General features: G+C 47.0%; 1 protein-coding gene across 2 annotated transcripts; it reads right to left on the bottom strand.

Moving 5' to 3' along the window:
* Nucleotides 1–1311: 1311 nt before the first annotated feature.
* EVA1C (eva-1 homolog C) lies at nt 1312–107209 on the bottom strand. 2 transcript variants are annotated; one of them, XM_068978178.1, is made up of 8 exons: nt 107050–107209; nt 55640–55836; nt 52416–52539; nt 42673–42825; nt 26896–27039; nt 14733–14813; nt 13026–13115; nt 1312–1835 (listed from the first exon to the last, which is right to left on the bottom strand). In XM_068978178.1, the coding sequence occupies exons 1-8, from the start codon at nt 107207–107209 to the stop codon at nt 1459–1461; spliced, it is 1326 nt and encodes a 441-aa protein (XP_068834279.1). In that variant the 3' UTR covers nt 1312–1458. The 2 variants fall into 2 exon arrangements, with proteins under 2 accessions (XP_068834279.1, XP_068834288.1); XM_068978187.1 differs by lacking the exons at nt 52416–52539; nt 55640–55836.
* Nucleotides 107210–127893: the final 20684 nt, after the last annotated feature.

Below are 127893 nucleotides of genomic sequence, written 5' to 3' on the forward strand. Positions count from 1 at the left end.
CTCTGCTTTTTAATATGCTGTCTAGGTTGGTCATAACTTTTCTTCCAAGGAGTAAGCGTCTTTTAATTTCATGGCTGCAATCACCATCTGCAGTGATTTTGGAGCCCAAATAGTCTGACACTGTTTCCACTGTTTCCCCATCGATTTCCCATGAAGTGATGGGACCAGATGCCATGATCTTAGTTTTCTGAATGTTGAGTTTTAAGCCAGTTTTTTCACTCTCCTCTTTCACTTTCATCAAGAGGCTCTTTTGTTTTTCTTTGCTTTCTGCCGTAAGGGTGGTGTCATCTGCATATCCGATGTTATTGATATTTCTCCCTGCAATCTTGATTCTAGCTTGTGCTTCATTCATTAGTTATTCAATCGTGTCTGACTTTTTGTGACTTGATGGACTGTAGTCCGCCAGGCTCCTCTGTCCATGGAATTCTCCAGGCCAGAATACTGGAGTGGGTAGCCTTTCTCTTCTTCAGCGGATCTCCCAACCCAGGGATCGAACCTGGGTCTCCTGCATTGCAGGCAGATTCTTTACCATTTGAGCCACGAATGAAGCCCCATTGTAAACCACTGTTGTTTTAGTCACTAAACTGTGCCCAACTCTTTTGTGACCCGCCCCCACCATGGATTGTCTCCTGCATTGGCAGACAGATTCTTTACCACTGAGCCACGTAAACCATAATTTATTTATAAAATCAAGGCCAAATCCAGTCTACCGCCTGTTTTGTACAGTCCATGAGCTAAGAGTGGCTTTTACATTTTAAAATAATTGATTAAGAATATATGACATATGAAACTTCATTCATTTCAAATGTCAGTTTCCACAAATAAAGTTTTATTGAAACACAGCTGTGTTCATCCAGTATGGATTAGCTGTGGTTGCTTTTGAGCTCCAGTGGCAGAGGTGAGTCGTGGCAGTAGACACTATCTGGCCAGAAATGCCTAAAATATTTATTATCTTCACCTTAAAAATTTTTTTGCCAACCCTTTCTCTAAACATAATACCACCAGTGAGCCTGAGGTCACTCAACTCACGCTTGCCATCTTGAATAGTAGTATAATTTCCTGATGGATAGACAGAGATCTTCTGAATATCCATCTGTGAAATGAAAATGACAGCATCATCGCAGGAAGTCATCATGAGTATTAAATAACTTAATGCACGAAAGCAGCTAGAACAGCGCTGGGCATCATAAGTGCTCGACAAGTGTGAACTCTAGCTCTGTTAGCGTGTACACGTGACTTTAAACAAATAACAGAAGACAAAGATTTCTTCCCTCCACATTTATTTTGGGATGTGCTGTAAACAGTTTGAAATGTCCCTTTAAGAACTTTCTGGCTTCCCCAGTATTGGATGGCATGACAAATTCTCCTTCACAGAAGGTACAAGTGGAACAGAGCTGGAGGGGCTTTTGGAACCTTCCCTCTTCAGAAAGTGTGCTCACATCGGGATGGATCTGGCTCTCAGTAGAACCGGCCCATGTTTCTTGGGAGTGAAGTGTCCAAGCCACTGTTCATCCATATTTCCTGGATGATCTGCTCTCTGCGTTCAATCCTCTCTGCCAGCTCTGCAGCCTCTATGGAACTGTAGACAGGATATGTAGTCCTACCAAAGCCCGACAGATCCCCTGGCAAGTCGGAGTCAGAGGAGTCCTCCTCCCCCTCCTCATCCTGGCTGTCCTCCTCAGCCTTGTCGCTTCCTGGCACGAGGTGCTCCCTTGCCAGCTGCAGCTCCTGGAAGTCCTTGGTGCAGGACACTCTGGTGACCAAAGCGCACAACGTGAGTGCCAGACCGATGCAGACGCTGGACACGAACAGCAGGGCGGCTCTCTCCGGATGGGCTGTAAAGGCAAGAGAGCACGTCAGGGCCCAGGGGAGCTCAGCCCTCAGCAGGCCTAAGGCCCGCAGGAACAGTTACGCGGCCAGGCAGGAGGGCAATCAGAATCCCAGTCCTGGACAGAATCCCCGAGACCGGCCACACCTAAGAGCATATGCCCCTACTGAGTAAAACAAACAAGAAAGAGGCTTGGAGCATGTGTAGTCAATATATGTATGTTTATGAGAGGACACATAGCAAAGGACCTGAGAAGGTGGACCTTCCTGAGTTCAAATGCAGACCTGCCACTCAACTAGTTGTGTGACTTTTGGCAAATTACATCACCTCTCTCTGCCTCAGTTTTTTTCACCTGTAAAATGGAGCCCAAAGCCCCTTTCTATCATAAAGTTACGTTACTATGATGCTCTCAGAACACTCAATGACACATAACAGATGTTTAAGAAGCTGTTAGCTATTATTAATTGTAGTAAACTTTCAAAAATGAATTACATATAAAGTATGAGTGTAAGCCCTAAGATATTAAATGTTACACAGCTTAACTTCTTTCAGATTAAAAAATAAATATAAATAAAGGTTCTGGTAATGGAAGTTCCACATCCAAATGATTGTATAATAGGAACAGAAGCAATGCTAATTTGTATTATGTACCTTAGTCTATCTAAATCCTAACATATGCTTAATCCTTACATTAAATGTGGAAAGGACTGTTCCTCTTCAGCTCTCTATCCCCTGAGGTGCTAGCATTCCCATTTGGGGAAGTAACAATCCAGTTAACTTTCCTATAATATAGATCAGGAGTTGACTTTTTTTTTTCCTGTAAAGGGTCAGAGAGGACCTATTTTAGGATTCGTGGGCCACAGGACCTGTGTGGCAACTTCTCAGCTGTGCTGTTGTAACACGAAAGATGATACAGATATGGCTGTGTTCTAATAAAACTCTATTTACAAAACCAGCCTGTGGGCTGTACTTTGTGAATCCCCAACATAGAGACTCAGACTGAAGTCAAGGGGTGGCATGGGGAGCCACCGTCTGAGCGTGGAGCCAGGACGGGAGCCCAGCCCCTGAGCCGTGGGCAGCTTGTGAGATGAACCACTTGCACGTGCTCCTACGCCTCCACAGAACCATCCTCCTCCAGGCACATGGCCCCCCGTTCACTATACTCGAATAACGAGTTGTCTCTGCCGCCTCGATCCTTCCCAGAGACGCAGACTGGAGGTTCAGATCTCAGCGGCTGTTACGTTTCATGTCCAGTCAAGAAATCCAGCCCCTGTGATCTGACAGGAGGGCTCTAAGTGGGACACGTTATCTTCTTGAAACGTGAAACTTCCCCGGTCGGCTTCCTTCACTCACAGTTCGAGTCACTGGTGAAGTCACCAGCCTCAAATGTTCTTTGTTGCCATCAGCCCTCTGAGCACAGTCTCATCACTCTCCCTAAGTCACAGAAGTCTGAACACAAAGCTGATTTTGATAGGGAGAGGGGCAGTGAGCTGTGTCTGCAATGCAGACAATATATTATAACATTAAAACTAGTAAATTTTAAATTAAGATATTAAAACATTATAAAAATAACAACAACATATTTTTCCCAAGAGTTAAGGTTATTTTGATCCTGGAAGTGTTGTTAGTCACTCAGTCCTGACTCTTTGCAACCTCATGGACTGCAGCCCACCAGGCTCCTCTGTCCATGGAATTCTCCAGGCCAGAATACTGGAGTGGGATGCCATTCCCTTCTCTGGGGTATCTTCGCAACCCAGGGATGGAACCCACATCTACTGCACTGCAGGCAGGTTCTTCACTGTCTGAGCCACTGGGGAAGCCCCAAGGTAGTTTGAAGATTCGGTCAACTGGAGGCACATCTTTTGTGTTCTATTTCTGAGATGCTGGCATTTGGGACACAGTCGAGAAGCCATTAAGCCAGAATATTACACAAAATGATGCTGAGAACCAAGGCCCTGATCTGAGGGGCGAATCCTTTCTCCTTCTCCCCTTGCATGTCAAAGCCTCTGCTGGGGGTGGACTCATTGCTTCTGACTCCGCTGTCACCTTTCTTCCCTTCAAATCCTCCTCCTTTCTTGCCCCTGCTGCCTCCTGCCCCCCGCCTCCCCGCCACTGCCCCACCAAGCCTCCGGCTCATTGTCTTCTCCAATCCTTCCTGTCCTCATGGTTCTGATATGGGCTTTTGGTGCAGCCATAATTCAGCTTCCCCTTCTCTTGCGAAAGCATCAACCTTGAGCCCACTTACAGCCAGGCCTACAACATCACCTCCTGCCATGCCTGCAAGAGCTGCTGCCGATGGCGAAACGGACTCCCACCCATTTGTGACCTTTTCCAGCCAGCCCCGTTCAGGACAGGCCAGCTCCAGGCAGAAATACCCCGTGCTGGTCAAGCTTCTGGGAAACAATGATCACTCACAGCCCCCTTCTCTCCTTGCCCACAAGACCATCATTCCCAGCAATGGTCTCATAGGCGCAGAAGGGGCTCAGGCCAGGACAGAGGCCTGCCTCTGCTCCAGACAGGTGGGCTAGTTACTGTTCCCCCTTCCTTGCTTTCTCTCTCTCTCCTTCCCCAACCCTATTTCTTTTTTAAAGAATTAAACTAACCATGTTGTTGTTTAGTAGCTAAGTTGTGTCTGACTAGTCGCGATCCCATGAACTGCAGCCTGCCAGGCTCCAGGGGATTCTCCAGGCAAGAATACTGGAGTGGGTTGCCAGTTCTCCCTCCAGGGGATCTTCCTGACCCAGGGATCAAACCCACATCTCCTGCTTGGCAGGCAGGTTCTTTACCGCAGAGCCACCAGGGAACCCTTAGGGTATGACACAGTCTTTATGGGTCAATACATGGCCTTCTTTTGTATTTATTCATTTAATTAAGCAATTTAAACTCTGTCCCCAGCACCTGTGCTGTGAATAAGCCCCCTGAGTGGGAGCTGGGCCTTGACAACACCTGTGTCTAACCTGTGGGTTCCCCTCCCGCCAGCCTGCCCCCATATCAAGGTAACTACACCTGCATTCCATGGCCATTCCTCCCCTGCTTGCCTTTTGAGTATAGCTTCCTGCATCTCCACGTATTCCCAACAGCTTTAGGAAAAGGGTGTAACATTACAGCTTAGTGTCTGGGCTTTGGCGTTTGCTTTGAACCCAATAGTATACGGCTGCATGCTACTCCGCTCTCTTGAACGCACTGTGGTTCGTTCACACAGTCACCAGGTGGCGGGCATCCGGGGGCTGCCAGGTTCCTTCTGTGGGCCTTGTAGCCATGACCACTCCTGCAAATGTCCCTGGGTCAACACGTGCAAGTGTTTCTCTCCAGCGCTGACCTAGGAGGGCAACTGAATGCGTCGTAAGACGTGTGACTTTGGGGAAATGTGGGCAGGGTGGCTTCCGGAGTGGCTGCAGTGCCTGGGAAACCGCGTGACTCCTCGTCTTCTCCAGCACTAGGTATGGTCAGGATTCTAGCTTTTTCCCATTTATGGGTACAAAACTGTATCTCACTGTGGCCTGACTTGTATTTATTTCCCCAATCCCCAATTATGTATCCATCTCTTCAGATGCTTACCTAGTCTCGCTTGTCAAACTGCTGGCTCATGTCACATGTCCACTTTTAAAACTGGGTCTGCGCTGAACGTGAACGTGAAGTCATTCAGTCGTGTCCGACTCTTTGCGACCCCGTGGACTGTAGCCTACCAGGCTCCTCCCTCCATGGGATTTTCTAGGCAATAGTACTGGAGTGGATTGCCATTTCCTTCTTCAAGGGATCTTCCCAACCCAGGGATCGAACCCGGGTCTCCCGCATCATAGACAGACACTTTACCGTCTAAGCCACCAGGGAACTCTATACATACAGGCTCCATATATTGTTGGTATTAGGCATTAGACAGCATATACATGGTGAATGACCTGTATTTTCCTATCATTAAGGTGCCTTTGGATCTAGTGAATTTATCTGAAAAACAGGAAGGATAACACTTCTCTACCTTTCCCGCCCCTAGCTGGTCTCCTCTCTCCTTTCCTGCCCTCCTCATCCATTTTCCCCATTGGAATTGTAATCTTTTTAAAAATGCACATCAGATCGCATCCTTGTCCTACTGAAAACCTATATAACCTTCTCTCTCTGCCTAACAGATAAAAAGCAAACCCTGACCATCACCTATGAAGCTTGCTAGAACCTGGCCGGTGCAACCAACCTCCTCAAGTTCAACTCCAAAGACTTGAGCCCCTGCTTTCTGCTTTCCGGCCACTGGCCTCTCTCCAGCCCTCACAGGGGCCAGATGACTTGGCACCTTGGTGCTTTTGCACACGCCGTTCCTTCTGCCTGCGATGTTCTTTCTCCCCCTCCTCATCCAGGCCTCTGTGCCCCATGCCCAGCCTGGACTCAGTCCCCGTCATTAGGTCTCATAGCCTCTCGAATGTTGTTAAGTCTCTGAGTGTATTTTATCCTTTCTCACCCCAAAGAATGCAAGCTCCCTGAGCACTGGGGCTGAACGGCCTTGTTCTTTGCCCAGTCCCCAGTGCCCAGTCCTAACTGAGGGTGACACAGCTCTCTGCTGAGTGCTGGAAGGGAGGCGCCGTGTATCTACAGCACTAGGCTTGGTGGCCTGGGGTTGGGGGCTCCACGATGTTAGCTGCCTTTCTTCCTCTCTCCCTCTGCTCTGGAAGTGGGGGTGGGTGGGGCTGGGGATCTGGATTCTGGTGCCACTGGAGCTTCTCACTCATCAGACCCTAGGCACCTCTGGCTCCCATGAACCTCTTGCCAAGTGATCACTCTTCAGGCCATTAAACTGAGTCTGCTGAGATCCAATGATCAAAGATGCCAAACGTGGCAACTCTTGGGCCAGCCAATTGGAATCGAGGTTTCTTAGTCAACTCAGCCAACTGGTCTGCAGTCACAGAGTCACAGATGTTAGCTGATGGAGCCGTGGCTGGGAACTGGCCCAGTTCCTCCTGTTCTCACTTGCCCAAAGCCACCACCCAGCTGGGACCCAACTTGGGGTCAGAGCTCTGTCCAGAGCCCCAGGCTTTACACTAAGAGGACGCCATCTGTTTTCTAAAATCAACTGGACCACTGTAGGCTTTTGTGACCCCTTTGCCTATCATGTGTGTGCATGCTAAGTTGCTTCAGTCATGTCTGACTCTTTGTGACCCAACGGGCCGTAGGCTCCTCTGTCCATGGGATGCTCCAGGTGAGAACACCGATGGGGTGGGTTGTCATGCCCTCCTCCAGGGGACCTTCCCAACCCAGGCTCCTGGGAGATCTAAGAACCCACATCTCTTAAATCTCCTGCATTGACAGCTGGGTTCTTTACCACTAGCACTACCAGGGAAGCCCTTTGGGAGGGTAACAGGCAGGAAGGCCAAGGGTCTCCAAATGGAGGAAATAGGCTGCAAGTGTCAGACATTTTTATCTCTCTTAAGTGGCAGGAGGAAACAAACTAGTGATATATATATATATATTTTTTCCCCCTTCTCTATACAAATTTAAAAAGGAAGTTTCTCTTAAAATACTGTGCTGCCATAATGACACCTGGTTCCACCTGAAGTTAACTATTCTCAAACCTTGAGTTAACCAGTGCATTTTTCTTGTGGAAATGTTTGTCTTGAGCTATGTTAATGTACGATGCATTTACCCCAGACTCTGTCTTCAAGTCAGTTCCACCTAATGGCTGAGAACCTACTTGACAAACCATTATGTTATACTCAGACATTGTTCTCCTAGTCTATGTAAACGAAACTATTTGTATGGTAATCTCCCTTCTACAAGATTCAAGTCAATCATTTAATGGCCTGGGATGAATTGTCTGGTGCCAAGATTATCCCAAAATATATCTAATGGATGAGGGGCCTCGTGCCATTCTGAGTTTTAAACATTCCTTTCTTTCATTAACAGACTGATAGTGACTGTATATGGAGAAGGAAATGGTAACCCACTCCAGTGTTCTTGCCTGGAGAATCCCAGGGATGGTGGAGCCTGGTGGGCTGCCATCTCTGGGGTTGCACAGGGTCGGACACGACTGAAGCGACTTAGCAATAGCAGTAGCAGCAGTGACTATATAACATCCAGCTAAAAACTAGCAGGGGGGTACTCTTTCTGCCCCCTTCTGATGCCTATGTCAGAAGCTTTCTCTATCTCCTTTATACTTTAATAAAACTTTATCATACAAAAGCTCTGAGTGATCAAGCCTTGCCTCTGGCCCCGGATTGAGTTCTTCTCCTCCGGAGGCCAAGAATCCCAGCGTCTTTTCGTGGGTCAGCAACAACCTGTCACCTTTCCTATTATATATTCTGTTAAAATAAAGGCATTAGACTGCTTGTTAAACAGAATCTTCACACTGTGCTATTGTCAGCCTTACGCTCATTTGGCCTTAGTTCCTCACAGGTCCAGTAAAGGACTTGAATTTCATCAGTGGTGGCAAGCCCTGGGGAGTCTCACCAAGGTGGCCTTTAAGGTCTCCTGACTCTTAGAACTCTGGTCTGCAGCCAACAGAGCTCCAGCTCAAACTTACTGTGTCTAAAAAAGACACCAAGAGACTGGGCAAGAGCTCCATCCTGGGGGGCCCTGCTACCGTCAGGTGAAAAAACAAGGCGTGCTGGGCCTGGATTGACAGCACCTAGGGATGTGATAGTAACTTTCTGTCATGGAAGCAAAGATTAGAGGCCGTGGGAACACTTCAGAACCCACACTTCCATGACAAGGCGGTGCTGATTTCCCATCCTTCTCCCTGACAGGGGATCATGTAACTCCAACTTCGGAATGTGTTATGATACTTCTGTTTCATTGTGGGTCTGTCTGATATCCTAGAGCTCCCTTCACATGAAACAATGACACCCTTCCAATGCTGCATTTTCGTCCATGGCCCCACTTACCCCCATGCACCCCAAAAGTCCACAGTGAGCTCTGCCAGAGGCCGAGGACACACAAAAGCCCAGGTCCAAGACAGGGTCAGAAATGCTAGGCCGCAAAGGGCAGGAAATATTAATAAAATGCTCACTAGATGGAATGGAAGACATCAAGTTCTGAGCAAGACTAAATAAATGTCCTGTGACACAATCTTCAGCTGAGCCAGCTAACAAAGTCACCTCCCCAAATCTCCAACACACACACACACACACACATTCATACACACACACACTCACACACGCAGAGACACACACACATACACTCACACAGAGAGAGACACACACACATCCATCCCTTTCCATTTCCCTAACTTCGAAAACTTTCTCAGAGCTTCTTCAGACCCATGATCTAAATTCTAGAATGAATTCAATAAATATGTCTATATTATTGAGAAGAGGGTAAATTCAAACGTGGGCTTCCCCATGGGCACTGTGGTAAAGAATTTTCCTGCCAATGCAGGAGACACAGGAGATGTGGGTTTGATCCTTGGGTCAGGAAGAGCTCCCAGAGAAGGGAATGGCAACCCACTCCAGCATTCTTGCCTGGAAAATTCCACAGAGGAACCTAGTGTAGTCCATGGGGTCACAAAGAGTCAGACATGACTGAGCGATTGAGCACACACAAATTCAAACATTCCTATGAAGATGTCTCACAGACCGTTTAAATGGCTCAAAGAGAAACCGTTCATCGGGAACCCTTGGATATTTCTGTGTCCGTTCCACCAGCCTGTGTGTCTCCACATCCCGGGATAAGCCCCTTGACTCTGGGTTCTAGTCTGTCGGTTCCCCATGTGCACTTGGCGGCACTAATGTGACCAAGCTATCTGTAGCCTGACCTGAGGACATGTCCTTCTGATTTGCTCAGTCCGTTGTCTATTTGGTGATTTTGCCAGAATCTTCCCAGCTTACTCTTGGTTGCTTCTGTTGGGACTCCTCCAGTAGGAGGGCCTCCTCCTCTCAGTGGGTGTCCAGGGAGCCTAGTCCAGCCTTCTGATCACGTCCCTACATCGAGGATGAAGATGCCACTGAGAGCTGGCTGGGGCACCACTTTCTAGTGATGATAATGGTGATACTCTCATTGTGCGATGCTCGTGTTGAAACGGCTCAGCCTAAGGTCCTGCCCTTCACTGCAATGTGCTGGCCTAACCAGTGAGGAGGATGCTGTGAGCTGGGGACCATTCAGAAGAACCACCCAGAGAGTAACATGCCCAGGAAATTCACAGGCAGGGTCAGAGGCCCCTGTCCCCCTAAGACTTTGTGAGCCTCTGTGATTTGATGAATGAACTTCTAGTGGCAGCTCCGTTTCATTAACACCTGACACAGCGCATTCAGAGTCTTTTTCTCTTTGACATGCAATTTTGGCTTGGCCTCAGAACGTGCTAAACATCCCTCGATAAAACCTGATAACCCACCGAGTCTGTACATTCCTTAAAAATTGGATACTTAGAAACAGCAAATACAGGGTGATGATAAGGTACAAGACAGCTCAGGAGACCAGAGGAGGACTCATCATCTGGTCACTAATTAACTGTTAACTGTGCATCTTCTCGGTGCCAGCTCTGTCTCAGTCACTAGGATATGGCAATGACTAGGATGACAAACATCTGCAGCTGAAACCTTAATGTCTAGTGGAGAGATGGGTGCCTAATAAGCAAATCTCTCCAATGACTTCTGATGCTGATGCTGAAGCTCCGATACTCTGGCCACCTGATGCAGAGAGCTGACTCACTGGAAAAGACCCTGATACTTTGAAAGATCAAGGGCAGAAGGAGAAGGGGGCAGCAGAGGATGAGATGGTTAGATAACATCACTGACTCAATGGACATGAGTTTGAGCAAACTCCGGGAGATAGCGAAGGACAGGGAACCTGGTGTGCTGCAGTCCATGGGGTCGGAAAGAGTTGGACGCGACTGAGCGGCTGAACAACAACAACAAATGACTTCTTGCAGTAATAAGCGTGCAAGAGGATAGATAGGGATGGAGAGAAGCTAATTCATATCTCTCGAGGATATTAGGTTTCCATCCTTCAAAATTCTGAAGGGCACACGTCTCTGTTGGAGAAGCTGGAAGGCAGGTTTTGTATCTGTTGAGTCAGATCCTGCTCTGCTGCTGGCCACTCAGTGTCCTCAGGCGCATGGCTCAAGTCCTCTGAGTCTCAGCTTCCTTGTGTGCAGAAGAGGGCATGAGTCCCTCTCTCAGGGTCACTACTATGTATCGTAACCTCTGAAATTCATGCACTGAAGCCTTCACCCCCAATGTGACTATATTTGGAGACAGAACCTATAAGGAGGTAATTAAGTTTCAATGGGGTCATACAGGTGAGGCCCTGATCCAACAGGATTAGTGTCCTTGTAAGAAAAGACACCAAATGGAATCTAAACTATGACCCAAATGAACTTATCTACAGAACAAACTCACAGACGTAGAGAATGGGCCTGTGGTTGCTGAGGGGGTGGGGAAGGATGGGGGAGGGTTGGACTGGGAGTTTGGGATTAGCAAATGCAAACTATCATATATAGGATGGATAAAGAAGATCCTAGTGTATAGTACAGGGAACTACATTAATTACACTACTATAGCTTGTGATAAACCGTAATGGAAATGAACATGAAAAATAATGAGTATGTATATTAATATGAAAGTGAAAGTGAAGTTGCTCAGTCGTGCCCGACTCTTTGCGACCCCATGGATAGTAGCCTGCACCAAGCTCCTCCATCCATGGGATTTTCAAGGCAAGAGTACTGGAGTGGGTTGCCATTTCCTTCTCCAGTATATTAATATATGTATAACTAAATCACTTTGATTACAGCAGAAATTAACACAATGCATTAAATCAACTATAGTTCAGTTAAAAAGAAAAAAGAATAGACACCTAGTGTTTTATTTCTCTCTTTCCCTCCCTGCTGTGTGAGGATATGGGGAAGGTTGTCTACAAGCCATGAAGACAGCCGTCACTAGGCACCAAGCCTGCTGGAACCTTAATCATGGCCTTCAAGCCAGGAAGAAAACACATTTCTGTCGTTTAAGTCACCCAGTCCACGGTCTCTTGTTAAGGCCGCCGGAGCTGAACAAGACAGTTATTGAGGAGAACGGCACAGCCAGAGTGGCCACAGCATATAAGCCTTGTCACCATTCCTCTGTGTGAAGGATTTTCACGTTGCCTTTCCACCAAGGGGCTCTCTAAGGACTCTGAAAATATGGGATATTTCCAACAATAAAATCTCTTACATCTCTTAAGTTTGACAATTATCCAGAACGGAAATGGGATGGTGGTTAGAAAGGAGAGGACTCTCAACAACCGCACAACCACCACACAGAGAGAATATTGGTAAGAAGGTCCCAAGCTGGAATACCAGCTCTTGGATTGAGGTGTTTCCTCAAGCCTTTATTATCCTCTACGGAAGGCTTACTCCAAATAGCCCCAGCTCTGGCAAGGGCTCCAATAAGTCATGCCATAATGCATTCTGTTACCATGCATTTTACGGAAGTCTTCAGAAGTTTTGGCTCCCTGAACAGAGGCAGGCAGGCATTGCTGAAACTTGCGGAGTCAACATTCCAAAATACGGTCCATCCGGAGGTGAGCAGAGAGGCTGATGAGGAAAGACGGCGTGCACCACGCCCTTGCAGACGAGCCATTCGGGCTCCGCTAATTAAGGAGGATGGAGTCTGATTGATCCTTGAGGGGAAGATTATCCAGGGAAACCTTGGCAACCACAAGCAGTAACACTGGTGACTCAGAAAGGGTCTCTGCCTCCACAGACCACGACCTGTTTTGTTCAGTAAGTCATCTTTCGGCTCAATGTTCTTCCAACCAAGGGTGGAATTCAATAATCCTGTGCCCTTCCCAAGTTTTCAAGCCGGAAAATGCATTCCTCAGCTTCCTACTTTGCAAAGCGGAAAATTCCCCTGGAGACCAGCTGCTGGAGAGTGGGACTTAAGCATTTGTGGTTCTCTTGTTGGTCGCCAGTGGGACCAGTATCTAAATTCAGATCTCTCTGCTTCTGGACTGTAGAAGACTGCAGTTGCTGTGTCAGATTTAAAGTCTGTTTTCTTTAATATTTTATTTGGCTGTGCTGGGTCTTAGTTGAGGCACGTGGGACCTTTTTTGTTGTTGCAGCATATGGGATCTAGTTCCCTGACCAGGGATCCAACAGACCCCCTGAACTGGGAGTGCAGAGTCTTAGCCACTGGACCAGCAGAGAAGTTCCCTGCTTTCTTTAGCCATCCAAGTGTTACAATTAAACAGAGCATTTGTGAATAAGAATTCAGTAAATCCATCTAGGAAGTTTGCAATTACCTACCTCTAATGTAAGCAAATGCTGCCAACGAGTGGCTGACAATCACACCATCTTTCCTCAGAACCCTCGGTTCCCTTGGGTCAAGGTCTACACCTGTTTCATTAAAAAAAAAAAAATTGCAAGGCTGATTAATCACAACTGTTCCCAGTTTGCATTTTGTTCCTAAACCAGGATTGCCATCATAAATAAAAAGTCACAGAAATCCAATAAGTGGGCCTTTAACAAAATTAGGGATGACTAAGCCAGAAAGTGGAGAAGGCAATGGCAATCCACTCTAGAACTCTTGCCTGGAAAATCCCATGGATGGAGGAGCCTGGTAGGCTGCAGTCCATGGGGTTGCTAAAAGTCAGACATGACTGAGCGACTTCACTTTCACTTTTGACTTTCATGCGTTGGAGAAGGAAATGGCAACCCACTCCAGTGTTCCTGCCTGAAGAATCCCAGGGACGGGGGAGCCTGGTGCGCTGCTGCCTATGGGGTCGCAGAGTCAGATATGACTGAAGCGACTTAGCAGCAGCAGCAGCAGCAAGCCAGAAAGGGCATTTTAGCAGACAGTCTCTGAAAATATTAAGTCATGAAAGGGATTTAGAAATTCTAAAATGTGTTGGTTCCAGCTTCATTCATCCACTGTACTGCAGAAGGGAAGACATTTCTTTTTCCATTCTAAAGGCAATGGCACTCATCATGCCTCTGGGAGATTTAATAATGTCCCACTTAACTATAGAACTGCTGTCTGCTCTGTTGACCACAGATAAGAAGGCCTTGAATTATGGAGGGAGGTTGTGCTGGAAACGTCTTTGGAAATAATAGAAAAATGCAGAGCAGATCTGGTTTCAGACGCCTGGTTAGGTTGCTGTGATGGAGCTTAGGGGGCCCCTAATGGGGCAGCTTATGGGCTCTCGGGACCCCTGGGAATGTTAGATAGGGTTTTCAGGCCTCCACTGCAAGGGGGCCAGGATATTCATGGGAACCTGGTAGGAGCCCTGTGAGAAAGAGAAGAAAGGGTGAGAGAGGCAGAAGCTGGTGGAGAGTTGGAGGGGCTTTGAGACTAGGAGGAGTTCTATTTTCTTGATATTTTCCTGTGTGTTCCATATCAAGCGTACGTTAGTTTTACACTTAGAGGGAAAAGACTTCAGAAATGGAATTCAAGTAACACAAGACCAACTCTCAACCCACAATGTACAACATCTTACACAGACTCTCTTGGGGGCCTCTGTAGTTTCTATTAGGAGCCCCAAGGGTCTAAATTCCATTCTAGATTTGATTTTAAAGACAAACCCCAAATGTTCATTCCCTTATTTACCAAAGCCCAGGGAAAGCCTCAGGCAGAAGGGCATGTATGGATGGAGGTCTGCAGGCCAAGCCTGGGTCTAACCCTTCAGGTTCCCAAATGGGATCATCTTTCCAACAAGCCCATCAGATAATCCAGGAACCCCAGATTTACTTCTGAGCAGATCTCCTTTCTCAAGGTGATTTTTTCCTTTAGGAAATAAAGGGGAACGGAAGGAGGATTTACCCTACTTATAATTCAAAACACCACAGGTTGGCCACCGTGAGTAACCATCTGCCACAGCTCTGCCATCCTCAGAGCTGGCAGCTCACACACCTGAGGTCCCTTTGTATCCTAACCAGTGGGCATCCACCTGTGGTCACGTGGGGCTGTTCACCTTTACTTAACGAGAAATCTTGATAGTAAGCCATAAACATTACCATAGTCTCCATCTTTCTGCTTCACAGAAGGTTTTAGATTAGCAACTGATGGATCAATTGCCGTGAGTATATTCTTGGGAACTGAAAACCAAAAAGAGATATTTTAGATACTTTGGACACTTAACAGATCTTTAAAATGTCCTGTAGATAAGATTTTAAAAGATCGGTTTTCAAATCAGTACATATATCATTCACTCTGCTTGTCCAACACACTCACACAGATACACCAATGGTACCCACGTGATCATCAAATGTCCCAAAAAGGTCTATCTTGCAGTATTTTTTAAAAAAAAAAAAACCATAGAGAACAAATAAAGACGATATGGTATATCTATCCCATAGAATAATATTTAGTTGGCTTCCCTGGTGGCTCAGTGGTAAAGAATGCAGTGTAAGAGCTTCAGGTTCAATCCCTGCCTTCAGGAGGATCCCCTGGAAAAGGAAATGGCAACCCACTCCAGTGTTCTTGCCTGGGAAACCCCATAGACAGAGGAGCCTGGTGGGCTACAGTCCACGGGGTTGCAAATGAGCCAAACAAGACTTAGCGATATGGTGTATCTATCCAATAGAATATATTCAGCAACAGCAAGGAGTGGCGTCCAATCACTGGGGTCCTCTTGGTTTGCTTCCAGGACCCACCTTGAATACCAGAACACACAGGCGCTCAATTCCTTCACATAAAATGGCATCTGATTTGCATGTAACCCACCCAATATCTATTGTACACTTTAAACCATCTCTAGGTTACTGACAATACTTAATACAATGTAAATAGTCATAAGGGAAAGTGAAGTTGCTCAGTCGTGTCCGACTCTTTGCGACCCCATGAACCCGCAGCACGCTAGGCCTCCCTGTCCATCACCAACTCCCGGAGTCCACCCAAACTCATGTCTATTGAGTTGGTGATGCCATCCAGCCATCTCATCCTCTGTTGTCCCCTTCTCCTCTTGCCTCCAATCCCTCCCAGCCTCAGGGTCTTTTCCAATGAGTCAACTCTTCGCATGAGGTGGCCAAAGTATTGGAGTTTCAGCTTCAGTATCAGTCCTTCCAGTGAACACCCAGGACTGATCTCCTTTAGGATGGACTGGTTGGACCTCCTTGCAGTCCAAGGGACTCTCAAGAGTCTTCTCCAACACCACAGTTCAAAAGCAATTCTTCGGTGCTCAGCTTTCTTTATAGTCCAACTCTCACATCCATACATGACCACTGGAAAAACCATAGCCTTGACTAGATGGACCTTTGTTGGCAAAGTAATGTCTCTGCTTTTTAATATGCTGTCTAGGTTGGTCATAACTTTCCTTCCAAGGAGTAAGCATCTTTTAATTTCATGGCTGCAATCACCATCTGCAGTGATTTTGGAGCCCCAAAAAATAAAGTCTGACACTGTTTCCACTGTTTCTCCACCGATTTCCCATGAAGTGATGGGACCAGATGCCATGATCTTAGTTTTCTGAACGTTGATAATACTTAATACAATGTAAATAGTCACAAATACAACATAAATGTATTATTGTAAATAGTTGTCAATGTGGAGTAAATTCAAGTTTTGCTTTTTGGAACTTTCAGGAATTTTTTTTCAAATATGCTCAGTTCTGTGGTGGGTTGAATCCACGGGTGTGGAACCCACAGATACAGAAGGCCGACTGCTACAACATGGATAAACCTCAAAAATATTATGCTCAGTGAAAGAAGCCAGACACAGGACCACATATGGTATGATTCCATTCATATGAAATCTCCAGATAAAGTCAAGTTTATAGACACAGAAAGTAAACTAATGGTTCCCGTTGACTCAGTGGTAAGAATCTGCCTGTACTGCAGGAGACAACGAAGACATGGGCTCCATCCCTGGGTCGGGAAGATCCCCTGGAAGAGGAAATGGCAACCCACTCCAGTATTTTTCCTGGAGAATCTCATGGACAAAAGAGCCTGGCGAGCTCCAGGCCAGGGAGCTGCAAAAGGGTAGGACAGGACTGAGCAACTGAGCACACACAAGACCGAGGTGGGGACGGGGACGGACCACATGTGCCCACGAGGGAACTTTGGGGGATCACGGAGATGCTTTAAAATTGGAGGGTGGCGAAAGCTGCACCGCAGCCATGAAATTAAAAGACGCTTACTCCTTGGAAGAAAAGTTATGACCAACCTAGACAGCATATTCAAAAGCAGAGACATTACTTTGCCGACTAAGATCCGTCTAGTCAAGGCTATGGTTTTTCCAGTGGTCATGTATGGATGTGAGAGTTGGGACTGTGAAGAAGGATGAGTAGCTGAGTGCCGAAGAACTGATGCTTTTGAACTGTGGTGTTGGAGAAGACTCTTGAGAGTCCCTTGGACTGCGAGGAGATCCAACCAGTCCATTCTGAAGGAGATCAGTCCTGGGTGTTCTTTGGAAGGAATGATGCTAAAGCTGAAACTCCAGTACTTTGGCCACCTCGGGCGAAGAGTTGACTCATTGGAAAATACTCTGATGCTGGGAGGGATTGGGGGCAGGAGGAGAAGGGGATGCCAGAGGATGAGATGGCTGGATGGCATCACTGACTCAATGGACGTGAGTCTGAGTGAACTGCGGGAGTTGGTGATGGACAGGGAGGCCTGGCGTGCTGCGATTCATGGGGTCGCAGAGAGTCGGACACGACTGAGTACTGAACTGAACTGAACTGAAAGCTGCACTTGTGCAAATGCTCAGTTGTGCCCGACTCTTCGTGACCCCAGGCCCCTCCGTCCATGGGATTTCCCAGGTAAGAACGCTGCAGTGGGTTGTCATTTCCTTCTTCGTGGGATCTTTCTGACTCAGGGATCGAACCCACGTCTCCTACCTCGGCAGGCGAATTCTTTACCACTGAGCCACCTGGGAAGCCTGGTGAAGGCTGAACAGCTCTGAATGTTTACCAGAAATCACTGAATTGTTTCTACGTGAACTGAGTGAATTTTAAGGTATGTAAATCACACCTCAAGAACATTAATGCTGAACATCAACTTCTCTGAAATACAGTGAAACAAAATGAATGGAACCAACTCAAAACCCACCACTGACCTCTCCCAGCTGCAATTCTGCTTCCTGCCCACAGGTCTTAACTCTTTGCTTTGTTAATAAGCCTACAGAGAATTTGAAGGCTCCATGCTAGAATGGCAGCTCTCTGTATTGTAAGAAAGGATGACAGAAAGATAAAGACAGGGGGCAGTGTAATAGACTCCTATTGAAGGTGCTTCAAGAGTCCGCCAAATTGACCCTAAGAATAAACTACCCAGATCTCACGACCCTCCAGGCAAGGCAGATGTGATGGTGGCAGGAGTCAAAACTGGAGGGCAAAGCACGAGTTCTGAAGACCCCCGCACTGCAGCCCAGCTGGGAGAAGGGAGAGGAAGCCAAGTGTTTTCGCTGCAGAAAACTGTTTATTTTTATTTGTTCTTTGGCCCAGCTGGGATCTGGGAGAAGTGGCAACGGGAAATAGAAGTGACGCCAATACAAACTGGGCAAGTTCAACTGTGCTGAATTTTTTTTTTTTTTGCAAAAGCGCTGGTAAGACATTTCTAGCAGCAAGAAAACCTCATTTCCTTTCTCAAAGTGCTTAATAGACGTCTTCTGGGGGAGGTCCCAGGACGTTCCTATATTGTGAATATTCCACGAGCAGGAGGCCCTGGTGCCTTCGTGAGCATCAGCGGCGGGGGTCACTTTTCAGGGCGGCACGGTGACATTGCTGGAGGTGGTGGGCACTGTCCAGCCCTTCCCCAGGAATGCCCCTTGGCCAACAAGCCCACTGCTGATCCCGGGACCCCGGTGGTGCCCCGGAGAGCTGAGCTGTGCTGCCTCAGGTGCTTTCTGATGGAACAGGCTCTCCATCACTTCTGCACCCTGATCCCTCGGCAGGAGCGAGCTTTCTCTGCAGGAGTGGTGCTTCTTTCCCATGTCTCATCTCTTGGTTTGTTCTCAAGATGCAGTGGGAGGAGAGCTGGGATCCCTGAAAATGCCAGAGGCTTTTCAATGCAGGAAAGACGGACTGCTCGGAAATGAAGGGCATTGTGGGATGAGTTTTGCAGAATAAAACATGAATCGCCTGTGTATGCTATAGGTTGGGCTTCCCTTGTGGCTCAAGAATCTGCTTGCAATGTGGGACCTGGGTTCGATCCCTGGGTTGGGAAGATCCCCTGGAGAAGGGAAAGGCTACCCACTCCAGTATTCTGGCCTGGAGAATTCCATGGACTGTACAGTCCATGGGGTCATAAAGAGTCGGACATGACTGAAAGACTTTCACTTTTTCCACAGGCTATAGTTACAGGGAACTTGCCCATTTACTGCAGGAAAACAGCTCTCACAGTGGGCGAATCTTTTTGGACCTTTAAAATGACAACAGTTATGAACACACCTGTCAGATTCTCGTATCTCCTGTTTCAAACTGATTCAGAATAAGGACAGACACTGGGTGTGAATTACTACCACCCCACAAACCCAGCCCTCTCCATATAAAGTGAAAAGTGTTAGTTGCTCAGTCCTGTCTGACTCTTTGTGGCCCCATGGACTGCAGCCCATCAGGCTCGTCTGCCCATGGAATTCTCCAGGCCAGAATACTGGAGGGGGTTGCCATGCCCTCCTCCAGGGGATCTTCCAGACCCAGGGATCAAACCTGGATTTCCCGTATTGCAGGTGAATTCTTTACTGTCTGAACCACTGGGGGAGCCAGAAAACCACTTTTCATGGAGCTCCCATGAAGTGTGGGCTCCTGTGCTCAGCATGCAGTCCTCTCAGTGAAGACGTGTAACATCCCCATTCCTGCAGATGGGAAGACTGAGGCTCAGCATGCAGTCCTCTCAGTGAAGACGTGTAACATCCCCATTCCTGCAGATGGGAAGACTGAGGCTCAGCATGCAGTCCTCTTAGGGACTGAGTCCTCTTAGTGAAGACGTGTAACATCCCCATTCCTGCAGATGGGAAGACTGAGGCTCAGCATGCAGTCCTCTTAGGGACTGAGTCCTCTTAGTGAAGACGTCTTACATCCCCATTCCTGCAGATGGGAAGACTGAGGCTCAGCATGCAGTCCTCTCAGTGAAGATGTCTTACATCCCCATTCCTGCAGATGGGAAGACTGAGGCTCAGCATGCAGTCCTCTTAGGGACTGAGTCCTCTTAGTGAAGACGTGTAACATCCCCATTCCTGCAGATGGGAAGACTGAGGCTCAGCATGCAGTCCTCAGGGACTGAGTCCTCTCAGTGAAGATGTGTAACATTCCCATTTCTGCAGATGGGAAGACTGAGGCTCAGAGACGCACCATTACCTGGTAAGAGTGAAGCTTCAATTCCTAGTCTCACTCATACATGCCCTTGCTCTTTTCTGTGACACTGGGACATTCAGCCTCTGGCAACTGGATAAAGGAGAGGATGAGACGGCTGGATGAGTGTGAGCAAGCTCTGGGAGACGGTGAAGGACAGGGAAGCCTGGCGTGCTGCAGTCCGTGGGGTCCCAAAGAGTCGTGGAAAAGTACAATACAATAAGGCAGGCAGATTCTTATTTTGGGGGTACATGCTCAGGAAATACCAGGGGGAAACCCTGAGGCCTGATTTGCCTTGCCCATCAGGCCTCTGCCGCATGACCTTGTCACGGGTGGGATTCCTCACGCTGGCTCCCGGCAGGACACGACTGAGCGACTGAACAACAACAACAATGAAGACACAAAGCGATTCCCACTCAGATCGTCCCTCTCCAGTCTGTTACATAAAACCAGAGATGACGATCCTAATGGGCTCCGACAGTTCGCTAAATTTAGGCAGGCCCCCTTCCTTAATTTATTTTCTCCCTGAATAAGTCTGTGTCAAGCCTGGACCAGAGCAGCTTTAATAAAGAAGCCTCCACGGGTTGAAATTAGAGCCCCAAGTAATTTTTCCCATCAGAGACAAAAGAGCTCTGCTTCACTGTTGCTGTTTTTCACTAGTCACCCACGCTGCACGAGCATCTCTGGATCCTGGCATCCCCAGATCCTGGCATCCCCTCATCCTGCCTGTCCCAAACCTGCACCACCCATTCCTCCTGTCTGCAGTCCCGGCACTTTCTATCCCTCCTGTGCCCCAAGGCCAGCACCACTGAAGGAGGTACCCCGCATTCTGGCACCACCGTCCCTCTTGTCCCCACATCCTCTCGGTGCCCATCTCCTGGGAGGAGCCGCAGACTCCTCACGAGGTCCGCGTGTTTCCTGTCCCTCTCAGGAACTGTCAGGGCAGGGATGCGGGATGTCCCTCTGTCCCGGTGACCCTCAGGATCACTGGCTTTGAGTCCAGGGAGAAGCCCTCTCTGAGAAGGAGAGGGGAAAAGCTGATCGAGTTCTCTGGGTCTGCCTCCTCCTATTAGGAAGAAAGTCTAAAACCTAATCCCACCCAAGAAGTGTGGCTAATAACAAAATTTGGATAAAAATTGAGAGCCAGGACCTCATCTAGCCATGCATTAAAGAAGAGTGCTCAAGCAAAACATCTCCCAGCACAATCAATGACCAAGGGTCTGACATCAGCCAGACCCGCTGCCTACAAGTTCAAAGAGCAAAAGGCCCCTGCAGCCTGGATCATCCCCCTGAGGGGACACGGAGAGGCTGAAACTCTAGCCCAGCCAAAGAGCAGTGAGGGAGGGAGAGGCGGGGTTAACTGGAGCCAAAAAATAGGAGGCGTGTTATTAAAGTGCAAATTACTTACGGTCCCAGAGAAAACCCTCCAAAGGCTCCCCTCTGCCCTTAGTGTTAAGTTGCTAAGTCACGTCCAGCTCTCTGTAACCCCTGGACTGTAGCCCAGCAGGCTCCTCTGTCCATGGGATTTCCCGGGCAAGAATGCTGGAGAGGGTTATCACTGCTTTCTCCAGGGGATCTTCCCAACCCAGGGATTGAACCCAGGTCTCCTGCACTGCAGGCAGATTCTTTTACCATCTGAGCCACCAGGTGCCCTCAGTTACAAGCCAATCCTCAGTCTCCCATCTCTGAGGCCCCTCAGCCCTGTGCTCACCTCCCAGTATTTGCCTGCCCTGCACCTTGCTGACTCTTACCCACCTGGTCTCATTTGACCCACTCCCCTGGGAAGCCCTCCTGGTCTGCTACCTCACCGGGGTCTGGAATCACCACATTTCATCCCATGAGGGCAGGGACCACAGTGCTCACTCCCCCCAACCCAAGGGGTGGGGTAGCCTCCTGCGTGGGCACCTCAAGATTGCTGGGCAGAACAGCAAAGCCCGAGTGGAGACTGCAGTTAGAAGCCAGATATTGGAACAGACATCAGTGGGGTGGACCTTCCCTGAGTCTTGGGCTCCCCTGATAGCTCAGTCAGTAAAGAATCCGCCTGCAGTGCAGGAGACCCTGGTTCAATTCCTGGGTCGGGAAGATCCGCTGGAGAAAGGATAGCTGCCCACTCCAGTATTCTAGGGCTTCTCTGGTGGCTCAGCTGGTAAAGAATCTGTCTGCAATGTGCAAGACCTGGGTTCCATCCCTGGGTTGGGAAGATCCCCTGGAGAAGGGAAAGGCTACCCACTCCAGTGTTCTTGGGCTTCTCTGGTGGCTCAGCTGGTAAAGGATTTGCCTGCCATGCGGGAGACCTGGGTTCGATCCCTGGGTTGGGAAGATCCCCTGGAGAAGGGAAAGGCTACCCACTCCAGTGTTCTGGCCTGGAGAATTCCATGGACTGTATAGTCCTTGGGGTCGCAAAGAGTCAGATGCGACTGAGAGACTTTCCTCACTTCCCTGAGCCTCTTATGTAAGAGCATCTTGATTAGGGTGGGAGGTTGGCTGGGCCGCTCTCTGGCAGCCAAGTTTATCATCATAGAATGTCACATGGTCTCCGGCCAAGGCAGATCACAGGAGGGGGCTACCTGACGCCAGCCCAGCCAAAGCAACAGCTCTCTGGTAGGAATTTCAAAGGAAGTTGCCAGATTGGCAGTCTGCATATTGTCAGGACATAAAAGTGTAACGTCAGAATCACCTGGGTTGTGGGGATGACTGTATGTCATCTAGCCCACACTCAGAGAAAACCCGGAGAGGGGAGAGAGAGGAGGAGACAGACAGGCAGAGAGACTCCATGCTCGTGAAGTTTCTGGTTTAGTCCCACCCTGAGGCTTTCTTTCCCAGTCTGGCTTCTGAAGATGGCCTTCTACCCATAAGCTACCTCCCCAACCCAACTCACTTCTGGCTTAAACCGGCTCAAATTGGTTTCTTCACTCATATCCAAAGGAGTAAGACAGATCTGCTTAGAAATTAATTCCTGACATCCTTCATTTCTGTATGAACTTCCACATCAGTGGGAATATTTTTTTTTAATATAAAATGCCCCCATTCCATGCCCCATTCGGTGAACTAACAAAAATACAGAGACATTGCAAATCACTTTCTAAAGATTCAAGTTTCACAGTGATGAGCCATCTGTCAGGGGGAGAAATGATTTTAAAATGTCAACCACTTAGAAGGTGATTAGAAGTGATGAGAAGTTGCCTGAGAAGGCATCTGTTTGGATGGGGAAGCGGGGAGGAGAGGTTGGGGACCCTGAGCTGCTCAGAGAGTGACAGTCACCCCCCGCCCTTAGAATAACTCCTGGAACCACAGGGAAGACAAGGGGAGAACTGTCCATGGTCCCACATGGGGAACCAAGACGCAAAGCCCCCTCTCTGACCTCGGCCTCCTATCCTCCAATGAACTCACTCAGATGCCTCCCCTGCCATCCTCTGACCTCATCCGAGGAGCCCTTGTTCCCCTGCCAGCCTCACGCATCCAGCTGGACGTACCCACCGACCTGGCAGACCAACATCCCTGAGAACTTTGACCACTAACCCCACAGGCCCCCGGCATACCTAGCTCGCATCACCACCGTCCTTTCTGAAGTCAGCCTGTCCTCTGGCCCCCACGGCCCTCCCTTCAGACTTTCACCTCCTCTATCCCCTCTCCCCTCCCCACCATGCCCCATCCTCGCAGCCGACCACCTCAGCTCACACTTCTTTTGAGAAGATGAGAGGCACGCGGTTGGAACTCCAGGCCGTCCCTCCATCCACTCCCAGAGCGTCTGCTCCCACCCCTATGGTGAGAAAGGACACATCCGCTGGCCCTCGCCACCTTCTCTGGACCCCAATCTTTCCAAATAGGCCAGGTGCCTCCAGCATCTCAAATTATCTTCCTACTTTCCCAAACCTCTCCAATCCACCCAATTTGTACCTTGTCTTCTAGCCCGCGTCCAGTCTAACTGGTCTCTGCGTCCGTCCCACTCCAGCCCACCCTCTACCTTTTAGCAGGAGGGGTCCTTTAAGAGTCTAAACATCATCACCGAATGAGTCTCCCATTGGCACCTCCTCCCAGGCCCCACAGGACCTGATCCTGGCCCCCTCATGTACCGTCTCACCCACCTCCGTCCTCACCCACTCACCCCTCCTCTCCCACTCAGCACCTGCCAGCTCATGCCTGCCCACCCCTCAGAGCACAGGGGCAAATTCACCCCCAAGGAAGGTTCTCTGTGGAAGATTTCTCAACCTTCCCCCCAAGCTAAAAGGGCCCCTCTACCATTTTCCTTCTACACAGCATCCTGGCCTTTTCTCTAACTTATTTGGCTGCACCGGGTCTTACTTGCGGCATGTGGATTCTCCCCGACCAGGGATCTAACCTCGGGCCCCCACACTGGGAGCTGAGTCCTAGCCCCTGGACCGCCAGGGAAGCCCCATCCTACCCTTTGCTGAAGCATCATTCATCGCAGTGGGTAATGACAGGTTTCTTTCTTTGGTGATTTGTTTAATGCTCATCTCTCTTCCCCAGGGCTTTCCTCGTGGCTCAGACGGTAAAGGATCTGCCTGCTATGTGGGAGACCTGGGTTCAGTCCTTTCCCCTGGAGGAGGGCACGGCAACCCACTTCTTTCCTGGAGAATCCACGGACAGAGGAGCCTGGTGGGCTACAGTCCATGGGGTTGCAGAGTCTGACACAACTGAGCCGTTAAGCGCATCTCTCTTCCTCCACTGATAATTCATAATGGCGTCTTTTCTTTTTTTAACTAAAACACACCCACAGCACGCTGAATGAGTGATTGAAGGAGAGGGAGCTTGGGCTGGGACGTGCGACTCCTCAGGTCCTGAAAGCCCCCCCGTCTTAGCTAAAAGGAGCCTCAGCCTGGGCATGGCCCTCGCCTCACCCGTGAAGGCACACCAGGAAATCCACCTTATTTGCAGGTTATTGTCCTGCCCTTCCTTCCACGCTCATTTAGAGAGACCTGCAGTTACTGGAACTTCAGACTGATCTGTGCAGCTTCTTGGGGCTCCCCAGGTGGTGCTAGTGGTAAAGAACCCGCCTGCGAACGCAGGAGACGTAAGAGACGCAGGCTCCATCCCTGAGTGCAGAAGATCCCCTGGAGGAGGGCACGGCAACCACTCCAGCATTCTTGCCTTGGAGAATCCCATGGACAGAGGAGCCTGGCAAGGCTGCAGTCCATGGGGTCACACAGAGTCGGACACGACTGAAGCCATTTAGAACACACATGTGACTTCTTGGGTTTCTTGAGGAAACAGCCAGAATAGGTTCCAAGCTACCCAGAGCTGCTTCACACGGGAACCAGTAAAGACTGGAAGGCAAATAAAACCGTGCCTCCTGGAACGTGAATGTGGGCGCTATTATTTTGGGAATATATTTCTGTAGTTACTTCACGGTACCTATTCCAGCTCTGATATTACAGAGGACATACTTAGCTCAGGATATAAAAGGCTGGCGTTGCAACAAAATATTATTGAGCTGTAAAAAGGACTGATGTACTGGCATGTACTCCAACATAGATGCACCTTGAAAACACACTAGGTAAAGAAGCCAGTCACAGAGAATCACACATTGTCCAATTCCATTCATACGAAATGTCCAGGAGAGGTAAATCCATAAGATGGAAAGTGCTGGTTGCTTGAGGTGGGACTGGGGGGCGAGGGGTGGATTGGGGGTGACTGCTAAAGGGTCCGGGGTTTCTTTGGAAGGTGATGAGACTGTTCTTAAATTTTTAGAAAAATTTCATTTATTTTGCTGACTGTGCATATGTGATCTTAGTTTCCTGACCAGGGATCGAACTTCTACCCCTTCAGTAGAAGCTTGGAATCTTAACACTGGGCCACTGAGGAATTCCCACGAATGTTCCTAAGTTAATTTCAAGGGGAGTTGCACAATTCTGTGACTCTATTGAGACCTCTGATTTGTATAATTAAAGGGTGAACTGTATAGTTTGTGATTTATAGCTCAATAAAGCTGTTTAAAAAAAAGAAGAAGAAAAGGCTAGGGGTATCTGGCAGGGAGAAAGAGGTTTCCATGAGCACAAGTATTGGGTTCTTCAGTTATGACGTTCTTTGCTTTTCCTTTGCTTCTATACTTATTTGAAAAAAGAAAAAAAAAACAAAACTAACCCTCAGCAGTCCACGTGTCAGGATTACAAACCAGAAATCCATGGTCCCCTCAGAGGGTAATTAACACTTGATTTTTAAATGTAGCTTTATAAAATTGGAATCAGTTGAACCCAGAATTTCATTTGATGATTGGAAGACACTAGGAAAACAAAGTAAGGCTATCATGTAAGATATTTAAAGGCTGTAGGTAAGCCTTTGATCTGTTGGCTTAACCCCAGGAATGCATCGATAAAATGCCTATTGGCAGTCCAGAGAATTAGTCATTTTAGGGCCCAAACACAAGACTGGAAGATTAATTAGGAGTCAAGCAATACTCCGTGAACTTGCATGGCATATCCATAAATTCTAGAGCCTCCTGAGAACTCAGATTAAAATCGTTCTTCTCAGTGACATCTACTTTATCCCATTTCCTTATTCTTCTCCTTCCATCCGTCCCCTCTTGCTGCCAATCTGATTACTAAAAGCACTTTTTTTTTGGGGGGGGGCACCACATGGCATGCAGGATCTTAGTTTCCCTACTAGGATCGAACCCATGTCCCCTGCAGTGGAAGGGCAGAGTCCTAACCACTGCACCACAGGGAAGTGGTTCAAAACTGGGTCAAATTTTGACCCAAGAAAATTCTGTCGCTCATGACATGGACATTATAAACAAGGATAAAGGACAGGAGGAAGGCTCATGAGTATGAGAGAAGACAACACAGTGTCCGGGTGTGTTGGGCAGATGCCATGGCTTGTTGCTCCAAACCTCCCAGGAGACAGGGTCTCCAAACGGCTGGCAGAGGGTGTATCCTTACCACACGCGTAGAAGACCGAGAGGTATTTTTTCACTCCTGGCAGACAGGGGCTTCCGAAGTGGCGGTTGTTGACGAGGACTTTGCACCTCTGCTTTCCGTAACATCTCCTGGATAACACGTGCAGAGCCGAGTAAGACAGGCAATCTGAGAGGCAGGAGACATCAAACACTTCTAGGTTAGAATCCATGTATGGCTTCGGTTATTTTCTGAGCCGGACTTCACAGTTCATGGAGATCAGCTGTGATTACTCGATCATTTTCCGTCTCATTAAAGCACCCCACAGTAGGCTGAATACCATACAGGCAGTGCTGGAAGGGCTTACTTTAATCAGCTTACTCTAATACTCTGCCGTCACGGTCTGAAAACCTATCTATATATTATATTCTGTTATATATCATAATGTTAGCTATTTACTAAAATTTCGTTTTCTCTCTTTGGTTTTGATTGGAATATAATTGCTTTATATAATGCTGTGTTAGTTTCTGCCGTACAACATGAATCAGCTATAGGTATGCATCCGTGCCCTCCCTCTTGAGCTTCCCTCTCAGCCACACCCCCATCCCAACCTTCTAGGCCGTCACCGGGCACCAGACTGAGTTCCCTGTGCTGAGAGCAGCTTCCACTGACGATGTACATCCGTCAGCGCTCCTCTCTCAGTTCACCGCCCTTCTCGTTTCCCCCGCTGTGTCCGCACTTCAGTTCTCTGCATCCACGTCTCTATTTCCGCCCTGCAAACAGGTTCATCTGTACCATTTCCCTAGATTCTGTATATACGCATTAACACGCGATATCTGTTTTTCTCTCCTTGACTTCACGCTGTATGACAGACTCAAGGTGCACCCGCGTCTCTACAAATGAGCCAATCAGAAATCCTTATATATTTTTGAACAAGGGGGCCTACATTTGTGTTTTACACGGCCTCTGCCCAGTCACGTAACTGGTCTTGCACACACAACAGGCAAAACATGTAGAACACTGAATAAAGATTCTTTCTTTTACTCCTTTAGTTTAGTTATTGGTTACAGCTCTTTGAAACAGTTTAGTTACTAGTTGATTTTGAGAATCCTTCTCTCCTATGTGAACATAAGCACTATGAGGACAGGGGCTATTTCTGTGTTGTTCATCATCTAATTTTTCCAGCCTGACCAGCTGTGGAGATCCAGTAGCTGATGAATGAATGAATGAATGAGCAACGGGCGGATGGATGAATAAACATTTGGACAGCTTTTTCAGCACCCTGGCACAAGGTCTTCACAGTTACTAAATATTAACTGAACATGTACGGAGAATGAAGCACTCTGCCATGTGCAGCCAGAAAAAGACAGCGGAGAGAAGCCCGCCTTGCCTCCACAGGCTGTGCGATGCGGCTGGAAGACAGAGCCCACACAGGTGACCTGCCGTCTAACAACATGAAGGGTGAGGACCAGCGGTGACTGGTTTAGACAGCACGTGACGGGGTCGGAGGAGGCAGAGATTGCTGGGGACCAGAGTGGCCAAGACAGGCTTTGTGGAGGAGGGGGCTTGGTCCTTGGAGAAGGATGAACTGGGTACCGGCAGACCAAGAGAGAAAGGTATGAACACCAAAGTCAGCGAGCCGGAAGCACTTAGCGGGCGTCTAGGGGCTGAGCCTGAGCTGGAACAGCAGGTGCGGGCAGGGAAGCTGCGGTACTCAACGAGGAAAAGTGAAAGACAGCAAGGTCCAACTTCTTCTGAACACTGAGCTAGAGACTTGGAGCTCTATTCTGCAAATGCCAGGGGGCCCAAGAAACGCCACGATGCTTGTGTCCTTTGGGGACATCGCTATTGGGCGCCCTGAGAGAGACAAGGAACCAAAAGGAGGGAGACTGGTTTGGAAGCAACTTTAATCATACACATTGGGAGGAGTTAAGGGCTTGAACAGCAGGGAACAGAGAGGGAGAGAATTATAGAGACTTTGCAAAGTTCAGCTGACTTACAGTAAAAGCAAACATTCTGTCGAGGCTGCGTTCTCAGCACTCATGTGTCTTATGAGATAGGTTGTCTATTATACCTTTTAAATTACATAGAAAATATACAGAGAATATGATATTAGCATCATAAGTTGTTTATATAACAGTATGCAGCTAGATAAAGGTGGGGAAGCTTACATCTCAGAGAAGTTCCATCTCTCTCTCATATTAATATTTTAGAGATCTGTAACAGTCCAGTTGTAAGCAAGAATCTGTGATAAACACCAAAAAGGTGGGAAGACAACGATCTTAAGGAAATGACAAGTAAACCAATTCAGTTCAGTCGCTCAGTCGTGTCTGACTCTTTGCGACCCCATGAATCACAGCACGCCAGGCCTCCCTGTCCATCACCAACTCCCGCAGTTCACTCAGACTCATGTCCATCGAGTCAGTGATGCCATCCAGCCATCTCATCCTCGGTCGTCCCCTTCTCCTCCTGCCCCCAATCCCTCCCAGCATCAGAGTCTTTTCCAATGAGTCAACTCTTTGCATGAGGTGGCCAAAGTACTGGAGTTTCAGCTTTAGCATCATTCCTTCCAAAGAAATCCCAGGGCTGATCTCCTTCAGAATGGACTGGTTGGATCTCCTTGCAGTCCAAGGGACTCGTAAGAGTCTTCTCCAACACCACAGTGAAAAAGCATCAATTCTTCAGCGCTCAGCCTTCTTCACAGTCCAACTCTCACATCCATACATGACCACAGGAAAAACCATAGCCTTGACTTGATGGACCTTAGTCGGCAAAGTAATGTCTCTGCTTTTGAATATACTATCTAGGTTGGTCATAACTTTTCTTCCAAGGAGTAAGCGTCTTTTGATTTCATGGCTGCAATCACCATCTGCAGTGACTTTGGAGCCCAAACAAATAAACTCTGACACTGTTTCCACTGTTTCCCCATCGATTTCCCAAGAAGTGATGAGACCAGATGCCATGATCTTCGTTTTCTGAATGTTGAGCTTTAAGACAACTTTTTCACTCTCCTCTTTCACTTTCATCAAGAGGCTTTTTAGCTCCTCTTCACTTTCTGCCATAAAGGTGGTGTCATCTGGATATCTGAGGTTATTGATATTTCTCCCAGCAATCTTGATTCCAGCTTGTGTTTCTTCCAGTCCAGCATTTCTCATGATGTACTCTGCATAGAAGTTAAATAAGCAGGGTGACAATATACAGCCTTGACATACTCCTTTCCCTATTTGGAACCAGTCTGTTGTTCCATGTCCAGTTCTAACTGTTGCTTCCTGACCTGCATACAGATTTCTCAAGAGACAAGTCAGATGGTCTGGTATTCCCATCTCTTTCAGAATTTTCCACAGTTTATTGTGATCCACACAGTCAAAGGCTTTGGCATAGTCAAGAAAGCAGAAATAGATGTTTTTCTGGAACTCTCTTGCTTTTTCCATGATCCAGTGGATGTTGGCAATTTGATCTCTGGTTCCTCTGCCTTTTCTAAAACCAGCTTGAACATCAGGAAGTTCATGGTTCACGTATTGCTGAAACCTGGCTTGGAGAATTTTGAGCATTACTTTACTAGCATGTGAGATGAGTTCAATTGTGCGGTAGTTTGAGCATTCTTTGGCATTGCCTTTCTTTGGAATTGGAATGAAAACTGACCTTTTCCAGTCCTGTGGCCACTGCTGAGTTTTCCAAATTTGCTGGCATATTGAGTGCAACACTTTCACAGGATCATCTTTCAGGATTTGAAACAGCTCAATTGGAATGCCATCACCTCCACTAGCTTTGTTCGTAGTGATGCTTTCTAAGGCCCACTTGACTTCACATTCCGGGATGTCTGGCTCTAGATTAGTGATCACATCATCATGATTATCTGGGTCATGAAGGTCTATTTTGTACAGCTCTTCTGTGTATTCTTGCCACCTCTTCTTAATGTCTTCTGCTTCTGTTAGGTGCAGACCATTTCTGTCCTTTATTGAGCCCATCTTTGCATGAAATGTTCCCTTGGTGTCTCCAATTTTCTTGAAGAGATCTCGATAGTCTTTCCCATTCTGTTGTTTTCCTCTGTTTCTTTGCATTGATCACTGAGGAAGGCTTTCTTATCTCTTCTTGCTATTCTTTGGAACTCTGCATTTAGATGCCTATATCTTTCCTTTTCTCCTTTGCTTTTTGCCTCTCTTCTTTTCACAGCTATTTGTAAGGCCTCCCCAGACAGCCATTTTGCTTTTTTGCATTTCTTTTCCATGGGGATGGTCTTGATCCCTGTCTCCTATACAATGTCACGAACCTCATTCCATAGTTCATCAGGCACTCTATCTATCAGATCTAGGCCCTTAAATCTATTTCTCACTTCCACTGTATAATCATAAGGGATTTGATTTAGGTCATACCTGAATGGTCTAGCGGTTTTCCCTACTTTCTTCAATTTAAGTCTGAATTTGGTAATAAGGAGTTCATGATCTGAGCCAGTCAGCTCCTGGTCTTGTTTTTGTTGACTGTATAGAGCTTCTCCATCTTTGGCTGCATAGAATATAATCAATGTGACTTCGGTGTTGACCATCTGGTGATGTCCATGTGTAGAGTCTTCTCTTGTGTTGTTGGAAGAGGGTGTTTGCTATGACCAGTGCACTTTCTTGGCAAAACTCTATTAGTCTTTGCCCTGCTTCATTCCGCATTCCAAGGCCAAATTTGCCTGTTATTCCAGGTGTTTCTTGACTTCCTACTTTTGCATTCCAGTCCCCTATAATGAAAAGGACATCTTTTTTGGGTGTTAGTTCTAAAAGGTCTTGTAGGTCTTCATAGAACCGTTCAACTTCAGCTTCTTCATATATGAAACATATAGATATATTTATTTATATGTGTATTTTTATATTCTCACATATAATAATATATGGAGCATGCTTACATGACCATATAAACATATGGTTTTTCCTGTGGTCATGTATGACTGTGAGAGTTGGACTATGAAGAAGGCTGAGCACCGAAGAATTGATGCTTTTGAACTGTGGTGTTGGAGAAGACTCTTGACAGTCCCTTGGACTGCAAGGAGATCCAACCAGTCCATTCTGAAGGAGATCAACCCTGGGATTTCTTTGGAAGGAATGATGCTAAAGCTGAAACTCCAGTACTTTGGCCACCTCATGCAAAGAGTTGACTCATTGGAAAAAACTCTGATGCTGGGAGGGATTGGGGGCAGGAGGAGAAGGGGACGACCGAGGATGAGATGGCTGGATGGTGTCACTGACTCAATGGATGTGAGTCTGAGTGAACTGCGGGAGTTGGTGATGGACAGGGAGACCTGGCGTGCTGCGATTCATGGGGTCGCAAAGAGTCGGACACGACTGAGCGACTGAACTGAACTGATAAATGTGTGTGTATATATATGTGCATATGTATGAATATATATGTACATATTTTGTGATATATCATGTTTGATTTAGTTGCCAAGTCATGTCCAACTCTTTTGTTACCCTGTGGACTGTAGCCCATCAGGTTCCTCTGTCCGTTGGATTTTCCAGGCAAGAACCCTGGAGTGGGTTGCCATTTCTTTCTCCATGTTATATACCTAAAAGTATGTAATATGTATATCTCAGCAAATGGTGAGGAACATTATGAGGAAGGCACTTGATCTGAATATCTTCATGAAGGTTCTGGTTTATTTGCCAAGTCCAGTCCCACGATGCCTGGTCACTGGAGTGCAGGGCACACAGTAGCCACCCAACAATGATGTATTCAATGAATGGACTGGTGGACCGCCCTGGACACCAGGAAATGCAAACGCCCCATACACCTGGCTTTGGAATGTGTTCTGGGAGGGTGACCCTTGAGTTCGAATCTATGCTGAGAGAAGCTGCCTGGAGGGGCTGCCAGAAGCTGTCATCTTCTTGTCAGCCCCTCGGTCAGTTCTACCTGGCAACTTGCATCTGTTTTCTGGCAGCTTCTGAATATTTCGGTCTACAGGATGCATCTTGCTGGACTGAATTTGGTGGGGTTCTCATGAATGACAGAGAAGTAAACGAAGCAAGTCAGGCAGCCATTGAGGACGGAATGAAATGTTTTGAAGTGCCAGAGCGTCAAGCATGTCTCTGTGAAGAGTAAAGACTAACGGCCTGAACAGTGTTCTGGCAGCCCACCTAGGGCTCACATCAGACCACGTAAAGTGGGCTTGATAAAGAGACTTTAGAAAGGTGGGAATGGGATATGAACACCTCAAAGGATGGTGCAGGGCCCCGAGGAGGAACAGCAGAGAGAGGCTACCAGTCCCAAGCCTGAGGGGCGAGGGTAGGGGTTTCCAGGACACAGGCTGCCCCACCCAGCGGGCTGCTGCATGGAGCTGGGTCTGCAGTGGGCGCTTGTGACGCTCCCGGTGAGTCATGTTGTGTTCCCTTAGCCGCTTTTGTGCCTGGATCTCTCATTGGATGGGGAGCTCCTGGAGGGCACTGGGGTTTCTCTGCTGTTTGCCCAGCACCTACTATCTGTTCAGCTCACTAAGACTCTGTGTTCCTCCCCCATAGCTCGAGGAACATCATTTTTACCGTCTTTCTGTGAGACTTGTGCAAAGCAACTGCAGGAGTCAAAGCCCGCGTCAATGTGAGCTGTTCTCACCAGCTGTCGCTGAGGTTGAATGAGCTCCCTCGCGGAGCCTGTTTCCTCAGCGGGACAGTGACGATGCAGAGAGCAGTGCTGGTTTACTGGTTGGCATGACTACTGCACGAAGGTTACATTTAGGGGGCCCAATGGCAGCATCCAGTGTTCGTCAGTTACATCGGGCCACTACCTTAGATAGGAAAGCAGTACTTCTACAAAAGGCCTTTGGGGCTTAGATAATTTATAGTCTAAACTAAATGCCTTCTTTGGTTCTTTCAAGTGAAAACAGGCATCTGGAATGATGAGGCCTATATACTACAGCTTAATCTGCAAATAAACACACACGCACACAAATACTGGAAGGAGAATCACTAAGATTCTCAGGGCGCTATTTTTGGCTGATGATTTTCCCCCCTATTGATTTTAAGATACTTTCCAAGTTTTTGTGAGTTTACATTGGTTTGAAATGAAAGCGTACAAAGTGAACTTTCTTAAAAAGAAAAACAAAATTCATATCTGGATAGAAGACAGCTTTCAAATATGAGTGTCTCTGGGGTAACTTTCTTCAGAAATGTAAATTTTTCTGCAAATGTAATGATAAATGATCCGTTTGTACACCTCAACTTGCCCCAGGAGCTATGGGAAGTTTATCTAGGAGGAAAGATATATCCTTTGAATTTTCTTCCAGTTTACTTAAAATTTTTTATTGAAGTAGGATTAATTTACAATGTTGTGTTAGTTTCAAGTGTAAAACTGATTCAGTTATACATATATATTCTTTTTCAGATTCTTTGCCATTACAGGTTATTACAAGACATTGAATGTAGTTTCCTGTGCTCTACAGTAGGTCCTTGTTGTTCACCTGCTTTATGTATAGGAGTGTGTATCTGCTAATCCCGAACTCCTAATTTATCTCTCCTACTCTTGCCTGGAAAGTCCCATGGACGGAGGAGCCTCATAGGCTGCAGTCCACGGGGTCGCTAAGAGTCGGGCACGACTGAGCGACTTCACTTTCACTTTTCACTTTCCTGCATTGGAGAAGGAAATGGCAACCCACTCCAGTGTTCTTGCCTGGAGAATCCAGGGGATGGAGGAGCCTGGTGGGCTGCTGTCTATGGGGTCGCACAGAGTTGGACACGACTGAAGCGACTCAGCAGCAGCAGCAGTCCCCTTTTTATTACTATTTTTCAATGCTTTGTGGGTGCACAGGGTTGATTGTGAATATTTTTGCTGTCTTTAGGAGCCTTATTATTATTTGGATATTTATCAATTGGAAATTTATCTATTATTAACACATTTATCAATTGGAAAAAACCCTTACATCTCAAGATTGAAAATGAGCTGTATGATTTCTGTATAAGCCACCTATATTGAAAAGAAGTAACAAAAAAATTATGAAGTTATTCTTGGAAGTCCAACAACTATTATTGTTTTTTCTGTAAGCTACTATTTTTTTTTCTGTTTCAAACACATGTTTATAGCTGAAAACTTGAAAACCACAAATACTGCTAAACCAGGAAAATAAAAATCCTCAGTAAATGCCACTAATCAAGAAAAACAATGGCTAACCTTTAAAGAGCATCCTTCTAGTCACTTTTCTATATTTAAATGCCCATCCCCCTCAATGGATCATATACATATGACTCTATGCTACTTTTCCTCATTTATTAGCATATTTATGAAAAATTTTTAACAGAAGCATCATTTTAAAGAGTTGTATAGTTTCTCACTTAATAAATGAACCAGCTCTGTTTACAATACCCTATTGGTAGACGTTCCGATGGTTTCCATCGTTTAATGCCGTAAAAAATTCTGCGTGAAACATCCTTAGAGCTAAATACTTGCACACAAGCATGACGGTTTATAACTCTTGGAAGTAGATTGCTTTGTCAAAGGGTATTCAAAATATTAAAGCTTTTGATACACACTGCCAAACCGTTCTGCAGGGTTGTATCAGTTCACACCCTTGCCAGAACTGTAGGAGAGCCCCAGAAACTTTATATTTTCTCAGGATGTGTGCCTGATCATATTTCTTAAGGCTAACAGACGAGAGGGTGGGGAAGACTCTATTTGTAAGACCACAGTCCTTTTGGACCCAGGAGGTCCTGTGACCAGCGTGATTTACAGACAGGCTTCAGCACTCATAGTTACCCTGGGAGCAAAAGAATTTATCTTGATGAGAGTGAAAGAACCCATGGTGTAGTTTTAGGAAGAGGCCCAAGGTAATTCAGGTCCTATGTAGCTCTGACCATTTCCTTGTTGACGCTGAGCTCTGAACCACTGGCAGGCTTCTCTCTCTCTCTTTTTTTTTTTAAGTGGTTATTTCCCTCCCAGCCTGATTTTGTTTGCACCTCTCTGCCTGGCAGACTACCCTCCACCCCAGTACATGTGATAACAAGATACTCAACTATTTAATTTTTATATTTTTGGCTACTGTTTCACACTGAAACTGCAGTTAATCGCTCTTTACAACCTGTGTTTATTTAGATAATTAGGCTGGTTGCTCTTATGAGACTGTCTTGGCAGTGGGAGCCCCTGGCACCTTGATCTTTGGCTGAGAAGTCCAGGCCTGCCCACACTCGGCCTTGGGGTGGCCTTAGTCCAGCCTTTGAGGCCCACTGTGTGGTTTTTCTCACTCTCTTATTAAGGAAATAGCACCCCTGGAGCCTACCCAGAAAGTGTAACTGCTGCAGGAAATGACGTGCCGTGGTGGACACCCAGGGAGCCTTCTGGAAGCCTGCTTTCCAGAGTCCATGCCCCGGTCTGTGGGAAGGAGTATCCTTTCTTGTGTCAGATGCTGCTCCACTGGGGTTTCTCTGGGACCAGCGCTGATCAGTCACTTTTCTATTTTCTTTCAGTTTCTTTTCCAATAGAGGAGCCATAACTTCTCTCTTTTTTAAAAAACATTTTGGCTGCTCCATGTGACGCGTGGGATCTTAGTTCCCTGACCAGGAAATGAAACCCGTGCCCCCTGCATTGGAAGCTCAGAGTCTTAGCCACTGACCCTCCAGGGTGGTCCCAGAAGGAGCTGTACGTTCTGAAGGATCTGACTTGCCTGAAGATCTTTCGGAAATGTCTTTGGGTCATCACCTTCAGTAGAGACACCAGATCTGTGTTTAAACCTGTATGACAGTTCAGTTCAGTCGCTCCGTCATGTCTGACTCTCTGAGACCCCATGTGCTGCAGTGCACCAGGCTTCCCTGTCCATCACCAACTCCTGGAGCTCACTCAAACTCATGTCCATTGTGTCGGTGATGACATCCAACCATCTCATCCCCTGAGGTCCCCTTCTCCTCCTGCCCTCAATCTTTCCCAGCATCAAGGTCTTTTCAAATGAGTCCCATGGCTCTTCCCATCAGGTGGCCAAAGTATTGGAGTTTCAGCTTGAGCATCAGTCCTTCCGATGAACACCCAGGACTGATCTCCTTCAGAATGGACTGGTTGGATCTCCTTGCAGTCCAAGGGACTCTCAGGAGTCTTCTCCAACACCACAGTTCAAAAGCATCACTTTTTTGACAGCTGGCATGGTCACCAGCCTTGCTGCTCTTTCTAATTTTTTTTGCTTGACAGCTGTGATGATCAGCCTTTGTGTTAGTTCCTAGGGCTGCGGTAACAGAGCCCACACACTAGGAGCCTTAAACAATAGAATTTTGTGTCCTCTCAGTTCTGAGGTGGGAAGTTGGAGATGTTCGGCGGGTTGGTCCCTTCCGAGGATCCCTTTCTTGCAAGTGGCCGACCTCTTGCTGCACCCTCACGGTGTCTTCCCTGTGTGCGTCCATGTCCTGAGCTCCCCTTCCTGTGAGGACAGTGGTCACACTGGATGAGGGCCCTCCTATATTACCTCAGATTAGTCACCACTTTAAAAGCGCATCTCCTCAAACAGTCACATTCTGAGGTACTGGGGGTTAGGACATCAACAAGGGGATTTTAGGGGGACACAATTCAGCCCATAACAGCCTTCCGGATGGCCCTCCAAGGAACTCACATCCACGTGTAGCCTCCTCCCTCGAGGAATCAGTTGGTCTCTGTGACGGTAGACTCTGGAGAGGTGACAGGGTGTGGCTTCCATTTGCTCCTCTGCCTCTCGGGCTCCAGAAGAAGCCGGCGGCCGTGTTGCAAGGACGCTCAAGACACCCAAGTGGGGAGAACCAAGGCCACCCATGAGCAACCAGCACCAACCTGTCCATCACGTCAGGGAGCCTCCTTGGATGCTCAGCCCTCAGATGACCACACCCCAAGCCGATAGCCTGGCTGCAACTCCGCAAGGCCTCACGAGACCCTAAGTAAGAACTTCCCAACCAGGCTACCCTGGAACCCCTGCCCCCCAGAAACTGTGAGGCACTAACTGTTCATTTTTATTTTGAGCCATTCAACTTGGGAGTATTTCATTACACTGCAGTAGCCTCTGGAGTGCACGCCAGGCCTCCCTGTCCTTCACTATCTCCCAGAGTTTGCTCAAGTTCATGTCCACACGTAACCGCCTCATCATCTTGCCGAGTAACTGAGAGCTAAAGCCTTGCTCCACTCTACTTCCTGACAGTGTGACGAGCTACACTGGGTACCCAGACTCTGAGCCTGCGGGACTGCCCCAGACTTTAGCTTATATCACAAGAGGAAAAGCACACACGTCCCCTTGCAGAGGCCCACGGTGAGCTCTGACCACTTGGCCTTCAGGCAGCTATCCTTCCAAGTTCATGCCAGGTGCCAGGGCCAAAAATAAACAGCCCTTTCTCCTTCTTCAAAGCGCTAAGGCTGAGCCGCAGTAATAACTGGGAACCGAGAGCAGAGCTCTCACGCCGGCGGCCCGTGGACCGGATGGGGCCTGCAGGCATGTTTTGTTTGGCTCTCACAGTGTTTTAAAAGTTGGAAAACTTTACATTAAAAAAAAATCATATTTTCAGCATCTCCCGAGAAGTTGGAAGCTATTGCAACACCAGGCCCACATACCAAGCCGGCAACCATCCACTTGCTGAGCCCAGTGTGGGCACCTCACTTAGGAACAGGGTGGAAGTGGTTCTGATTCATTCATGGGACTCAAGATTCACTTGGGCACCTACTCTGTGCCAGGCCCTGCTCTGCTGGCTGGGAATCCTCATGGCAGAGACACACAGCACCTCTGCAGTGCTGGCCAGCTCCTGGGCAGACAGACCACAAGCACCTGAGTGACTCCAGACTGTGAAGACCATCAGACAAGGACAGCTTGAGGCGGAGACCAGGATGAGGTGCCAGGCTGGTGGGGTGCCTCGGAAGATCTCTGAGATGACGTCTGAGTGGACTCCTGAATGATGAAACGAAGCTGGCCACGCAGAAATGTGGGGTAAGAACATCCCAGCCCAAAGGCAGAGCTTGTGCAAAGACTGCGGTGTGAATGAGTGTAGAGGGCTCCAGAGGCGGGACCACAACTGGGGACTGGATTTATTCTAATTACGGAAGACAGGGTGGGATGCGGGCTGTAATCTGAGTTGCCTTAGATAAGCTCTCTCCAACTGCTAAGCAAAGAAGGGGCTAAGGGAGGGAACGGAATCAAGGAGAAGGGAGGAGGCCCAGATGGTCTGGATGAGAGAAGTCCAGAGTGGGCTGGGAGCAAAAGGGCTGGATTTGGGATCCTGAGAGCAGGGAGTGCCCACAAGACTTGCAGGCGCAGCGGAAGGGGCATGGGGTCAAAAGAGGGAGTCCAGCTTTCTAAAGTGGGGGATATTAAAGTGTGCTTATACCAGATGGGAAACTGACGATTCTGTGGGACAAACGTGCCAAGTGTGGTTTAAAGCCTTCATGGACAGTTTACCTTGCACTGAGGAGTAGAGAATTTCTTAGTGTTCAGTAAGATTAAGAAAGTTCATTGGCCCAGGCAGCCAAGGTTTCCTGGCTCCGCACACACACACACAGTCCCACCCATCAGTGCTAACCCAAAAGGCGAGTACCGAGTCAAGGCCTCCACAGGGAGCTGGGGGACAAGAAGAACAGGCACTTCCAGCCTAGGTGGGAGAAGGTTTGGGGGAGAATGGATCCATGTACATGTATGGCTGAGCCCCTCTGCTGTTTCCCTGAAAATTACCACAACACTGTTGATTGGCTATACCCCAATACAAAATGCTTTTGCTGCTTAAAAAAAAAAAAAAAAAAATCAATGGGCATTTGAGATGGTGAGTGTATGGGGACCCAAGATGGTGAGATGAATGGGCACTTTCAAGGACACTTTCATTTTCCCCTGGACCCGTTCACACCACAGAGCTCAGGGCCTGTGGGTCTCTGACACTGGGTGCTGGGTCATGAATGCAGCTGTGGGGGTGGTCGGGGGAGAGGGCAGGGGTTTTGCCATGTGACTCAGCCAGGACTTCAAGCTTTTAAAACTGACCAGCCAAGCAAAGGGCTCAGTGTCTCGTTCACAGACTTTTCCTGAGTCAACATGACCCGAGGATTCCTTGAACTCTCCATGGGAACCTGTCTTTTAGCCATGGTGTCTGTTAATGTTTTCTTTGGCTGATGCCTTTTCGCTTTTAACCTAACTCCTGAATCCAGCTTCCCAGGAATGTAAGGCAGCAACTTCCAGAACATCAGTCATTCAGCCTGCACGTGGATCTACCAACTTCTGCTCAGAAGAACCCCTGATTAATATTAAGTGACCCCACACTGAGGTTAAGAAGCGTAATTCCTTTCTGTAGAGAGAGGTCAGGTCATCTGGGTGCCTTGTTCAGCTAAGCAAACTAGAGGACATAGGGAGCCCTGAAGGACGTGCAAGGGTCAGTGATCAGACTGGCCCTTTAGAAGGCTGCCTCCGGCCACCCTGGGGGGAAAGCCATGTCTGGGGACAGGGGGCCTCCTGAGATGACCAGGCAATGGTCCCTTGATCTAATGCAGTAGCAGGAGCAAGGGAGGATGGGGTAGAGACATGAACGCTTGCAGATGTTCTACGAGAGGGAAATTGGAGTTTCCAAACTCACAGGTCACTTGCTGGGGCCCCGGGCATGGACAGACAGGGGAAGCCACCCTCATGAGTGTCTCTCTACCCATGTGGCAGCCAAGCTTGTTAAAATGGGGGCTAATTAAGAGAGGCTGGATGCCCACTTCAGGCTGCTTCTGCTGTCTGCTGGGCTGCCTTTCAGACACCCTCCACCCTCCTGACCAAGGGCCTGGCTTCCCTGAATGCTGGGCAAGGGGCCTCGGAGACACGGGACACGTGTTCCTTGTGAACTGGTGTTTGGTTCTCTTTCTGTTCTTGCCTGAGAGTCTCCCTGTGTGGCTAGGTCACCTTCTTTCCTTCCCCCACCCACCCAGATCCAAGATATCACTTACACATGAACTTCTTTTTACAATTAATGTTTCATTTCACATGTGCTCCAGGGATCCACTGTAGCGATTTAACACATCAAGGAGCTCACTTCAGATTTGATGAGTGAGTGCACCTTTTTTTCTGTTTCATAATCGAGTCTGTTCTCCCTGGTAGCACGGCGGGTCTAGGCGAGGCTGTTTCACCACCGCAGATCGGGGCCTGGGATCGCTCATTTCATGTGTCATGTCAGCCAGGTGCCCAGGGGTTTGGTCAGACACCAGTCTAGATGTTGTTTCGAAGGCATTTTTAAGATACGACTAACACTAGACATAGAAAATAAACTTATGATTATCACAGAAGTAAAGAGACGGGATAGATTAGGGATTTGGAATTAACAGACACATTACATTTAAAATAGATAAGCAACAAGGACCTACTGTATAGCACAGGGAATTATATTCAATATCTTGTAATAACCTACAATGGAAAAGAATCTGTAAAAGGTGGCAAAAGGTAAAGAATCCACCTGCCAATGCAGGAGACGCAAGAGACTCAGATTTGATCCTTGGGTGGGGAGATCCCCTGGAGGAGGAAATGGCAACCCACTCCAGTATTCTTGCCTGGAGAATCCCATGGATGGAGGAGCCTAGTGGGCTACAGCCTACGGGGTCTCAAAGAGTCAGACACAACTGAGCAACTGAGCATGCATGTATATAAAACTGAGTCACTTTGCTGTCCACCTGAAGCACTGTAAGTCAACTGCATTTAAATTTTAAAAAGATATGACTAACATTAAATCCGCAGACTTTGAGTAAAGAAGGTCACCCTCCATAACTTGAGTGGACCTCAACCGACCCATGGAAGGCTTTAAGAGCAAAGACAGGTCATCTGAAAAAGCTTTTCTCCAGGCTGAAATCCAAAACTCTACCAATATTTCCGGTCTGCTGTCCTGTGGAATTCAGACTCAAGACTGAACATCAACTCTTACCTGCATTTTCAGACTGCCAACCTGCCCTGCAGATTCAAACTTGCCAGGCCCCACAACTGCGTGAGTCAATTCTTTAAAAGCAGTCTATGTATCTATCTAACTATCTATCACCTACTGGTTCTGTTTGTCTGGAGAACCCTAATGATAACAGAAGGTGACTTTGAAGGGTGGAATGTTTCCCTGATGGCTCAGATGGTAAAGAATCTTCCTGCAATGCAGGAGACCTGGGTTCGATCCCTGGAGGGGAAATCCCCTGGAGGAGGGCATGGCAACCCACTCTAGTATTCTTGCCTGAAGAATCCCTGGACAGAGGAGCCTGGTGGGTTACAGTCCATGGGATTGCAAAGAGTCAGACACAATTGAGCGACTAACCCCTTCACTTTCACTTGAAGGATGACCTTTCAGATGTCATCTTAGCTCCACACTGCAGATTCCTCAGAATGACTCATTGAGCTCTTCTTCAGCCTACAGGCTCAGAGCCTTGCACAGGCTCTTCTCTCCACCAGGACACCTTCCCCAGGGTCTGCAAGCTCTCCTCGCATCTCTGCTCAGCATGCCCATCACCCCTTTACCCTGTGCCTCCCTGCAGCAGCCCCCACCTGCCGGCCGGCCCTCTCTCCTTCCCTCACGTGCTTGTGCCCCTCATGCTTACCAGCACCTGAAATGTGATGCATTCGCTCCTGCATTATCTGCTTTCGTATCGCATCCTCGTCCACTGCGGGAAGGTCAGCTCCAGGTAGACTGTCGGTCACTAATGACTTTCCCAAGCCTGGAATGGGCCTTGCATACAGCAGGCACTCAATAATGACAAGGTGCAGACGAACTCAAAGACAGACGGATTATGCAACGAGGGGGGAGGGGGCAGAAGGAGGCAGACCCTGATGAGTGGTTCCCCTCGCCCTTGACTTTCCCTCTAGCCAGGGTACCAGCCAATGGGGGCTGGAGCCCCAGTCTCCCCAATAGCACGCTGATAGCACCCACATAAGACACCTACCAAAGGGGGGGAGCCGCTCGGCTTCCGAGGAGCAGACATCCCTCTCCTGGGTCCTCCTGCCGTAGGTCGCAGAGTAGATGTTGAGAAACTTGGACTCGTGGCAGTGCAGTTTCAGCTCGTGGTCTTCACACACCGTTTTGTTTTTTAACTCATCTGAAGCAGAAACCAAAATCAGCGGCACCATCAGCTTCCCCAGAAGGACTCCGTGAGCGTCGCCCGCATCCCGGGCAGCTCCCATCCCCCACGGGGCTGCATCCCCGGAAGGGGACAGACGGCATGGCCCTGCCTGCCAGGGGCTCTCTGACCCTGCGAGCCTTCTGCGGGCAGGGAGCAATGAGCGGACCAGGACAGAGGCCCAGGGACCACGCCGAGGACCAAACGGAGGAGGAGAGACGTCAGGGTGGAGGGGGCAGGGCGCGCTGGGCCAGTCCTAGGACGGGCCTGGCCATAGAGGAGTTCCTCTCCCTCCCCACCTGAAGACACAGATTTCTTGATTCAAGGGAGCCTTTTCTCAAATGGGACCCACACAGCTGCATGCTCAGTCCCTCAGTCGTGTCCAGCTCTTCCCAACCCCATGGACTGTAGCCCGCCAGGCTCCTCTGTCCATGGAATTTCCCAGGCAAGAATCCTGGAGGGGGTTGCCGTTTCCTCCTCCAGGGATCTTCCTGGCCCGGGAATTGAACCCGCGTCTCTTGAGTCTCCTGTATTGGCCAGAGGATTCTTTACCATTAGTGTCACCTGGGAAGCCCCCACACAGGTAAGGACCAAGAATAATCTCAGAGGGAGTACAGCTAAACCTCACCATCCAACTTCACAACATTCTCACATCCCATTTGTGTATCTACCAAGAGACGGAGAAACTATGGGCAAGCAAATTATTTCCCTTTCTAGGAAAGGAGCAAAAAACAAGGCAGTGTGTCTGAACAATCCCTCCTTGAAACACAAGGTCCTATCACAGGGAACTACTGCCAACAGCATGTGAGAGACCCTAATGGAAAAGAATATGAAAAAAAGAATCCCTCTTCGGAGGTGTGAGGAGCTGGTTCCAAGTTTGGCAGTTCAGGACAATGGGCTCTCAGGCTGGTGGGGGTCCCAGGGGAGGAAGATTCCAGCTCATGGTTAGTCCCCAAAGAAAGAATTTACTAAAAGTTTATTTGTTTAATCTGAGTACCACAGTGAAATTCTCTTTGCAACATTATACAGAGGTGACATTATAAATGCATCTTGAAGAAAATAGAGTTCATTGGGTTTTTTTTATGGAGTGTACCAAAAATAAAATTCAATTAATTTAAATGTTTACTAATGAATGGATTTTTTAAAGTAGTAGTATTTTTTAAGTAACAATAGTACTTAAAATAATATTAAATAATAATACTATTATTATAATACTAGTACTAAAAATAATAACACCACAGACGGAGAAGACTACCTAATATGTGATTCCATTTCTGTGAGATATCCAGAAAAGGCAAATGTCTAGAGAAAAAGTGAAGGTTCGTGGTTTTTTGAGGCTGCGGGTTGGGGACATGAAGTGACGATGACTAATGGACACGGGGAAGTATTTTGAGATGATGGAAATGTTCTGTAGCTGGACCGACGTGCTAGTTGCACGGCTCAGTACAGTTACTAAGAATAGCTGAGCTGGACGCTTGAAACAAGCGGACGCTATGCTATGTGAATTATATCTCAGCAAAGACATTTCTGTCTTACTTTTATTTATCTGGTTGTGCTGGGCCTTTGTTCCGGGATCTCTGTCTTCGTTGGCATGTGGGATTTTAGTTGCAACATGCAAACTCTTAGCTGTGGCATATGGGATCTAGTTCCCTGACCAGGAATCGAACCCCAGGCCGCCTGCATTGGGAGTGTGGAGTCTTAGCCATTGGACCACTAGGGAAGTCCCAACAAAGATATTTTAAAAATAACAACGGCTAATATTTACTGAGCCCTTTCTCTGAACTTGGGCCTTGTTCTAGGATCTCGGTGTGTCTCAGTGAATTTAATAATCAAAACAGCCCTTCTGTGAACCACCTCTTCTTATCCTTTGCATGTTATGCTTTGGATTTTTAGAAAATCGTTTGTAGGAAGGATTCATAGATGCTGGATGCTAACTTTTGAACTTTTGTCTCTTACATGTGATAAATATCTTTTCCTAGCCTCCCACTTATTTTGGACTTTGCAAAATAAGAGCAAAGAAAAACCTAAAGAGAACCGTAGTTATTTCTTTGCATGTGTGGTTCTCTCCTGCCCCCATCCAAATGTTTTTATAAGAAAAATCATGAAAAATGCTAGCCCCACTCTATCACCCCAGTCCTAGTTTTTTTCTATTTTGAAATGGCAACCAGGGGTACACCTTACAACCAGACAAGCACTGGCGTCACTAGCAAAAAAAGAGCTAAATTCCAGGATGGGGAGGAAGAACAAGGAAAACTAGTCCCACACTCCCATCACCCCCACACCCACCCTTTTATTTCTCTCTCCCACTCATGTTTTTATTCCACTTTTCTTTCCTGCAGGCTGATCCCTCAAATCAAAGTTTTCCAGTTGTCATCTGAGGCCCATCATGAAATCAGTTTTGTGAGTCATGATTAGAAATTTTAAAAAACAGAATAGTTCAGAAAACATCAAAGTGCATCATACAAAGTAAAGATAAACACTATTTAATAACGGATTTCTTTTAGTTGTGTGTGGTTACGTTGGGCCAAAAGGCAAAATGTTTTTCTTACTCTGGGTTGTGATCAAACCGTTCTGAAATTCCCTGAAGGAGAAGGCGAGAGCGGTAAACACCAGGGCAAAGGCGGCCAGTGGGACCCTCATATCCTGGAATTACCAATGCTTAAGCCCCAATCTTAAAACATGAAGGAAAATAATTTCCTAATAGAAATTCCTCCTTTCAGTAACTTGTAAATCCCCATGCCTATAAACACAGAAGGAGCAGTGAGGCCAAGCTTTTGAAGTGCTTGAAGGAAAAATTTTAGTATCTCAAGATTACCATCAGCTCCGGTGCTGGAAAACTTGGGCAATGGTTCCTTAGAACATGTTGATGGGAAGATTCATGAATGAGAGATGTAGAGCACAAAGCAAGTTACAGATGTTCCCAGAATCCCCATCCTGTCTAGGATTTGCACATACCTGTGAATATCCATCAGAGGAGGAAAAAGTCAAGTGATGACTAAGCAAATGTTTCGGAAGCCCTTTACCCAACACTGAAATCTTAATAAAGCTGTTTAAACTTAGAGCCAAGAAAAGTTTTGTTTTCTTTTTCTTAATAAAAAGAACATGGAGTCTGACCTTGACATTGGAAGGTTTCATTTCGGTGAGTCATATCCGCACTGCTATGAGTTCTTCAGAGTTTTGATGAGCAAACACTAAATCCCACCAACACCGAAATATTGCCTGACTTCAAAGGTCCAGTGTGAGAGACGACCTTTGATGCAGAACAGAGGGCCCGCATAGACACACCAAATGAGCCCAAGCACCCTTCTAACTAGAAGAATACCAAAAATGCTAAGAATGCCCTGCATTGGCAGAGCTCACCAAAAAAGGAGGAGGGAGAAAGCAGGACGAAAACCAAGCCTTATCTCAGTATTCCGGAAACTTTTGAACAGGAATAGTTTCTTTCTTTTTTATCAGAACTTTTTAAAATTAGAAGAGCTTTTTTAAGGCATGTCATGAAATGCATTTGGTGGTGGTGGTGGTTTAGTTGCTAAGTCATGTCCGACTCCTGCGATCGCATGGAGTGTAGTATTTAGTAGTCCCAATCTGTCTGGTTTTTAAGGTCTATTGATTAAAAGTACCAGCCTCGGTATAAGCCAAAAACTCACCCAGAGTAACACAACACCCCCATGTAAGCCTCCAGTGGTCACTGTCCCCAGATTATGGGCAAATCGACTCCTGAAATGGAGGGACCTGTGAGTGCCACGCTACATGCTTGGGGTTACCACTGTATGCTGCTGAGTCTCTGGGTTCCTTGGGAATGTACTAATTCACTGTCACCGAAGAGTGACATTTCTGGGTTCTAAAAACAATGATACTAGTAACATAATTGCTGCTTTTCTTGGAGAACTAGAACTTGTGTCAGAGCTGAGTCAGAGTGCTCGATGGTATCCGAAAAGAAAAGGTGTGGGCAGCCTTTGCAGCAATGTGTTGCCAACATCCCTGTGGGTTTGGATGCTTTACCCAGGAGCCTGGGTGGAGGTACAACCACCTAGGTTTAAAGGCGGCAAATTCTCCCTCCTAACTAGAGGTCGACGTGTGCGATTCACTCCTCTTTAACGATACATGGACACATCTGCACATCAGCAGCGGCCTTTCAGAGATGGGTAGGGGGAGCGATGAAACTGAGCAGGGCCCTGTGGGACTCCTGGGCATGGAAGGCTTTCTGGCCCCTGTTTCTTGTTTGCAGGGAATAGACTCAAGCCTCCATGATATTCCCTGAACTGCAAAGGGCAGATCAGAACAGTTGCTAATCAGAAAAGAGAGGAAATGCGGAAACTAGAGAAGAGCAGCCAAGAAACAATAGTGCAGCCTTGGGGCAGGGTCCTGGCTCCTTCTCAGGGGATACACAGAGCAATATCTTTGAGCTCTTTACAGAACTAAAACCCCCAATGAATGGAAGGTGTTCAGCTCAGTTCAGTTACTCAGTCGCGTCCGACTCTTTGCGACCCCATGGACTGCAGCACACCAGGCCTCCCTGTTCATCACCAACTCCCATAGTTTACTCAGACTCATGTCCATGGAGTTGGTGATGCCATCCAACCCTCTCATCCTCTGTCGTCCCCTTCTCTTCCCGCCTTCAATCTTTCCCAGCATCAGGGTCTTTTCCAATAAGTCAATTGTTCATATCAGGTGAACATCAGTCCTTCCAATGAATATTCAGGGTTGATGTCCTTTAGGATTGACTGGTTAGATCTCCTTGCACTTCAAGGGACTCTCAAGAGTCTTCTCCAATCCTTTGGAGCTTTTGGAAGGTGTTAGCATTCTTCATTCCAGAGAACACCACCTGAGGCCCGATGAAAGGCTTACAGGCCCTGCACACACCCTAATCCTATTAGCAAGCCCACCCTTGAACTACTACTATAAAACTCCTCACCAAATCCCCATGGGCTGGGACACGCCGTTTTTCGAGGCAGCAGCCTGCTGTGTCCCCCTTTCCCTGGCAAAGCGATAGAGTTGTCCTTTTTCTACTTCACCCAAAACTCTGCCTCTGAGATTCAATTCAGCACCGGTGCACAGAAACCAAGCTTTCAGCACCAGCGCTTTGCCCTGATAGGAATATGTTATTACTGACATTATTCACAGCTGCCAGTGCATGACAATGTTAACGTGAAGACAGCTATTTAGCCTCTTTTATTGTGTTTTTAGGGGCTTCTCCAGTGGTACAGAATCCGCCTGCAATGCAGGAGACTCAGGAGATGCAGGTTTGATCCCTGGGTTGGGAAGATTCCCTGGAGAAGGGCATGGCAACCCACTCCAGTATTCTTGCCTGGAGAATCCCATGGACAGAGGAGCCTGGCAGGCTAGAGTCTATAGTGTCACAGAGTCAGACAGAACTGAAGCAACCAAGCACACACACGCGCATTGTGTTTTTATGTCCTCAACAGACAATGCACCCTGCTATTACCTGGGGCAGAGCACACTCCCCCCACCCCATCATGGGTATGTCATTGCCTTGCAGTCATTCATATCTTTAGCAAGAATTCCTTAAGGACTTTCCTGGTGGTCAAGTGGTTAAGAATCTGCCTGCCAGTGCAGGAGACATGAGTTTGATCCCTGGTCCAGGAAGATTCCACGCCATGGGGCAACTAAATCCGTGCACCAAAACTATGGTGCCCATGCTTTACAGCCTGAGGGCTGCAACCACTGAAGCCTGGATGCTCTAGATCCCATGCTCCGCCGCAAGAGAAGTCACCACAGTGCGAAGCCCACTCACCTAGAGAGTGGTCCCTATCACTGCAACTAGAGAAAACCCCCACACAGCAGTGAAGACCCCATGCAGTCAAAAATAAAATAAACAAATAACTTACAAAATTTTTAAAGACTTACTTTAATCTGTCCCTTGGGATAACAGCTGTCAGTCCCTGAACTCAACTCCCTGACAGGTCCTGTGCTAAGCATTTCACACAGAGCACTATATTTTTATTCTTCACAGCACCCATGCATAGAAAGTGTATTGCGTATCATCTTTATTTTACCATTGAGTTATGGAGGCTCAGAACACTTCCTTCCGCTGCCCAAGATCACAGATAGCCCCAAAGCAGACAAGAACATGAGCCCTAAATTCAAAGACCTGCTGCAACCGAAAATTCTCCAAAGGGATGAGATTTAAGGACGAGGTGAAGCATGGCACACAATCAAGGAAAGAAGATTCCAGTGAGGACTGCTGATAAAATACTCTCCAAACAACAAACACACAAATGTGCCCTGATGTGTAGCCTCAGCCGATTTCCCTGGTATAAACACTTCCGTTAAGGTGGCTGTCACTGCACACAAGTAAGGACGGGCCGAGAGGGGTAAACTGGCTCCCATGGTAAGGCTGGCTCTATGCGCCCTGGGTTCTGCAGTGGGGCCTTCGGACACTCAGAGTGTTATGCAGGGACGGGAACTGGGGCCATGGAGAAGAGCCTCTGGAGGTAAGTGCTACAGGAAAAGAGGGAGGAGGGTGTGGGGACCACCTCACTTCCACCACTGTTTCCTAAGAGCCCATAGGAACTCCAGCAAACTGCAGTGCCCCAGGTCACCAATGTCCATCCAGGTCACACAAGATGCTCTGGTCTGAACCCTTGTGTCCCCCTAAAATTCACTTGCTGAAATCCTAATGCCCATGAGATTAGGAAGTGGGATTAGGCAGCAGGAGGTGGGGCCTTTGGAAGGTGCTTAGGTCATGGGGGTGCACCCTCATGAATGGGGTTAGTGCCCTTACATACGGGACCCCAGAGAGATTCCTTGCCCTTCTGCCAAGTGTGGTTAGAGTAAAAAGGACGGCTGTCTATGAGAAGCAGGTCATCAGAAGATATCAAGTCTGTACCTTGATCCTGGCCTTTCCAGCACCCAGAATTAAGAGGAAGAAATTTCTGTTGATTGTAAGCCACTGCATTGATGGCATTTTGTGATAGCAACTCAGACGGACCGGGACACAGGGCTCGCCCCTCTAGTCTGTTACACATGAGGCAGCCAGAGGGGGCTTTACACCCATCTGAGGACCCTGCCTGCTTAATGCTGCCCTACAGGAAGACTCTGCCTTCTCCCTGGCCATCAGGGCCCTGAATCCTGCCCCACTCTCTGCCTGGTGCTTCTTTCTGCTCCCTCCAGGCCCCTGCACCTCCGGCAGCAGGCTCCTCTAAGGAGTGAGCTTTCTGTGCCCTGACCTGACCCCAGGAATTCCTCATCACTTGCTGGGAAAGTCTTCCCTGAACTGAGGTCAATCAGTTCCTCCTTTGAGCTTCTTGCACAGTATCAAGCGCACAGGGGTCTTCTGTAGATATTTTTTGAAGAGAGAGGGTCTTTCTGGGGAAAGGAGATGTTTGGCCTAGCAACTAAGACACGATCACGTATGCAAAGATTTGAATAAATGTTTTCTGGATGAAGGGACAATGGAAATCACTCAAGACAGAACAACCATCCGTGAACCCTCTGCCAGACGTGAGTTCTCTTCATAAGCAGGACCTGGCCACACCTGTGCACCTGTGCACCACAGCCTTAGTGAGGGTCTGATGAAGTGAAGTGGGCAGACAGGCCTCACTGCCCGCTGTAGACACAAGGCTGTGACCCGTACCAGCTTTCCCAGGGCCTGCTGATCTCACAGGGCCTTTACACTTCTTTCAGATGCTGGTCCTGCCCAGCCTCTTATCATGAGCAGTTTTCCAACAGAAAATGAGAGACACTATTGCAACAAATTGGCAGAAGTGGAAAAGAAGGCGAAGCTTAGGCAGACAAGGGTATGGCCAAGGGTGTCATCTTTTGGGGGTTCGGGGGGCTCTTTTCTGTTTTTTTTTTGCTGCGCTGGGCCTTTGTTAGAGCACAAGGGATCTTTAGTTGCTGCATATGGGATCTAGTTCCCGGATCAGGGATTGATCCCCCTGCACTGGGAATGCGGAGTCTTAACCACTGGACCACAAGGGAAGTCCCTGGTGTGGTCACTTCTGAGATCAGGTGCCTCTAAGAGTGTGGGCATCTAGAAGTGAATTTCCTGAGTCTACTGAGTGGGGGAGGAGTTGGTGAGAATTCCTGGGGGCGGGGCAGACTGTTCTGCAAAGTTTGGGTCTCCTTGTGGGAGTTTGCGAGTGTGTGTACTTGTGAGTGAGTGTGTGGCTACATGAGTGACAATGTGTATGTGTATAATACGGGTGTGATAGTATGCATGTGTGAGAGTCCAGGTGTGTGCATTGTGAGCGTGTGACAGTGGGTGGGGGCACATGTGAGTGTGAGTCTGGGTGTGTGTTTGAATGAATTGCTGCATTGTGGTGGCAATGCAGAATTTTCCAAAATTTCATCCCTGACCGTTGGCTAAATGTTGTTGCTAGCACACTGCTGTCTTTCCAACAAGTTTTTCAAGTATTACCAGGAACCTGTAATTACCTACGCTTCTCTCAGGCCCTCCATGCCTGGAGGTGTGACCTCCTCATGGAACAGCAATTATTTTGGGACTGCAACGGGTTAACCACAAAAGTGGTGTGCGTTAGAAAGGGGGGAGGTCAGTGGAGAAAGGTGCAAGAATCAGCATGGAAGAGGCTGGAGATGTCCCTGGAGGTCCAGTGGTTAACACTCCAAGTTCCCCTTGCAGGGGGTGCAGGTTCGATCCCTGGTTGGGGAACTGAGATCTCACACACTGCATACAATGGCCGGAAAATAAAAAAGGATAGAAAAGGTTGCTCCCACCCAGCCCTCTTGTTTCTCTCAGGAAAGATGCTGCTTCAGGATGGCCCACTGAGGACGAGAGTGGGAGGAAGCCAGCTCATATAGACCTGTCGCTGTGGGCTCAGGTGGTAGTTGTGCCATCGGCCACCCCAGAAGGACAAGCTGCCCTGCAGCTGAGGGGGTGGGGGAGCCTCATAACACGCCCTTCCCTGAAAAGGAGAACCAGCTCCCCATTTTTTGGGAAAAGCAACTGCAGTCTCTTGACGCCCAGTACCTTTAGCATCAGTACCACCGAGTTTTACATACTAGGAAGGATTTTTTTAAAAACTCAGGGGTGGGCTTCCCTGGGGGTCCAGTGGCTAAGAATCTGGCTGCCAATGCAGGGGACACGGGTTTGATCCCTGGTCTGGGAGGATCCCACATGTCGCATAGTAACTAAGCCCAGGTGCCATGACTACCGAGCCTGTGCTCTGAAGCCTACAAGCTGTAACTGCTGAGCCCACGTGCCACAGCTACTGAAGCCTGAGTGCCCTGGAGCCTGCACTCTGCAACAAGGAAGCCACTGCAGTGAGAAGCCGGCACCCTGTCCCCTCAACCAGAGAAAGCCTGCATGCAGCAAGAAAAAGCCCGCGTGCAGTAACGAGGACCCCAGCACAGCCAAATAACTAAATAAACAAGAGAATTAAAAAGAAGAAAACTCAGGGGCTTGCAAGAACGTACACAGGTAAGTGTGCACGCACACGAGGCTGGAACCCCAGCATGTCTGTTAATAAGCGTTTCAAAGCTGGACGAATACCAACTGGTCCACTGGCGGAGCGCTTTCATCAGGCTATGAATGAAACTGAAAGCCCACACCCCCACACACTCTGTCCCCCTCGGCAGTTACTTACTAGGTTGGCATTTAAAGGAGACCAGGAGGTATTTACTGCTTCCTGGACAAAGGTCAGGTCCAAAAACACGGCTATTGACCAGGAGGTGGCAGGCCCGCTGGTTCTGACACTCGTCCAGCACCTTCTAAAAGGAGAGGGTAGAAAAGGGACAGGCTTGAGAACCGCACGCAGCGTCTGCAGGACCCCACGCCTGGGCTGCTCTGGAAGGACGGGCACCTGCCTGCCTGGCCTGGGGCTCCCATTTAAAGCCTTCACACTGGTATCAGCTGAGTTTAAGACAGATGCCCCCACACAAGGCTGGTCGGATCGGCTCCCAGTCTCCCCATCGCTCCTCACAAAAGAATATCTGCTCCAACAGCGCCAAGCCTCCCACAGAAAACCAGTCTCCAATTAGCCTTGCCTGGCACCATTACTGAAGTTCTGGCAAATGAGTGACATCGTGGAGGCTCCTGGGGACATAAGCCATATCAAGGTAGAGGGTGGACTGGAAGAAACACAGATGTCCACCCCTACCCACCACTGCTGTGTGAAACAACCACAGCTACGCATCCTTAGAAGCGCCCAACACGGGTCACAGGACCTGTCAGCATTTGGAAGATTCCCGGGCTTCCCCGGCTTCTACCCTGGCTCAGGTGGTAAAAGAATCCACCTGCAAGGCAGGTGACCCGGGCTCGATCCCTGGGTTGGGAAGATCCCCTGGGGAAGGGAATGGCTACTCACTCCAGTATTCTTGCCTGGAGAATCCCATGGACAGAGGAGTCCGGAGGGCCAGAGTCCATTGAATCACAAAGAGACAGACACGACTGAGCGACTAACTCTTTCCCTTTCAGTTTTTGGAAACCCCGACCCAAATGCAGGTCAACACATGAAAATTAAAAAGTTGATCCTTACCCTCACCAACCTCAAGGACACAGGACCCACCCACTTCTGGGCGGTATCCCACCCAGCGGAACAAAACGCTTTCCTTCAAGCCTCTCCTGACCTTTCCCAGGCTGATCACACCTCTGTGAGTGAGTCTGCTCTGGGCAAGCTCGGGGACCACCCACCACTGGGTCTCAGGTAGGCCCCCGTCCCACTGCTGCCCTCTCAGTTCCCGTATGGATCAGGACCCCCTCATCATGAACACAGAGGTCCTCTACGCCAAGAACAGGAAAAACGCTCTCAAGAATCTACTTATTCCTGTTGGACTGAATTTAGTGCCAATTCACAAGCCTGTCTGGAGTCACCGTGTTCTCACAGTCGCCCATGGAATATCTCCGTGAAGGATGCTGGCCCTACCGGGTATTCTCTGTCACCTTAGGGCCCTCACAGTTGTGCATAAAATCAGGAAAAATGCCCAGGGAAACCCCCAAGGACCCCCAAAGGATGGTGCATATTCCTTGGCTGAGGGAATCATCAGCCCTTGCAAGGCTCCTCGTGTTACAACCACGGGACCCAAGGCAGCGCTCTTTCCAAAGTGTGTCAGAGCTGAGAGGTGCAGGGAGGGGACTTCCTGTAGCCATTTAGTCTCAGGATGAGGTGGGATGGGCAGGTGTCACCCTCCCTCCTAAGCTGGGCAACCGCCCTCCGAGGAAGCCCCTTGCGTCAGCTCTCAAACACAGGTTAAAAGAGGAAAGAATCTCTTAACCTCTGGAGGAAGAAGAGCAGTGCGCAGGGATGCTTCTGGCAAACGAGCCATCCGAACAACATCCGGACTGTGTTTACAAATGCTGAGTCGTCTGCCTGGTTACGGGAACATCCTCTTCCCTCAGGGTTGCCTGGCAGAGGCAGGCGCCCAGATCGGAGGATGAGGCTGGTGCCCGCGTGTGCCAGGAGTTCATACCTCCCCGAAGTAGGCACTTCCGCCCTGGTGGCACTGGTCACCGTTCTGTGAAAGCCCAAGGGAAAGCCTGGCGCCAGCCAGGTGGGCATGGGCTGCTGGACTGAGGAATGGGGACGTTCTCAGGGTGCAGGGAAGGCTGGAGGGAAGGTGGGGGATGCAAGGAAAGGAACTGCTCATCTCCAGAAGAAACACGTTGTCTCTCCTCAGGGCATGGAAACCAGGGATTCATTCAAACACATTTATGTGGTTTCCCGGTGGGTGTCTTCACCAGTCACGTGACCACCCGGATACGGCAGTGTTGGCATGAAGCCGTAAGTAGTCCAGGCAACAGAAACACCCTTCCGTTATCACATTCGGTTTGCTTCTCCTCTCCCAGCCTCAGGGAGAGCTGCGCCGTGTAGAAGCTGATCCCCTTTCTCCTCCGTCCTCTTCAGAAACTTACCGTTACTCTCATTTCTCACAACGGACCGAAATCAAGCGGACATCTAATTCACCAGCTACTCTAACCAGCCTTGACGTCAACGGATTCATAGGGAACTTCCGAGGCATTAAAAAAAAAAAAATCCAAACCCAAGTGACTCCATAACGTTGGCCAGCTAGTTATAGATGCTGAGGGAGCCAGGAAAGCAGGATGGAGGTTGTTTGGGTAACTGAAAGCAAGAATAGTTGAAAGTGATCATGGATACTGGGGTTGGCCAAAAGAGTTCTTTTGGGTTTTCTGTACGCTGTTACAGAATACCTTAGTTTTGACCTCCTCATAGACCAAGTATTTCCCCAATGCCAATCGAAAAAAGAATTGGCACCGCAACTCCACCCCCAATTCCTGGTATTATCAAGAGTAAACCAGCAGAGACTGCTCAACACAGATCCAAACCAGAATAACATGATTATCTACAACTGGAGAAGCAAACCATAAAAAATAACAAAGATGATTATTGATATTCCTCTTCCTTGAGTGCATTCTCTAAGAATCTGACCATGACCTCTGATGTCTGCCTTGCGGTTTCTACTAAAGCAGGCATTGCCTTTCCTTGTCTCCTGGGGGTGGGGTGGGGGTGGAGGGGCTGATGAGAGAAGTTAAGCCTCAAGGTTGAAACCCAGCATAATGGTAGCTTTATTGCATTTAGTGTTATTGCAGGGAGCAGCGTGCCTTTGAATAAATTCATTCTGCAAGTGTTTTAAGGGAGGGCTCCAGTAAGCAGGCATTCTGTATAGACTCAGAAGCAAAGACTAGCTCACTTGCCAAATTTGTGATCTGTCTACACGGAGATTTTCAGGGATCAAGTTTGCTTGGAGTGAACTGGGAAATCACAAGTATATACACAGAGAGAGGGACAGAACGGCAGAGGCAGAGAAAGAGAAAACCATTTGTCATCTTAGAACATCTTAGCAAAGGCAATACCTGCAGTGTGGTGGGCACCACACAGGTTAGGCTGTCTTCCCTCTGGGAGGCAGGCTGCTGCGGACTACACTTTTGGTAATCTTGCCCATAAAATGCCGACTGGACACTTATCGTGGAATGCCGAGGACACTGCAGATTCAAATGGTCCCCGTCACAGGCATAGGCGGTGTGGTTTTGCAGGAGTTTGGTTAGGTAACCTGGAAAATATTCAGCTGGGTTACAAGGGATATAGGAGTTCACCACTCCTTCATGGATTTCGGAGTGGGAGGACCTCGGCTCCCCTGGCGCGGGGGCTGGGCAGTGCGGAAGGTGTGGGCGGGGCTTCCTCCCCTGCTCCCCAGGACAGGACATCAGACAGAGCTGGGGACCGAAAGGGAGCAGATGCCGGCTTTTCTGTCTGGGCTGGAACCCTTGGTCTGGGCTGGCCCATGGCAAGGCTCCGAGAGCGTGTTCCCTCCAGGAAGCACTGAAGGGCTGGCCAGGAGGCAAGAAGTCCTGAAGCATCTCTATAACGTAGGAAGAAATGGCGAGTGGGTGTCCCTGGGGCATGTAAATGCCTGTCCTGAGGGAGACTTGGCTTTTCTGATCTCCCACTAGCTGGGCCAGGCCTTCCTGGAGCAAGGGGATGCCCGTTTTATTTTAGGAAACCAGTCCTGGGCCTCCCTCCGTCCTGAAGAAGAAAGTAAGGCAGGCATCCTGCCTAGGGTAAAGGACTTCTCTGAAGGGAGGGGGAGAGGGGATGCTAGGGCTCGGTTATGGGTCCAGCAGTGTCTCCCCCCAAATTGACCTTCACCAGGAACCTCAGCATGTGACCTTATTTGGACACAGGGTCATGGCAGATGTAATTAGTGAAGCTGAGATCAGGAGTGAGAAGGTCTCTGAATCCTATGTGACTGGTGTCCTGACGAGAAGAGAGGAAACACAGGGCGGCAGTCAGGTAAAGACTACAGTGATGTCTCTGCAAGCCAAGAACCTCCAGGGTGGTCAGGAGCCAATGGGAACTGGAAGACAGTAGGAAAGATTCTTTTTTCTTTTTTTTTTTAGTAAAAAAAAAATGTGTGTGTGTGTGTGTGTGTGTGTGTGTGTGTGTGGCTGTGCGATCTTAGTTCCCTGACCAGGGATAGAACCTGTGTCACCTGCAATGGAAGCTCAGAGTTTTAACCCCTGGACCACCAGGGAAGTCCCAGAAAAGATTCTTCCAGAGAAACTTTGAAGACAGCACGACCCTGCTGACACCTGATCTAGACTTCTGGCTTCCAGAACTGTGAGAGAATGTATTTCTGCTGTTTTCAGTCATCCAAGTTCACAGTCATTTGCTACAGCAGCCCCAGGAGACTTATACTGGCTCCCTGTCACCGCACCTCCAGCGAGGCTGGCTGCGTCGAAAAGGCCTTGGGCTCGGAGGAGCTGTGGACGGCCTGGCAGGCACCAGCGGCCTGGATGTTTTCTCAGAAAGGAGGAAGGAAGGTTCATCGGAGATGCAGATTCCTTTCCTCCTTCTCACACCTCATGAGGTCAATCGCGAGGTGGCTGGGAGGGAAGCCAGGGACTTTCTGGGGAGGTGTGTGGGAGACGGCTTGGCAGCGTCAGCCTTCGAGGGGAGGAGGGGGTGTGGAGGAAGGCAGCCTCCAAGTGCCCTAGTCCCCGCAGGGACGGGCCGTGCTCGAGCTATTCCTGCTTGGGTTTCAAAATCCTCTCTGAACCGTAATTCTTGACAAAAGGCACCTAGTCCAGCTCCCTGGGCTCCCCTGACGGTCACCAAGAAGGGACTCAGATGCTCTGCCCTAGATGGGGCTCACCTGCCAAAGCACACCTGCCCAGTGTGAAAGCAAAGACTGGGCGCCCTCACCAGTACTCTGCATTCAGACCTTAGGCATCCGGCTGTAATTCCTTTTTTCCTTCCCACCCACAACCACCATTGTAAGATCGGCCAAGGAATCAGCCACCCCGAATTAACTTCGCCCTGGAGAATCCCAGGGACGGGGGAGGCTGGTGGGCTGCCATCTATGGGGTCGCACAGAGTCGGACATGACTGAAGCGACTTAGCAGCAGTAGAGAAGTAAAGTCTAGCTTTGAGCAGCAAAACTGCCATTAAGCAGCAGGCCTGCGAATCAGGTGACATTAGTGGTAAAGAACCCGCTTGCCAATGCAGTAGATGTAAAAGATGTGGATTTGACCCCTGGATCCAGAAGATCCCCTGGAGGAGGGCACGGCAACCCACTCCAGCATCCTTGTCTGGAGAATCCCATGGACAGAGGAGCCTAGTGGGCTGCGGTCCATGGGATCACAAAGAGTTGGCCACGACTGAAGTGACTTAGCATGCACGCATGCATTGTGAGTCAGGACCCTGCTTGTTGGAATGTTGTTGCTTGTAAGGTGAACCCCTCGGGGCACTGAGAGGGACCAGGCAGAGATCCCTTGGTGATCCTAGGGCCCCAGGTCAGTGTCATCCTGTAGGGTGCACAGGTGGGCCCTCATGAAGCCATGATTTATGCAAGATTCTCTATGGGGTCTTAGGATCCGGGGAACTCAGGGTGGCTCTGAGGCTGCCCGCAGGCTGGTACCCACCCTGAAGCTTTCCAGGCTGGTACTCTCATCCCTGGGTCCCCTCAGCTTTGTTAATAAAATGTTCTTGTCCATCATACCCCATCCTTCATGGGGATGCTCAGCTGGCTGAAATCTTAAATCAGTTCTGGGAGCATGACCTCAGCTTAGTGTTTATGGTCTGTTTGAAAGGCCATGTGTTACTCTGGCTAAATGATATTAAGGCCCTGGGACAGATGGAGCCACAAGACCAAAGGGGCCTGACTCCCAGATTGATGAAGTGAATTGCTGCCTGCTGCACAGACTATCATGTGAGTGAGAAAGAAACTTCTGCTGTGTTCGGACTATCACCTTTCATCACCCAATTTGTCATGTGTTAATAGGTTGTCTTCAGGAAACAAACTTGATCTCCGTGGGACTGTTTGCATCAAAATACAACCAGACGCACAGCAATGGCCAGAGCCTCCCTGCTACAATCTTCATATCCTGAGAGTCATGTTCTGGAGACAGAAGCTCGATGCACAGAATTGATTAACTGGAGGTCTTTCCAGCCCTTTTGCACTTCAAGGAGAGAGGGGAGCCTCCTTCCCGATACATCAGTTCTGACACTCTACAAGTTCAGCAGGAAAACTTGCTCTAGACTCGGTCTAATTCCTTCTTTGGAAACCTAGGCCTAAGTCCAGCAATGGAATATTATTCATTCCTTGGACTGCAAGGAGATCAAACCAGTCAACCCTAAAGGAAAGCATCCCTGAATATTCATTGGAAAGACTGACACTGAAGCTGAAGCTCCAATACTTTGGCCACCTGATGTGAAGACTGACTCACTGGAAAAGACCCTGATGCTGGAAAAGATTGAGGGCAGGAGGAGAAGAGGGCGGCAGACGATGAGATGGTTGGATTGCATCACTGATTCAACGCACATAAGCTTGAGCAAACTCTGGGAGATAGTGGAGGACGGAGGAGTTTGTGTGCTGCAGTCTATGGGGTCACAAAGAATCAGACATGACTTAGTGACTGCACAACAACAGAAAATGAAATGAGCTATGAAGCCACAAAAGACATGGAGGAAATAAGACGTATATGATTAGTTGGAAGAAGCCAATTTGAAAAGGTTCCATACTGCATGATTCCAACTATATGTCATTCAGGAAAAGATGAAACTATGGACACAGTGAAGATATAAGTGGTTGCCAGGGGTTCGCGGGGGAGACAGGGATGAATAGGTGGAGCACAGGGAACTGTAGGGCGATGAAACCATCAAAGCCGGCCCAGCATCAAGAGAGAAACTCAGTATGAACCACGGACTCTGGGTGGCAATCTGGTGTCACAGCAGGTTCCCTGGTTGCGACAGTGCACCACTGGTGTGGGGTGTGTGGGATAGTGGGGGAAGCCGTGGGTGAAATCCCTGAACTTTCTGCTCAATTTCGCTGTGAACCTAAGTCTTCTCAGAAAGAAAGTCTATTTAAAAGGCAAAAATAATCTGGACTTCCCTGGTGGTCCACTGGTTAAGACTCTGCCCTTCCAATGCAGGGGGAACAGGTTTGAGCCCTGGTCAGGGAAGTGAGATCCCACATGCCGTTCGGTGTGGTCAAAAGAATTTTTAAAACTTTAAAATAAGATAATATAAAACATTTGTATGCAGTTTAAAAAAAAAAGGAAAAACTTTAAAAACCATCCATGCATCCCCAGGCTAGTATGACTTAAGGGAAGAGAGGGTTAGGTGACAGGGAGGGGACATGATGGGGAGTGTATGTGAGCTGGCAGAGCTCTTTCTTTCCTTAAAGGGCGGCTGCACATTTCACTGTGTCCAAGTTCACTGGCTGGGCACTCAGGATCTGTGCAAGTTTTTGTTGGGAGATAAATGTTTGTTTAAAAAACCTTTACCTGCAGCTTCATGACCAATACTTTATACTAATAAAGAAAGTCCAGGGAAAGCCCTTAAAACTATCCTCTGCCTCTGTCTCTAACTCTGCTTGTTGCTTTTCAGTTGCTCAGTTGTGTCCCACTCTTTGCGACCCCATGGACTGCAGCCTGCCAGGCTCCTCTGTCCATGGAATTTTCCAGGCAAGAATACTGGAGTGGGCTGCCATTTCCTTCTCCGGCGATCTTCCTGCCCCCGGGATTGACTGAACCCACATCTCCTGCATTGGCAGGCAGACTCTGCCTCGGAGCCACCTGGGAAACCCAGCTCTGTGCTTACCATGATGCAAACCTGTAGTCTGCAATTTAAGACTCTGCATGACATTATCCACCTGAAAGGAGAACCCTGAGCTGATGGTCTAACAGTTCTTGAGTCAGAGATTCCCTTATAAAAGTTAATAAGTGGAAGTCTAGGAGATGCTCGTGAGGACCGGCCATCAGCCTGCCCACATTAGGGCCCCCAGAGGTGCTTTCTATGCCCCATTCTCATTGGCTGTGTCAGAAGCTGCTAAGAGATCAAAAGAAGGACAGTTAGAACTACCACTGCTTTCAGCAACATGCGGGTCATCAAGGACCACTTTGAGGGGCATTTGGGCTGGTGAGTGGGTAATGGGAGCCTGTTTAGAAAAGGCTGAACGTGAGCAGAAGTTAAGAAAATGGGGACTTCCCTGGTGGTCCAGTGGTTAAGAATCTGCCCTGCAATGCAGAGGACATGGGTTCAGTCCCTGGTTGGAGAACTAAGATCCTACATGCCACAATGCAACTAAGTCCAGGCGCCACAGCTCGTGAACCCACAACCCGCAACTAGAGAATCCGTAGGCCACAACAAAAGATCCTGCGTGCTACAACTGAGACCCCACACAGCCAAATGAATAAATAAAAAATAAGCAAATGGCTCACCTGGTAGACAGAAGAATCCCCCACAAATGTCCACAGGGACCAGTCCCTAGAATCTATAAATATGTTACTTTACATCACAAAAGGGCTTTTGCAGTTATGATTAATTGAAAGATCTTGAGATGGCAAGACACCTTGGATGATCTGGGAGACACCAGTATGTTTCCAAGGTCCTTATAAGACGGAGGCAAGAAGACCAGAGTCAGAGGAAGGAGGTGTAGCCACTGAACTAGAGGTTGTACCATGAGCCAAAAATGCAGGCGGTATCTAGAAACTGGGAAAGACAAGGAAACAGATGGTACCCTGAATTCCCCCAAAAGAACACAGCATTGCCAACACCTTGATGTTAGACTTCTGACCTCCAGAACCGTAAGAGAATCAGTTTATGCTGGGTGAAAATGAGAGCAGCCACAGGAAACTACGAGTTTGTACAGATGACCCTTATAATGACTTGGTGAAGATGAGGAGAGGAAGAAGGCTTAGTCATAAGGACTGATGACCAGGGAGAGATTTTTCAATAATTACGACTGGGTTGAGGTTGGGAGAGAACCTATGTATGTCCATGTGTGTGTGTATAAATACAAAGGCACAGGAGTCCGAGGTCATATTTAAACTACATTTCTAACTGTGGGTTAGGATCAGACAAATTTGAAAGGGGGTGTTGGCAAGAGAAAGCTGGAAATGATGAACTGTGGGCTCCAAGCTAAATATGGGTAAGGTGGGACTTCCCTGGAGGTCCAGTGGTTAAGCATCTGTCTGCCAATGCAGGGGACATGGGTTCGATCCCTGGTCCAGGAAGATCACACATGCTGCGGGTCTACTAAGCCCATGTGCTGGAACTACTGAAATCCGAGCAACTGGAGCCTGTGTTCCACAACAAGAGAGGTCACCACAATAGGGAGCTGAGGGCAGCCCCCACTCACCACAACTCGAGAAAAGCCCGCTTGGAACAGTGAAGACCCAGTGCAGCCAGAAATAAACCAATAAGTACATTTTAAAGAAATAAGCAAATAAATACAGGGAAAGAGGCAGTCACAGCAGAGGACCAGGGGCACAGAGGTCTGCTGAGATCCACAGGGTCAGTGGGGGCAGTCATACCAGCAAGCCGGAGAGGACCCCACGGCCCAAAGTTGCTTGATCAGATTTCAAGGTGGAGCAGTTACAAATGATGGAAATGGACATGGCGGAGGGTGTAAGAAGTCAGTGTAGGAAGAGGTTCTTGGGAAAGAGGACCCCAGGAGCTGGGAAGATGCCCTCTGGATCAGCCATCTCACAGGATAAAGGTGAGAACTGTGGGGGAGCCGAGCCCACTGCCAAGGCTGACCTTGAATGAAGTGCAGAGAGCGGACGACTTGCTCCCAAACTAAAGCCCCTTCCAGCATGCAATCACCCTCCCCACTGAGCATGCCCACCCTTTCCAGTGTGTTGGGCTGAGTCAGCACATCACTGAGCACCTTCATTCAGGATGGGCCTCCAAGGTGGCCCTAGGGATATAAAGGACCCACCTACCAAGGAGGAGATGCAGGAGACGCAGGTTTGATCCCTGTTGGGAAGATCCCTTAGAGGAGGAAATGGCAACCCAGTCCAGCATTCTAGCCTGGAGAATCCCCATGGACAGAGGAGACTGGCGGGGCCCATAGGGTCACAAAGAGTCAGACAGTACTGAAGTGACTCAGCACACATGCCATTCAGGATGCACTAATGAAACCCACAGGCAGGGTGGCTTATGAACAATGGAATTCATTTCTCACAGTTCTGGGGGCTGGAAGTCCAAGATCAAGGGACCAACACAGTCACGTTCTGGTGAGGGCCCTCTTCCTGGTTTACAGATGGCCTCTTCTCACTGTGGAAGGGCCAGGGGAACTCTATGGGTCTCTTCCTTAAGAGAGTCATGGGATTAGTGAATCCCACTCACAAAGGCTGGGGAAGATTGAAGGCAAAGGAAGAAAGGGGTGGCAGAGGATGAGATGGTTGGATAGCGTCACCGCCTCAATGGACATAAACTTTGGCAAACTCTGGGAGACGGTGAGGGCTGCAGTCCATGTGCTCCTAAAGAGTGGGACACAACTTAGCAACTAAACGACCATTCATGAAGGCTCCGCCCTCAGGACTTTAGCTCCACCCTTGGCCCCACCTCTTAATACCCTCCCTTTGGGAGTTAGGATTTCAATATGTTGGAGTGGGGGTGGGGCAGGGGGCTGGGGAATACACACACATTCAGACCATAGCACTTAGCTTCCCCCATACCTCGGTTTCTTGGCTGGGGTCCTTTTTAAAAAATTAATATAACAACCTAATTTTATTTAATTTGTTTTCTCTTTTTTTTGTTCCTCCACATGGTATGTGGGATATTAGTTTTCTGACCAGGGATCAAATCCATGCCCCCTGAATTAGAAGCACAGAGTTTTAACTACTGCACTGCCAGGGAAGTCCCCAGATGGGATCCTTTTTAAAGATGCAGCTTTTGTTAAGAGTTCTCTCTGGATCAAATGCCCCATCACGCTGGGTCAGTCAAAAATGCTTTATGTGTTAATACTCTCAGCCAGCGTTTTCACTGTCTGATTGCCTATTTGTGGGCAAATATTTACTACTCTGAAAGAAGGCGAAAGTGCACACTCTGTTAAGAAATCGCTCCTCAGAATCTGGAATGGCCTGGAAATGCTCCATTGACCCTTGTTTAAACTGGGGGAGAGGGAGCAGTGGGAAGGTGTCGTCTCTCTTCCCTGGTGAACCCTTCACCATCTATCAGCAGAAATTCCTACAGCCCCAGCCACGGCTCGCACCTTCCACAAAGGCACATCCAGAGAGGCTTCAGCTAGGCAAATCTTAGAGGAGTTTAGATAAAGGCTTTGATGTTTTCCTGTTTCTAAAGGTGGGTGAGAGGTCCATGGGAAAGAACCCCTAAGAGGAACAGAACCTCTTCTCCATCTTCAGAAAGACCCAGGGAAGACAGTCTTGGAATCATCATGCCCAGTGCATTTCCAAGGAAAAAACCCATTTATACACAAATAATCCAGGGAGCCCTGAAGAACCAAAGAATCAGGGAGCCAGGGTGGGTGGGGCGGTGGAGGGAGCGGGGAGACAACGTGTTCTATGGAAGGAGCAGGTGTTACGCTGGGGGGAAAGAAGGGTCTATCCAAATTAAGGCTTCCCAGGTGGTGCAGTGGTAAAGAACCCACCTGCCAATGCAGGAGATGCAGGTTCGATCCTTGGGTCAGGAAGATCCCCTGGAGAAGGAAATGGCAACCCACTCCAGTATTCCTGCCTGGGAAATCCCATGGACAGAGGAGCCTGGCGGGCTGCATTCCATGGGATTGCAAGAGTCAGACACAATTGAGTGAGCACGCACCCAAAATTAATCTTGGAACATACGCGTTAAACCAAGGCAAACTGTTCTTGCCCTTCAGGACTTCTCTGAATCACAGAGACCCCTCTGTGCACTGGAATGTGAGAACGGACATACAGCTGGAATCTCACCCACATATTTGATCAGTTCCCCCCGGCCCCATTAGCATCTGAGGGTTACTGTTAAGCGCACCATTCTGAAGGGAATATATACTGCGTCTGTAGTGGTCAGAGTTACATGGTCAGAGCTAAGAGGTGCATCTAACTTGGATGGTTTCAGAAGGCATTTCAGAATCCCATACAGCTGGAACATCCTCATCCTGAAGCAGGGGGATGGGCAGGGAGGAAGTGGGAGGAGCACAGAGGATTAAAAGCCCCGAGGCCAGGGTTCAACCTAGGATTACGGTGTGTGACTGTGACCATCACCTCTCAGAATTGGTGGGGACAGTATCTTCCATCACCCATAAACCACTGCCTGACACTAAGGTATTGCTATCATAAAGTAAATCTTTTTAAGATTTTTTTTCTGTGTGTGTATAGACCATTTTAAAACTCTTTATTGAATCTGTTACAATATTGTCTCTGTTTTATATTTTGGCTCTTTGGCCACAAGACATATGGGTTCTCAGGAATCCAACCAGGGGTTGAAACCACACCCCCTGCAGCAGAAGGCAAAGTCCTAACCACTGGACCACCAGGGGAGTGAGCCCCTCCCACACAGTCAATCTTGAAGAACATGGATTTACTCAGCGCTCTCATTGATTCGATGCAAATCACAAGCCTAGCCAGACCTCTCTGCTCTGAGCCCCAGTGGTTGTATGGTCAACTCAAAAACAAGCACACAGCCCCAGTAGCAGCCATCACGCAATGTCCAGAAATGTCAGCAATGTCACTTGCTGAGCTTGGAAGAAAAAGAAAATTTTCCTCACTTCTTTGCTTCTCCTCTTTCCTTCTTGTTCTTTCTCTTTTTACTTCTTTTAAATAAATAAGGTTTCAGTTCAGTTCAGTTCAGTTCAGTCGCTCAGTCGTGTCCGACTCTTTGCGACCCCATGAATCGCAGCACGCCAGGCCTCCCTGTCCATCACCAACTCCTGGAGTTCACTCAGACTCACATCCATCAAGTCAGTGATGCCATCCAGCCATCTCATCCTCTGTTGTCCCTTTCTCCTCCTGCCCCCAATCCCTCCCAGCATCAGAGTCTTTTCCAATGAATCAACTCTTTGCATGAGTTGGCCAAAGTACTGGAGTTTCAGCTTTAGCATCATTCCTTCCAAAGAAATCCCAGGGCTGATCTCCTTCAGAATGGACTAGTTGGATCTCCTTGCAGTCCAAGGGACTCTCAAGAGTCTTCTCCAACACCACAGTGAAAAAGCATCAATTCTTTGACGCTCAGCTTTCTTCACAGTCCAACTCTCACATTCATACATGACCACAGGAAAAACCATAGCCTTGACTAGAGGGACCTTTGTTGGCAAAGTAATGTCTCTGCTTTTCAATATGCTATCTATGTTGGTCATAACTTTTCCTCCAAGGAGTAAGCACCTTTTAATTTCATGGCTGCAGTCACCATCTGCAGTGATTTTGGAGCCCCCAAAAATAAAGTCTGACACTGTTTCCACTGTTCCCCCATCGATTTCTCATGAAGTCATGGGACCAGATGCCATGATCTTCGTTTTCTGAATGTTGAGCTTTAAGCCAACTTTTTCACTCTCCTCTTTCACTTTCATCAAGAGGCTTTTTAGTCCCTCTTCACTTTCTGCTATAAGGGTGGTGTCATCTGCATATCTGAGGTTATTGATATTTCTCCTGGCAATCTTGATTCCAGCTTGTGCTTCTTCCAGCCCAGCGTTTCTCATGATGTACTCTGCATAGAAGCTAAATAAGCGGGGTGACAATATGCAGCCTTAACATACTCCTTTTCCTATTTGGAACCAGTCTGTTGTTTCATGTCCAGTTCTAACTGTTGCTTCCTGACTTGCATATAGATTTCTCAAGAGGCAGGTCAGGTGGTCTGGTATTTCCATCTCTTTCAGAATTATCCACAGTTTATTGTGATCCACACAGTCAAAGGCTTTGGCATAGTCAAGAAAGCAGAAATAGATGTTTTTCTGGAACTCTCTTGCTTTTTCCATGATCCAGCAGATGTTTAAGAAGCCACTAATATTTAGTGGCTCAGTGATAAAGAATCCTTCTGCCAATGCAGGAGACTCAGGTCCAACCCTGGGTTGGGAAAATCTCCTGGAGGAGAAAATAACAACCCACTCCAGGATTCTTGCCTGGGAAATCCCATGGACAGAGGAGCCTGGCGGGCTACAGTCCATGGGGTCGCAAAGATTCAGACACGACTTAGTGACTGAGAATACACACAGTATTTAGAAGAGACCAAACATGCTCCAGATTCTTCCTCTTTTTTTCCCCCTGCAGCCAGAAGCCCTCCACTAAAGTCCAAGTTTCCCAAGGGCTGAGGTTGCCTGAGTCAGTCCAAGCTCAGGATGTAAATATATCCCTCCCTGGCTGCACATCTGCATGCTCAAGTCCTCTAATCACCAGGGGCCAATTTCACAACCTTACTTCTGGGAAGAGAATGGAATTCAATTGTATTGTCCTTGTTCTTCCCACCCCTGATTTTCTTACAATAAAGGAGCACCCTTCAGTCCCTTAATGCTTTAGATAAGAGACTACACCCTTTTATTCACAAATATTCAAAAGTGTTTCTACATGTTTGAAGTTCTTTTCCAGAAAAGAGTTTTTTTTTTTTTTTTCTTTTCTGTAGGCGAGGGTGTTTAGTGAATTGGCTGGAGCAGGAGAAGGGGGCAGCCCACGTGGCTTTAGAGCAATGAGTCAGTGAGTCTGAGGACGCAGCAAAGGCCCCCGGTGGATAAAGGGCTCAGGGCTGGGCACCGCACCCCCAAGAGCATTAAGATCAAAAGTGAGTTTAGCCTTTAAGTCTCTTCTTCAGTGCCAGGTTTGGCTCAAAAAAGTTGACTCCAGAGTTTAATTAGGAGAACTAGAGATCGGACGTCTCCTAGATGTCTGACAGGGAATCACAAAGACAGGGACGACTGAGGTAGCTACGCTGCTCTTAAGTGAGGCACTCAGATCCTGGGCCCAAAACAAAACAGCAGGGCACAGAGGTGAAGTGAGAGTCTAGGCAGGGCAGAGGCAATACAGTTCTTCCCAAGCACCAGGGAGAAGCAGGTTTTCCAGGTCTCTGACAGTGGAAAGTCCCAGCTAATAGCAAGAGGGCAGAAATAATGCTGGCGACTTGACGGTGGGGCGCTGGAGACTCCTCATGTGACCCTCTACTCCCTCTGTCTCATCTGCCGTCACACATGGAAGACAAAGCAGGCAAGGACAGGGGCCTCCCTAGTGGTCCAGTGCTTAAGAATCCACTTTTCAACGCAGGGGACACGAGTTCGATTCTTGGTTAAGGAATTAAGATCCTACCTGCTGCAGAGCAACTAAGCCTGTGTGCCACAACCACTGAGGCTTCCAGATGCAGTGAGTGAGCCCACATGATGCAAGGAAGACCCTGAGTGCCACGACTTAGGGCCAGCACAAATAAAGAAACAAGTGCTTTTTAAAAACAAGTTTATTAGCCATCTGTATGTCTTCTTTGGAGAAATGTCTATTTACCCATTTTTTGATTGGGTCGTTTATTTTTCTGGAATTGAGCTGCAGGAGTTGCTTGTATATTTTTGAGATTAGTTGTTTGTCAGTTGCTTCATTTGCTATTATTTTCTCCCATTCAGAAGGCTGTCTTTTCACCTTGCTTATAGTTTCCTTTGTTGTGCAGAAGCTTTTAAGTTTAATTAGGTCCCATTTGTTTATTTTTGCTTTTATTTCCAATATTCTGGGAGGTGGGTCATAGAGGATCCTGCTGTGATTTATGTCGGAGAGTGTTTTGCCTATGTTCTCCTCTAGGAGTTTTCTAGTTTCTGGTCTTACGTTTAGATCTTTAATCCATTTTGAGTTTATTTTTGTGTATGGTGTTAAAAAGTGTTCTAGTTTCATTCTTTTACAAGTGGTTGACCAGTTTTCCCAGCGCCACTTGTTAAAGAGACTGTCTTTAATCCATTGTATATTCTTGCCTCCTTTGTCGAAGATAAGGTGTCCATAGGTGTGTGGATTTATCTCTGGGCTTTCTATTTTGTTCCATTGATCTATATTTTTGTCTTTGTGCCAGTACCATGACTGTGGCTTTGTAGTAAAGCCTGAAGTCAACCAGGTTGATTCCTCCAGTTCCATTCTTCCTTCTCAAGATTGCTTTGGCTATTCGAGGTTTTTTGTATTTCCATACAAATTGTGAAATTATTTGTTCTAGCTCTGTCAAAAATATCGCTGGTAGCTTGATAGGGATTGCATTGAATCTGTAGATTGCTTTGGGTAGTATACTATATTGATTCTTCCAATCCATGAACATGGTATATTTCTCCATCTATTAGTGTCCTCTTTGATTTCTACATCACTCACTATCAGAGAAATGCAAATCAAGACCACAATGAGGTACCATTTCACACCAGTCAGAATGACTGCGATCCAAAAGTCTACAAGCAATAAATGCTGGAAAGGGTGTGGAGAAAAGGGAACCCTCCTACACTGTTGGTGGGAATGCAAACTAATGCAGCCACTATGGAGAACAGTGTGGAGATTCCTTAAAAAACTGGAAATAAAACTGCCTTATGACCCAGCAATTCCACTGCTGGGCATACACACCAAGGAAACTAGAATTGAAAGAGACACGTGTACCCCAATGTTCATCACAGCACTGTTTATAATAGCCAGGACACGGAAGCAACCTAGATGTCCATCAGCAGATGAATGGATAAGAAAGCTGTGGTACATATACACAATGGAGTATTACTCAGCCATCAAAAAGAATACATTTGAATCAGTTCTAATGAGGTGGATGAAACTGGAGCTGATTATACAGAGTGAAGTAAGCCAGAAAGAAAAACACCAATACAGTATACTAATACATATATATGGAATTTAGAAAGATGGTAATGACAACCCTGTATGTGAGACAGCAGGAGAGATGCAGATGTACAGAACAGACTTTTTGACTCTGTGGGGGAGGGAGAGGGTGGGATGATTTGGGAGGATGGCATCGAAGCATGTATAATGTCATATGGGAAGCGAATCGCCAGTCTAGGTTCGACGCGGGATGCAGGATGCTTGGGGCTGGTGCACTGGGGAATGGCCAGGGGAATGGTTAGGGGGGTGGGGGTGGGAAGGGGGTTCAGGAGTGGGAACTTATGTACACCCGTGGCGGATTCATGTTGATGTATGGCAGAGCCAATACAGTATTGTAAAGTAAAAATAATAATAATAATAAACAAATTTAAAATTACTAATTAAAAATAGATTAAAAAGAAATAAATTTTAAAAATAAAAAAGTTAAAAAAAATAAAATGAAAACAAGTTTAAAAAGAGAGAGACAAGGACAAACTCTGAAGACCCAGAAGATGGGGAAAGCCCAAGACAGAAGGAACCAGGTGCCTGAATGACCACATGGAGCATAGCCTCCCCGCTTGTCCAGTTCCACTAGACCACGGCATGAGCAGGAAAGAGGGCTTTATCCTCATTATCCCAGCAAGATTTGGCAGTTGTGTTGTGGGTTTCAGCAGCTAACCTACCCTGACTAATGGTCTGGCATTCTGTCACCTGGGACTTGTGTTAAGTAGGAATCTACTAAGTCTTTGAGGAGTATACAAAAACTTTCAGCGTTTTAGTGTTTATCTCATTGATTTGTGATGGTGCTGTTGACAACATTCCACATGACTTTCAATCCTCATTTAGGGGAATCATTGAGCTAAGGGCTTCCCTGGTTGCTCAGACAGGAAAGAATCTGCCTGCAGTGCAGGAGACCTGGGTTCAATCTGTGGGTCAGGAAGATCCCCCAGAGAAGGGAATGGCTACCCACTCCAGTATTCTTGCCTGGAGAATTCTATGGATGGAGAAGACTTCGGGCTACAGTCCATGAGGTTGCAAAGAGTCAGACACAACTGAGAGGATAACACTTCCTTTGAGCTAAGACCTTGCTATCATTGAAGTGACTTAAAAGATAAAACGCACTGTGTGCTGTGCTTAGTTGCTCAGTCTGTCTGACTCTTTGCAGCCCCAGGCACAGCAGCCCACCAGGCTCCTCTGTCCAAGGGATTCTCCAGGCAAGAATACTGCAGTGGGTTGCCATTTCCTCCTCCAGGGGATCTTCCCAACCTAGGAATCAAACCTGCATCTCTTGCATTGGCAGGCAGATTCTTTACCGTTGTGCCACCTGGGAAGCCCCAGAATTAAATTACTAAGGAGATAAAAAGGATTAGAGGTCTCATTGATTAGCCAACTAATCACCACTCTTCACAATGCCACTGACTTTTTGAAACTTAGAAAAAAAACTTTCAGTGAAAGTGTGAAGCAGAGACTAAGTGGGCTTTTATGGAATGCTCATTAATCAGGCAAGTTTCCCGGTGCTGGTGAGTGTGGGAAGCAGATGGGACAGTGGGCAGAGTGCTGCGGTGCCCCAGAGAATGCTGGCCCCGGATAAAAGTGCCAAAGCACAGATGTGGCGGCCACAGGCTGGGAGGTAGGGAATTGGGGCTTTGAGACCCCTCAGGCCCGGAGCTTTTCAGGGATGTTAAACCTAACTCTTTTACATCTCAGTGTCTCATCTGTAGTACAGTGATAGACAGACAAGTCTGGCATGCAGTCCATGGGGTCACAAAGAGTCGGACATAACTGAAGGGCTGAACTGAATTGATACCTACTTTAGGGGCTTCCCAGGTGGCGCTATGGGTAAAGAATCTGCCTGCCAGTGCAGGCTAGACATAAAAGGGTTTGATCCCTGGGTCGGGAAGATCCCCTGGAGGAGGGCATGGCAACCCGCTCCAGTATTCTTGCCTGGAGAATCCCATGGACAGAGGAGCCTCGTGGGCTATAATTCATAGGGTTGCACAGAGTCAGACATGACTGAAGCGACTTAGCATGGCAAGAGCAGCTTGCACAGTGACTGGGCATGCCAGTTTCATTCCCTGAGGGACAGCATGAGTGTACAAGGAAGAAAAGACTGGAAGTCCAATCTCTATGGAAAAGGGAGCCCCAAAACAGGCAAAGACAAGCAGCACAAAATCTGCTGCTTCCAAGCTTAGCCTGGGTTTGGATTTAAGATAAGACATCTGGTAGCAGAGTAGATGATGCCTGTTTTCACATTTTATAAAACTGCCCAAGAACAGGCTCTTACTCATGATGAGGGTTATACCATTATTCATTTGTCCCCAGGTTTGAAGGTGCCATGGAAGCTTTTTTATACACATGAGCACACTTCCAAAAAGAACTGGCTGAGTGCTAATTTGGAAATGTTTGCTGGCTTCTGATACATTCCTTTGAACCTACAAATTTAGAAAATCCAGTTTTCTATCACTTTTTTCAGCAAACTCAAGCCATTACATTCTCTTTGACAATAAAGCTGCTTGATTTTCTTCAGTTCAGTTCAGTTCAGTGGCTCAGTCGTGTCTGACTCTTTGCAGCCCTGTGGACTGCAGCACATCAGGCTTCCCTGTCCATCACCAACTCCTGGAGCTTGCTCAAACTCATTGAGTCAGTGATGCCATCCAACCATCTCATCCTCTGTCATCCGCTTCTCCTCCCACCTTCAATCTTCAATGCTTGAGTTTCTTAAAACCAGATAAAAATACAAAATTTTTAAAAGTTTTATTTATTTATGTCTGTGCTGGGTCTTCACCACTGTACGTGAGCTTTTTTCTGCTTGTGGGGAGCATGGGCTGCTCTCTAGTCGTGGCACATGGCTTCTCATCGCAGTAGCTTCTCCTGTTGCAGAGGACAGACTCTGGAGCACAGGCTCAGCGGTTGTGACACAGGGGCTTAGCTGCTCTGAGGCATGTGAGATCTTACCAGAGCAGGGATCGAACCCACGTCTCCTGCAGTGGTAGGCGGATTCTTTACCACTGAGCCACCAGGAAAGTCAAAAAAAAAAAAAAAATCCCACCTATTTCTAAAGGCACATAACCTACAAAATTTGCCATGCTTGCCATCGTTTCAAGAGCATATAAAGAAACCCCATAGTTTATGTGGTTAAAAATATTCTCAAATTTTGATCAATAATAATGGAGAAAATGGAAATTAGTTGCTAACGTTTGACAAGAAAGGTGACAGCCCCCAGCTCTCTGTGACTTTTCCGCCCTGAGGACTGAACACTTTTTCATTTTCCATGAGTGCCACATGGCACCCAGGTTCCATTTACCCACTTCTCATATTTAATTCTCATATTTAATTCTGGTTTCCAGCAATCACTCATTCAATGATCTCTTATTTTGTTAGTTTTTCTCTCTACATCTCCTTTTTTCTCTGCTCACTGGCCCAAATCGCATACTATGCCCATGTATATTCATACATATGAAGTGGGTTTTTCTGTGTGAAGCCCAGCTGTGTATTTATACATATGGATCAGGTCCTTATGTCTAAGCATTTGTCTACATACGTCAATCCATTATACGGCGTTCAACTCCACTCAAACAAAGAAATCTAAAGTCCTTGTGAGATTGAGGCCTTCCTCCACTACCTATCTGACTTCATCCTTATTTATTTGGCTGTGCCGGGCCTTAGTTGTGGCACATGGGATCTTTAGCTGTGACATGTAAACTCTTAGCTGTGGCATGTGGAATCCAGTTCCCTGACCAGGGATCGAACCCTGGCATCCTACATTGGTAGCGTGGAGTCTTAGCCGTTGAACCACCAGGAATGTCCCTGACCTCATCCTCATAACTCTCCCCCTCAGCTCTGGCCACTGTGGTCTTGTTTCTCAACACTGCCGTGTACACTCCCACCTCAGGACCTTTGCTTTGGCTGTTCTGTTCACCAGAAAGCTTCTTCCCTCTAATATGTATTTTCCCCCTCCCTCCCTTCATCCTGCCCTTTGTGCAAAGGTGACCTTATCAGAAAGGCTTCCCTGGCTGCTCTGAGAAGCAGGCACTACCTGCCCCCCCAGGCTTGATTCTGCTGCCTTCCACTCCATGCCCCTTCTGCATGGAAGTGGGAACATTGTTTTATTAACTGCTGTATTCCCAGAACCTAGAAAGAGTCTGACACAGAGTTGGAAGGCAATGGATAGTTTTTAAATGAGTGAGTAAGCCCAGCAGAGCAAGACCAGAGGAGAATGGCTGAGTAGTAAGTAGATTCTGATTAATCCTCACAGTGCTGACATCACCCAGTCCTCATAGATCTTGCTAGGTAATTGTGTTGGCAATTTTGAAGATCTGTATTCCTAATGGAATGGGCCTTAACACGCCCACAAACAGGCTGTGAGCATCCCACCCAGGCAACCAGGTGCACTGGTGTGATAAGACTAGTCTCTACCACATGCTCTCCTGAGTTTGACCTCAGTTCAGTTCAGTTTAATCACCCAGTCATGTCTGACTCTTTGTCACCTCATGGACTGCAGCACTCCAGGCCCCCCTGTACATCACCAACTCCCGGAGTTTACTCAAACTCATGTCCATCATGTTGGTGATGCCATCCAACCATCTCATCATCTGTCATCCACTTCTCCTCCCACCTTCAATCTTTCCTACCATCAGAGTCTTTTCAAATGAGTCAGCTCTTCGCATCAGGTGGCCAAAGTATTGGAGTTTTGGCTTCAGCATCAGTCCTTCCAATGAATATTCAGGACTGGTTTCCTTGATGATGGACTAGTTGGATCTCCTTGTGGTCCAAGGGACTCTCAAGAGTCTTCTCCAACATCACAGTTCAAAAGCATCAATTCTTCGGTGCTCACCTTTCTTTATAGTCCAGCTCTCACATCCATACATGATGACTGGAAAAACCATAGCTTTGAAGACAGACCTTTGTTGGTAAAGTAATGTCCCTGCTTTTTAATATGCTATCTAGGTTGGTCATAGCTTTTCTTCCAAGGAGTAAGCGTCTTTTAATTTCATGGCTGCAGTCATCATCTGCAGTGATTTTGGACCCCAAAAAGATAAAGTCTGTCACTGTTTCCATTGTTTCCCCACCTATTTGCCATGAAGTGTTGACCTAGTGTCATTCAAACACACCAACAAAACCCCTTGTGACTTTTGTTATGGACTCCACCTTGACCTCCAATGAAGACACTTGCCCACAGGTCCTCTCTCTGTTGACTCCCCACCTGCCTGGCTGAGCTGTTCCCTGGATGCCCCTCCCACATGGCCCCCTGCGTGGTGTACCACGTGTGTGTGCGTGTGCTCACTTGTGTCTAACTCTTTCACAACCCCATGGACTGTAGCCCACCAGGCTCCTCTGTCCATGGGATTTTTCAGGCAAGAATCCTGGGATGGGTTGCCATTTTCTACTCCAGGGGATCTTCCCAACCCAGGGATTGAACCCATGCCTCCTGCAAATCCTGCACTGGCAGGCAGATTCTTTACCACTAAGCCACCTGGGAAGCCTGTGGTGTACTATGCCTCCCTCCTATAGGACCCATACGAGTAACCAATCCTTTAGCTTCAAGTAATTTCCATGGCTACGTTGGTGTGATCCTTATACAGCCCAGAAGGAGGACTTTCTCCACCGTTTATGTCACAATAAAAATTTATATATATATACATATATGCTTATATTGGGCTTCCCTGATGGCCCAGCTGGTAAAGAATCCACCTGCAATGCAGGAGACCCCGGTTCAATTCCTGGGTCAGGAAGCTCCCCTGGAGAAGGAATAGGCTACCCACTCCAGTATTCTTGGGCTTCCCTTGTGGCTCAGATGGTACAGAATCCACCTGCAATGTGGGAAACCTGGGTTTGATCACTGGGTTGGAAGATTCCCTGGAGGAGGGCATGGCAAGCCACTCCAGCATTCTTGCTTAGAGAATTCTCATGGACAGAGGAGCCTGGCTGGCTCCAGTCCACGGGGTCGCAAAGAGTCGGACATGACTGAGCGACTAAGCATTGCACAGCACATGCATATATTATGGGTTTCACAGATGGCTCACTGGTAAAGAATCCAACTGCCAAGCAGGAGAAACAGGGTCAATCCCTGGGTCAGGAAGATCCCCTGGAGAAGGAAATGGCAACCCACTCCAATATTCTTGCTTGGAAAATCCCATGGGCAGAGGAGCCCAGCAGGCTACAGTCCATGTGGTCACAGTGAGCGATTAAACCAGAACACCATCCATACGTTATGCGTCTGTGCCTATGGGTGCACACAAATACAGACAGAGAAAGATAGGAAATGATTACAAATTGCTCTGGATGGGCTGTGTCACACTTGGATTACAGTTGTATGACAACACTCACTATTTTACTTTTGAACAATCTGCAGGAGCCTTGCTGTGCCTTTCTAACCAAAGATTTCACCGCCTACAAAAACGAACACTTTATTCAGTAACCAGGTACCCAACCCAGAAAGGTATTCAGCCAACACCATCTGGATTCAAGTTCTTTAAAAGTAACTGGATCAATCCCCATTTGCCCAAAGCATTTACACGGAAAGCTTTTTCTTTTCTTTGGGATGCAGAGTAACTCCCAAACTACAGAGCCACTTGGCGATTAAGGCAGGATGGAGGTGCATTTGATAACTTAATGCAACTTTTTACCAGCACTTAAAACTCAGATATGAAATCTACACTTGATCTTTCCAGCTTGGAACTGGCCAAATTAGTGGCTGTATCCCCATGGACAACAAAAGACTCTCAGAAACACTCAGGGAAGCCGACCAACCAAAGGGCCCAACACAGTCCAACACGAGCATGTAGGGGCGGGCCGGTGCCGCCTCCCCCTCGAGCCCCTCAGACAGCCCTTCAGCTCCAGACGGTTATGTGTAGGATGATCAAGGTAGATGTGATACGCTCAAGGTAGAAATGAGGACTTCAGGGCATGCCTTGCAAGCTTTCTCCAGTTAATTGGAAAATTATATAGTGATTTCACTGCTCATAATAATAAAACTTTTTCTTTTAACTTTAAAGATGATGATGACTGGTGAGCAGCACTAGAAACCTCAGAAAGTTGTCTAGAAGGTTAAAATGACTGGACCGGATTTAGGGGCAGGGCAGATTTGCTGCACTTTTTAAAGAAATCTTTTTATTGTGGGAGAAGTCACGTATTATAAGACATACTATTCTAACCATATTTAATTGCACAGTTCAGTGGCAATGAGGGTGCAACCAGCACCATCATCCAGCTCCTGAATCTTTCACCTTCTTCAACTGAAACTCTGTCCCCATTAAACACTTAACTACGCATGCCCCTTCCCCACCTCCCTCCATCCCACCTCCCCACTCACCAGTCCCTGGCATCTACGAATGTACTTTCTGACTACCAATTTGACTGTTCTAGTGAAACTGTCAGTCACTCAGTCGTGTCTGACTCTGCAAGCCCATGGACTGCAGCCCACCAGGCTCCTCTGTCCATGGGATTCTCCAGGCAAGAATACAGGAGTGGGTTGCCATGCCCTCCTCCAGGGGATCTTCCCAACTCAGGGATTGAACACAGGTGTCCCGCATTGCAGGTAGAGTCTGTACTGTCTGAGCCACCAAGGAAGTAACTGTATAAGTGGACTGAAGCAGTATTTGTCTGCACCTACTGTATAATGGAATGCATTTTTAAGGTTAACGATATATGTTCTACAAACAGAAAATCAAAGTGTTGCTTGCTCAGTGGTGTCCGACCCTTTGTGATCCCATGGACTGTAGCCTTCCAGGCTCCTCTATCCATGGGATTCTCCAGACAAGTGGGTAGCCAGTCCCTTCTCCATGGAATCTTCATGACCCAAGGATTGAACCCAGGTCTCCTGCACTGTGGGCAGATTCTTTACCATCTGAGCCACCAGACTACACCTTTTCTCCCCTCTGTGCTATGGAGTAGGCCTCACCAGCCATGACTGAATATGTTTTGCTCCCTCGACAGTTAACAAAACAAGAGCAGAGAAGTTTCTAAAATTTGTGACAGATGTTTCCAACAGTCTGTCCTTAGGGAGTGGCACGCTGATGGACTGTATCTATTACAGCCTCCTGGTGGGTTTAACAGAGGATTTGGGAGTAGGTCATTTTGTTTCCCCCTTCTTTGGTTTCACCCCAGGATTAGGGGAAGTAGCAGCATTTCTTCCTTTGTATTTTGCAGAAACGGGCGAGGCTGGCAAATGTAAAGAAATACGGGTGCCCGCATCATAATCAGGCTGATCAGGCCTTAACCATGACATTCATCCTTAAATTGAGTCCCTGGCACACTCTCCCCTGGTGTAAACCCCCAATGGGCTCAGCTTCACTCAGCGGCCCCAGTTCAGTTCAGTTCAGTTCAGTCGCTCAGTCGTGTCTGACTCTTTGCTACCCCATGAACCACAGCACGCCAGACCTCCCTGTCCATCACCAACTCCCGGAGTCCACCCAAACCCATGTCCATCAAATCGGTGATGCCATCCAACCATCTCATTCTCTGTCGTCCCCTTCTCCTCCAGCCCTCAATCTTTCCCAGCATCAGGGTCTTTTCAAATGAGTCAGCTCTCCACATCAGGTGGCCAAAGTATTGGAGTTTCATTTTCAACATCAGTCCCTCCAACGAACACCCAGGGCTGATCTCCTTTGGGATGGACTGGTTGGATCTCCTTGCAGTCCAAGGGACTCTCAAGAGTCTTCTCCAACACTACAGTTCAAAAGCATCAATTCTTTGGCACTCAGCTTTCTTTATAGTCCAAATCTCACGTCCATATACGACTACTGGAAAAACCATAGCCGTGACTAGACAGACTTTGTTGGCAAAGTAATGTCTCTGCTTTTTAATATGCTATCTAGGTTGGTCATAACTTTCTTTCCAAGGAGCAAGCATCTTTTAATTTCAAGGCTGCAGTCACCATCTGCAGTGATTCTGGAGCCCAGAAAAATAAAGCCAGCCACTGTTTCCACTGTTTCCCCATCTATTTGCCATGAAGTGAAGGGACTGGATGCCATGATCTTAGTTTTCTGAATGTTGAGCTTTAAGCCAACTTTTTCACTCTCCTCTTTCACTTTCATCAACAGGCTCTTTATGCTATCACATTTGGAAAACTTAGCAGTGGCCATAGGACTGGAAAAAGTCAGTTTTCATTCCAATCCCAATGAAAGGTAATGCCAAAGAATGCTTAAACTACCGCACAATTGCACTCATCTCACATGCTAGTAAAGTAATGCTCAAAATTCTCCAAGCCAGGCTTCAGCAATATGTGAACCGTGAACTTCCAGATGTTCAAGCTGGTTTTAGAGAAGGCAGAGGAACCAGAGATCAAATTGCCAACATCCACTGGATCATCGAAAAAGCAAGAGAGTTCCAGAAAAACACCTATTTCTGCTTTATTGACTATGCCAAAGCCTTTGACGGTGTGGATCACAATAAACTGGAAAATTCTGAAAGAGATGGGAACACCAGCAGCCCCAAGGACTCACACTTTTCTTCATTCTCCTACGAGCTCCTTATTTACTCTTCCATACCTTTCTCATACAGTAGTCATGTATGGATGTGAGAGTTGGGGTATAAAGAAAGCTGAGCGCCAAAGAATTGAGACTTTTGAGCTGTGGTGTTGGAGAAGACTCTTGAGAATCCTCTGGACTGCAAAGAGATCCAACCAGTCCATCCTAAAGGAAATCAGTCCTGAAAATTCACTGGAAGGACTGATGCTGAAGCTGAAGCTCCAATACTTTGGCCACTTGATGTGAAGAACTGACTCACTGGAAAAGCCCCTGATGCTGGGAATGATTGAAGGTGGAAGGAGAAGGGAACGTCAGAGGATGAGATGGTTGGATGGCACCACTGACACAATGGACATGAGTTTGAGAAGGCTCTGGGAGTTGGTGATGGACAGGGAGGTCTGGTGTGCTGCAGTCCATGGGGTCGCAAAGAGTCGGACACGACTGAGTGACTGAACTGACTGAACTGAAGCCTTCTCCGGCTGACACCTGCTAATTCTGACGGCCCTCAGCTGACACTTGCTATTCTGAGTCTGTTGTCTTCTTTTATACATAACCGTCTGGGTGACAGTTGAGTGCTTACATCGCACCGTGTCTACTTGATTCACCACCACACTGGAGTCTTTTTTCTACTGATTGGCTCCTGGCCACCTTCTGGATGGTTAAGTGGAGGAAAATCTGACCCTGGTTCATTGGTATATAAAGCCAACCCTCAGGTTTCCCGACCATGTTTCTGCAAACTCAGAGACTCACTAACATGTTATTTGTAAACATCCAAGTCAGTTCTCCTGGGGCTGTCCCACCATTCTTGGGTAAGATTTGAGTCACCCAATGTGCATGCTCCCAGCCAAAGCGGAACCAGGGGGATGCTCTACCTGCTAGTGTCAGCTCACATACCACAGACACATACCAAAATACATGGTCTATCTTGTTGAGGTTCAGTCACTAAGTCATGTCCAGCTCCTTGCAACCCCATGAACTGTAGCATGTCAGCCTTCCCTGTCCTTCATTATCTCCCGGAGTTTGCTCAAGCTTGTCCCTTGAGTCACAGATGCCATCCAACCATCTCATTCCCTGTTGCCTCCCTCTCCTCTTGCCTTAAATCTTTCCCAGCGTCAGGGTCTTTTCCGATGAGTCAGCTCTTCGTATCAGTCGGCCAAAGTATTGGAGCTTCAGCTTCAGCATCAGTCCTTCCAATGAATATTCAGGGTTGATTTTCTTTAGGATGACTGGTTTGATCTCCTTGGACTCTAAGGGACTCACAAGAGTCTTCTCCAGCACGACAGTTTGAAAGCATTTAGCACCATGCTTTTCACATTTTTGGGCTTTGTGATGGTGATTTTGCTGTGTCAAATAGACCCAAGCACGGTACAGGGCTGTATTGTGTTATTAAGTACAACAACTTGACATGGGCCTCACAAAGAAAATATTTGGGCTTTTCTGTAACATCTTACAGAAATGAACTTTTTGGCCAACCCAGTACATCAGAGGGGCTTCATCCAAGCAGGAAGCACAGTGCTGCTGGGCGAGTTCAATGTTAACGAAACAACAATATATTTTAAAAAAGGTGTCTTTAAGCAGAAACATGCATAAAATCCCCTACAAAAAATGTCTTAATATTTGCTAATTTAGTGCTGTAAAACAGGTCTTAATAGAATATACCACCCTGAGAAAAGGGAACCCTCATACTGTAGGGGGGAATCTTAGCTAGTAGCTGAAACGGTAAAGAATCCGCCTGCAGTGTAGGAGACCCAGGTTTGATCCCTAGGTCTAGAAGGAGGCAGATCAGGTGGAGGAGGAAATGGCAACCCACTCCAGTACTCTTGCCTGAAGAATCCCATAGACAGAGGAGTCTGGTGGGCTACAGTCCATGGGTCACAAAGAGTCGGACAAATTTACAGTTCAAAAAATACATGCACCACTATGCAGCACTGTTCACAATAGCTAAGATACTGGACTCCAATATCCGCTGAATCACTGAAAAAGCAAGAGAGTTCCAAAAAACATCTACTTCTGCTTTACTGACTACGCCAAAGCCTTTGATTGTGGATCACAACAAACTGGAAAATTCTTAGAGATGGGAATACCAAACCACCTGATCTGCCTCCTGAGAAATCTGTATGCAGGTCAAGAAGCAACTGTTAGAACTGGACATGGAACAACAGACTGGCTCCAAATTGGGAAAGGAATACGTCAAGGCTGTATGTTGTCACTCTGCTTATTTAACTTATATACAGAGTACATCATGCAAAATGCCAGACTGGATGAAGCACAAGCTGGAATCAAGACTGCCAGGAGAATTACCAATGACCCCAGATATACAGATGACACCACCCTTATGGTAGAAAGTGAAGAAGAACTAAAGAGCCTCTTGATGAAAGTGAAAGAGAGTGAAAAAGTTGGCTTAAAACTCAGCATTCAAAAAATTAAGATAATGGCATCTGGTCCCATCACTTCATGTCAAATAGATGGGGAAACAACAGAAGCAGTGAGCGACATTATCTTTGGGGGCTCCAAAATCACTGCAGACGGTGACTGCAGCCATGAAATTAAAAGACGCTTGCTCCCTGGAAGAAAAACTATGACCAACCTAGACAGCATATTAAAAAGCAGAGACATTACTTTGCCGACAATGGTCCATCTAGTCTAAGCTATGGTTTTCCCAATAGTCATGTATGGATGTGAAAGCTGGACTATAAAGAAAGCTGATCACTGAAGAAATGATGCTTTTGAACTGTGGTGTTACAGAAGACTCTTGAGAGTACCCTAGACTGCAAGGAGATACAACAAGTCAATCCTAAAGGAAATCAGTCCTGAATATACATTGGAAGGACTGATGCTGAAGCTAAAACTCCAATACTTTGGCTAGCTGCTGTGAAGAACAAGCTCATTTGAAAAGACCCTGATGCTGGGAAAGATTGAAGGTGGAAGGATATGAGGATGACAGAGGATGAGAGGGTTGGATGGCATCACCAACTCAGTGGACATGAGTTTGAGTAGGCTCCGGGAGTTGGTGATGGACTGGTGTGCTACAGTCCATGGGGTCGCAGAGTCGGACACAACTGAACAACTGAACTGAACTGAACTGAAGATATGGAAAGAACGGATGAATGGATAAAGAAGATGTGATATAACATATATATGTATATACACACACACAATGAAATATTACTCAATCATTAATAAGAATGAAATATTTGCAGGAACATGGATGGACCTAGAGACAGTCATACTGAGTGAAATAAGTCAGAAAGAGACAGATAGACACCAGATGATATCACTTATATGTGGAATCTAAAATATGACACAAAAGAATCTATCTGTGAAACAGGAAGAGGATCAGAGACATAGAGAAGGGACTGGTCGTCACCAAGGGGAAGGAACGTGGGAGAGAGATGGGTTGGTTGGTTGAGATTAGCAGATGCAAACCAGTATATTCAGAACGGGTAAACAAGGTCCTATAGCACAGCACATGGAACTGTATTCAGTGTTCTGTGATAAACCATAATGGAAAAGTATATGACAAATATATCGATATACATGTATAACTGAATCACTTTGCTGTACAGCAGAAATTAACACAATATTGTAAATCAACCATACGTCAATAAAAAATTTAAAAACTAAAATAGAACATATCACTTCAAATAATGAGAACCAGTGTATTTCTATATTAGGGACGGAGTGCTAGCCTTTACATATAATTCAAACAGGCAGAACTACTTTCAGGGACTGCCTTCAGAGCAAGAGCTGTGTCTTTGCTGAACACCCAGGAGGTTCAGTGGTAAAGAATCCACCTGCCAATGCAGGAAACCCAGGAGACTCAGGGTGGATCCCTTGGTTGGAAAGACCCCCTGGAGGAGGAAATGGCAGCCCAGTCCAGTATTCTTGCCTGGGAAATTCCAGGGACAGAGGAGCCTGGAGAGTTATGGTCCATGGGGTCACAAAGAGTCGGACACGATGGAGCGACTAAGCACACACACACGCATATACATAGGGACCTCCCTGGTCATCCAGTGGCTGGGAGTCTGCCTTCCGGTGTGGAGGATGTGGGTTCAATCACTGCTCAGGGAACTGAGATCTTACATGCCTCAGAGCTGTTATGCCCATGTGCCACAATGGAAAATCCACTGCACAGCAACCAGGACCCAAAGCAGCCAAAAATTAATTAATTAATTAAAACAATAAAATTAGTCATTCCTCCTTTTTAAAATGAAATGTTCAACCTTTAATGAAAGCCTTGCTATGAAGAAGGGAAAGGCTACCCACTCCAGCATTCTGGCCTGGAGAATTCCATGGACTGTATACATAGTCCATGGGGTCACAAAGAGCTGGACACGACTGAGCAACTTTCACTCCACTTGCCACGATTATCCTCATGACAGCTCTCCGATGTGTCAGGGGAGCTGTCCACTTTCACTGACACAGCAGATCTGCTGGCCCACTGGCGGTGAGACGGAGGTGAGTTCCTGCTCCGACTCTCGACTTAGTCTCCACTCCAGGTTCAAGGGCACTTCACGAAGCCTGCCAGAATCCAAGACATTGAATAAAGGAGGAATCGCTCACTTCTTTATATCTGGTGGTGGTGATGGTGGTTTAGCCGCTAAGTCGGGTCTGACTCTTGCGTGTCCAACTCTGTCCCTGGGATTCTCCAGGCAAGAATACTGGAGTGGGTTGCCATTTCCTTCTCTATCTCTATATATACTTGGTTATAATATTATGTTCAGAGTGATTTTTTTTAATTTAAATTTTTTTGGCCTTACCACATAGCATGTGGGATCTTAGTTCCCAGGCCAGGGTTTGAACCCATACCCCTTGTAGTGGAAGCGTGGAGTCTTAACCACTGGACCAGGGAAATCGCCCACAGTGATTTTAACTGCTGTGGTAGAGGAGCACAGAGGGTGTCTGGTGGGAGGGGGGCAGTAATAAGGAACATGTGACTTACCCAAGAAGGAAGCAGGAAGGCTTCCAGATGGGAGGTGGTGCCTGAAGAAAGTGCGGGGGGTAACCAGGTGAAAATCAGCCTCAGGCAGCAGGGGCCACATGTGCAGGGGCTCAAAGGAAACTTCTAGACCTTTGGCATGGTCGGTGGACAGGGCATGAGGTCAGGAGCAAAGGCTGGAGAAGTTAGCAGGACTTCCCTAGGAGTTTGAAGTTAATCTGAAGTCAGATGGGAGCCACTGAAAGTTGAAGGTAGGCAAGTGATGCTGGTCAGATTTGCAATTCCGAGAAATCCTGAATCCAGCAGTCCGTGTTGGAGGAACTGGAGAGACCCAGGAAGAAATTCGAGTGACCACCATCCTATGGGGGACCAGGATGAAGGCCTGAGCTAAGACAGTGGCCGGGGGACAGGGTCGGAGGGATGGAGATCAGCGTCTGCAGCACCAGTGTGCAAGCCAAGCTGGTGCACAGAGCTAGCTCCACACACAGAAGGGCCAGGCTCTTGGTTTAATGCTCTGCTGTGACCACCTAGACAGTCTTAATAATTTAATCCTTGAACATGTGTTTTGTAAATGAAGCCCAATGGGACAAGAGGCCATGAGCATGGGCAGAGGAGACGCCCACAGTCCCTTGCCATCACAATGTCATAAAGTATTTGAGATGTCCTGAGCAGAGAATTCCACCGAAGTGAAATTCCACCGAAGTGAAATTCCACCAGCAAAACTCAAAGTGAGCATCAGGAAAGCAAGTTGTGTCTCCAGCTGGGTAAGCAGACACGTTGGCAGCACCACACTCGCCCTTAGAACAGGAATGTGCTTTGGATGAGGGAAGCTGGCTGGGACATCGTAGGGAAGCTGGACAACCCAGAAACCCAGCGTATCTTCTTATTCCTGTCTGTGCCACGCATTAGCCAGATACTCATGCTGCAAATGATGGCACAGAAGAAAAGGGAAAGACAGAGATTCCCACAGCTTCTTTTCCTTTCAACCACTGCTTACAAACCAGTAAGACAAAGTAGAGAGCAGTATACACAGAAATGGCAGTATATACACAAAACAAGAAGGCATCATTTCTGTAATTCCATACACCTATTCGATGTTCTTATATTTGTATTTAAAACTAGCGTCACCTAGTATGAAGATGATGATAAAATCCATGCTGCTAATTTAAAGGGTCCACTTTTTTCACTTCGAACAACATTGAAGAGCAAATAAACACAGTGTTAAGAAAGCTCTGAATATTAGTACCTTTAACAGCTCTTCCTCCTTGATTTCTAGACAAGAAGCTCCCATTTTCACTTTGCACTGGGGCCTGCTGATTATGTAGCTGGTGGAGACTGAAATGACAGTGATTTAGCCCTAGAATTGGATGGGGACGAGGTACATAGAAACAGGAGAGACGAAGGGATCCCTCCCAGGTTCTGAACCAGTGGAGCCATCCTCCTGGGAAATTCATCATTGAAAATAGGGTCTGTGGTTCCGCTCTGAGTGCCTGTGGAGTGTCCCAGCAGAGTGTCCGGAGTCAGAAGCTCCGGAGAGGGACCTGGGAGGAGGGAAACCAGGAGGCAATCTTTAAACAAGTAGTGGCTGAAACCCGAGGGGACGGCTAGTGTGAGAAGAACTGCGGGCAGGGGCACCAGGGGTGCAGACTTCGAGGAGATGGGAGGACAGAAAAGACCTTTTAGGGGAGACGGAGAGGGAGGGAAGACAGGAGGGAAGGAGGAAGAGGCCCAGTGTGGCTGCCAAGGAGATGTGAGAAGTAACACAACAGCCAGAGGCGGGTATCACGGAGGAAAGCGGGTGTTACCAGCTCTGGGGACCTTGAGGAAACAGTCTGACCTCTCTGAGCCTCAGATGGGCGCCTATAAAATGAAGGTAACAGTAAGGATACATCTCAGGGAAACGGTGTCAAGATTAACTGAGCTGTGTAGGGCTCAGAACTCTCCTGCATTCATTTCCCATGGTTTCTGTAACAAGGTACCACAGACTGGCGGCTGAGGAGAACAGAAACGTATTGCCTCACAGTTCTGGAGGCCGGAAGTCCAAAATCAAGGGGTGGATAGGGCCACACTCCCTCTGAGAGCGCCAGGGAAGGCTGTGTTCCAGGCCTCTCCCCCAGCTCTGGTTGTTTCCTGGCTGTGGCAGCGAAACTCTGATCCTCACGTGGCCTTCTCGCCCTGTGTCTCTGCGTCCAAACCTCCCCTGTTTATAAGAACGCTTATCAAATATTGGCTCTTCACATCAGGTGGCCAAAGTATTGGAACTTCAGCTTCAGCAACAGTCCTTCCAATGAATATTCAGGGTTGATTTCCTTTAGGATTGACTGGTTTGATCTTGCAGTCCACTGGACTCTCAAGAGTCTTCTCCAGCACCACAGTTCAAAAGCAACAATTCTTTGGTGCTCAGCCATCTTTATGGGCCAACTCTCACATCCATACAGAGGGGAAAGAAAACTTACAATCCTAACTGTCGGATTAGGCATCATTGTATAACAACCTCATTACTTCTGTAAAGATTTCGGTAAAGATTACTTCCGTAAAGACTCTGTCTCCAAATAAGGGCACAGGTACCATGTAAAGACTCTAGTATCTTTTCAGGGGGGACATCCAGAGTCAGCTGAGGATAAACATTTATCTTTATTATCATTACCTTCATTAGTTGCTGTTTGGTTCAAAGGTATGAGGAAGTGACCCAGGGACAACGTGAGTTTGGGGAACTCAAATTTGTTGTGGCCACCATCTCCATGACAACATGACATTTCCCCAACAGCCCAGGTGAAGGTAAACATATGAAGTAAGGAGAGAGAACAAAGAAAAGGGAATGACGCATTCTGATAATGAGCCAAAGACAAGCATGAGCAGAAATCGCGACAGCAGCTCGAGGGAAGCTGCTTGCTGCTCAGCGAGGCTTGGTATACCAGATGGCCAGAAATAAATACCATCCCTTCCCTAACTCAGTCAATAATCCACGGTTCCCTACATGCACACAGAAGGAAAACCGAGTTTCGATCATTTATTAAATAACAGTCTTCGTCTGTGGAGTCACAAGGTCTTCTGAGCCAGAAGCAAAATGGATGCCTTCCACCAACTGAAGTTCTAGCGTTCTTTGAAGTGGTAAGAACCACAACTGATCTGGAGATAAGCAGTCAATAATAAAAAGGTTGAGTTGCCAGAAGTGTCAAACTGGTCAACATCTTAACAGGAATTATGTCTGGGGCTAAACTGGAAGCCATCAATCTCAAAGGAAAAGACAGATGGATCTGTGAGATGCATCAAAGCCTAGAAACAGACAGTTGCTCTGCTTTAGATGGAGGATTGAAAAGGAACATTTTAGTCCTCACCAAAGGCACAGGTAAGCAGAGGCTCTCTTCCTTGCCTCTCTCCCTAATCTGAAGTTCCTTCCAGAACAAATGCTCTCCTGTCACTTCATCCCAACACCAGGAGCAATACTGGCAGTGCCTTTCCTGGACTAGTTCCCTTTGCCAAAGCTCCAGGTTCTGGAACCTTTTTCCTTTCCCCTCTGTACAGATGTGAGAGTTTGATCATAAAGAAGGTTGAGCACTGAGGAATTGATGCTTTTGAACTGTGACACTAGAGAAGATCCTCCAGAGTCCCTCAGACTGCAAGGAGATCAAACCAGTCACTCCTAAGGAAATCAACCCCAAATATTCATTGGAAGGACTGTGGCTAAAGCTGAAGTTCTAATACTTTGGCCACCTGATGCTCAGAGCCCATTTATTCGAAAAGACCTTGAGGGTGGGAAAGACTGAGGCAGGAGGAGAAGGGGACGACAGAGGATGAGACGGTTGGATGGCATCACCGACTCAATGGCTGTGAGTTTGAGCAAACTCTGGGAGAAAGCGTAGGACAGAGGAACCTGGCGTGTTACAAAGAGTTGGGCATGACTGAGTAATGGCACAACAACTTCTGCTTTAAGACTTGCTTCTCCTGAGTTCAAGGCCCAGAGAACTTTGCTAGACATATTGCTACCTACAGTGACTCAGTCTGTGTGAGGATGGCTGATGATGGCACCTTTCATCTAAAAGTCATCTTCACCAAACATCAAAGTCACTTCAGAGTAACAGGGTTACCAATATCCTATTCCTCACCATGCAATGCACTGACAATAACACAGCTTCATTGCTGGGACATTCTGCACAAATACATAAGAAAAAAAAAATCAGACAAAGCCAGTCTAAGGGATGCTCTATAAAATGACCAACTCATAATCTTCAAGAATGCCAGTGTCGTGAAGGATACAGACTGGAGAGCAGTTCTGGGTTGCAAGGAGACTAAAGGGACATGATAACTGTGAATAACACACGGCCTGGGATCTTCTTGTGCTCCCAAGCACATTTTTGGAACAAACGGTGAAATCTGAATGAGGTCTGTAGATCAGAAAGCAATAGGGTAGCAAGTTCCTATTTTGATCCTGATTTTGATCATTGTTCTTGATTATGTAAGACAGTGTCCTTGTTCTTAAGAAACACAGGGGAGTCCATGGGAGGAAAGGACATCTTATCTGCAACTTAGAAAAGAATAAGGGGAAATCTGACAAAATGGAAACATTCAGGGAATCTGGATGAAGGCTATAAAGGAAGTCTTTGTACTAATATTACAGATTTTCTGTGTCTGGAAAAATAATAAATACTGAATTAATATATGGGTAGATTTAAGAGTGTGCAATGCTTTCCAGCAAGTCTCAACCATGACTGAAGGGCAGAACCACCTCAGGAGATTTAAAAATATCCATGCTTAGGTCCCAGCCCATAAATTCCAATTCAATTAGCCTGGGAAGGAGCTCCAGACATCAGTATATTTAAAAGAACCCCCAAGGTGATTCTAGCAGGAGGCCCAGGGGAATAATAAGGAGCCAGTTCAGCCCGTGGTATTGTCAGATGAGGGGAGAGCTCTGAGCTGGGGTCTTTCTGCACCCTTCATGTCTGTTCCTTTGGAGGGCTGATCCTGAAATCCAGCACAGTGACCCCAAACAGGAGCAGAATCCTCCTGGGTCCAGTCTTGGTCCTGTATCTAATAAGTTGAGAGACCTCGTGGCAAACTCCAGCCTGGGTTCTCTCTGCTGTGGGCTGAGGTTAACAGAGAGCAGCTTCCAAGAGAAATGAGCTTCCAGGAGGAGGATACATCTCTGAGCTCTGATGCCCCGATGCAGCGGGTGTGCAGAGGACAGCCTGACGTACCTCATGGCAGAAAGAGATGAAGGCGATTAGGGCTAATCAACTTCTGGTACTGCTGGGAGGTTCTGCCACTGTTGGGTGACTCCCGGCTGCCCTCTCTCCCTTCCCGAGGACTGAAGTCTAGGATGGTTCTCTGGGAAAGGGGTTGGAGGAAGCAGGAGGACACCCATTATCCCCCACATGGAAAGCAGGCGAGCTGGGGAGGCCAAGTTCCCGGGGGGAACTAGGGTGGCTGCCTCTGGCCCCTCATGATGCAGCCTGATGGTGCTCTGTAAAAGGAAGGTGTCCTCACTGAGAACTAAGGCAGCGCGCTGATCCCAGACCTCAAAGCTGCCCTGCTGTGGACTTCTAAAACTTCCATGCCCAGCTCAACCTTCTAACACTGCGCTGCTTGGAATTGTGGCCCCAGGTCACACGTGGCTACTGAGCCCTTGAGATGAAGCCAGGCTGAGTTGAGATGAGCTGTAAGTGTAAAACACACCCCAGGTTGTCAAGTCCTCATAAGCAAAAGAGAACAAACTATCTCATTAATAATTAATTTTTAAAAGCTTGAAATAAAAATGTTAGCTTTGAAGTCTCATAAAAATATTTGTTAATTAAAAATCAATAAAAACTACTGATTAAGGTGGAAAGGATCATACTTTGGGAACACTGTGTTAAATAAAATTTCCTATGAAAATTCATTTCACCTCTTTTACTTTTTCTAGTGTGGCTACCTGAATATTCACTGAAAGGACTGATGCTGAAGCTGAAACTCCAATACTTTGGCCACCTGATGTGAGGAGTCAGCTCAATGGAAAAGACTCTGATGCTGGGGAAAGATTGAAGGGCAGGAAGAGAAGGGGATGACAGAGGATGAGATGGTTGGATGGCATCACCGACTCGATGGACATGAGTTTGAGTGAACTCCGGGAGATAGTAAAGGACAGGGAAGCCTGGCATGCTGCAGGCCATGGGGTTGCAAAGAGTCAGACATGACTTACCAACTGAACAATAATGAAAGGATATTTAATATTACCTCCATGGATTACATCATATTTCTGTTGGATAGCTCGGTTACTAAGGTCTGCCTATTGTCCTTTCAAAATTTTAATTTCATGGTGATAATTAAATTAAAATCCAATTGAGGAAGGATTTAGTATGCAGTGGAGCCGGCCCTGGGCCCCGAATGCCCTGCAGTGAGAAATGCTTAGCTGTTTCCCCTGGTTCTCAGGCTTCGGTGATTCCAGCAAATTCACTCTTCCCCACAACCTGAGAAAATGCAGATATGGACAGGTAACGTCCATACCTCACAGTTTGCTGGAGTAATTATGATAAAGATGTAAATTTACAGCCAGGCACTTAGGCCTGCAATTTTAACCTCATTTGTGAGGCTGAATCACAAACATTTGATCTTCTTAAGACTCTCAGTATATCAGACTGCTTATATGCTGCCTAATAATTTACCTTTGCCACAGAAAGAAAATACATAAGTTGGTAATGAAGATGAATGGTGAATACTCTCAAGAAAGACACTAAGGCTGTAGCAAGTCATAGTCCAGAAGGTTCCACAGAAGACTGTGGTTTGAGCTTAGGTCACATGTCACTGTCTGACTACATTCTGAGGATGAAAGGCCCCTCACTTGTGTGAGTGTGTGTTTGTAAGTGTGTGTGCATGTGCATTCAGTTACACACACAGCAGCAAAAAACTAAGACACTCCCTTTGGCCAGATTTCCTTGCAGTAACAACCTGGGGCCATGGAGAGTCATGGTAGATTTATCTTCGTTTGGTTTCCAAAGCTCTTCCAGGGACCAATCTTCTCATCCGTGGTCTGACTCTATCTTGGCCCACATGTGCAACATAGATAGTACAATCTGTCTTGTGTATGAGGTCTACATGTTAAATTTCCCATTATGGAAAAAATACAAACTTTGAATTCAGTGACTGTCCAGGTGTTTAAGGGAGCTTTCCAGAAACCAGGAAGAAGGAAATAGAGGCTGTTTTGCCAAGGACCGATGGTGCTGTGTGCAGAGCCCAAAAGACTGGTTTGGGTGAAAAGTCACTCCCATAAGGTAGACTGGTGTTTGCAATATCGTAAAAAATTTTCCCGGCCCAGAAGCTTGCAACATACTCAGTATTCACGGTTCAGCTGAATCCAAGGGTTGAATACCATGCTTTGGTTCTTTTTTTAAAAGGCACAGTATATAATGTTTATTAATATTAACACAGAGACATAGATGATAAATGTGTACTCTATATTAAAATGTCGATGGGGTGAGAAAAAAAATCACTGTCCAGCGTTTAATATCTAGGGAAAGAAACAACTAGGAAAGCACAACCTTGCAGAAAAGCTTTTATCTGCTTATTTTAAAATAACATTATGTATTTATTTATCCTTGGCTGTGCTGGGTCTTCACTGCTGTTGCTTCTTATTTTGGCGGCTTCTCTGGTTGCAGAACACAGGCTGCAGGGCACTCAGGCCTTGGTGGTTGTGGTGCATAGGTTCAGTAGTTGCGGCTCCCAGGCGCTAGAGCACAGGCTCGGCGGCTGTGGCACACAGGCCCAGTCGTTCTGCGGCACGTGGGGTCTCCCAAGACCAGGGGTTGAAACCCTGTCACCTGCATTGGCAGGCAGATTCTCCACCACTAGCTCACTACAGAAGCCCCTTTTCTGCTTATTTTTACATTTGTACCCACGACTGATGATGAGCTCGGTACCCAGAAGCACATACCAAGTGCAAGGAGCATTTGGGAAAATGAGTAATGTCTCTATGTCTACATTTTCAAATGTGTACTGATAAAAAAAGAGACTCACAGACATACAGAACAAACCTATGGTTACCAAAGGGGGAAAGGGGAAGAGAGGGATAAATTGGGAGTTTGAGATTAACAGATACACACTACTATATATAAAAGAGATAAACAGCAAGGACTTACTACAGGGAACTATACTCAGTATCTTGTAATAACCTATAATGGAAAAGATCTGAAAAAGAATATATACATATATATATATGAATCATTTTGCTGTATACCTGAAATGTTGTAAATCAACTATATTTTAATTAAAAATGAAATAAATTTTAAGTGTATTAAAAAAGAGAGAAGATAATGTAAGAAGACGCTCTGTATATGTGTTTATATATACACACATAAAGCTTCCCCAGTGGCTCAGTGGCCAAGAATCTAGCTGTCAAAGCGGGAGCCGCAGAAGACTCAGGTTCAGTCCCTGGGTCAAGAAGATCCCCTGGAGGAGGGTGTGGCAACCCACGCCAGTATTCTTGCCTGGAGAATCCCATGGTCAGAGGAGCCTGGTGGGCTACAGTCCATGGGGTCACAAAGAGTTGGGCATGACTAAAGTGTGCCATAGAGAGAGGAAAATAACAAATATAGTCAAATATATTTTAAATTTTATTCTAAGAGGTCATATACATTTTAGAGACATACTGTACTTTGCTTTGGAACATGATGCTTTTTCATTAAAACGATGTCAAGGGAAGAGGCTTTGATTTCTAAATATGAATGGATTCAGAGAACTCAAGTTCTCTCACACCAAAATGGGCAGAAATGAGAAAAAGAAGCAAAGCCCTCCTGTTGGACAACATTCTTACATCACCCACTTTAAAATTAAATCTGAAACAGAGTTCTGACAGGCCTGCTATTTTCTTCAGTGCCAAGAGGCACACAATAGACCTTTTTTTTTGGACAAAGCTCTTAAAATGCTTGGAGATTCAGATGTACTGAGTCACAAAACTGTACAAATACTGCACACCCATTCCCGCCGGTGCCCCTGCCCGCTCTTTTGGAAACAATACTATATTTTCTCTGCGTTTGGCAGAAGGAAAGAAATATTTTAATTAGAGCTGCAACCTGTTTGAAAGAAGGGTGACAGGAACGCAAACTCTGACATGGGTAACTGTCCTCCGGGCTGGTGACCCCTGGGCAGAGTTGGGTAGTTATCATTTCAGAGGAATCCGCTTGATTCTCCTATTCAGTGTGGGCTCGGTAAGTCCCACGACCACTGAAACTGCAAATGTGGCCTGATAAGGTGATGCCATTCAGCACAGAAGAGTGGACAGGTTCGCCCTGAAGTAGCGCCAAATGATTCACCCATGCAGTCAACACTCTCAGATCCATCTTTGAACGAAAGTCTTTATATAACATGCAGTACAGAGAAGGCGTTCTCACAGCAAGAATATTGGAGTGGTTTGCCATTCCCTCCTCCACCGATTCAATGGACGTGAACTTGGGCAAACTCCAAGAGATGGTGAAGGACAGATAGGCCTGGCGTGCTGCAGTCCCTGGGTCACAAAGAGTTGGACACAACCTGGTGACTGAACAACAACAACGCACAGAAGAGGACTTGACCTTGCATAGAAATATCAGCGCATCTATGTGCTTTCTGTCTGTGGGTGCAAAGGTGGGGGCGGGGGTCAGAGAAGGTGCAAGAGGAACAGAAACGGGAACAGAGAAGGAGGCAAGTAGGGGAGGGCAGTGGGAGGAACCAAATCCGCACATGGTTTTCGAGACTTGCTGTCTTCCTTTTAAAAATACAAGTCAAACTGTTCCCCCTCCTACCCCATGCCCACAACTGCCTTGCTGATGTTGTGAAATAACTGAGAAGTGTTGCAAAGACATCCTTGCACTGTGAGCGAGCAACTGATTTCAAGTCTCAACAACTCTCCATCTAGAGGGATATTTTAGACTGACGTTGATGATGGTGAGTATTTGAGCTTGAAATAAGGAGGACAAAAGGGCCAGTTGTTGTTCAGTCACCAAGTCATGTTCAGCTTTTTGAGATCCCATGGACTGCAATATGCCAGGCTTCCCTGTCCTCCACTGTCTCCCTGTTTGCTCAAACTCATTTCCACTGAGTTGATGATGCCACCCAACCATCTCATCCTCTGTTGCCCCCTTCTCTTCCCGCCCTCAATCTTTCCCACCATCAGGGTGTTTTCCAATGAGTTGACTGTTCGTATCAAGTGGCCAAAGTACTACAGCTTCAGCGTCAGTCCTTCCAGTGCACACTCAGGACTGATTTCCTTTAGGATTGACTGGTTTGATCTCCTTGCTGTCCGAAGGACTCTCAGGAGTCTTCTCCAGCACCACAATTTGAAAGCATCAAGTTTTCAGCACAGGCAAGTTCTGTAAGGAAGGTGAGGGTGGAAGGAACATGAATATAAGTCCCCTAGGGGAGAGTGTGAGGACACACAGCTGTGCCTGGATCGCCATGTCCTTGGCTTCGAGGAACTGAGAGTTTTGGGTGGTTGTGTGAGGCAAGCTGGCCATGAGAAGAGCATCGTGGAGCTGTCTCTAGGTTTTCCACACTCAATTTCAGTGTTTAAAAATATGTCACACCTTCTTGAGATTCCAAATATGTAGAAAATAAATCCATTGAATGTTGGCTGGTCTGGCCCAGTATTCCTCAGCCTCAGCGTGAGGACCAAGGACCAGGTCATTCCCTGCTGTGGGGGCCGCCCCGTGCACTGTAGGAGGTTTAGCAGCATCCCTGGCTTCTACTCACTAGGTGCCAATAGCACCCCTAGTTGTAACAAATCCAATTGCCTCCAGACATTGTCAAATATTCCTCAGGGAACAAATGTTTTCTGGGTTGAGAATCATTGGTTTATCTATTACTTTATTGCTTACTGAAACATAGTTGATGTACAAGGTTGTGTTAGTTTCAGATGTGCAGCACAGTGATTCAGTGTTTTTGCAGAAATAATCCATTACAGGTTATTACAAGATAATGGGTATATTTCCCAGTGAGTGCGTGCATGCGTGCATGTGTGCATGTTCAGTCGTGTCTGACTCTTGGTGGCCCCATGGACTGCAGCCTGCCAGGCTCCTCTGTCCATAGGATTTTCCAGGCAAGAATACTGGAGTGGGTTGCCATTTCCTCCTCTAGGGATCTTCCCAACCCAGGGATCGAAGTTGGGTCTCCTGCATCGGCAGGTGGAATCTTTACCACTGAGCCACCTGGAGGGCCCATAATTCCCACTATTACAGACTAAATGCTTGCTGCTTATCTATTTTATATATATAGTAGTTTGTACCTGTTAATCCATGTCCCTAGTCTATCCCTCCCACCTCCCCTCTGAGCTCTGGTAACCACTAGCTTATATGTCTATGAGTCTGTTTCCATGCTGTATATTTATTCAGTTGTATTATTTTTTCAATTCCACATTTAAGTAATACATAGCATTTGTCTTTGTCTTCTTTTGTTAAGCATAATATTGAGAATCACTGGTTTAGACTCAACGTTAGAACAAGCAAAATTTGCATTGAGTGAAGACAGTTATCTACTCTAAGGACCACGTGGAATCTTTGGTGAAGACTGACAAGCCCTAACAACCCGCCTTGATCATCCAGAGAGAAACACAGAAGTCCGAGACAAAAGCAGGCCTTTTTCCTCAAAGTGCTAGTTTATGGCTTAGGGACCCATAGCACTATTTACACATAACCCTGGGGGAAAAAAATCCTGGGGCCCTTTGCTTTAAAAAAGAAAGAGTCCTTCACACTTAAAGTGAGCTTTAAAGAAGTGAAAACACAGAAGACCACAGGCTCTGGTCTGTAGAATTCACAGCCTGCAGGACTGACTCCACGCAGCATTGGGGCCTCGGAGACCCCTTTCCATCCTGAGGCTGTGGAATGGGCAGCCTCAGGATGTCTTTACATCCAGTCTGACATATTCACAAAGCATTTGGTATGGTTAGCCTTGGGAGGTGTGTTTAGCCTCACAAAACAGAGGAATGTGTTTAAAAACAACTGTCCCTTAATTTCACCATCATATGAACAAAAAAGGCATGTCAGCCTGAACTTGGGTCAGTGTACATTTTTTTTTTAATAGAAAGGAGACTCTAATCTTATACACTCCCTTAAGCATATCCCTCAAAAGCTGTACAAATTAGCCTTCTAGATAAGATCATGCGTTCTCATCCCCACCTGTCTCCCGGTGAACAAACAGAGAACAAAAAGGGCTCCCTGACCCATGTCTCTCTCGTTCCAGAGTACAGTACTATGATTGATTTATGATTTCTAAGCCTGAGAACTTTGGAAGCCGCCAAACATGAAACGAGTGAAAACTCTTCTAAGTCAAGAGAAAAAAGGGAAGGTCTTGGTAGCAGAGCGCCCTTCTCAGGCTCTGAAACACTACTCTGAAAGCTGTCACGAGTATGCATCACTTGGGCCTTTGCAGACAAAAAGGGTTATTTTATCCAGATTATTCCCCCACATTGCAGGGGAAAAGGGACTCATTTGTAATCATCAAAGGAATGCTGACAGGCTTGAAACGGGATTACATTCTATTATCCTCATCCGAATTAAAGATTTGTTTTGGAGATCTTTCTTAGGTTTCTTCCTCCCTGCTCCTCCAACTCCAAATGAGGTGATTTGTATTCGTGGGACATCTGAGGCAGACATGAAATCAGACGGTTTGCAAACATACACTTCAGATTCAGTGGCCTGAGTTTTGAATTTTAATGTTGCCTGGTTCTGTGTGTGTGTGGACAACTAGGCTCTCAGGTTGAGAGTAACCCCAATCATCACTTCACTTCATTCCCTAACTAGTTAATGCAGGAGACATCCAACATCAGGAGCCTGAGTGAACAAGGGATACAGATGTCCAGAAATGCAAGTGTGGAAGTGGAAAATCAACCCATGGGCAGCGTTGTCTGGTAGGTCTATGGATATGCTTGTTATTGGTGTTATTCAGTTGCTAAGTCATGTCCAACTCTTTGTGACCCCATAGGATGGATATGCTACTAATCCCTCAATTCCAAGCTCTGTGGCTTGGGTACCATTTGAAGAACGTGACTGGCCAAATCTATTCTTCATCCCTTAAACTGCTTTGTGATGAGTGCCCATGAAACCACTGAGAAGGGAGCCTCCCTGGGACAGACTGACTCTTTAGAGCAGGACTATATCATACTTAGCATGGCATCTGAGACCCAAAAGACTTGAGAACATTTCCTGTTCTTTCAGACAGACCTTCCACTATCTAATCACAACGGAACTGACGCCTACCGTGAAGAAGTCTTGGGTAACTCAGGTTGAAAGCCGTAAGTCAGTGGAAGAGTTCAACTGGGTCGAAAACTTCAACAAGACAAAAAGCTATGTCTTGATCTTAGCTGATGAAAGAGCAAGACATCTTAGAGAAAATCTCAAGGCAAGGAGATGACACTCTCTAAGCAGGAAAGAGCAAAGAATATAGGTAAAGTGCATTAGAAGCTGTACCATTTCTTTGCTCGTCATGTCTTTATACCACAAGCCTTCTTTCTAGACTTACTGTTCTTCAGGAAATATGTCCTCTAGTAGTTCTTTCAGTGAGGATTTATTAGTGGTAAACATGTCCTTATTTCACACTCTTGCAGATAGTTTAGCTGGTTATATAGTTCTGCACTGACAGTTTTTCCCCCCAGAACCTGGAAAATATTTCACTGGTTTCTGATTCTCATTGACATGGCAAAGCCCTTCCAAATGAAAAACTTTCTGCCTGATTGTTTTAAGACCATCACTTTGTTTTAGAATTTTGTAGTTTTAGTATGATAGAAATAAATTTATTTTGCTTGGGATGCTTGACTCTGAATCATTCATCAACTCTTCAAAATTGACTCTACAATATTATCACTTTGAGCGTTGTCTCTCCCTCATTTTTCCTATTCTCTTTTTCTAGAATACTGATCACCTGTGTGTTGAATCTTCATTCCATTTTCCATGTCTTATAAGGTTTTTTTTTTTCATGTCTTTATCTCTTTTACTGCATTCTGGATAATTTTCCTAGCTTTATTTTCCAGTTCACTATTTCTCTCTTCAACTACATTTAATCTATCCATCAAGCCTTGAACCTTGGTGAATATATTTTTTTGTGTTAGTTGATATATTTAATTCTATTAAAAAAATAGGCCTGCTCTTTCTTGATAGCGTTTCTTCTTCTTCTGGATTCTTTCCTTTATTTCTTTTTATGTTTTATATCCCCTCTTATTTATTAAACACTCTGTGGTTTTGCTGCTGACTGTTATTCATACAGTGCATTTTGGATTGCATGTTCACAATCAGCAGAATTTAATCTACCAGAATCTTGTGGGGCCTGCACTGATGTTGCTATACAGGGAGTATTTGTGGGTTTTTTCCAGGTACCTTGGGGCAACTTTTTTAGTTTCTTAACTTAGGGTTTCCTGGTAAAGGCAATGTGAATTCAAACCCCAGATTCTTGCAAAGGTAAGTGTGTGGTTACAGTTTCAACAAAGATTATTTTTTCCTCTAATCCTAAGCCTCCTGAGAAACCTATATGCAGGTCAGGAAGCAACAGTTAGAACTGGACATGGAACACCAGACTGGTTCCAAATAGGAAAAGGAGTATGTCAAGGCTGTATATTGTCACCCTGCTTATTTAACTTCCATGCAGAGTACATCATGAGAAATGCTGGGCTGGAAGAAGCACAAGCTGGAATCAAGATTGCCGGGAAAAATATCAATAACCTCAGATATGCAGATGACACCACCCTTATGGCAGAAAGTGAAGAGGAACTAAAAAGCCTCTTAATGAAGAGTAAAAAAGTTGGCTTAAAGCTTAACATTCAGAAAACTAAGATCATGGCATCTGGTCCCATCACTTCATGGGAAATAGATGGGGAAACAGTGGAAACAGTGTCAGACTTTATTTTGGGGGGCTCCAAAATCACTGCAGATGGTGATTGCAGCCATGAAATTAAAAGACGCTTACTCCTTGGAAGGAAAGTTAGACCAGCCTAGACAGCATATTGAAAAGCAGAGACTTTACTTTGCCAACAAAGGTCCATCTAGTCAAGGCTGTGGTTTTTCCAGTGGATGTGAGAGTTGGACTGTGAAGAAAGCTGAGTGCCGAAGAATTGATGCTTTTTCACTGTGGTGTTGGAGAAGACTCTTGAGAATCCCTTGGACTGCAAGGAGATCCAATCAGTTCATCCTAAAGGAGATTAGTCCTGGATGTTCATTGGAAGGACTGATGCTAAAGCTGAAACTCCAGTACTTTGGCCACCTCATGCAAAGAGTTGACTCATTGGAAAAAACCCTGATGCTGGGAAGGATTGGGGGCAGGAGGAGAAGGGGACGACAGAGGATGAGATGGCTGGGTGGCATCACCAACTCAATGGACATGAGTTTGGGTAAACTCCGGGAGTTGGTGATGGACATGCTGTGATTCATGGGGTTGTAAAGAGCTGGACACGACTGAGTGACTGAACTGAACTGAATCCTGAGCCCAAGCTGAGATGTTCCCTTGTCATCTTTCTTTGCAAGAATGCTGATTTGTTTCTCACGCACCTTTTTATGAGTGTTTAGCCCTTCCAGGCCCTGGCCTTATAAGGAGATCTTTATTCCAATTCCTCACCTGACATTGGTCTAATGCCTTCTCTCTTGCCCTCACGTACCCAGTAAATTCTGGCTATAAAACACATCAAAGGCCCTGGTGTAGCCACAGGTTCAGAGCCAGCTACTTCTTTAGTTCTCTGGTCTTTCTTCATTTTGTTCCCTGGCTACTCCTTGTGTTTATTCACTCACCCAAGCATTTAAAGGATGTTTGCTATATTTTATTCAGCAACTTTAAATAATTTGTTGGGCAAATAGTTCAGTTCAGTCGCTCAGTCGTGTCTGACTCTTTGCGACCCCATGAATCACAGCACGCCAGGCCTCCCTGTCTATCACCAACTCCCGGAGTTTACCCAAACTCATGTCCATCGAGTCGGTGATGCCACCCAGCCAGATCATCCTCTGTCGTCCCCTTCTCCTCCTGCCCCCAATCCTTCCCAGCATTAGGGTCTTTTCCAAGGTGTCAACTCTTCGCATGAGGTGGCCAAAGTATTGGAGCTTCAGCTTTAGCATCAGTCCTTCCAATGAACAACCAGGACTAATCTCCTTTAGGATGAACACCTCCAGAATACCAGTTCCACCATATTTCCAAGAAATGAATTATAGACCTTATTTTGTAATCAGTTATTTGGGGCTGGATAGTGCTATCTCTTGGTGCCACGTGGAATGGACAATACCTGCAAGTCCTGAGAAAGATCTGGATTTGACATATTAAGAGATAAACATTAAGACGTGACATTGTTTTAAACAACTTATAATTGATTTGCTTTAGTATTAGAAAGCTGCCTGCATTCAAATCTCCAAAAATTACTTAAGCTCTCTGGCTACTATTTCTTCAACTTAAAGAGAAATTTCCTTCATAGGGTTGTGAGGATTAAATGAGTTAATAAACATGAAGTTTTTAAAACACTCTGTGGCATAAAGTGCTTTATGTATTTGATATACTATAGTATTTTTAGCTAACTTCTCTTACTTGTGCTAAGAAAACCAAGTAAAGAATTTACCCCTTATGTTGGGTCAGAGTTTAACCTGAGGTAGGGCACACATAGGGCCAGTGAAGCAGTAGCAGAATTAGAGGCCTCAAGGGGAAAGAGGGGGCTTCCCGGATGGCTCAGTGATAAAGAATCCGGCTGCCAACGCAGGAGACACAGGTTCAATCCCTGGGTCAGGAAGATCCCCTGGAAGAGGAAATGGCAACCCACTCCAGTATTCTTGCCTGGAAAATGCCATGGACAGAGGAGCGTGGCAGGCTATAGTCCCTGGGGTCACAAAGAGTCGGACACAACTGAGCATGCACCCAAGGGGAAAGAAAGAAAAGCTCAAAGAAAACCCTTTAGAATCACCTGGTCAGCCACCCTCCCATCTGAGAGACTCCTTCCAGTGCTGAAACCTAGGTGACTCTAGGACGGATGTTATTCAGGGAAGCTAGTGCATTTTAGAAATATACCAACACACCAGCCTCATTAAAGTATCATAAAAGTTCAGAATGCCTCACCGTATGCATCCACATTCATTACTCAGCTTGAATGACAAGAGCATGGATTTTTGAAGTGAGATAATTACTGGATTCACATTCTTCCTCTAAATTTTACTGGCAGTTGTGGGAACTGGCATGGTGGGCAAGGAGGCGATAGGGCTGGGCCACAGGGGAGCAGATGCTGTTTCAGTGTATATTACCCCCAAAGTGGTGCCTTTTCAAGAATTTTGCAAGTGCTGTCAGGATGGCTGAAAATACTAGCGGTCTCAAATAATTTTTAAATCATGAACCTCAACAGCAAAAACATTTTGAGATATTGCATTTAGAAATTATGTAGTGAATCAACTATATTTCAATAAAATAACATTTTAAAAAGAAATGATGAACTGTTGTACTGACAAGTTGTATGCTTTTTGTTTGTTTGTTTGGTTAGCCATGCTGCATAGCTTACAGGATCTTATTTCCCTGACCAGGGATAGAATCCAGGCCACGGCAGCGAAAGTGCCAAATCTTAGCCACTGGACTGCCAGGGAACTCCCTCAATCTGTATGTTAATTAGAAGCAAGAAATAGCTTCTTTTTTCAAGATAGAAATATGTTCATTCAAAAGAAGTTCTAACATCTTTCTACTATATCCACTGATTGCCTTGTGCCCACACCTACTGTGGATCAACAGTGTTGAGAAGACATTGAAGGAAGAAATGAGAAAAGGTCAGTCTACTCAGAGGACAACTGAAATCTCTATGAGGAGTCCAGCTCAGCTCAGTTCAGTCGCTCAGTTGTGTCCGACTCTCTGTGACCCCATGGACCGCAGCACGCCAGGCCTCCCTGTCCATCACCAGCTCCCGGAGTCCACCCGAACAGAGAACTATCTAAAAATGTCAGGCAAATTGAGGCATTTTTTCCTGGCTTTGCCCCCGACTCAGCGCCCACACGGGCCAAGTCCTCCAGCCTGGTCCCACCCCTGGGCCCGTGTTAGGGTCTGCCTCTGCTTCCAAGCTGGGGGTCTCCATCAAGTTAACTAAACCCTCTGAGGCTGGGTAAAGTGAGATTTCTACTTAACTCACAAGGCTGCTATGAGGATGAAGTCAGATAACACTATGCTCAACTAATTTTCACTCCCTTCTTTTCTCTTCCTCCCTCGAAACTACTGCTAGGCTGCCTTTTCCAATAAAGCGCCTGGGAAACCAAAGCCATCAATTATGGGACCACTCGCCTGCCCAGACTCCCCTTCTCGGCTACAGAAAGAGCCATCAGAACACTTTTTGAATGTAGTTATTTTCCATGGAAACAGGCTAGAGCTCTGAGATGCTTACTTTTCATCCCTCTTCTTCTATGAAAGCTGGACAACTCCTTCAGACATCCACTTTGTTTTTCTTTGGTGACGAGCTGCCTTTTGGCTCCGTCAAAGTCTTGAAAGTGAAGACAATCCCGAATTAAAGTATGATATGACCAAGGGATGATAAAAAGGCAGACCTGTGTGACGTGCATGTCTGTGTAAGTTTGTGCATACCTGTGTGCTGGGACACAGCAGCAGACTGAGAGCAGGGAACATACATCCTGGTCTCCCTGGCAGCGAGCCCTGGGGAGGGGGGTGGGGGAAGTGAGACCCAGTCACACCCGTGTACCCCTGGATGAACTCCGCATGGTTCATCCCTGCCCTCTGACATGGGCAGCAGTGGTCCTCCACTCTGGCTGCACTCTAGAATTGCCTGGGGGCTTTGGCAAAGAGATCCATGCCTGGATCTCCCAGGTGAATTTCATCAGAAGCCCTGGGTTGCTGCTAGAGCATCCTTATATTTGTTTAGACTCGAGGGATGTTAGTGTGTCAGCCAGGGTTGAGACCCACTGTTTCTCTAAGCAGGAAAGGAAGGTTCAACCTCTTCTAAACAGACCATTCCATCAGGACAGAGTTTCCACTCCAGGGATCCCAACCAATGGAACAACCATTTTTCTATTTTCTGAAATTCTTTTTTTTAGTTTTTTTTTTTCTTTTTAATTTGGCTGCCCTGGGTCTTCACTGTTGCTCGTGGGCTTTCTCTAGTTGCAGGGGTTACTCTCTATTTGCGGAGCTTGGACTTCTCATTGCAATGGCTTCTCTTGTTGCATAGCACAGGCTCTAAGGGAAGCAGGTTTCAGTACTTGCAGCTGGAGGGTTCCAGAGCACAGGCTGAGTAGTTGGTGGTGCATGAGCTTCGTTACCCCGAAGCACGTGGAATCTTCCCACATCAGGGATCAAACCCGCATCCCCTGCATTGGCAGGCGGACTCCTAACCACTGGTCCACAGGGGAGTCCTACATTCTGAAATTCTTGACCAGTGAAATAAGGAGTTAGGGTCAGGCTTATCTGCTAGGCTGCAAATGATCTGATAACAAGCTCCACATCTTGTCTTGGCCCCTTGGGCTACTGATGGAGGCAGGCAGGGTAGGACACCAGCCCGGAGACCCCCTTTGATCATGCAGTGCCCTTTCTTTGAGGTCTGGGGACGTCTGGGAACAAGCAAGGCCTTAAAAGCTGCCCCACTCCCCTTGTTTCTCACTTTCTTTCTGTTTCCCACATTTACCATTCCGTGCCCAAGGGTAAAACCAAACGTGTCAACACATGATCATGACTCTTTTTGTCAAAAGTCAGGAGTTTCCTAGGAATCCAAGTGGGAACGTGATTAATTTTCCATCCGTTCCTTCCCTCCCTCATCAGTCCATCAATCACTTTGAACATCTTTGAGAAGAAAGAAAAGAAAAAAAAAAGCAAAACAGAAGAGGGAGAAAAGGAAAGAGCAGAGAGAGAAGACCGTGCCTGCTCTCTGCAGAGAATAAAGCCATCAAAAATATATAGATAAGTAAACACGATGGGACGTCCCTGGTGGTCCAGTGGTTAAGAATCTGCCTTGCAATGCAGGGTTCAGTCCCTAGCCAGGGAACTACTGATAGGATCCCACATGTCTCAGAGCAACGAAGCCCAAATGCCACAACTCGAGAGTCCAAAACTAAGATCTTACACAGCCAAATAAGGAAATATTATTTTTTTAAAAAACGAATGAGACCTGAGGGACATGGCAAACTAAGTTCAGAGACACGCTGAAACATCACTCTTGAAAGCCAGACCACATGTAGAAAGGATCTTTAGGATCTTTTTAATCGTTGGAACCAAAATGGCACTCCTCCCTACCCTCTGCCCTCATCCTGCCTTGTTCTTTGAACAAAGATGATGATGCTGACATCGTATTTCTATATATGAAAAATATATATATATCAGTGATCAGTTTGGACCTCTCCGGCTAAATCCTGAAGTTGGGAATGCAGTCAAAAGAACAGAACGCTATCCCAAAGAGGAAAATGGACGAACGCCAAGCCCATTTGAGTTTGGGATTAAGGATCAGAAGCACTAATTTTGCATGAACTGTTCTTGCCTTCCTGGGATGTGTTTTTAATGCAGTGATGATAGCCTTCCAGTGGCCGCTGGCAGCATCTCAATGTCTTCAGGGAGGAGAGGGAAGGGGGTGTTTAGGGAGCCTGTTTCCTAGCAGGCTTGGAGGTGATTAGCACAAGTCACGAGCATGAAGGGGGAGGAGAGGAGGCCCTGATGCAGCCTCTGGCTTATTAAGAGTGAGATGTGATGCTGGAATCCCCGGGGCAAAAAAATCAATGACCCAGGAAAACTACACCAGCTGACAGCCTCAGGGAAAAAAAAAAAAAAAAAAAGCTCAAGGAAGAGTTGCAAAGAAGAGAAAGGCTTAAGCAACTTTCCAAAACTCTGTGCTGCTAATCTCCCAGGAGGCCCAATACTGTACAGACAAAGGCTAGGACCCCTTTCATTTCAGCACTTTCTTTCACCTGGGATCACCATCCTGCTTCCATCCCCTTCTTCACAAAGGCTGAAAGGGTCCCAAGTTCCCTCCGCCCTCCTTCTGTCTGGATTTTTTATGTTTCCTTGTTTAGAAAAACAAGCAAGCAAAGACATTGTCAAATGCTGCTCTCCAGGGCTCAGCTATCGCTGCAGGCTCCGAAGGGGAGGGTCCACCGTCTCTTTTCAGGCACTGGTTTCTACACAGCCCTCTAAGTTCAGGAACAGGACCTCTTGTTCCCAGGAAAGCAGGAATCAGGCTTTGAGGCCACAGAGGTGGGAGTTGGGCAGGGGTGTGTGTGTCTCTCTGTGTCTGTGTTGGTTTCACATGACCAGGATCCACTGTGCCAACTAAAGCTTTCAACTCAACCCTCAGACTGTCATCTTCGGAGCTTAGGAATTGTCTTGGATGCTGTATGTCACGTGGCTAAGGGGGTCCCTAAAGGTTCATTAAGTTTCAAGTCAAATGAATCAATTTTGGAAGACATTATCTTTCTCCCTGAGCCTTTTCTAATATTTCCCTAAAGCCATACAAGCTAGAATTTAGATCTAAACATGAGTGTGTCTGTGGTTTCAGGCAAGGTTATTTTTCTTTTCTTCTCCCCAAAAGGCTCCCAGACACTTTCTCCCTGGTCTTCAGATCTCTAAAGAGCAAGGCTGACAAGAGAAAACATGGGGGTTGCCTGGCAATGTCCCCATCGACCGAATATTGGCTCAGGGAGTCTCAAACCCTGGAATCTAGGTTCCCACTAAAAGCACAAGAAAATTTCTTTTATCGTTTAATCATTTAGAGAAATATGTATGAAAACATCCACTTCCAAGTTTAGAGCACCCTGTTTGACAGTTCAGGTTCACCCTCCGAAACAGTTGTTACCTTTAGACAGTTCCAAACTTGGGTGGTAACCTATAGACTGCTTCAAGGATTCCAACCGCTTCACTAAAGAAACAAGCTCTAAGTGCCTGTAATCTGTGAGAACAATCTAATGGTTACACCGCAACGGTACCTAAAGCAATATTTGTTCAGTTACAGTGATGTCACAAAAGAAAGGCTTGTTGGCTTTCTTCTGTTCTTTGCTCGACAATATTCGCAGCCTGCCGGTGGCTGAATTCAGACTGCTTTCCATAGCTTAAATCAGCAAAGACAGAACTTTTCTAGCAGCCAAGAAAGTTCTATTACCAAAAAAAAAGTCAATAGCACTTGAAATTCAGCATTTTTCCCAGCACATTTACCACAGCGCTCTGACCCTCGGTCTTAAGGACCTCAGTTTCCTTGCCAAATAGGCATGTCTTGGCTTCCTTTGCGAGGTAGAAACACAGCCTTGATATTAAATATTCAAAGCAAAGAACCTCTGACCAGAGGGCTCTCAGCTAACAATGACATTCTCTGTAAGTAAACTAGAAACCCAACTCAGCTTCTGGTTTGCCAGTGTCCCTTGCCATGTACTAGCGTATTGCACACACAGGGTCTGAGGAAGGAGCCTTGTTGACTGTGATTACACCGCAAAAGACCTTCAAAGCAGAGATGCGGGAAGCCTGGCCTTGACAGGAGATGCTGGAGAAGGCAAAGAATGGGACTCAGAGCTGCTTCCGGGGCTGGGAAGGGGCGAGGAAAGGGTGAAGGGCCACCAGCCTCGCCAGACGGAGACCCAGGTCTGATTCACCTTTGCAGGGATGTCTGGTTCCTCTCAGCAAGCGCAAAGGTAATTAAAGAATGCTGTCCCTCTAGCCCCCATCAATTCAGAAACCTCTCTCCCTTTGTGGCGCCCACCTACAACCCCAGAACTATCTGAGATCGGCTCAGTCTCCCCCCAGAGAAAAGCCTCATCGGTTACTGGGAGGGGAAGTCGTTGTTCTTTTCTTTTTTAAGGCGATGGGGGCTGGAAGGGACCAACTCTGGTGCCTTTTGGCGGTAAAGTCTTACTCCTGAGTCTCCTCTCTCCGTACTGCAAGCTTCTACTCATCTCTCATGGCATCTCCACCGGACCTTCCACCACCCCACCCCCGGGTTTCCCTCAGGTCTGTTGGCAAAGACTTAAGGTCAAATGTCTCCTGGACTGGTCTCCTTACGTGGGCACTCGCGAGGTCGGCTGGGGCACATCCAAACTGTGCGTAAACCGAACAGGTACAACGTAGACCGCAACACGTGTACCAACAGCGCTGAGCTCGGTGCACAGGACTCAGCCTAAGGTGCTTTAAACCGATACGCATCCTTCGGAGTCTGGCCCCTGACCCTGGGATACTGACGAGGTCAACTTATCGGGAGACAAACTCCAAACACTCTACCCACCCTTCTTTCTTGGGGGACCCCCTCTGCCGGCATCCCACATGTAGTTACTTATATGCGAAGAGTTCGCATCCGGCAAGAAAAAGTTAGGGCTCCTAGCTCGCCCTAACTTTCAAGCGACCCGGCCTTGCCCCCTCGGGCGCCGGCCCCCAACCGAGGGCTCACCTTAGCGCCCCGCGGCGCCGGGGGCCGCTCAGCGAGGGAGGTCGCTTCTTACCGGAGAAGTCGGTGAGCGCCGCTATCTCTTTGGAGCAAACCAGGACGGTGCAGTAGAAGAGACGCAGGAGCTGCCCCGGAGGCTCTACCTGCCTGCGGAGGCCGGGATGCTGCGCGGGTTGCGGGGCGGACGGTGGACGCGCGTGGCCGGGCAGCAGCATGATGTGCCGCGCGACGGAGCGCGGGCGCGGGCCCGGGGCGCACGGGGGATCGCGGGGCGGAGGGCGGCGTCACATGGCAGGACGAGTCGGTAGCCGACGTCTCCGCGGCCCCCTGCCACCTCCCGGCCCAGGCTGCCAGCGCCTCCTCCTTGCCGCGGGCGAGCACCGGCTCCGGAGCGAAGAGGAGGGGGCGGAGACCTGGGGCGGGGCGAGGAGCCCCGGGAAGGATCCGCGTAGTTTCCCCGAGAGGAAATCTCCGCTGCGGGCCGCGCAGGAGGAAACGAGGGCGGGGGGCGAAGGGAAAGTGTAGCCCCTCCGCGCCCCCGAGGCTGCCAGAGGCCGGGGCCCTGGCGCGCTGCGCGCCGGGAGGGCGCCCCCAACAGCACGCGACTGGAGCGCCTTGCACACCCCGGGTCCCCTCCCCTCTGAGACCGCCCGGCACCCCCGGCCAGGCCCGCGCTGGCCCCGTGCCAGCCTCGCCCTGGCCGCCGGAGGAGCGTCCGTGACGCACTTTGGAGCCAGCGCCGCGCGCTGAGCCCGGGAGCCCCGGGGCGGGGCTGAGGCCGGGGTGGGGGCCTCGGGAAGGTGGAGTCCGGGAGGTGTGGGACCGCAGCACTGACGTCTTTGGCGACCGGCCGCGCTCCACGTGCAGAATCACCAAGCACGCACTGTTATCCCCATTTCACAGGAGAGGAGACTGAGACCCCGGAGCCTTGGCGATCGCCAAAGCTGACGCAGCCCTGACGGGAACCGCCGCGGGGCGGAGGGGGGAGCGGAAAGGGGAGGCGTTGTGCTCCAAACGGATCACATGGTCTAGAACAGGTTTCTTTTAGCTGCCTACTTTTCCTGTGGGTACTGGGAGTCAGCCGCGCTCAGGATCTGACGCTGGGCCTGCCCAGACCCTGGCCGAACGCTAATAAACGGGCTTTGTTTTAAAATGGGGCCACAGCATCTTTCTGAACCTCTCGATGACGCGCGGGGTAACCTACGTTTGGACTCCCAGCCAGTGGGCGAGGAGCGGATTTTCGCACCACCCGGGCTCGGGGGACACCGAGGGCACGGGGGCTCCGTGGATGCGCTCCGGGTGCCGAACCTGGGGGTCCACCGACCCAAACTTGCGCGGGGCATCCGGGCCGGGGGCGAGGGAGGCGGGCCGGGCGGGAGCGCGCTCGGCACAGGGTGTTCCTGAACACCGCTGGAGCGCCTGCCAAGTTCGCCGCGGGCCTGACGCGGAAACGTACATAATGAGGCCCAAGGGCGGGCCCAGGCGCCCTGCGGGCCCCCTGGGTCTGAACTGCCCGGGGAGGGGAGACGCGCCGCACCGCGTGCCGGGAAGGCCTGGAGAGGGAACCCGGAGCGACTCGCTGGCCTACCTGCGGGAACTTCTTAGAGGTGGGCCGCAAGGACCCCGGGGCTGGATGTCATCGCGTCCCACTCTGTGCTCGGGAAGGGAAGATTCCGGCCATTTCCTCATCTGTCTGGGGTGGGGTGGGGCGGGGAGCGCGGCAGATGTAACCACCAACATGTGTTAGTGGGACCCAGTCAGCCAGGCACCAGGATTTTTAAAACCTACATGAAAACGTTCAGTCTTCTCAGTAACCCTTGAACCTCAGTATTCTTGTGCGCTTTCAAGGTTGGGGAAACTGAGGCGGGGACTGGGAGGTGAGGTGGGTAAGGATGCCTAGCACCTAGCAGCCATTCAGCAAGTGACCTTTGCTCAAAACTCAGTTTCCTCCCTGTACCTTGTATTCCATTGATCCATCTAGTTTGGATAGGAGTTAGGTACCTCTGTGGGCTAGGTCCTCTGCTAGGAGCTGAATATGCTGACCCAGGAAGGGAACTGTGCTCCCTCAGGGCTGGGGGCTCCCACCATGGTCTTGCAAGCATGCCCGTGTGGGCACTGCTCCTAATGGGGACAGCATCCCCAGGCTTCCTTATCTGTAAAGGCGGCAGGCTTACTGTGAAGATTTAAGGAGTTGATACAGGTGGGGGGTAGGAACTGGGCCTGGAAGGAGGAAGTGCTCAGTCAACATTAGTCATTGGCACAGTGAGGAAGAGGCTTCCCTGGGGGCTCCGTGATAAAGAACCCACCTGTGAGTGCATGGGGCTCGGGTTGGATCCCTGGGTTGGGAAGATCCCCTGGAGTAGGGAATGGCAACCCACTCTGGTATTCTTGCCTAGAGAATCCCATGGACAGAGGAGCCTAGCAGGCAACAGTCCATGCGGTCGCACCTGATTTAGCAGGTAAACAACAACAACACGGGTGAGGAAGACAGACATTGAACTGGTAACACCAAATGAACAGCAAGGGACTGCAGGGGCAAGACAGAGGGAGGGTGGGAGGAGGAGAGGGCATGAGGAAGGCAGGTGTTGGCAACCTTTTTAAGACAGGCACCAGGGAAGCCCTTTTTAAGATTACATGGGTGAGAAAGATGGGAAGAGTTGGTCAAGCAAAAGCTAGGTATTTGGGGAGGATGAACATCTTAGGAGTGTTCTTAGGAGAACACCAAGTCTCAGGTGGCGCAGTGGTAAAGAATCCACCTTTTAATGCAGGAGATGCAAGAGATGCAGGTTCAATCCCTGAGTCGGGAAGATCCTCCTGAATAGGAAATGGCAACCCACTCCACTGTTCTTCCCTGGGAAATTCCATGGACAGAGGAGCCTGGCGGGCTACAGTCCATGGGGTCGCAAAGAGTCAGACTCGACTGAGCACACACACACGCAACATCTTAGGAAAATGAATGAGCACATGTGAAATCCAAATGGAACATAGCTCCATTGAGAAGCACAGAGGGGACAAAACAGAGAGAAGGGTAGGGCGAGGTGATGTGGAGAGGTCAGCTGCCAGAGCTCAGGGACCAGAGACCTTGGTGAGCGTTGCCATCTTTGTCCTCAGCTTTGTGAGCATTTCCATCTGAAGCTAGCAAACTGTTGTAAGCAGATGAGTGATACAACCAAGTATGTGTTGGTCATAGATGATTCTGCTGAGTGCAGCTGGACTGAAGTGGTCAACAGTGGGTCCAGGGGTGATAATACACCCAAAAGAATCAAATCCAGGAGATATTTGCGCATCTGTGTTCATAGCAGCTTTATTCACAGAATCCAAATGGAGAGCAATCTAAGCGTCCTTGGATGGATGAATGGATGAACAAAGTGTGGAATATTACCCAGTCATAAAAAGGAATGAACTTCTGATACATGCTACAGCATGGAAACAGCTTAAAAACATGCTAGGTGAAATAAAAAAAATGATAAGCATTGCATATTTACCACTTACATGAAATATCCATAGCAGACCAATTTATAGAGACAGAGAAGAAATTAGAGGTTACTGAGAGGTGGGATAAAGGAGAAAAGAGAATTATTTCTTAATGGATATGTGGCTTCTGTTTGGGGCAATGAAAAAGTTCTGGAAATAGATGGTGATGATGGCTATGTAACCCTCTGGATGTAATTAATGCCACTGAACAATACACTTAAAGTGGCAGATTTTATGCTGTGTAGTTACCATAACTTCAAAAAAAAATATGCCAAAGCTCCCTGCACTGTAAATGGTTAAGTTTTGTGGTCTGTGCGTTATATCTCCATAAAGCTTTCTTCTTTGTTTGGCCATGCTACACGGCGGTACGGGATCTCAATCCACAGGGATGAACACAAGCCCCCTGCAGCGACGGCACAGAGACTTAGGTGCCGGGCTGCCAAGGAATTCCCCAGGAAGCTGCCTGTTCATTCAAAACGTTTTTATTTAGATTCTTTATTGAAGTACAGTTGATTTACAATGTTGTGTTAATTACTGCTATACAGCAAAGTGACTCGTGCATGCTAAGTCGCTTCAGTCGTGTCTGACTGTTTGCGACCCCATGGACTGTGGCCCAACAGTCTCCTCTGTCCACGGAATTCTCCAGCCAACATAATGGAGTGAGTGGCCATGCCTTCCTCCAGGGGATCTTCCCAACCCAGGGATCGAATCCAAGTCTCGTAGGTCTCCTGCTTGGCATATCGGCTTCCCTGGTGGCTCAGTGGTAAAGAACCCACCTGTCACTGCACGAGGCTCGGGTTGGATCCCTGGATTGGGAAGATCCCCTGGAGAAGAAAATGGCAACCCACTCCGGTATTCTTTCCTGGAAAATCCTATGGACAGAGGACCCTGGTAGGTTACAGTCCATGGGGTTGCAAAGAGTCGACACGACTGAGCGACTTCACCTTTTTTTTTTTTAAAGTGCAAAGACCACTGGTGAGTCCAGGGAGATGGTCAGGAAGGGAGAGTAACAAGGAGGCTATGACGCACAATGGCCTGGGGCTTTGCAGGCCCAGAGAGAAGGCGGAAGTGGCAAGATTGGAAAGGTGTTCAGGAAGGGTGGAGCAATTCGGCTGCGGGATGTGAGTGATGAAGCTGGAGGACAAGACCCTGCCTGCTCTCTGCTGTGCCCCTCACTTGCTCCCTATTAAATCACATCTTAGTCCTAATCTGATCTCTTTAAGAATTTTGACATCTTGGGAGAAAATTAAAGAATTCTCTTTATTTTTTTCTCCTTTCCTCATACTTTGTGTGCTCCCAGCAAAATGGAAGCCAGTTACCCCCTGCTCCCATTTCCCTCTCTGAAAATAGACCATCAGATACCTAAGCTCTGGGGTACTGACTGGGACCAGCTGCAGAATTCACTGTTCTCGTTCAGTCGCTCAGTTGTGTCAGACTCTTTGCGACCCCATGGACCGCAGCACGCCAGGCTTCCCTGTCCTTCATCATCTCCTGGAGCTTGCTCAAACTCATGTCCATTGAGTTGGTGATGCCATCCAACCATCTCGTCCTCTGTCGTCCCCTTCTCCTCCTGCCTTCAATCTTTCCCAGCATCAGGGTCCTTTCCATAAAGTCAGCTCTTCACACCAGGTGGCCAAAGTATTGGAGCTTCAGCTTCAGTGCAAAATGAAAACACATGGCTCCTTGCTCAAAAATTATTACAAATTTCAAGGTAGTGATGGAAGGGCAGTAAACCCAGCATGGTCTCTTCAAACACAAGGCCCTGAGCGACTGCACAGGCCACGTGCCCATGAAGCTGGCCCAGGCACTACCAGCACGTCCTTGTCTCAGATACAGAAACCAACAATCCAACTCATGCAAATCAACTGCGGCAGGATCTGAAGTCCTCTTAAACTGCAAAGGCACAGGAATTAGGGGACGGCTGCTAAGACGGAGTAAAATAAAAGTGTCGCTTTCTATGGAATGGACCATTGGCCATCTAGCCCCTTCTTGCATAAGAGCTTGAGAAGTGCCTCCGTAACCAGCATAATTGTTCTGTGTCTAAGATGCATCTTTGCTGGACATTGTAAATTACGTACCTTAATTCCTGCCTTTTAAATTTTTTCCTTTTGAAGCCACCCTGTTCCTTCTTCCCGGCTCTAAACTTCCTCATTTTCCTCCTTTCTTGAGATCCTGGCTACTTCCCTCCCCATGTAGCCAAATCTATTTTGAAGGATGTTTGTGTGCTAGGCACTTCAACTCCCAGCCCCGAGCTGGTCCTTTTCCTAAGCCATCAAGGTAAGGCTTTGGGGCTCTCAACAAAGATGGGCTGCAGCTGCTCTGAGAAGACATAAGCCACCATTTGTCAGCTGCAAAGAAACCAACCTTTCAGCTCAGGATACTAAGGCTGAATGTCATCCAGAGCTAAAAAGGCTTATTTTTAGAAAGCAACAAACGGTGGTTTGTTTATAGAGCTGGCACCAAAGAGCCACATCAATAGCAAACAGCATGCTCGCTGAGGACTGTGAAAGCTGGGGATGTAGCGGAGAGAGGCTGCAAGGGGAATGTTTGACCCAAAAGTCCTTGGAAGGAGGCCTTGAAGGATATGGGCTCAACACTGGGGTTGGTCCAAGGTCAAAGGCGTCAAGTGCAGTAGTCTGTACCTGGCCCTTGCCACCCACAGACAGCCACCCACAGAGGCAATGGACCTCCCTGTCTTTCATTTTTCAAGTTTTGCAAAATGAAAATGCTGGACTCAAAATTCCACTTTGGCTCTAAAAGCCCACACTCTAAATTAGATGTAGGATTTCAGGAAACTGGGCTAAATCTCTACTGGTTCCTTGACATTCCTTAATGCTGTTGCTTGCGTGTGTGTGTGTGTGTGTGTGTGTGTGTGTGAGCTTAGTTGCTCAGTCCTGTCTAACACTTTGTGACCCCATGGACTGTAGTCTGCCAGGCTCCTCTGTCCATGGAATGTCTCCAGGCAAGAATGCTGGAGTGGGTAGCCCTTCCCTTTTGCAGGGGATCTTCCCGATCCAGGGATTGAACCTGAGTCTCCTGTACCACAGGCAGATTCTTTACCATTTGAGCCACCAGGGAAGCCCAGTGTTTTCTTACATACATATTTTCATTTCTTTTTTTTTTTTGCATGCTGTTTCTATGTTGTTCATATTTTTCTCTTTGTAGACGAAGAGTATAGTATGAGCAAATTTTTTTCTGGGGGGCTGTTTGGTTCTTGGAGCATTGTGAATGATTCAGTTCGGTTCACTTCAGTAGCTCAGTCATGTCGGACTCTTTGCGACCCCGTGAATCGCAGCAAGCCAAGCCTCCCTGTCCATCACCAACTCCCGGAGTTCACTCAAACTCATGTCCATCAAGTCAGTGATGCCATCCAGCCATCTCATCCTCTGTCGTCCCCTTCTCCTCCTGCCCCCAATCCCTCCCAGCATCAGAGTCTTTTCCAATGAGTCAACTCTTCGCCCGAGGTGGTCAGAGTACTGGAGTTTCAGCTTTAGCATCATTCCTTCCAAAGAACACCCAGGACTGATCTCCTTCAGAATGGACTGGTTGGATCTCCTTGCAGTCCAAGGGACTCTCAAGAGTCTTCTCCAACACCACAGTTTAAAAGCATCAATTCTTCAGCACTCAGCTTTCTTCACAGTCCAACTCTTACATCCATACATGACCACTGGAAAAACCATAGCCTTGACTAGATGGACCTTTGTTGGCAAAGTAATGTCTCTGCTTTTCAATATGCTATCTAGGTTGGTCATAACTTTCCTTCCAAGGAGTCGGTGCCTTTTAATTTCATGGCTGCAATCACCATCTGCAGTGATTTTGGAGCCCAAAAAATAAAGTCTGACACTGTTTCCACTGTTTCCCCATCTATTTCCCATGAAGTGATGGGACCAGATGCCATGATCTTAGTTTTCTGAATGTTGAGCTTTAAGCCAACTTTTTCACTTTCCTCTTTCATTTTCATCAAAAGGCTTTTTAATTCCTCTTCACTTTCTGCCATAAGGGTGGTGTCATCTGCATATCAGAGGTTATTGATACTTCTCCCGGCAATCTTGATTCCAGCTTGTGCTTCTTCCAGCCCAGCATTTCTCATGATGTACTCTGCATAAAAGTTAAATAAGCAGGGTGACAGTATACAGCCTTGACGTACTCCTCTTCCTATTTGGAACCAGTCTGGTGTTCCATGTCCAGTTCTAACTGTTGCTTCCTGACCTGCATATAGGTTTCTCAAGAGGCAGGTCAGGTGGTCTGGTATTCCCACCTCTTTCAGAATTTTCCACAGTTTATTATGATCCACACATTCAAAAGCTTTGGCATAGTCAATAAGCAGAAATAGATGTTTTTCTGGAACTCTTGCTTTCTCGATGATCCAGCGGATGTTGGCAATTTGATCTTTGGGTCCTCTGCCTTTCCTAAAACCAGCTTGAACATCTGGAAGTTCAAGGTTCACGTATTGCTGAAACCTGGCTTGAAGAATTTTGAACATTACTTTACTAGCGTGTGTGAATGATTAAATTATGCCAAATCTGACATCAGCTCTTCCAATCCTAAAAGGCCTCACACTGTGTAATCTTGCTTTTTTAAAATTAGTTTTTACTGTGATAAAAATACATATAAAATGTAGCATCTTCACCATTTTTAAAACTTCATTTATTTCTAATTGAAGGATAATTGGTTTACAGTATTGTGTTGGTTTCTACCAAACATCTTCACCATTTTCAAATGAAGGTACAGTTCCTGCAACCCCACAAGGGAAAGTACTAGGAACTGACAAGGGTGCCCTCTATAGGTGAGAATCTTAATTTATGTCTTAGGAATGATCCAAAATCACTGCAGATGGTGACTGCAGCCATGGAATTAAAAGACGCTTACTCCTTGGAAGAAAAGTTATGACCAACCTAGATAGCATATTGAAAAGCAGAGACATTACTTTGCCAACAAAGGTCCATGTAGTCAAGGCTATGGTTTTTCCTGTGGTCATGTATGGATGTGAGAGTTGGACGTGAAGAAAGCTGAGTGCTGAAGAATTGATGCTTTTTCACTGTGGTGTTGGAGAAGACTCTTGAGAGTCCCTTGGACTGCAAGGAGATCCAACCAGTCCATTCTGAAGGAGATCAGCCCTGGGATTTCTTTGGAAGGAATGATGCTAAAGCTGAAACTCCAGTACTTTGGCCACTTCATGTGAAGAGTTGATTCATTGGAAAAGACTCTGATGCTGGGAGGGATTGGGGGTAGGAGGAGAAGGGGACGACCAAGGATGAGATGGCTAGATGGCGTCACTGACTTGATGGACGTGAGTCTGAGTGAACTGCGGGAGTTGGTGATGGACAGGGAGGCCTGGCGTGCTGCGATTCATGGGGTCGCAAAGAGTTGGACACGACTGAGTGACTGAACTGACTGAGGAATGATAACCCTGGCCTGTGAAATTCATTTTTTAAAAATTGTGGTAAAACACACCTAACCTAACGTTCACCATTTTAAACATTTTTAAGTGTACAGTTTAGTGGCATTTGGTACATTCACACTGTTGAGCAACTATTACTTCCATCTGTCTCCCTAACATTCTTCATCTTCAAACGCTAGAGCTCTTTCCCCATTACACAAGACCTCTGCTTTCTCCGCTCTCCCCAGGCCCTGACAGTCAACATTCTACCTTCTGTCTATGGACCTTCTGTCTAGGTCCCTCATATCATTGTGATCATACAGCATTTGTCCTTTGTGTCCGAATTCTTTCACTTAGCATGATGTCTTCAAGGTTCACCATGTTGTAGTATGTATAGAATTCCCTTCCTTTTTAAGGCTGGATAGGATTCCAGTGTAGGTATACAGCACTCTTTATTTGTCTTTTTATCTTTTGATGGACACTTGGGTTGTATCTGCCTCTTGATATTGTGAACAATATGGCTATGGACATGGGTATACAAAAAGCAAGGAAGAAATTAAAAATTGAATTTAAATGATCATTCCCCCAAAAGTAAAGTAGTACTAATCACTCAGTTGTGTTGACTGGGGAAATTTAAAGCTACCAAAAAGAAAAAAATCTGAAGTCCATTGATTGGAATTCTGAATCCACAATAAGTGAGTACCAATTAAGGGTATAGAGCAGAGAGTCCTAAACTTTCTCAACTCATGGTGCCCTTAGGGTCTCAGAGACTTTTCCCCAGGGCCCTAGGTAAAAAAAAAAAAAAATCAAATTACCAAATTACAAATTTATGAAATAGTTAGACCCAAACAACTTAGTAAGTCTTTATGTTCTAACAACTAAGTAGCTATGTGGGGGGAAATGCACAGCACTTAAAAGAAAAATATATTTCTTAAATAACCTCAGTTATTTACCAAGGAGATGTGTGCACCTATTAGGCATACTGCTATCTTTCTAACCTTGAAATCAGATTAGACACTTCTACCCTTATTTTCTGTTTCATGTCGATTTTTCTTGGCTCTTACTTTTTATTACAATAACCACTGATATCCCAGCTTTGCGAAACTCTTGATATCTTTGACAGAAAAGTAACACAGAGAAAGAAAAAGAAAAAAGAAACGGAGCACAATCGAATGTTCAAACTATGAAATATCCTGAGTTCATACTTTGCAACAGGTGTCAGGAATTGATGCATTTCCCTCCACTTATAAAACTCGCCCAATCTGTGAGTTTTGGGGGGCGCTCTGGGCAGCTGGGTTCCCGGTTTAAGAACTGCAAATCTAAACGCTTTGAATACTCCAGAGACCTTATTTTGCCAACAAGAACTGCATAAACTGTGTCTGGATGACTCTTCAACAACCTCGCTTATACGACTCTGGCCATGCCTCCCTTGCAGACACACTGGCCCCTTCGCTGCTTCCTGACCCCTCTTATTACGATGCTGTCTTTGCATTTGCCTTTGCGTTTGCTGTGGCTTCTACCTGGAATGGTCCCACCGCCTCCCCGAACTGCCACAGCGCTCCTCTCCAACTCATTCAGAACTGGCCACCGCTCCCAGTGTACACCATTCAACTTGACCTGCCTGGCATTCCATTGGCCTTCCTGCACTTTCAAGCCATCTGTGGGGTCGCACAGAGTCGGACACGACTGAAACGACTTAGCCGCAGCAGCAGCACCACTTTCAAGGCTGATCTGCCCCCACACACACCTCTTTGGAAATATGATTACATGTGAAATTAGTGATCCAGGACTACTTCAATAGCAACAAAGTAAAATTGCAGTGTTGACTGTTAAAATGTTACGGAGCATCAGTGCTCAGAGAGGAGACCTAAAAGAGGAGAAGCCAACAGTGCCACTCAGCTGCTGAGACCTCTGACTCCAGATTGTTCCTGGACGGGTGAAGAAACCTTTCCCCGACTGGAGGAAGGGACTGCAATCTTACTGCCCGGGCTGGGAGGGATTTGTGTGCGTGCTTTGCAATGCACCACACCATCATTTTCCCTTTTTTTTTTTTTTTTCTTTTTGCTCATTGAACTTTGTTTTCAAGGGTCTCAAAATTCTGTGCCTAAGTTTTGGTTGAGCTGTTTCCATTAAAAAGTGTTTATTTTAAAAGCTAATAATTTAAAATTGCCCCCCTCCCTGGCTCAGTGGTGAAGAATCTGCCTGCCAATGCAGGAGACATGAGTTCAATCCCGGGATTGGGAAGATCCCCTGGAGGAAGGCATGACATCTCACCCCAGTATTCTTGCCTGGAAAATTCCATGGACAGAGGAGACTGCAGGCTGTAGTCCAAGGGATGGCAAAAAGTCGGATACAACTTAGCGACTAAACAACAGTAATAACCTCCGCCCCGCCTCCCCACCAGCTCAGCAAACATTCTCTTTCCCTTCTGAAGGTTTTTAATGAAACATTGTTATCATTAACCAGTCTTTTACTATTACACTTATATGGCCAATTGAGGCAAACAGTTCCGAGATCATTCTTTTACCAGCTATTAAAATGGGGGTGCAGGCATTGGGGATGATATTACTTTAGCCTCCTGAACTTTCTAGGTGACTCGGTGACCTTGCCAACTCCAACAGCTTGCTGCTTTGATGACACCCACAGCAATGGGCTGGCCCATGTCACGAACAGTAAAATGACCCTAAGGAGGATCAGAGAATCTCTCAACACACATATTAGCCTCGCAAGATTTCCAGGATATGGACCCACCTTCTAGCTTCTTCTCAGAATGGCAGTCAAAACTCCTCTGTTCAACAAATCTGCAAGCAATGTGAGCTGTGTGACAACTGCACACAGATGCGTGGCGTCACTGGTTTGTCCTGAACAGTTCAGGATGGTCAGGAAGTCAGCTGCTTCCACCGGTAGGTCATAGTTATTGTCGCCATAAGAATGGTGCCATGGCAAACATCTTTGATAGACACCTTCTCGACACTGAAGCCCACGGAATCCCCAGGAAGAGCTTCCTCAAAGCTTCATGGTGCATTCCAAGGGACTGGACTTCATTTGTATCACTGGCTGGAGCCAAGTGACCACCGTGCTGGGGGTTGAGAACAGCAGTCTCCACGGGGACAGTACCAGTTCCATCAATTTTATAGGCGTCCTGGAAGGGCAGACAGAAGGGCTCGTCAGTCGGATAAGTTGGTAGCTGGATGCAATCCAGAGCTTCAGGCGGTATGGTTCTGCTGGCACGGCCATGTTTATGGATGACTTTCCATGGCTCCAGAATGTCACCATGCCGACCAGAGCTGGCACAAATGCTACTGTGTCAGGCTTATAGCCAGTTTTCCTAATGTAGGTGCTGACTTCCTTAACAAGTGTCTTCGTATCTCTTTCTGGCTGTAGGAACCCTTTTGTTAACACCAACAGTTACTTGTTTCACACCCAGTGTATAAGCCAGAAGGACACGCTCATAGGTCTAGAGACACTAGCTTCAAATTCACCAACACCGTCAGCAACAATCAGGACAGCATGCATGGTTTGGCTGAGATGTGCCTGCAATCATCTTTCTGATAAAGTCTATGTGTCCTGGGATATCAATGACGGTCATGTCATACTTGCTGACCTTGCATTGCCCCCGGGAGATGTTGACGGTGGTACTACCTATCATTGGGGATACCACACTCACATTCATCTTTCACTTTATCCAAGACACAGGCATCCTTGAAGGAGCCCTTTTCCATCTCAGCAGACTCTTTCTCAATGTTTATGGTCAGCCCCCACCCCCCAACATTTGTAGATCAGATGGGCATGAATGTCAGACTTACCTGAGCTACATGTCCAATGATGACAGAGTTGATATGAGTCTTTTCCTTTGCCACGTGGCTTAGATTCAGTGGTGGGTTTCACGACACCTGTGTTCTGCTGGAAAACCTATTGTTAGCGAGGAGTGCCATCTTTGCCGTTTATCAAGTTCTTATATATGCATAGGTCTTGGTTTTCTTTTGAATACATGTTAAATCTTGGAATAATTCTAGATTTGCAGAAAATCTGAAGAGAGGAATTTGGTACAGCCTCACCCAGTTTCATCTAATGGCCACAGATTTCATGCATATTTTGGTACTCTTGTTCAAACTAAGAGACCAACTTTGGTACATTGCTATTAACTCCAGACTTTATTCGTTATTTCACTAACTTTTCTGTTAGTGCCCCTTTTTCTGTCCCAGAATCCAGTCCAGAGCATCAAAGTGTGTTTAGTTGTCATGTCTCTGCAACCGCATCTGATCTTTGACAGTTTCCTGGTTTTTCCTTGTTTTTCATTATCTCGACAGTTTTAAAGAGTACGGCTGATGTATCTTTTTAGACTGGCCCTCCACTTAGATTTGTCTGACGTCTTTAATATGATTGGGGTCATGGATTTGGGGAAAGTGAAAGTGAAGCCGCTCAGTCGTGTCCAACCCTTTGTGACCCCATGGACTGTAGCCTATTAGGCTCCTCTGTCCATGGGATTTTCCAGGCAAGAGTGCTGGAGTGGATTGCCATTTCCTTCTCCAGGAGATCTTCCCGACCCAGAAATCGAACCCGGGTCTCCTGAATTGCAAGTAGACGCTTTACCGTCTGAGCCACCAGGAAGATCTGGATCCTCTAAATGGGAAATGCCCTTCTCATTACATCAGGGTGCACGGCAGCAACATCACTTACTGCTGGTGATGTGAACCTCGATCACTTAAGTAAGGTAGTGGTTGCCATGTTTCTCCACTATAAAGCAACCATTCTTCCTTTGCCATACTCTAATCTTTGGAAGTTGGTCACCAAGCCCACACTGGAGGATGGGGGAGGGAGTGTGAGAACATCAAGGAATATCTGTATATATTATTGGGATTACTTTTGTAGGAAGTATTTGTACGGAAGCTTACCTTGTAAGGAAGATCTTCTCTCCCATTTATTTATTTTTCAATAATTTTTTATCAATATAGACATTAATTTATACCTGAGATTATAATCCAATTGTTTGGATTACTTTTTCATTCAAATTGTTAATTATTTTGTCACAAATTGTTCCAGTGGGAACTATCCCAGGTTGGTTCCTAGGTCCCTTTGACATATAGTTGCCCCCCACTCCCCCACCCACCACTTAAAGCATTTCTTACTTTATGGTACTACAAGATGCTCTGGGCTCATTTTATATGTGCCCTGTCACAGCCATTTCTCCAAGGAGTCCTGGTTCCTTTTATTTGATAATGGTATTAGAAATCAAGATGTGGGTGTTGGGTATGCTCAGTGCTATTGGGGTATCACTGCTTATAAGTTCTGTCAGTGAAAAGAGCTGGGAAATATATGCATGTGTACAAATCCAGGTACAACAAATATCTATACTTATTTCTGTATCAATTTATCTTTTTATATTAGATTAAATACGAGGCCACCAATGTCTCCAGGCTTTATCCAGTCCCACAGGTTCATTCTAGCCTTGCTGTACTGTGCTTAGTCATTCAGTCGTGTAGAACTCTTTGTGAGCCCATGGGCTGTAGCCCACCAGGCTCCTCTGTCCATAGGATTCTCCAGGCAAGAAGACTGGAGTGGATTGCCAAGCCCTCCTCCAGTCTTCCCAACCCCAGGGGTCAAACTCAGGTCCCCTGCATTGCAGGTGGATTCTTTACCATTTGATCCACCAGAGAAGACCATGAATACTACAGTGGGTAGCCTATCCCTTCTCCAGGGGATCTTCCCAACCCAGGAACTGAATCTGGGTCTCCTGCACTGCAGGAAAATTCTTTACCAGCTGGGCTACCAGGGAAGCTCTAATTTTAGCCTTACCTTTTTGCTTATAAGTATCTACCCTCTTTAGCAGTGAGAAACCTGACCCCCATTATCATCCATCCATTTGCTTATCGATTCAACTCCAGTATACATGAAAAGCAGTTTCAGAGTTGTTAACCTATACTTCCATGATACAGGGTTTTTTTGAGTCTGTATTCTGTTCCCTAAGGTTATTTGATTCCAGCTTGTGCTTCTTCCAGCCCAGCATTTCTCATAATGTACTGTGCATATAAGTTAAATAAGCAGGGTGACAATATACAGCCTTGACGTACTCCTTTTCCTATTTGGAACCAGTCTGTTGTTCCCTGTCCAGTTCTAACTGTTGCTTCCTGACCTGCATATGGGTTTCTCAAGAGGCAGGTCAGGTGGTCTGGTATTCCCATCTCTTTCAGAATTTTCCACAGTTTATTGTGATCCACACAGTCAAAGGCTTTGGCATAGTCAATAAAGCAGAAATAGATGTTTTTCTGGAACTCTCTTGTTTTTTTGATGATCCAGGGGATGTCGGCAATTTGACCTCTGGTTCCTCTGCCTTTTCTAAAACCAGCTTGAACATCTGCAAGATTGCCAGGAGAAGTATCAATAACCTCAGATATGCAGATGACACCACCCTTATGGCAGAAGGTGAAGAGGAACTAAAGAGCTTCTTGATGAAAATGAAAGAGGAGAGAGAAAAAGTTGGCTTAAAGCTCAACATTCAGAAAACGAAGATCATGGCATCTGGTTCCATCACTTCATGGTAAATAGATGGGGAAACAGTGGAAACAATGTCAGACTTCATTTTTGGGGGGCTCTAAAATCACTGCAGATGGTGACTGCAGCCATGAAAATGAAAGACACTTACTCCTTGGAAGGAAAGCTATGACCAACCTAGATAGCATATTCAAAAGCAGAGACATTACTTTGCCAACAAAGGTCTATCTAGTCAAGGCTATGGTTTTTCCAGTGGTCATGTATCGATGTGAGAGTTGGACTGTGAAGAAAGCTGAGTGCTGAAGAATTGATGCTTTTTCACTGTGGTGTTGGAGAAGACTCTTGAGAGTCCCTTGGACTGCAAGGAGATCCAACCAGTCAATCCTAAAGGTGATCAATCCTGGGTGTTTATTGGAAGGACTGATGCTGAAGCTGAAACTCCAATACTTTGGCCACCTCATGTGAAGAGTTGATTCATTGGAAAAGACCCTTTTGCTGGGAGGAATTGGGGGCAGGAGGAGAAAGGGATGACAGAGGATGAGATGGCTGGATGGCATCACTGACTCAATGGACATGAGTTTGGGTAAATTCTGGGAGTTGGTGATGGACAGGGAGGCCTGACGTGCTGTGATTCATGGGGTCACAAAGAGTCCAACACGACTGAGAGAAAACTGAACTGAAGGTTATTTGACTTCTTTTTTTTTTCACCATTACCATTCTAATTTGATTCTTATAACTTTAAGATATGTCTTTATCCAAAAAAAAAAAAAAAAGAAGTCTTTTTGAGTTAGCTATTCACAGACATTTATTTTTCTATACAAATTTATTGTGGATTTTTTTAGTTTCTTGATTTTGACTGGAATGGCAATCGTTTCTTTTATAGCTTCACTTAGAAAGACTTAACAAATATGCACCATGAAGACATTCTTCCATGAATATTTTACTGCCTAGTTAGTAAGATCTTCTTTTACCATTTTCTCCTTAAAGATGTTGTGCAGTCATTTTAACTCTGAGATTACTTTTAGTTTTGAAAGGGTTTTGAACAGGTGTTCCTAAATACGCTCGTAGCCGCATTTAAACACTCACGCTTTAAAGTCCACGTCTATATGATGTCTTGCTCCTGTGTTTCGTTGCTCTGCACCCTTTATTTTTCCATCCCCACTGATCTCGCCACAGGTAAGTTTACTTAATCTAAGAACCAAAGCAGCCAGCTGTTTGTTTGCGAATAGTCTCTATTGTTTTCCTCATTCTATTTGTGATTGACTTGGCTCCTTATCTTTGCTTCCTTTTTCTTCTTCTTTTGGTCATTCTACGGCACTTTCCCCAATTTCTTGATTTGGATATGTATTATCGGTTCATTTGTTTTCAGTCTTTCTTGCTTTAAGATAAATGTGCTTCAAGCTATAAATTTTCCTCTAAGACTTGTGTCCCACAGATTAAGCCATGTAACATGCCCATTTTATTGCATTCCAAGTCTTTCATAAATTCCCTAGTGCGTCCCAAGGATTATTTAGAATGTTTTTCCCTCTCATAGGCTTATGAGATTTAAAAAGTCTATCTTTTTATTATCAAGGTCAAATTTTACTGCCTGATGGTCAGAGAACATGGTCTGTATGATATTAATTTGGGGGGAATGAATTTAGGCCTTCTTTGTGGCCTAGGAGATTGTCCATTTTTATGACAATTCCATTATATTTAAGAATAAAATGTATTCTGTTTATGTGTATAAAGTTCTCATACCATCAATTAATTTGAATACATTGACATTCAGATTGTTTATATTTTTTCATATTTCTGTTCAGTGACTAAGAGGTTAAACTAGTTTTCACAATAGCTTTGAAATTTATCATTAACATTTTAATCTCTAAACTGAGTATGGATTTTGCTCCATTTTGTTGCTGAAAGAATAGGGCCATCAACTCAATAAACCTAGTATTTTTGAAGAGTCTGGTCTGAGATCTGGTCACCAATACAGTATATATTTATTGAGGATATGACTTCTGTGGGACTTGTCCTAGCAGAATTGGTGCAGGGGCTTCCCTGATGGCTCAGAGGGTAAAGCGCCTGCCTACAATGTGGGAGACCCGGGTTTGATCCCTGGGTTGGGAAGATCCCCTGGAGAAGGAAATCCCACTCCAGTACTTTTGCCTGCAAAATTCCATGGACAGAGGAGCCTGGTAGGCTACAGTCAGTGGGGTTGCAGAGAATCAGATAAGACTCAGCGACTTCACTTTTTTTCACTCTCAAATGGATTTGGAAGTATATTTTTAAACATGAGGGCATTTCCCCCGCCCCTTCCCGCCCCGCACAAGTATAAAATGCAGTATATGGCATACTGGCTGGAATTCACAAGCAGATTCACGCAGAATGTTCAGAATACCCACACCCCAGCCCCCATTCAATGCCACAGTGACTAAAACACACCTACAAGAAATTCTTCTGGGGAGTTGTGATCTCCAAATGTCCTCTTTTAATGTATAGACCACTTGTGGATTGGCTGCAAGTTGATGTTATTCTCTAACACCTTGTGGTTATTGTTGTTGTTTGGTCTGTCATCTGTGTCCGACTCTTTGCAATCCCATGGACTGTAGCCCGCCAGGGTCCTCTGTCCATGGGATTCTCCAGGCAAGAATACTGGAGTGGGTTGCCATTTCCTTCTCTTGGGGATTTTCCCAACCGAGGGATGAAAGTCACATCTCCTGCATTGGCAGGTGGATTCTTTACCACTGAGCTAGCCACCAGGAAGCCCCTCTTATGGTGAATTTGCCAAATTTCTCTCGTTTCTGATGACCAGCTAGAAACAGCTTTTGTAAGGAAACAGGTTAAGGAGAAAGGGTAGAGAAGAAGGGGGACTTAGCATAGGGGGTGAGGCAGAAAATAAGTGCTTCCAGGGATAGAAATTTTGGAAAGTTGTAGCTGTTGGGGCCTTGGGAAGATGGGAGCAGCAAGAAGCTGCCATGTGCATGTGTGGGGAGGTGGGTGAGCAGAGAGTGGACCTGGGGAAATTTAAGAAGACAAATGTCATCTATGTCATGATTTTTATCCCCTGGCCTCACACTTATGGGCAGTTTATTCCGTACTGGACAAGAGGGGAACATTTTCTGCTCTTCTTCAATTTAGTCTCTGAGAAGAAAAAAGGACAAATTTTGATGCTTATGTTTTCTTATCTTTCTTCAGTAAGAAATTCACAATGACTTAAACTGGATCATACTAGTGTGATGTATCTACTGCTCAAATATCAATAATTTCTTTAATAATTATTTATGGTCTTGCAACATCTAATAGCATCTTTGGTTCTTCGTTAAATTCTGTTGTGATTGAACTTATCAGATGAGTCATGTTCTCAGTGACACTGTAAATCTCTTAAGGGTAAGGCTGCTGTATAACACTTCTCTGAATCTATTATGGCTGGCTGTCTAGTGCAATGCACATAGCAAATATGATGTAGGTTTACTTGTCTCTTCTAGCCTATGCACACTGCGTCTTTCACTGGAGTTCAAGTAACTGTTTTTGAAAGAATGCTTCATTATTCTCACTGAAAAACAGACAGTGGAATAGTCTTGATCGCAGGCAAATGCCATACTAAAGAGACTAAAATTTGTATCAGGAGAGAAAGGAATTCCATACCTCTCCTCTGTGTAATGTGATTGCATTCACAAGCTGTTAACCGATGAAATGAGGCAGGGTAAATTGTCAAGACAACTTCATCTTGTGAATACAAGGTATCCTTCTGACATCCTGAGAGTTTGTGATAAACGTGCTTTCACACGAACTTGACAGGGTCTTTGATAGAGCATCCCCTTTTACCCCTTTCTAGAACTTGAGTTTAACTCTGTAATATTGAAATAGGAGTAAATAGGCACACTCACTTACCAGATGTGAATGAGAAGTATGGCCAGAGGAGATGAACTGGTGGGCGATTAGAGGCTGGACTCTTCCTTTGGCTAATTCAGCACAGTCCAGGTGCCAGCTTGTAGACTGGGAAAGTCTTCATAAGCTTGTGCATTCTGAGGCTTTTTGACAGCATACCTAGTCAACCTATCTTTTCAAATAGACTGACATCAAGACCCAGGTCTCTATTCATTTATATAGACATTTATCTAATTGACAAATATTTATTGAGCCCTATGAGCTGCCAAGCCCTGTTCTTGCCAGTGAAAACAAAGCACTGAATTTTCTTTTGTGTCATTATAGAATGCACATTTTAGTAAACAAGTCTGACAAATAAGTATCTGATGTTACTAGTAGGTGAGGAGAAGGGGGTGACAGAGGCTGAGATGGTTGGATGGCATCATTGACTCAATGGACATGAGCTTGAGTAAACTCCAGGAGATAGTGAAGGACAGGGAAGCCTGGTGTGCTGCAGTCCATGGGGTCGCCAAGAGTTGGACATGCCTGAGCGACTGAACAACAGCAGGTGATAAAGGCGACAAAGGAAAACAGAGGAAGGTACGAAGCTAGGGAGTGAGAGGTGGAGAGCAAGAGCCCACATGCAGTCAGAAGATGAGCCACGTGAGGCCCAGGCAGAGTTTCAGAGGTGGGGACAGCAAGCACAAGGGCCCTGAAGTGGGTGCCCGCTGAGAATGTCCTAGGAACAGTGGTGCTTACTTTCAGTAGACTGGAGTGTTCTTGGGGCAAATAAAGTCCTTTCTCTCCATGCAGGCTTGTTACATAGAAAGGATGTCACCATCCAGAGGCTGACTGGTGAGCCTCATATCTGAACAAGTTGGGCTAGCGACCAATGATTCACTGCACCAGGCTTAGTCTGAAGCACCCACCTGGTCTTCTGAGCCATACTCCATCTGGTATGTCTCTGACTAAGGTTGGGATGGGCAACAACTTCTCTTTCTTGGTGTTTAAACTGAGGTTAGGAAAAACTGGAGAAGGCAATGGCACCCCACTCCAGTACTCTTGCCTAGAGAATCCCATGGATGGAGTAGCCTGGAAGGCTGCCGTCTACGGGGTCGCACAGAGTCGGACACGACTGAAGTGACTTAGCAGTAGCAGTAGGAAACACTGGGTGAATGGTCCAGCACCCATCAGCTGGGTAGTACTGGCAAGTTCTCCCACTCGGTCCCTTTTTGTAGAGAGCTGATAACATGCCCAAGGCCACACAGGCAGAAACTGAATAGTTTTTGACTGTTTCCTACATCTCTCTCCTGCTCCCTCCTATGTCTTCAGTCAGGTCCACTCTGGTTGAAAACAAACTTGGTGGTTGGCAATAAACCACAGAAAAGAACATGTATTGACAATTAGTCAAAATTAAGTCTGTCTTAGAGAACAAACTCATGGTGGGGGGGGGCGGGGGGGGCGGGGGAACGTTGGGGGAAACGGATAGTTAGGGAGCTTGGGATGGACGTGTACACACTGCTATATTTAAAATGGATACAAGGACCCACTGTATAGCACAGAGAACTCTGCTCAGCGTTATGTGGCAGCCTGGATGGGAGCAGAATTTGGGGAAAATGGATACATGTATATGTATGGCTGAATCCCTTTGCTGTCCACCTGAAACTATCACAACATTCTTATCTGTTATACTCCAATATTAAA

This window comes from Capricornis sumatraensis, chromosome 1 (assembly GCF_032405125.1).
Source record: "Capricornis sumatraensis isolate serow.1 chromosome 1, serow.2, whole genome shotgun sequence".
Lineage (NCBI taxonomy): Eukaryota > Metazoa > Chordata > Mammalia > Artiodactyla > Bovidae > Capricornis > Capricornis sumatraensis.

What these genes read in the sequence shown, in the direction of transcription:
- EVA1C (XM_068978178.1), bottom strand. Translation starts at nt 107,209, where the DNA reads ATGCTGCTGCCCGGCCACGCGCGTCCACCGTCCGCCCCGCAACCCGCG. An exon ending in CGAGCGGCTCCCCCCCTTTG is followed by an intron (nt 27,040 to 42,672) that starts GTAGGTGTCTTA and finishes CCTGCCTCTCAG; the next exon opens with ATTGCCTGTCTTACTCGGCT. An exon ending in GCAGAAAGATGGAGACTATG is followed by an intron (nt 13,116 to 14,732) that starts GTAATGTTTATG and finishes TTAATGAAACAG; the next exon opens with GTGTAGACCTTGACCCAAGG.